General features: G+C 47.2%; 2 protein-coding genes and 1 long non-coding RNA gene across 3 annotated transcripts; 2 read left to right on the plus strand and 1 right to left on the minus strand.

Moving 5' to 3' along the window:
* Positions 1-7,121: 7,121 nt before the first annotated feature.
* Positions 7,122-25,066, plus strand: LOC121849973. The gene is made up of 3 exons (XR_006085425.1): positions 7,122-7,160; positions 10,673-10,723; positions 25,039-25,066. It is a non-coding gene; the product is annotated as an uncharacterized LOC121849973 (long non-coding RNA).
* A 22,376-nt stretch (positions 25,067-47,442) lies between these two features.
* On the minus strand, positions 47,443-58,166 carry si:ch211-161c3.5 (uncharacterized protein C3orf18). Its single transcript, XM_007890312.2, has 6 exons — positions 58,065-58,166; positions 57,665-57,800; positions 51,959-52,333; positions 51,130-51,155; positions 48,195-48,321; positions 47,443-47,775 (listed from the first exon to the last, which is right to left on the minus strand). The coding sequence occupies exons 3-6, from the start codon at positions 52,205-52,207 to the stop codon at positions 47,695-47,697; spliced, it is 483 nt and encodes a 160-aa protein (XP_007888503.1). The 5' UTR covers positions 52,208-52,333; positions 57,665-57,800; positions 58,065-58,166; the 3' UTR covers positions 47,443-47,694.
* A 1,699-nt stretch (positions 58,167-59,865) lies between these two features.
* hemk1 (HemK methyltransferase family member 1) lies at positions 59,866-108,619 on the plus strand. Its single transcript, XM_042339697.1, has 11 exons — positions 59,866-59,889; positions 61,603-61,845; positions 62,387-62,478; positions 64,302-64,395; positions 81,671-81,823; positions 85,441-85,505; positions 87,819-87,868; positions 91,447-91,552; positions 92,624-92,719; positions 106,382-106,495; positions 107,086-108,619. Exons 1-11 carry the CDS (start codon positions 59,866-59,868, stop codon positions 107,114-107,116), a joined length of 1,068 nt encoding a protein of 355 aa, XP_042195631.1. The 3' UTR covers positions 107,117-108,619.
* The last annotated feature ends 35,560 nt before the right edge of the window (positions 108,620-144,179 follow it).

The following is a 144,179-nucleotide window of genomic DNA, read 5'->3' on the forward strand; positions in this document are numbered from 1 at the left end:
ATTGATTTATTTGGGTAATTGTTGTTGTCGGAGGTGGTGACTCTCCACACACGATCGTTGGGGGGGGGCGGTGACTTCGCGTTGGGCTGTGTGGAGTCTCGGTCGTGCAGAGGGTTTGCTGCTCTGACTAATTGCGACCAAGCCTGCGAGCGAGCGTTGCAGCATGTTTGCATCGAGCTGCGTTTTTGTAGTTCCTGTTGTTCGCTGCGAGATGCATTTGGGAAATTGACTCATTTTCATCGGTTTCAGGTTTTGTCAGTCTGCAATGTGGTCAGAATCTTTTCCTCCCTCTCTCTTTGCGTCACAACAAAATAAACGGCCTGCTCACCTCCCCATTAATTCAAAAAGATTCAGAAACTGTTTTATTCTGATCTAACCGAGAGACCAGCAATTCAGCGACCCTATGATCTCCCCCATCCCACCCCACTCCCTCCCACCACCCATCCTGCACAAAATATCTGACATTCCAATAAATGAGTGAATCGAAGAGCCCCTGTTCCCTAAAGAGGGGTTTGAGGGGAAGAGGGCTGATATGAAGGATGCAATGGAGAGGGGATCAGGAAGGATATGGGCTTGTGTGGAGTATAGACACCTGCAATGACCAGTTGTGACAAAGGTCCTATTTCTGCGCTGTAACAAGCGATAAATGTCAGCCTGGCTCAGCTGGTAGCACTCTCGCTTCAGAGTCCGAAGGTTACTGGTTGAAGCCCCATGCTGGGACTTTCAGTTCGCAGTCCAGGCTGATGTTCCAGTGCAGTTCTTGGCGGACGCTGGATCTTTCGAATGAGGTGTTCATCCGAGAGATGTTAAAGATCCCGCTGCACTATTGGAAAAGAGAAGGTAGTTTCTCTCTCCAGGTGTCCTGGATGACAATCCCTCCTGATAAAAATGGACGTTCACTTCCTGGCTGTCTCATAATCCTTGCCTTTGATAAGCATCTTATTACGTGGTTGAGACATCTCAAAGCGCTTTAGAGGATTTTACTCTGAAGTACAGTAACTGTGCATTTGTAGGCAAATGCGGCAGCCAATTTGCAAATAGCAATTTGTTTGTGGGACATTGCTGTGTGCAGATTGTCTGTCAACAAACACACATATTCACAACACTTCAAGGTAAATTCTGTGAAGCACTTTGAGACGTTTCAGTGATGTGAAAAGGCATCACATCAAAGGAAAAAGTGTTGTGACTGTGTAAATTACAGGTGAACGTGGCAGCCAATTTGCACAAAACAATGTCCCACAAACAACCATGATGCGAGTGATAGATTTTACCGTGGATTGTTGACCAGAACATCAGGGGAAAAAAAACCTCCTCTTTCAGCCCAGAAACACCTGATTTTGCAGGACTCAGCAAAACTATAATTACACCCTATGATTTATTTTAACGTTTTAGTTTTTTTGGTTTCTGTGAAGTTGCCGGGGGTGATGTCGATGGCGAGAAGGAAATGCACTTATGTTCTCTTGCCTCCTCTGCCAATGCCACGATGAAATTAGTTGGTTTTACATTTAAATATTGTGCCACTCAGCAGCGGTGAAATGTACTCTCCTCTACAAATGAGTGTGTTCCGATGACAATTCCATTCCAACCAGTTCTGATTCGTTCCCACAAAGGTTTTGCATTTGTCCTAAACCTCGAAGGATCTAATTAACTTTCTCCTGGGTTTGACTTATCTTCTTGATTTTTTCTACCAATCAATTAAGTATTGCATTCTTCCTGAGCAAGTGAAGAGAAAGACCTTGTGTTATGTCTCCTGTTACAGCACAGAAACAGGTCATTCCACCCAACCGGTCTATGCCGGTGTTTATACTCCACACGAGCCTCCATCCCTCCTATTCCCCTCTCCTGTACCCCTCTATTCCCTTCTCCCTCATATCGAATCCTCTTACGTTCACTGATGCTTTCTGCTTCAACCATAGCTTCCAGCAGCGAGTTCCACATTCTCACCTCTGTGTGAAGAAGTTATTAAATCTGTTACTGATTAGCTTATATTTACACCCTCTCGTTCTGGACTCGCCAACAAGTGGAAGCAGACTACTAACGTCCACCTTATTGAATCCATTCATAATCTTAAACCCCCTCGAACAGGTCCCCTCTCAATTCCTCCAGTGCAAAAAGTTCTGACCGGACCGATCTTTTATAATAATAATCGTTGCATTTGATATAGCGTTTTATCACACTGTTGAGACGTCTCAAAGCACTTCACAGGATACACTGTAAAGTGGAGTGACTGGGTGTTTTGTTGGCAAAATTTTCTTGCAAAGCTGCAGTAACAGTAATAATCAACATTTGTATGGCTGAATTAATCTCTCCAGTGGCTGCCGGGATGGATATCCACGGGGGGTGGGTGGAAACGGGGTTTGTGGAAGCTGACTTAAGCCTAAAGAGCAAGCAAAGACAGCTGATGGGAGCAGAATGAGAAGCAGGGAGTATGCGACTGTGACTATGCAGTTGTTGCTGGAGTGTGAACCATTGTTACTGTCAGTCATTGTTGTTAATAATACTTCGCATTTCATGCAGCGCCTATCATGTCTCACAGCGCTGAGCAGCTAACTGGTGTAATGTGTACATACATGAAAGGCGCTGTATAAATAAAATGTGTTGATATTGATGTTGTAGTGACTGTGTATTCTGTAGGAAAACACAGCAGCCAATTTGCGGATAGCAATGTCCCACAGAAACTGTCAATTGAATGTTTTGAATTCAAATTCAAACTCAAATATTTAAGTGAATATTTTGTCCGGCTAAGGAGAAAAAAGTGCATTGGCATCCTACCTTATCTAATCGTTGCTCGTAGCTCAATCCTACAATACTGGGAATCATCCTCATTGCTCTCTCTCAACCCCCATTTATAATCTTAAATCTAAAGAAAATTGGTCTTACACTTTCATGGCTGTTTGTGGGACATTGCTGTGCACAAATTGACTGCTTCGCTCATTTGTAAAATACGGTCGCTGAACTCTACACTAAATCTTGTGAAGTGCTTTGACACTGTAAATCAAATGCAAGGGTTAATATTATTATTATTACTTCCATTAATATTTTTTGTTATTTCTAATGTCCCTTTAAATGTCAGTCCCTTTAAGGTGTCAGCCTATGAGTCAGAAGGTTATGGATTCAAACCCCACGTTGGGAATCACATAGTCTGAGCTGACACTTCGATGCAGTGCTGGGAGGGAGCACTGCATTGTCAAAGATGCTGCCCTTCAGATGAGATATTAAAACAAGGTTCCGTCCTCCTGCTCAGGCGGACGTTAAATATCCCATGGCACTATTCGAAAAGAGAAGGTTTCTTCCAGTGTCCTGGCCAACAAATTCTCTAAATAAAATTGGTCACACACTCCATGGCAAGGGAAATAAAATGTAAGTTCGGGACATTTAAAGGGTTAACACAGTGTGGGGGAGGAGAGCACAGTGTGGTTGGGGGGGGGTGGAGGGGGGGTGAGTCAGTGAAGCAAGATCGAGCCTGTTGTGCTTGTGCTTTCAACAGCTGAGAGCTGAATGGGGCAGGTGTCCTGCAATCCAAGACCTTTCCGAGGGTTTGTGTGGAATAAGGGATGTGTTGGGTAGTGGACCTGGTGGTGGGAGTTTGGGGGGCACAACTGGTCCAGGCACTTGTGGATGGATGCCAGTTTGAAAACTCAGCCAGCCATCATGTAAAGATCAGTAATCCCCTCTCAGCCCAGCTGTTATTTGCCTGGATTTAGAGGGAAGATGGCTTTGACAAAAGGTGCAGGGTGTTGGCATGTAGCGTGCAAATTGGCTTATTTATAAGTTGCGGACTGGCATCAAGGAGTGGAGCTGGGTCTCAGATGTGTGTGGAGTGAGGGGTGGGGGGGAGTTATTAAACAGCTGAGCTCCCCCTCATGCTATTCCCTAACCTGTCTTCCCTCACCATGCCTTTGTGGAGTCTGTAGCCTAATGGTTAGAGCACTCGCCTTGCAAGCGAGAAGACCCAGGTTCGATTCCCAGCAGGGTGAAACCTTGGGCAAGTTTCCATCTTCACACGCCTCTCTTTACCCAGCAATAAGCAGGAACCCGGCTGTTCGTCGATTGGCACGGATCACTTTCCAGGGATAATAATCCCTTAAGAAAAAAAAATTTGGTCACTCAATCTACAACTGTTTATGGGACACTGCCATGTGCAATTGGCTACCGTGCTACGCCCACAAAATATACAGTCAATTTGCTTTATAGTTTCTTCTGTCTCAATAACTTGATAAGGCGCTCTATCAAATGCAAGGATTATTATTACTATTATTCCCCCCCCCACACACACACATACAAACAAACAAAGATCTCACTTGTCGTCCTCACTGTGGGGAGATGTTGCTGGCTCACATCAACCGATATATCAGCAGTCACTACAGTCACTGTACCTCAAAGTAACTCCTTGTGTGAATTGCTTTAAGATATTTCAATGTGCTAAGGTGCCTGATCAAATGCCAGCTGTTTGGGTTATTATTATTACTACATTCTGTGGTCTCTGGTTTGATCATTCACTCGTTTTTATTAGTCGGGCTGTTTCTAGGAAAGAAATGCAGTTTGAAATAAGCTGATCAGTGTCTGCATGTGTCTCTGTCTCTCTCTCTGTCTGTCTGTCTCTCTCACTCTCTCTGTCTTTCTGTGTGTGTCTCTCTCCATTTCTCTCCATCTCTCTCTGTCTCTCTATCTTTCTCTCTCTGTCTCTCTGTTCCAAGCACTGTCTAAAGAGCCAGGAATGATCTAGGTTTGAGAGTAGCGTGAAGAGATGTCTAGAGATTAAGAAGTCAAATATTAGGAGAAATAGTGATGGAGCCTGGACTTCCCTATAGAGGCAGATGGATTCATTTATTCTTTGTCTGAGAAGAAAACACAAGTTCAGGGTTATGAAAAACAAGTTCAGAACAGTCACTACACTTTAAAGTGTGTCCTGTGAAGCACTTCGAGACATCTTCCTGATACGAAAGGCACTATGCCAAATGTAAAAAATATTATTTTGGAGGATGAGATGAAATGAGCTTCTTTTGATCTGAACTTTTCAGCTGATCTGGTGAGGTGAGACCGGGTGGAATGAAAGGTGATGTTTTCTTTGGTTGGCCGGGTCTGACATACTCAGGAACCCATTGATGTGCTGAGGTGTCAGCCTGGCTCGGTCAGTAGCACCCTCATCTTGGAATCAGAAGGCTGTGGGTTCAAGCCCCACATTGGGACCTTGAGCTCACAGTCCAGACTGACACTCCAAAGCAGTGTTAGGGAGAGCTACATTGATGGAGGTGGTTTTAATGAGATATCTGCACAAACAGTCATGAAGTGAATGCCAGTCACTGGTTGCATTCAAGAACCAGGAGATGCCTTTGGCGCTCTCTGACTTAACTTCTCAACAACAACAAGATTCCATTTATAAAGCGCCTTTCACGTCAGGAGGACGTCCCAAGAGTTCTCACTCTTTGTCCTGCAGTTAAATCTTTGTCTTTTATGTCAATGGTGCTGCACATTATTTTTTGGTCAACTGGGGTCTGATACCTGCGGAAACCTATCACCGTGCTTAAGAATATCCAATCATATGTATTGTCACCTACGTGTGGAAATTTCCCTGCGTCTGGTTTGGAATGTTCACACACTGTCCCTGGAGGGTCACATCTTGTCTCCCTAATTCTGGAGAGTATTAGGTGCAGGTTGGCAAGAGTCAAGGTTTGGGGACCCCAGAGTGTGCATTGGGGTAACTGCTGGATTTTAACCAGCTTCTGGCAAGCTTCTCACTGCTTGTCCAGCTAGGACCCCCTACCTGTTAAGGTTTTGCTTGTAAGCTTAGAAGGAGCCTTATGCAAAGCCTCTGCCCCTCCAATTTCTGCTGATGAGCCAGGCTGGCTGGTTATCAGCAATACCATGGACTACTGTGGATCTGCCTGGTTCACAAACTGATCAATGGAGGGTTGGGACTTTAGCTTACAGGGTAAAGGGGTGATGTATATAGTTTGTTAGTAAGTGACAGTGGAACATGGACTTAAACAAGTGCTTCACCAGTGGGCAATTCAGATAATTCCCTTTTGATGTGTCTGTAGGATTGACACGTCCACTGCTCTCTCCGCTCCCTAGGAACTCGCTGGATCGAGGAATCGACGTTTTGCTCTGCTGTGGATCCCTGGTTCTTGGGAAACAGCAGTCAATGCAAACCCAGATCCTGCCCTCTTTCAAGACCTCAGGAAAGAGCAATGAGCACTAGTGGTGCAAGAGAAGGGCCAGCCCGGCAAGGCGCGGTGGGTCCCAGGCAACCTGCCCCCGCCCAGCCTGGGAAGAGAGGCCGAGGGAGGCCACGGAAGGAACCTCAAGTAAGTCCACACAGCATCTCTTCACAATCTCATAATAAACGTTATATTTGATACAGCGCCTTACCACTTTGTTGAGACTTCTCAAAGCGCTTCATGGAATATGTTGTAAACTGGATTGACTGCATTTTGTGGGCAAAACACAGCAGCTAATTGCGCACAGCAAGTCCCACAAACAGTCATGGAATGAGAGATCACATTTTTTTGTGGAGGGATTATTATCTCCGGGAAGTGATCCACTAATCGACTAACTACTTACTTACTATTAGATAAACATAGTTGTGTGGAGTAAAGAAACTTGCCTAAGGTTTCGCCCTGCCTGGGAATCGAAACTGGGTCCTGTTGCTTGTGAAACCAGTGCTTTAACCAATCCGCTACAGGAGTCCTTCGGCTTTTGAAGGTCGAAGGTGCCTCCCTGGGTCAGTTGAGTCAGAAGGTCAGGGGTTCAAGGCCCATGTTGGTGACTTTGATGCCTGTGTATGTCAGTTTGTGGGGGATTTCCTGTAACCACCAGCCTTGGGACGTCCTCCTGATGTGAACGGTGCTGTACAAATGTAATTTGTTGTGGTTGCTACGTGTCAATGTGAGGGGGAATCCCTTTGTGTGTATCAGTGTGAGGGGGAATCCCTGTGTATCAGTGTATGTGAGTTTCCCTATGTGTGTGTGTGTGTGGGAAACAGAAAATCTTCTTATTTTTATAAAAACAGAAAGCTCCTTTGGAAACATCCCTGCTCCCTGACGGCATTAACCCTCTGACCCTCTGCCCTCCAGGAACCTTCAGGTCCTCCTACCCCAAAGAGGCCTCGAGGACGACCAAGAGGCAGCAAGAACAAAGAGCCTCGAGCTACTCAAAAGGTACCTGAGAAGATCACAACAATAACAACAACTCACATTTATATTTATCTTCGCTCTCTTATCCTCATCCTCACTTATAAAGCCCTCCACGGACGTGGTTCTCCCTACCTCCGTGACCTCTTAACACCATACCAACCTGCCCGCTCCCTCTGTTTTGCGGACACTGACCTGCTCCATGTCCCCCTCCCCTGACTGTCCCACCATTGGCGGTCAGAACTTCAGCCTTTCTGCCCCCACCCACTGAAACTCTATCCAGAAATCTCTCCGCCTCGCCCGTTCCCTCTCTTCCTTCAAGGACCATCTCAAGACCTTCCTCTTTGACCGTGCCTTCGACCAGCCCCCCACCCCACACCAGTCCTCTTAATTCCACCCCCACCTCGAATGCAAACCCTAACTGTCTAGCAGCTTGGGACGTCCTCCCCACGTGAAAGATGCTACATAAATGTAATTTATTCTTGTTGTTCACATGGGTTGTGTCTCAGAGCACTTAACAATGGCAGAGATTGATACTGAATTGAGAAGAGAGGGGAGGTGCCCATGGGCATGGTCAAACGGGAACAACAACAACAACAATAAAATTACATTTGTATTGCGCCTTTCATGTCAGAAGGACGTCCCAAGGCGCTGGACAGTCAGTGTTTCGGACCCGAGCTGCTGTCGGGAATGGGGAGGGTGTGCAGTGTGGGACAGTGGCGGAGCCGGGCGATGTTGCGGAGTTGGGGCAAGGCAGAGCGGGTCATAGCAGGGATGTGGGGTGGAAAGGATAGTTGCGGGTCATACAAGACGCCAAGATTCCAGACTGGCTTGATAAGGTAGAGTGTGCATCCATGGATGGTGATGCCGTCAGCGCTTGAGGAGCCAATCAGGAGAGCCTCGGACTTGTTGACATTCAACTAAAGAAAGTTAGCTCTCATCCAGGACTTGATGTCTGAAAGACATTCTGTCAGCACAGCAGTGGTCTTGGAGTTGAGGGTGGAGGCAGAGAGATAGATTTGGGTGTCATCCGCATACATGTGGAAGTTGACCCCATATCTGCGGATGATGTCACCACAAGGGAGCATATAGATATTGAAGAGGAGGGAACCAAGGACAGAGCCCTGAGGAACCTTCACAAAACAGTGCGGGGGCTGGAGGAGAAACCGTTTGTGGAGATGAAGTGGAGGCGGTGTGAGAGGTACAATCTGAACCGTTCAAGGACATAAGGTCTTCAGATGCGATTTGGGGTGTAGTGGTTGAAAACACGACCACCGATGGTGGAACGGAGGGGATGAGAGACATGGCTGGAACCAGCTGAGTGAAATGGGAGGGTAGAGCATTGTGGTGTAAGCAGGTAGGAATGGTCAGGAGGTGTGACCTAGGGTGTGAACTGATTTGTAAGTACATGTGAAGATCTTGAAATCAGTGAAATCACAAGATTGTTCAGGATGAAGAAGATCGATCGGTCCATTTAATATGATTGTGAATAATAATAATAATAATCGTTATGCCTTTCACATCAGGAGGACATCTCAAAGCGCTTCACAATATATACTATAATGCGTAGTGCCAAATTCCCACAAAACACACAGTCACAACATATCGCTGCATTTAACAAAGAGAGTTTAACACTCTCTCACATCCATATATATGCTCCTTCTTGGGGATGTCATCCGCAGACATGGGATACATTTCCACATGTGTGCGGACGACATGCAACTCTATTTTTCCACCTCTCTTTGTGACCCCCAGTCCCCTGATGTTCTATCAGCTGCCTGTCAGACCTCAGGGGCTGGATGAACGCAAATTGCTTCAGTTGAACGTTGACAAGACAGAAGCCATACTTTTTGGCTCTCGTCAACGTCTAAAATCTCACGGTTCTCATCTCCTCCACCTACCCGACCTCCCCCTAACATTCTCCGAAACTGCACCCAACCTAGGCGTCAGGTTCGACCCCCAATTATCCTTCCTCCCCCACATCCGGTCCCTCACCAACCGCTTTCTTCCACCTCCGACGCATCGCCCGTCTCCGCCAATACCTCTCTCTGAAAGCCGCTGAAACTCTGGTCCATGCCTCTGAAATCCTCTGTCACCTCTCGGCTGGACTACTCTCATGCCCTCTTCGCCGGCCTCTCATCCACTACCATCCATAAAATCCAGATTATTCAAAACTCTGCCGCCTGCATTCTCACCCGCACCAAACTCCGCTCCTCGATCACCCGAGTCCTGGCCAGACTGCACGGCTGCCTATCTCAAAGCGGATCGATTTCAAGATCCTCACCCTTGTCTTCAAATCCCTCCACTCCTTTGCACCCCCCGACCTCTCTGACCTCCTCTCTCCTCAAAACTGTGCCCGTTGCCTTCGTTCCTACGGGTCTGGTCTCCTCCTTGTCCCCCGAGACCTCCGCTCCACCCTCGGCGGCCATGCCTTCAGCCTCTATGCCCCGAGGCTCTGGAACTCCCTTCCTCACTCCCTTCGCCTCGCTCCCTCCCTTCCCATTTTCAGGTCTCTGCTAAAGACCTTTTTTTCCGACCGCACCTTTGGTCACCTTCCTCCCCCTCCCCCTGGCTCGGCCCCGGGATCCATTACTGTGAAGCGCTCTGAGACTCCGTCCGGCGTGCAGGGCGCTGTATAAATCCAAAATGTTGTTGTTGTTGTACAGCACCATCATAACGTTGTATTTGAAGCGATTGTCATCATGTCTGAGTCGGTAATATTATGACCTCCGAGTCAGAAGACTGTGGGTTCAAGCCCCACTTTGGGTCTCATATGGTTTGAGATAATGGGGACAAGGTGGGTAAATGGGACTGAAAGGACTGCTCTTGAAAAGAACCACCACAGATAGGATGGGCCGAATGGTCTTCTATTGTGCTGTAAATTTCTGTAACTCATATAGTTCAGGTTGATACTTCAATACTGTACAATGATAAGGGAGCATACATACCCTACTCCGAGGTCCCCAAACCTTAGCTCTCGCCAACCTGCACCCAATACTCTGGGGATTTAGGTAAGTAAGCTGTGTTCCTCCAGGAAGAGAGCGCACATTCTATTCCAGATACACATATGTGGAACTCACGGTCTGGAACTGATACTCTTAGAGACAGTGATGGTTTTCCACGTGTGTGAGGCACTCAGTTGACCAAAAAATAAAGCAGACAGGGGGGGAAAGGGAGTGATTGGCTCTGAGATAGGGCAGTGACAGAAGTGGGTTTGATAGATGGACCAAATGGCAGCAAATTCCTTCCATGCATCAATAATAATAATGATAATAATCCTTGAAATCAATATAGCGCCTTATCATGTCGTTGAGACGTCTCAAAGCGCTTCACAGAATTCATTGCAAAGTGGATTCACTGTGTATTTTATGGGCAAAACATGGCATGTAATTACATAATTACATAATATTCACAAATATTTATATACTGTATTACATAATGTAATGTTATGTAAGGTGAGAATAAGAGACTGGATAATTGAATGAGCAGTAGAATTCCAACATTATAATGGATCTCTCCCTCTCTTTCTGATGATGTAGAAAGCCGAGCCTCCGGGGGAAAAACGGCCCAGAGGACGACCAAGGAAATGGGTGAGCGACGTAGACCTGTGTCATTTGCGTTGTAGCAAATGGCCGACATGTTTCACAATCCTTGCATTTTATACAGCGCCTTTCACTTTGGGAGGATGTCTCAGAGCCCTTCACTGGATTCAAAGTGCCGCGACTGTGTATTTTGTAGGCAAATGCAGCAGCCAATTTTGCACAGAGCAAGGTCGCTCAAACAACCATGAAGTGAATGACCAATTTTTTTTTCCGGGGGATTGTTAGCCTGGACACCGGGAGAGAGAAACAATCTTCTCTTTTCAAATAAGTGCCATGGGACCTTCAACATCCACCTGAACAGGAACAGATGGGACACTGATTTAATGTTTCATCCGAAGGATGGCACCTCCGACAATTATTGCTCCCCCAGCATTGCACTGGAGCGTAGAATTGTGAGCTCGAAATCCCTGAAGTGGGGCTTGAACCCAGAACTGTCTGACTCGGATGCAAAAGTGCTATGAATTGAGCCAGAAGGATAGGGGTGATGGGCTCAGAGGCCCATACAGGAGAAGTTCTCAAAACAGATGGGATTTGAGGAGATTTATTGGTATTTTCGTGATGTTTTATTTAATTTGAAGAAGTGCAGTGCTGTTGCGGGGACAGAGGGAGGTAATTGGTTAGCATCAGGATACAATTAAAATATCACAACAACTTCCCCCATAAACAACTGTGATTTATTTTCCATCTGGGCTTTACAGGCCGTCTCTCCCAATGTTTACTGCACTCTAGCAGCTAGCGTGCTTTCAATTAAGTCTCGCTGGTAGCTTTAACAAGTCTGCATGGGGAAACCTAACCAACAAGTTGTGGAAAGTGCAAGAGAGGGGAACGAGACCCCAAGCCAAACTTAAACACACCCAAATGAGCAACGCCTTTGATCATCACTGCACTTCCCATTGTGTCGGAGCAGAACAGACCGGTCGCTGGGGACATGGTTTTAGCTGCTTAAGTTCCAGTAATTACCCTCCAACACATACTTTCCAGTCCCCAAACCCTGGCTCATCTCAAAGTCATCTGAATTGGCAGACAGGACCTGGTTTAATGTCTCATCTGAAGGACAGTACCTCCGACAATGCAGTGCTTCCCTGGCTGTGCAGGGGAGCATCAGCCTAGATTCTGTGTGCGTGAGTGTGTGTGTGTGTGTGGGGATTGGGAGGGATGCGTGTATATGTGTATATGTATGCGCGTGTGTGTAGGCTGTGTGTGTGGTGTGTGCGTGAGCGTGTCTTAAAAGTCCAGTTCAGGAAGGATGCTGGGCCTTTAGTTGGCTTCCTTAATTCATCAGTCAAATTGCTGAAAGGGTCAAGGGGATTGGCCGATTTTCTAAGACCTTTGCCCTGGTGGCTAATGGCATAAACCAACAGTGATGGAGGAGAGTCGGGATGAAGGGCGAGCAGAGCTGAGCAGTAACGGTTCCCATTGTAGATCTGGGATGTGCGAGTGCTGGTAAAGCAGCGGGGAACAGGAAACGTGACCCATTAATGGAGGAAATACTCATCAGCATCTAACATTCCTCGGATACCACACACGGTGACAACAGCTGCACACATCGCCCCTCACCTTCCAGTTGTACCTTTCACTGAGCGTCTGTCTGCGGGGCTGGATTCCGCCCGAACAATACACAATGCTTAGAGGGTGGTGGGGATCCGTTAACTGTTTCCTCCCCACCGCTCTTCCCCATTGCCTTTTCTCCAATGCAATTGTTCCCCGCCCACTTTCTCTCCCCCTCTAATCCCCCTCCCTCTCCCCATCCCCTCTCCCCAACAAGCTACAGTCAGCGCCAATCACACAGCTCACTGTACGCGTCATTCAAAGTAGCTACAAGGAGTGTGGCTGACCCATTTGAACGACCATTGCCAGTCAGAGAAAAACTAAGTAATCTTTATTACTCCCTCCCTTCCTCCCTCAACCCTCCCTCCCTTCCAAGTATTCTGTCCAATTCCCTATTGTTGCAATCCGCCTCCACCACCTCCCTTGTCTTTCTGTCCATCTGTTCTACCCACCCCGTCGTGCTCTGTGTGAAGTCATTAAATCTTCTCCCCACTCCCTTGCCTCCAAGCCTCCTCTCAGTCCCCTGGCTTGACCATATTTACCGTATCATCACGCTCCACTTTATCTTTCCCCGTTTGGATCTTGAATTCTTAAATAATATTCACTACAGGGCTATTTGTGGGACATTGCTATTGGTAAATTAGCTACTGCATTTGCCTATGAAAATACAATTACTACACTTTTACAGCAAATCCGGTGAAGCACTTTGAGACATTCTTCTGATATGAAAGGAATGTGCTACGAGCACCAATTAGACAAGCTGGGGCTCTTCAATCTTAAAAAGAGATGTCTCAGAGAGGACCTGATAGAGATGTGTAATATTCTAAATGGGAATAAACCCTGAGCAATACTTGCTGATGTATCAGAGCAGTAGATCAAGAGGTAACAGGTTCTGTGTTGCAAAAGGCCAATTTCAGGACAGACACCAGGAAGTATTTCTTTACTCAGAGGATAATTAGTGACTGGAGGGAGGGTGGTCCAAGTGAGGATACTGAGACTCACTTAAAGAACAGCTTGATGCTGTGATGGGAGGACGGTAGACTAGGGATCATGGAAGGATAAGATCAGATGGGCCAAAGGACCTTCTTCTCCTGGATCAATCATACGATTTTGTGGTCTTGTGTTCATCTGCAACTTTGCAATGTGTGTTCCTGTTGCTGTAAAGTTTTTTGTAGAAGGGCGTTAATTGTATTTTCTTTGGAGTTTAATGGAGTCACTTTTACTCAATAAACACTCCAGGGAGATTCTCAAACAGTCTATTAATGTAGGGAACAGCCGAGAGCAAGACTCTGAGATTGCACCATCTTGGGCTATTCTGGATCCTAATTTTGTCCCTTTGGCCCCCAAGCTGTGTGTACTGGACCTCACACATCATACACACTCGCACATATACACACCCGTATGCACACATACACACTCACACACACATGCATACGCACGCACACGCTCGCACACGCACACATCCACATACTAACATTAAATAGACACACACACGCCCACACACATACACACCCGCTCATGCACAAGCACCTACTAACATACAAACACGCGCACACACTCACACAGCAACAGACCCAGACATCGCAGACGACTGTAAACAAAGTTGACAGAGAGCCAATGGGCAGTTATGTCATTTTACAGCCGTTTGTTTTTAATTAGCGCTCCCGAGCTTTATTTATTTGTTTCCTACATTTTAATAGCTACGTTTTGCGACCACCAACGAGGCCCCAGCAGGAGAAAATGGCGTCTGTGCCCCATCAAAATTACCGTTTATGTCAACTTGCGAATAATGGGGTCAGCGCTGTCTCCATTGATGAGCAGTAGACGTCAACACAACCGGGTCTAAACCCATTAAGAAACCATCTCGTCAGCCACAAAGCTGGGTCCAAGATCATGATGTGAGGTATAAACCTCAGCAAACAAACCCCCCAAAAACAATTCTAATAATTGCCGTGTTTCATATCATGCCTTATCACATCGCAGGAATTTACTGTAAAGTGCAGAGAGTGTATTTTGTAAGCGAACGCAACAGCCAATTTGTGCACAGCAATGTCCTACAAACAGCCATGAAGTGAATGACCGATTTTATCTGGGGATTATCGGCCAGGATACCGGGGGAGAGAGAGAGAAACTCCCTTGTCTTATCGAGTAGGTCCCATGGGATTTTTAACAATCCATCTGAACAGGGACAGACACGTCCTTGATTTAACCTCTCACCCGAAGGACAGCACCTCCGACAATACAGCAGTGCCCCCCAGCACTGCACTGGAGCATCAACCTGGACTGTGAGCTCAAAGTTGTGACTATGGGGATTTCTGTTGAACAGTTCTATTCCAGGCTTGTGCCAGCGCTCTGCAATGGTACATCCAGCACAAGTTGCATCCCGACATCCCGCTACGGGGAGCGGGCAGTTTGCACACGGTGGGGGCTGGTCAAGATGCTTGCCGTTGCCTGTTTAAGAGAGCTCTGAACGCTCTGGCTTTGATTTCTTTGGCCTGTTTTAAAGGGTATATAATCCTTGGCCCGCGTTCAATCTGTTTGGTTTGATGAACACCCAGCCCTTTGGTTGCGACAAACTCTCGCAACGAGAGAAAAAAAAAAACCATAAAATCGCCTCTCTTTAAACTCACAATTTGCCCAAATCTTAAGCGACATCGTCCGTACGTTTGTGAATGGCTGTGAGTGACATTTCTTTTTTACTACTGTATACAATTGGCTCTCTTTTAAAGAACTTGTCCACTGTAGGTGAAGTGTCCCGGTTTAGAGTGGGGAGCTGCCCGAAGGTTTTGAGGAGAGGGTAACGATGCAGGATATGTTTTGCGTTGTAGCTCTGGTTAGTTGAAGCAAAGCGAATGATTTACTTAAGCCTCGCATTTGATGCAGCGTTGAAATGTCTCAAAGCGCTTTGCAGAGAATGTCTGGCAAGTTTTCAGACTGTGTGTTTTGTAGACAAACGGTAATGTCCTACAAGCAGCTACGGAGCGAGTTACTAATTTTTTTCGGTGGGATTGTCAGCCAGGTCACCGGGAGAGAGAAACTGCCTTCTCTTTTCCAATAATGCCACGGGATCTTTAAAGTCCACCCGAACAGGGCGTAGACGGGACCTGGATTTTCAGATCTTAGCCAAAGGACGGCGCCTCCAAATCCAACTCTCCCCCCACAACACTGCACTGGAGCCTCAGCGTGGACTGTAAGCTCAACGGCTGCGAGGCTGGGTTTGAACCTAGAGCTTTGTGACTCGAGTCAGCTACCAGCCGAGCCAGGCTGACTTCTGTGCTCCCCCCGAAAGTAATCTGCTATTTTGCGATGAGTAAACGCGAGTTACGAGTGGTGACCAGAAACGGTGCTCAGCAAAAGAGCTCATTTCTGAACAAATCAATCACTAACCTGCCTTACCAGTAACCTCTCTTACCAGTAACCTCTCTTACCAGTAACCGACTTCTCTTAATAATAATAATAATAATCCTTGCATTTGATACGCAGTGCCTTATCACGTCGTTGAGACGTCACAAACCGCTTCACGCTTGTAAAGTGGATTGACTGTGAATTTTGTGGGCAAAACGGGGCAGCCAATTGCGCACAGCAATGTCCCACAAACAGTCGTGGATTGAGTGGCCAAATTATTTTTTCCGCCAGTAAAATAACCTCTCTTGCCAGTAACTAGCCTGTCTAACCTCTTGTACCAGTAATTAAGTAAGAGTAACTCTAACAGGTCCTTTCCACTTTGCAGTACAGATAATGACTATTGAAAAGCTGCCGTGTTGTAAATTACTCAACCAGAAAGTTACTCACCCTGAAAGTGGGCTTCATAATCAGATTGTTTCAGAATTCTTTAAACCAAATTGTGAGCTTCCCTCAATGGCTGTCACATTTACTCTGTTAGTTGATCTCAGCCAGGAAAAGGAAAAGTAAAAGTACCCTCCGTTCCTCTGGCTCCGGTCTGCTCCACATTCCCCGCCCTAACTGCCCTACCATCGGTGGCCGGGCCTTCAGCCTCTCAGCCCCGAGGCTCTGGAACTCCATCCCCCAGTGCCTTCGCCGCTTCCTCCCTTTCCTCCTTCAAGGCCGGTCTCAAGACCTTTCTCTTCAACCGTGCCTTCACCTCCCCTCCTCGCTCCCTCCCTTCCCTCCCCTCACCCTGACCATTTCCCCCCTGCTCGGGTCCCAATCCAACTGTCCAGCGCCTTGGGACGTCCTCCCGACGTGAAAGGTGCTCTATAAATGAAATCTTGTTGTTGTTGTTGTTGAGAGCTATAATTGGACTGAGAGCCCTGAGGTAAAGAGTGTTGGGTGAGGAGATCAGTTTCTGGTTGTTATCAGCCTGGATCAGTCGGTAGCGCTCTTGCCTCTGAGTCAGAAGTTTGTGAGTTTAAGCCCAATCTCAGGGGGGAGAGCTAGATTTGTCGGAGGTGACGACCTTCATTTGAAGCATTAAAACCAAGGACCCGTCTGTGCCTGATCAGGTGGATGGTAAAGATCCTGCAGCGCTATTGCAATAGAGAAAGGAGCTTCGCTCTCCTGGTGTCCTGGCCGTCAAATCCCCAGATAAAATTAGTCATTCACATCATCGCTGTTTGTGAGACATTACAATGCGCAAATTGTCTGACGCATTCGCCTACAGAAATGCACAGCCCATGACACTTCACAGTAAATGTTGTGAAATGCTTTGAGGCATCTTGACGACATAAATAAGACCCGATATCAAATGCAAGTAGGAATATTATTTATTAGTTCGTTAATTCATTTTATTTTAAAACGTTTAACTAGGGAGGAGAGGAAGCGAGAGCTGGAAGTTCTCAGGCCACATCACAGCTGGTAGGTACTTAATGGTAACTTGCATTTATACAGCGGCTTTTCCGGGAACAAAAACAACCCCATGTAAAACGGCATCAAATAAAGTCCGTTTTAAAATGAAACTAAAATAAACACAAAGTCCTTCATAAAATGGATTTTCGGAAATAATAATAATCATTGCGTTTCACGTCAGGAGGACATCTCAAAGTGCTTCACAACTACAACTTGTATTTACACAGCGCCTTTCATGCAGGGTACCCTCAGAACGCTTAACGATCGCGGAGTTTGATGCCGAACTGAGAGTGGAAGGGTGGGGTGGGCAGGTGAACAAAGAGGAAAGTCTTCAGGTGTGATCGGGAGACTGGCAAAGATGGGGAGAATCCACTGTAAAACGTAACGACTGTGTTTCGAAGAGGTTTCCCCTGTGAGAAATGCACGGCAAATCTGTGGTTTAAAAGGCATGAACTGGTCAGAATCCATTGGGTTGATGGGTGGGGGAGACGCGGAGAGAGAGAGAGAGAGAGAGGGAGAGATGTGAATACCTGGGAGGTTTTTTTTCTTTGGGAGTGTGGAGAAAATTGAAGGCAGGAACAGATTTGTGTGCGCTGCCAGGATTCCTGAGTTCTGAAGTCAGCGTGTTGTTTCAGGAGATTTTTTGCTGCTGCAGGAGGGCGGCAGATGCTGGGTAGCTGCTCACGGCCTCGCACCAGACATCATGGGCGGCTTCATAAACAGCTACAGCTGGGAGAGAGAGGAGCGCCTTGCTCTGTGTGTGTGTGAGTGTGACGGGGGGAGTGATTGTCGTGGGAAATGGCGGGTCAAACAACAACAACAATAACAAATTGCATTTATATAGCGCCTTTCATGCCAGGAGGACGTAACGAGCCGCTAGACAATGAGGGGTTTGCACCCGAGCTGTGGGGCAGGATCAGACAGGGTGGGTGGAGGAGGGAAGAGCTAGGTTATGTTTTGGGGGAGGCGGGGGGGTGGGGAGTCCGCGGAGCGGGGCGGGGGTTGCGGCGCCGATCGCAAGTATCCGTGCCGCAACCCTCCCCAAATCAGGCTTGCAAACCGCAATCTCACCCCAACAGCGTTGGGGTCTTTTCACCCTTTGTGCAGGAAGTTGTGTCTGCTGCAGTGTCTGAGTGTGCGGAGCTCAGCTCTGCCAACTCAAACATCCTCTCTGGAAAAGGCAAGGCCTGACTTATGTAAGATTTATGGCTTTTATTCTGCTTCCTTGCATTTAAAGGGATAGCGTCTCTCTCCCCCTCCCTCCTTCGCTGGAGCCACGTGCAGTTCTGTCGTTCCGTAATGTGGACTGCCTACATGCCCTTTCATTTTAGGGAATTTTAAACTAAATGATGACTGGGTAAGTGTTACTGATACACACTCCCGTATATTTACCCAGTGCGTGGGCTCATCAGTTGAAGTTAGTCAGTCAGCTCCCAAGTGTCTTGGGATAGTGGGTCTCTACTTGGCTTCATCAGGTGTCAGCAACCCAGTTTCCAGATTCCAGTTACCTCTCCTTAAGAATAAGAATAGTGCTTGCATTTTATATAATGCCTTATCACATCATTGAGACGTCTCAAAGCGCTTCACTGATTGTATTGAAAAGTGGATTGACTATGTATTTTGTGGGCGAAACGCGGCAGCCAATTGCACACAGCAGTGTCAAACAGTCATGGAGTGAATGACCAAACTTTTTGGGGGGCTGGTTGAAGATTATCAACCCCATAAAGCGATCCACCAATCCACTAACAACCATGTTCCTACTTACTGCTAGGTAAACAGAGGTGTGTGGAGTAAGGAAACCTGCCCAAGGTTTCCACTAGTTAACTAACAATAGTTCTCAGGAGTTTATGCGTTCATGACCCATGTTGAGGACTTTGAGATCACAGCCTGGGCCGTGCTGCATTGTCGGGGGTTACAGTCCTTCGGTTGACATTAAACCATTAAGACTGTACCTGTTCAGGTGGACGTTAAAGATCCGTATTCAAAAGGAGAAGGGAGTTTCTTTTCACTGTCCTGGGCCAACAATCCACCAAATAAAATTGATCATTTCACTTCATGGCTGTTTGTGGGACATTACTGCATTACTGTGTGCAAATCGGCTGCCCGTTCGTCCACAAAATGCACAGTCACAGCACTTTACAGTCTATTCTGCAAAGCACTTTGAAACATCCTCCTAATGTGAAAAACTCTATACCAAATGCAAGGATTATTATTATAAGTGAGAGGACCTGGATTTGATTCCCAGGCGGAGCGAAACCTTAGGCAAGTTTCCTTACTCCACACGCCTCTGTTTACCTAGCAGTAAGTAGGAACACGGTTGTTAGTCAATTGGCAGATCGCTTTCCAAGGTTAATAATCCCTCAAAAAAAAATTGGTCACTCATTCCACGACCGTTTGTGGGACACTGCTGTGTGCAATTGGCTGCAGCGCTTGCCCACAAAACACACCGTCTATCTTTACAGTCTGTCCTACGAGGCGATTTCAGACATCTCAACAACGTGAAAAAAGCTGTACCAAATGAAAGGATTATTATTTTTAAAAAAAGGAGAAAGAAAAAGCCCATAGCAGATTGCACAAATCTGGCTGAGCTGAATACCTTCCCCAGTTTCAGTGGAATCTCGCAATCGCCCCGTGAGATGCCCTGTCTATACCACACACGGTGAGCTCGATTTCAAAAGGTTCTGGTTTCCTGACACACTTACTTCATAGGGAAGCGTGAAAGACTATTTATATATCAAATCTCCCTCCCTCGCCAGCTCGGCCTCCTAACCTCTAACACTCCTTAAAATATAAATGGCATTTCATAAATTCTCGTCTTGTGAGGCTGAAGGTTCAGTGTTGTGGAGGATGTGGTGGGATGCCTGACCCGTTGCAATGATATTTCACACATCTGCAAAATTGGTTTTGATTTTCACCTTCAGGGAATGCATATGTGCTAACAAATGTCATTCTTTTGGGAGCGGTTTTGGTGTTTTAAGGATTATACAAGGCAAACTACACACAGACCCTGTTCGAACCCAGAGCTTTTCAGGGTGAAATCGCCCCCCCCCCCTCCCACCTCACCATTCCTGTGTTTATAAGCATGCGTATTGGAGAAATGGCCGATATTCAGGGCTTCCTGCGCGCATGCTGATGTCGCTTCCTGTGTGTGCTAAGGTTACCCGGCTGGTCGGCGCTGGACACAAGATGCGTCCGCTTACATCCGTGCTACGAAGTGGCCTGTTTTGAACCGTGTTCAGTGTTGGGAAGTGCTGCCTTATAAAAGCGTTCAGACACACTATCCCACGTGAAGGGAGCTGCATCAATCCAAGTCGTCGTTGCTCATCGTTTCCGACTGAATTTTCCACGATTCGGCACAAACTCTCCGGCTAAGAGCAGGTGGAATTCAGTATTTATGGGGAGAAGGCAGGAGAAATAATTTGTGCATTGAGCAGTGACCCACACCCACCGTGCAATCGCACGCGCCCCCGACAGTCGTGCTACGTAAAGAACGACAATTGGTCATTGTATACCTCAGAACGTTTTTCTTAAATCTAACCCTATTTCATACAAGAGAGAGGGGAGAGGTGACCGAAAGCGTGGTCAAAGTGGTGGGTCTTCAGACGGGACTTTGAACGCAGGGAGGGACCGAGGGAAGCAGTGAGTTGCATTCGTGAGGGATGGAGGGGAGATGGGGTCAGAAGCGAGGGTATTTGGGGAGGGTCTTGGTGGGGAGAGAAGCTTGGGTCAGTACTGTATACAGTATATATCTTAACAAAAAAAACACACACGCAATAAATCAGAAATTACGAGTAATTGCACGGGAGAGAGCTGCCGTTTACCTCTGCTGTTCCCTTTCCACCCCCCACCCCAAAAAAATAGCAGGAGTCTGGGCTGTTGGAGGTGAATCAGAGCGAGTGTAATCGCTTAGGACAGCTCGCATTAAACGCCAACAAAGGGGAACTGTGTTAGCCTCAGGAATGTTCACATTCCAGTATGGAGCGGGTTCTGCTCCCGTCTGTAACACTGCTCCATGGGAAAACATTCAAACTCCAGAGAAAGGTCCCCCTGAATTGATAAATGCTGTAATTCCTCCAGCTCCTTGCATTCCTGAGACATATGAACTAAATGATAATCCCTTTCTGGGTGGTATTGTTGGGCTAGGAGAGAGTAGAGCAGTGCTGAGGGGAGCGGGAGGGGAGGGGGCAAACGAGAAGGTGGGGGTTCATAAAGAGAGTGNTTTTTTTTCTCAGTTTGGTTTTCTACGTCTGTTTAAACGGCAAATTCTACATTAACAGTAACGCACCCCACCACTGCGTCCCACCCGAGTGATTTATTCTGCATGCTGGGAGCTATTGTGCTTGGGAAATGTGGTCATTTCCACTGCCCCATCTCCGTTACCCCCCCCCCCACCCTCTACACACATTCATTGCGAAGTGCTCCCCGATTGAAGCCATTTCTTTTCATTTCTTGTCCCAGTGCCACTTTCGTTCGATTTAACTAACAGTCCAGATTAACGGATCCATCGTTTAGCTCGCAATCAATGCAACTCCTTCTATCAAGAGGTGCTATTGACATGCAAGTTGTTGTTGTTGTCGTTCCAGCAAACAATTCCCCAAGAGACATTGATGATCGACTTTGTGGCTGTTTTGAGTCGTTGGTGTGTGCAAATCATAGAAGCAGGTAGTGTTGGGCTGTGCAAATGATGGGCCAAAAGTCAGTCAGTAAAAATTCTGTTCAGCACCCTGCCCAGTGCCTTTGGCAACGTGTGAACGTTAATGGGTGAATCCCAGCACCGATACTTGAATTCAATAGAATTTTGACCCCTGCGTTTCACAGAACAAGAGATCATGGGTTGAGGCCACAAGATGGGATTCAGATGAAGAAGCCTCATTGGCTCATCTTTCCAGAGGACCCCATTCCCTGGCGTCTGCCCATCAAATGTCCCTTTAGTGAGTCCAGCTTCCTATCCTGTACCAGCCCCTCCTAGGAATCTCTTTCGCTTGTTGGAAACGATTGGGAAATGATTGACGTGCACCGTATATTCTATACATTTCCTTACGCATCAAGCGTTGACTTCAGCCTCAGTGACATGTCTGTTGTCGTTGCCCAAAACTGAACACGTCCCACATCACAGGATGGGTATAGACCCTAGTTTTGCCCTATTCCTTTCTTTCACTAACCAGGACCACCAATAACCAACCTAATGTGTACCAGCCTCTGGACAATGAGGGTTGGTGTCTTGCTTGCACACTGGACCACCCAGGAGCTCAGATCCACAGCAGCTTGTAAGCCACTATAGACCTCAGTGGATGTCTCCCACATAAGACCACCATAGACTGAGCAAAACCTCCACTGGGCGACCAGGGACTTGGGCTTAGACCAATCTTCAGCCTTTGTTAATCAGATGCAGAAGCACTGACATACCTGTCCCCGTCGTGGACTCATTGCCGAGCTCTCACTCCACTCCAAGAGTTTTTTTTTGGTCAGCCGGGTGTCTGACACATGCAGTAACACATCTGTGCTTAAGAGTATCTAAACCAGACTGACAGTTCCACATGTGTATGCCACCGACACACTGTGTCTGGAATAAATGCTCGCTCTCCCCCTGGAGGGACGCACACTGCTTACCTAATTCCAGAGAATATTAAATGCAAGAGCCAAAGCTTGGGAACCCCAGAATGCGCGTTGGGGTAACCGCTGGAGTCTAACCAGCTAAAACCACATAACATGCCATTAGAAAGCACTATCTAGCTCGGTCTTCACTGCTTGTCCAGCTGGGACCATTCTACCTGTTAGGACTTTGGCTTAATCCCATTCTGAAAGACAAGGTGTCCACCTCCCACACTGAACTGCCAAGGATTGGGACAAGCAGTAATTATAATCCTTTCATTGAAATGACTGAAAGTGCCTGACAGGATTTTACTGTAAAGTGCAGTGACTGTGTATTTTGTGGGCAAATCAGCAGCCTATTTGCACACAGCAACGTCCCACAAATAGCCAGAAAGTGGATGACCGATTTTATCTAGGGGATTGTTGGACAGGTCACCTCTCTCCTCCCACTGGGCTCGGCTTCATGCGCCGCCAACCTCAAGCGCTCTGGGACGCTGCCCTGTGTGAGGGGCGCTACATAAATGCAAGTTGTTGTTGTTGAATTCCCCCTCTTAAAAACCTACATCTTCGATCTTCTAATCACCTCCCCACTTCTCCCCTTCCCTCGCTCGGCGTCTGACCCTGTCTTTGTAAAGCGCTTCGAGACATTAGTCTATGTGAAGTAGTGGGGGGTGGGGTGGGGGCGGCTGTATAAATCCATCAATTTACCCAAACATTGCACACGGTAAGAAATGGTAAGAAAATGGTCAAAGTACAGTATGTATACACATATATACACACATGCAAAATGTGTTTGAACGTAGAGGACCCCCCAAAAGGGGCTGAACGGTGCAGAGTTTATAAATCAACTGGTAAGGGGAGAAAGCAGTAAACTACAGCAGGTGGTGGCACCCAGAGTTATGCTTTTATATTTGTAATGGATTTGGGATTCTGTGGGGGAGCAGCGGCTGAGACAAATGTTCATTCCATCTGTGACTTGCTGGAGGTCTTAAAGCTGTTTCTCTCTCACTCTTTCTCTCACTCGCTCGTTTTCTCCAGCTTTCTTTTGCTTTGTCTCTTTCTCTCTTGCTCTCGCCCTCACACTTTTACACATTCTCTCGTTCTCTTGCTATCGCTCTCTTTCTCGCTCTCACTTTTTCTTTCTCTCGTTCCCTCTTTCTCTGGTTCTCTCTCCTCGTGCTCTCTCTATTTCTCTGGTTCTCTCTCCTCTTGCTCTCTCGGTCACTCATTATGTGTGTCTCTCTCTCTCTCTCTCTCTCTCACACTTGATCACTTTCTCACTCTCTTTCTCACTCCTTCTCGCTTTCTCTTTCTCGCCCGTCTCCCTCCCTCTTCCTTGCTCTCTCTCTATTGCTCGCGCTATTAAACATTTTACCGTCAGGACGTGCTGGGAATAGTCTGCGCCTCTGATTGGTGGCAGCTCAGATGGAGGGAACCCAAGTTTGGGCCATTCATAAAATGAAAGGCCGGCGAAAACAGCTTGTGTTTGTTTGTAACCTCGCACAATAGTATAGTAAGGCGGCTGGGCCGGGTGGGGGAGGGATGAGGGGCATACACAAGGTTTGGGCCGCTGCCAGCCTTGGCTTGGAACTGCATTCCATCTGATAAACATTTGTTAGCTTAAGGAGTGCAGAATGATCGCAGGAACTGGAAGCAAATGGACTGCGGTTTTACCTGCGATTGACAGAGAAAACCCATTACTGTTTTTTTTTCGCTCAGACTGTGTTTAAAGCTGATGTGTGTTTTGGCTCAGTGGGTAGCACTCTCGCCTCCGGGTCAGAAGGTTGTGGGTTCAAGCACCACTTTGGGCAACTCGCAATCCAGGCTGACGTTGCTGGGCTAGTGGGGCGGGGGGTGGGTGGGAGGATGGTGGTTACCTTGTCAGAGGTGTCGCCCTTATGTTGAGACGTTAAACCAAGGTCCTTGCTGTGCCTGTTCAGGTGGATGTTAAACATCTCATGGCATTAGTCAAAAAGAGAAAGGAGTTTCTCGCGGCGATAGATAAAATTGGTTCTTCATGTGGCAGTTTGTGGGATGTTGTGTTTACATACTGGCTGTCAGGTTCACCTACAAACACACAGTCACTACACTTTACAGTCATAATAATAATCCTTGCATTTGATACTGTGCCTTATCAGGTCATTGAGACGTCTCAAAGGCTTCAGGGGATACACTGCAAAGTGGATTGACTGTGTATTTTGTGGGCAAAACGCGATGGCCAGTTTGCCCACGGCAATGTCCCACAAATAGCCGTGGAGTGAGCCACCAATTTTATTTGGGGAATTGTTGGACAGAGAATAAAATGCAGTGATGAAGTAAACTGATGGTCCCAGACTAATTCTTCTTTGTTTTAACAGCCTCAACGACCAGCACAAGAAGAGGAGAAGACCGCTCAGGTAAGGCTGGTGTTGCACTTCGAATCACTAAAAGCCCCAAATTCCACCTGGTCTTAGCCATGTCATCTTCAATTTATGGTGGCACAGGACTACAGAAAAAATCCTTAAACCGGGTGTGAATCTGGATGCTGCCTCCCCCTCCCCCCCGACTCGTCCCCGCAGCTCTTAAAAAAGAAACCGGCTTCCAAATTAAGACAAGGGGTTTTGGAATTATTCCAGATTCCTGCGCATCCGACCGCTCGGTCTCGCAATCCCTACACTGAACTGCTGTAAAGCAGTGCTCCAATGCAGTGCTGGGGGCGAGCGCAGCATTGTTGGAGGTGCCGTCCTTCAGCTGAGATGTTAAGCAAACGTCCCGTCAAAGGCTGTTCAGGTGGCGCTTTTCAAAGAGAGAAGGTAGATTCTCTCTCTCCTCCTGTCCTGGCCAACAATCCTCCAAATAAAATCACTCACTTCAGAGCTGTTTGTGGGACATTGCAGTGCGCAAATTAGCTGTTTGTCTACAAATACAAAGTCACTCCACTTTACAGGATATCCTGTAAAGCACTTAGGGACATCCTGCTGTGAAAAGCGCTGTGTGAAATGTATGGATCATTATTATTATTATTATTATTAAACCACAAATCGTTGCAATGGTAAAAACCCAATTTAAAGAGAAATAGGGGGAAAAACACTTTGAGGTGCAGCTTGTGGCTTATGGTGACCGCTTTGGTTTACTGGGTTTCTATAAATCATTTTTTTTAAGGCACCGTTGAACTGCATTTGTCTTTTCATGTGTTCTTTATTTAGATTAATTCATGCCAGATGGGAAACGCCATTAATTGTGCAAGGAGAGAGAGAGAGGGAGGGGCAGAGAGAAATAGCTGCATAAACTCAGTGATCAATTTTGACCAACTTTATCCGGGTGGGAAGGGAGGGAGGGAGGGGAGGAGTGGGGAGAGGGGGAGTTGTCGGCCAGTACAGCTGGAAGAAACTCCCGTCTCCTTTCCAATAGTGCTGCGAGGCCTTTGATGTGCATCTGAGCGGGCACGGGAGGGGGCATTAGTGTCTTGTTTGAAGGACAGTGTCTCCGTTATACAGCACTCCCCAAGTGCAAAGGTGCCTGCACATTTGAGAGTCAAAAGATCATCGGGCATGCTCGCAGTTCGCTGCATTACGCACACAGCCTAGCATTTGGGATACCATGGGTTAGACAGGAGGTAAAGCTCTGTGCTAGAGAATGGCTGAGCTCCCGAGCAAATAGTAGAACGGCGAGTGAGCTAACAGTGTAACATCTCTGTTCCCTGCCCCCCCCCCCCCCTCCCCTCGCCCACCCATCCGCCTGCCATTGATGGCGGCCAGATTAATATCAACAAACACCTCGTCGCTGAATGTTCCATGGTTACACCCACTGGGGTCAAGACGAATGCCCTCCACACATGAGCATTGACAGATACGAAGGCGGGGAGCTTTCATTGCACCAGGTGGGAGTGAATCGTAACCTCCAAGTGCTGCTCACTCCCTGTTATCAGCTATTCAGCACTTTTGGGCAATCTTATCTCCGTTGGGAGGCAGACTGCAGACATCTGGGCGATATGGCATTTCAACACTAAGTTTTATTCTCCCATTGAAACGTCTTCACTCATTTGACTTCTGGACCTCGCAGGCTGTTAGACTGTATGCTGGTTGTACAGCGCTCCTGAGATAATCCCTCTCATAAGACCTTAAGAGGGGGGAACTCTTAAAGACATCCTCCCCTCTCCTCCCCACCACCCCCCACCCAGTGAAAAGAGTCAGTCTCGCTCAGTCCTTGTAAATTCTGAAATGATTTATTTTATGAGTCTCACGGCGGTCTCCTCCATTGTATATCATCAGCTGTCAATCGCCTCTGAGTGAGAAGGTTGTGGGTCTTTGAACTCACAGTCTAGGCTGACACTCCAGTGATGCTGGGGGTGTTGCGCTATTGGAGATGCCGTCGTTCAGATGAGACGATAAACTGAGGTCCTGTTCAGATGGACGTTAAAATCCCACGGCACTACTCGGAAAAGGAAGGGAGTTTCTCCGAGTAACCTGGCCAAAAAAACCCAAATAAAATCAGTCGTTCACTTCATGGCTGTTTGTGGGATGTTACTGTGCAAATTTGGTGATGTGTTTTCCCACAAAACACACAGTCACTACACTTTACAGCAAATCCTGCAAAGTGTTATGGGACGTCCTCCCGACGTGAAAGGCGCTGTATCCAATGTAAGGATTATTATTATTGTCATTTCTGCCCATTTCCTCTGCTCCACCAACTCTAATCTTCATGTCCTCTGCCCACTCTACTCCATCCATTCCCTCTCCTCTTTTCCCCTCGCCAACCCAGGAAGGAACTTCACTCAAAGTTTCGTTCAGTCAAACCTCACTGGCAGGTTAACAGAGAATTCCACACCAGAAGACCTCGAACTCTAACTGAATGTAATAACGGTGGGAGCCTCTGTTTTCAATCATTAAGCTATAAAGTGAATACAATTTCCTCTAGGCTTCATTGCTTTGAATTGCTTCGCGTACTGACAGGAAGTTAATTGTTTGGTGCTGGGGGGAGGGGGGAGACAGAGAACAAGGGCTCCTGTTAATAAGACACCAAATCAGTGGGGTCCAACACACGTGCTCTCACTTCACAGCCATTTGTGGGATGTCGCTGTGCGCAAATTGGCTGCTACGTTCGTCTACAAAACAAACAGCTACTACACTTGAGTCAATCCTGTGAAGCACATTGAGAGGTTCTACCGATGTGAAAGGCGATGTATAGAATCCAAGGATTATTAGGAATATGTTTGATTTCTTCATAATAACCTTATCTTTTGATACAGCGCCTTATCGTGTCATCGAGACATCTCAAAGCGCTTCACAGGATTTTACTGCAAATGATTGCGACAATGTTTGTAGGCAGCCAATTTGTGCACAACAACGTCCCACAAGCAGCTATGAAGTGAATGACTGTTTTTATCTGGGAGGATAGTCGGCCAGGACACCAGGAGAAACTCCCTTTCCTTCAGCCCTTTAATTTTTTAAAGAATTACTGATTTGTAACCAGAAGTGTATTATCTAAAAGTTAAATTCCTACTTAATTCCTTATCCTGATGTTTTTCCTAGTCAAATTAAGGCCAGACAATCTGTCACAGGTTGTAACTGTGATTTTTTGGGGGTCAGCCGGATGACCGAAGCCACTGTCAGAGGAAGGTTTTGAGACGGGCCTTGAACGAGGCAAGAACAACTTGCATTTATTAGCGTCCCTCACGGCAGAAAGGGGTCGAGGTGAAGGGACTCTGGGATGGAGTTCCAGAGGGTGGGGGCAGAAAGGCTGAAGGCCCGACCACTGATGGTGGAGTGGGCAGGGCGGGAGACATGGACCAAAGGCCACACAACCTTTAACGTCCATCTGAATAGGCACTGGAGGGACCTGGGCTTAACATCTCATCCGATGGACGGCACCTCTGACAATGCATCACTCCCCCAGCACTGCGCTGGAGAGTCAGCCTGGATTGTGAGCCCAACGTGTGGCTTGAGCCCACAACCTTCTAACTCAGAGTGAGGGTGTGACTGACTGAGCCAGGCTTCTGGGCACAAGGTTTCTGGCCCATGTGGGATACACTCCCCTCTTATCCCCACACCCCCATCAATAATTTCAACTGGTGGGTGCATAGGCATCTCCAATGCTCTTTGCCTTGACAATTGCCGGATTAGCAAAGGTTTCATGGCTCTGGAAAGCCTTGATATCATTGGTTTCTCTGGAGACAGCACCATCTAGCGGCCTGGCTGGGAACCCTCACCCTCCACACTGCAACAGTTGACCAGCTCCCGTTTGTCACTCTGTCCATACGCACCTCCTTCCTGGGTAGCTTTGGGGGCAAACCCAGGTCCATTGTGTGATGGAGCACCGAGCTGCACAGACCCAGGGTGTGTGACGTTCACTCTTTGACCTGTGTCGAGATGAGCTTCAATGGGATTGAGAAGTAAACCCAGAGCAATACTTTAGGATGTGCACCGAGACAGCAGAACAAGAGGACACAGGTTTAGAGTTGCAGTTTCAGATCAGACACTGGGAAGTATTTCTTTACCCAGAGAGGAATTGATTACTGTTTTTTTGGTCATCTCGATTTTCTGACATCTGCAGAAACCCATCACCATATCTAAGTTTATCCAAACCGGGCAACTGGAATAGGTCACCAGAAAAGGAGTCTAAGGCCAGGACACTAGACTCATTTTAAAAAAAGTAACAATAAGCTCTATATGTGATACAGTGCCGATGCCTGCATAAACATCTCAAAGTTCTCACAGTCATTGCTGCATAGGGTCATGACTGTATTTTAAGGTGACTTCACAGTCAATTTGCGTACAGCAATGTTCTACAGATAGTCCTGAGGCGAATGACCAATTTAATTTGGGGGATTGTCAGCCAGGACACGAGGTGAAATTCCCTTGTCTTCTCAAATAGCGCCACAGAATCTTTAACATCCACCTGAACAGGCATAGACAGGACCTCAGTTTAACATCTCATTCGAAGAACGACACCTTTAACAACACAACGCTCCCCTCAGCACTGCACTAGAATTTTAATAATAATAATACTAATAATCTTTACATTTGATATAGCGCCTAATCACATAGTTGAGACATCTGAAATATATTCACAGAATATATTCACTTTACAGTATATTCCGTGAATCGCTTTGAAGTCTAGAAGTCGTGATAACAACAACAACACGATTACATTTGTATAACGCCTTTCACGTCGGGAGGACGTCCCAAGGCGCTGATAAGGCGCTGATAAGGCACTATAAGGCGCTATATCAAATGCAATGGATTATTATTATATTGTAAAATTAATTGACTATGTATTTTGTGGATGAAACGCGGCAGCCAATTGTGTACAGCAGTGTCCCACAAGCAGTTGTGGATTGAGTGACATATATATATATATATATGTAAATTTTTGGAGGGATTATTATCTCCGGAAAGTGATCCGCAGAGCACATGCAGAGCTCTTCCTGGTAATCGAACTTGTGTCCTCTTGTTTGCGAGGCGTGCGCACTAATCACTCTGCTGTACGGCACCATGTGTGTTAGCCTAGAATGTGAGTTCAAAGTCCTGACATGTGGGCTTGAACTTGCAACCTTCTGACTCAGAGGCGAGAGTGCTACCGAATGAACCAGGCTGACATCTAAGGTTCTGATCTACTCAGTCGTTGTCAGCCGCCACCAAGCAGAGCTCCACTGGGTCTGATTATCAGCCAGTCTGAGGTACGAGACCCGAGGGGATTAAAACCTGAATGGCAAACCTCTGCGTTTCATAAAATAAGTGGACATTAATTATGTTTTAAGACTCTGTTTGGAGGTATTTGTTCTTGCATGGCAGTATATTATTCCTATTAAACAAACTGCCCTTCCCTAATCAACCCCGGCCTGTTTCTCAATGGATCCTGGAAATGACTGCAAGTTGTAAACGTCAGGAAGTGGGGGCATTTATATGAGGTACGAGCGAAATGCACAGGAAGCTGTGGCAATGTACAGTTATTGTGAAACTCGGGGCCCGGGAAGGAAATTGTTCTCAGCAGATTTGCTCCTTCTCTAAGGTTTCCGCTGCCCACCACCCCCACCTCCCCCACATCCCTCACCATTCATGTCTCTCTTGTTTTGCTGAACGGTGACTGAGTGCTGTGGCTTCTCGAGGCTCTTGTCAAATGACTTTGCAGGTAAAGGCTGCCGGTCAGAGCACTGGCAGACAAGTGCGGAGCTGGTTGGTATTCTACTACTGCAACACTGAGCTAACAGCTCCTGGTTCCTGAGCCGGGCGGGTCGCAGGACTCCATGGCAGTGCTGATGACAGCAGGGAGGGAGGTGAGAGGAGACGAGAGAGGATCACTCTCAACATCCTGCCCGGCAAGTTCTGTCCCATCCACAGAGCAGATGTGTTTCCTGTCCTTGTTTCCAACACGTACTATCTTGCATTTGTCTGTATTAAACTTAATTTGCCAGTTATAAGCCCAGGGACACCTTAACTTGGGAACCGGTTACCTTCTACGAAAAAACAGCTTCAAAAACTTTCTTTATACATTTCAACGTCATATGACTATATATTTGGTAGGTGAAACCAGCAGCCAGTTTGCACACCGCAGTGTCTCACAATAACTGTCAAATGAATGAGCAATTTTATCTGTCCTGATTTTTGGCCAGGACACTAGGAGAGAGAAACTCTCTTCTCTTTTCAAATAGTTCCACAGGAATGTCTAACTGAACGGGCAACAGGCACCTCAGTTTAATGTCTCAAGCAAAGGTTTAGCACCTCCAACAATAATAACAATAACACTAATAATAGTCCTCATGTTTGACATAGCGGTTTATCATGTCGGAAGGACGTCTCAAAGTGCTTCACAGGATTTACTGTGAAATCGAGTGACTGTGTATTTGTGGACAAATGTGGCAGCAAAACTGTACACTGCAATAGCCATGGAGTGAGTGACCAATTTTATTTGGGGGATTGTTGGCCAAGACACAGGGAGAAACTCCCTTCTCTTTTCGACGAAAGCCATGGGATTTTTAACATCCACCTGACCAGGCAGTCAGGACCTCGGTTTAACGTCTCATCCGAAGAACGGCACCTCCAACAATGAGGTTTGAATGCACAACCTTCTGACTATAAGGCGAGAGCACAAGATGCTGAGCCAGGCGGACACCTACTTACCTTCCCCATGTAAATGGAAAGCAAGCACGCTCTGCTAATGAATAGTTTCTATGTAGGGGCTAACAGTTGCAGCCAGGTGGCTCCCAGATTGAGCCGTTAAATCTCCTTTGGTTTCCACCAACCTATCCGATTGTGATAATTCTGGGAGCCCTGCTACAAGCTAGTGATTCACACTCCTCCTACTTCCTGCTCAACTTGCCAAATTTGGTGCATGGCCGTCAGCATGTGTTTGCGGGTGTGGGCTTGTGTGGTGTATGTGTGTGGAGTTGGGATATGTGTGCGTTGTGTGTATATGTGTATGTCTGTGTGTGCATGGGGTGGGGGACGGTGGTGGGGGAGTGGGGAGAGTATGGGTGTGGCAGGGGTAAATGGGGTGGGGTTTTAAAAGCAATCAAATACTTAAACTGTGAAATCGCCAGAAAAGGTTGTGCGTTCAAGTTCTCACGTCGAGGAATTTGAGCTTGCAATCCTAGGCAAACACTCCAGTGCAGCACTGGGTGGGGGTGTAGCATTGTCGAGGCACCATCCTCCGGGTGAGGCTGGTCACTCACTTCATGACTGTGGGACATTGCTGGGGGGCAAACGGATGCTGCGTTGGTGTGGCTGAACGGTGAGGCGAAGGTGAGAGCTGAAAGCAAGTTGCATGCGGTTAGGTAAAGTGAGAGTTTCACATGACGTCAGCAGTGTACAAATAACACAGGGGGCTGTGGGTGGAGGGGGGGGGGGGGGGCGGCGGGCTGAACCCTGGCCTTTTCACCAACCGTCAGTCTGCAAAAAATGAGAAGCTGATTCTAGAAAATAAATAAGCCCCGGCCCGGCAACTGTCCGGTAACTGCCCTCTGATGGCACGTGATGTGTTCACACAGCTGCCATCCTCACCACACACCCTCCAGACAACGCACCTGGATTCCTCAAAGGGGAAGGAAGCTTCTTTAAAGGGGAAGTTACAATAATAACAACCCCTGCATTTGACGTTACATCAAAGCGCTTCACAGGGCTTACTTAGTAAAGTGCAGTGACTGTATTTTCTACGCGAATAAGGCAGCCTATTTGCACAACCGTGCCCCCCCCCCCCAAACAGCCATGATCGAATGATGGATTTATCTGGGAGATTGTTGGCCAGGACATGGGAAGAAACTCTCTTCTGTTTTCTAATTGTGCCGTGGGATCTTAAACGCCCCCAAGAACAAGAACAACTTGGATTTATATAGTGCCCTCCACATGGGGTAGTGCCCTGGAGCCCTTCGCTAATGAACCGTAGACGGGGCCTCGGTTTAAAGTCTCACCTGACGGACGACACCTCCGACAATGCAGCACACCCCCAGCGCTGAGCTAGAGTGTCAGCCTGGACTAAATAATCCTTCCATTTGGGTTAGCGCTTCATCGCATCGTTCAGTTGTCTCAAAAGCGCTTCACATGGTACACTGTAAAGTGAGGTAACTGTATTGTGTGGACAAACTAAGTCTTGGTCAGTTTCTTAATTGCTTCTTTTGTAAGTGTTGGTTTATACACGTATTCTGAACTCCCTCTCTCTGCACACATGTTATCTCAGCCTGGCTCAGTCAGTAGCACTCTGTCCTCCGAGTCAGAAGGTTGTCGGTTCAAGCCCCATGCTCACAGTCCAGGCTGACACCCCAGTGCAGTGCTGGGGTAGCATTACATTGTCAGAATTACTCAAGGCATTATTCTCGTGTATTTTGGAACTTCTTTTCTCCCTCCCCTTGTTGAAGGTGTGCCTCAGTACAATGATAATAATCTTTGACATAGCACCTTATCACGTCGTTGAGACGTCTCAAAATGCTGCACAGAATAGACTGTAAAGTGCAGTGACACTATATTTTGTGGGCAAAATACGGCAGCCAATTGCACACGGCAACGTCCCACAAACAGTCGTGGATTGAGTGTCCACTTTATTATTATTATTTTTTTTGGAGGGATTATTACCTGCGGAAATCGATCTGCCGATTGACTAACAACCGTGTTCCTGCAAGGTAAACAGGCATGTGGAGTAAGGAAACTTGCCAAAGGATTCAAACCTAGGTCCTCTCGCTTGTGAGGCAAATGCTCTCACTGCTAAGCCAAAGTATGGGACTCCACACAACCTATTAATTGTGCTGTAATTGCTTATTTCCCCTCCCTTTTTATCGTCAGGAGCCCACTGGAGAGGGCAGTGCGGAGCCACAGACCTCAGGAGGAGACTGAATCCCTCCCAGTAACTTTCTACCTCATTGGCAGGGCATCCGCAGCCCAGCAGAAGCCATGAAGATTGCCGGAGAGAGGAGAGACGGAAGACGGAAAAAAAAATCTTTTTTTTTTTGTTTGTTTTTGTATTTTTTTTAAAAAGTCCCCAATATTCCCACTCTTTCTCCACCCTCCCACCTCCCCCCATCCCCCCACCCCCCAACCCCAGTCTTTACCACTCGCAAAACAAACCTCGGAAACCTTGAACGACGAACCCAGTCTCCAGGGAAAGGGTCCTCAATGGGTTGATATCATTAAGGAAAAAGCGTACTCAGTATCAGTTTACAGCCTCTATAAGGTGGGCCTGATTTATACACGTGTTTATGTAATATATGTATTTGTTGGAGCTACCAGGTAGGTAGCCCCAGTTAGCTTGGTTGGCAGGTGTCATTGAGGGAATGTGGGAACTATTGATGCCTTAAATATTTGGTAATATTTGACGGGGCCTCAGTTTAACATCTAATCCGAAGGACAACAATAGGCAACATATACAAATGCAACAACAACTTACATTTATATAGTGCCCCTCAAGTAGGATAGCGTGCCAGAGCGCTTATGCAGCATATCCCCAGCTCTGTACTGGAGTGTCAGCCTAGACTGTGAGCTCAGAGTCAGAGTTTATTGGCAAACTTGAATTCAGACATAAGGCTTTTATTTCTTCAGAGAAACGTATAGAAAACAAGCTTAAGGCCGTGTGAGAGAACTTGCCAAACTCTGGACAGCTTGATTTGCTATGTAAATCCTGTAAATCTAGATCCAGGTGAACTTTCTCCCCCAAGTGCTACTTGTTAAAATACTGAGAGTTGTTGGGGTTTGGGGACATCCTGCCGTGTAAGGTGGTAAAAGGCAGAATCCATTGTGTGTTTGAAGCAGGAAGTGGAAAGGTATATGAAGGATAGAAGCTTTAAAGGGTGTGGTGATAGGGTAGGGCAGTGGGGTTGAATGAACAGCTTGCTCTGAGAGCTGGTGCAGACTCGATAGACACACAATAACGTGCCATTTTGGATCATTACGATGAGGTAGTCCAAAGAGACTTTATTTCCTCTCTTATCCTCTGAGCCCTGGAAGGCAGCTGCAAACCATTTGAAAATATATTATTGACGTGTGGGAAGTATTTTATTCGGAGAGCATTGACTTGTTGGCAAGGCGATGGGAGAGGAGTAGGTGGAGAATGATGCAAAGAGCAATTGCACTCCAGGGCTAAAAGTGCACGGAGAGATACTCTTGGGATTTTGATTTGCGACAGGAATAGCACCTGTCAATCCAGCCAACAGGTTTAGGACAACATCACAGTGGTACAATCTTTATGGATTCAATGCCTTTAACCATACCCCCCCCCCCCCCCCACCCAAAAAAACACAGGCTCATTGATCTCAGTTAAGGTGGTTGGGGGAGGTGTGGGGTGGTAAGTAAGAGTGTGACAATATGGGTTGTGGGGAGGAGGGGAAAAATCAACCAAGGTTTTCAGTCTCTCTAGAGACCCATGCTAAAAGGTGACAAGAACATGCTCAGTTTTGATGACCCCCCCCCACCACCTTCCCACTTTTGTCTGATGCCCTCACTGGTGAGTGAAGTGTTGGTCAGAACCACTGAATCCATGCAAACCACAGACCAATTGGGAGGCATGAGCCAGAGGAGGGGAGGGTTGCAGTGTAACAAGACTGAAACCTCTGCTCTATTCTACACATGGGGAAGGAAGGGGACAAAGCATGGAATCGTGTTATCCGTGAGTCCCTGGGAGCAATCGCCAACAAACCTGCCGCTGGCCCATAAAATCCATCAGCATTGCACCACTTCCTCTTAACTCTGTGACCTTTGTTGTTCCCAGTTGACGTTTGCAGGGAAGCACCTTGTCAACACGGAGCTGCCCATTTGCTGCTTAATGTTGTCAGTGACGAACAAGCTTCATCAATGCCAGGTATCCCTTTATCCCCACCCCAACCCTCACCACCGGATGGTGTCAAATCCACTATTCTGCCACCGTCAGCAATGGCTTGCACTTTTCATTGGTTTCGGAGCAGGGTGGTCGCCTGTGTTACCATGGCCATGACCACCGCCTGGTGTCCGTTTTGTGATGTAACGTAAACTGCAATGGGGGTGGCGTGGATGGAGACTGGTTCCTGGTGACCCAGATCTGCCACTTTGCCCTGTTTTGCTTCTCAGTTAGAGGTTAGGAGGGGGAGTGGGTGTATTAGGGGCAAACCAGATTACAGGCACCCAATGCTTTGTGTCACTGGGAGAGAGAGAGAGAGAGAGCTGAGGGAGAGGGCACATAGAGGCCTGGGTTGGCAATAATAATAATAAACCTTACATTTGGTATAAGCGCCTTATTACGTCTTCAAGACGTCTTAAAGCGCTTCACAGAATATACTGTAAAGTGAATTGATTTTATATTTTGTGGGGCGAAATGCAGCAGTCAATTGTGCACAGCAGTATCCCACAAACAGTCGTGGATTGAGTGACCAAATTATTATTATAATAAAAAGCCAGTCTCTCTCCCCCTCTAACCTTATCCCCAGTAGGCTGGTACCTGTGCTCACCAGTGATTTCCTATGGTGTCGCAGAGCGTTTCAGCTTACATGGTTCTAACTAAGGTTGGTCACATTTATATGTGTGCAGAAGTGCATGTGTGTACATGTGTATAAGTGTGCGCAAGTGTAGTGTAGCTTGCTCAGAAATAGCTAGTCACTAGACCTCTTTATATATATATATATTACCCAACACAAGTTACCTACTGTAACGTGTCACAGGTTCAGCAATCCTAGATAGGGTCCCAAAGTGTACGGGGGAAACCAAAGTTAATGGATGAAAGAGACGGGGGGTTTGGAATACAGAGTAATTGATAGATCTTTCATTACGTTGTGTATTAATGGGCAATTTAACATGGGAGCGATTAGGAGGTTCTCAGTTTACTGAAGTTCACAGCTGAGATGTTCAATAGGAAAAGGAGGTTGTTCGTTGGGGAGAAACTACCTTTCTGCCCTACATCTCGTGTTGTGCTGATGGACAATGCTGATATGTTGGACCCACGCTCAATCAATACATCCTAAAATCTCAAGATCACAAAATCTCCTCCCCAATCGCATTCATAGAATCTTACAGCACAGAAGGAGGCCTTTTGGCCCATCGTGCCTATGCTCGCTCTTTGAAAGAGCTATCCAACTAGTCCCACTCCCCTGCTCTTTCCCCATAGCCTATCTTTTCAAATACCTACCCAATTCCCTTTTGAAAGCTATTATCAAAGCTCCTTCCCCCACCCTTTCAGGCACTGCATTCCATATCGTAACAAGTCTCTGGGTAAAAGCATTTTTCCAGCATTTTTGAGAAAACTTAACCACAAGATCACTAAATCGGTTCAGATGAAGAAAGCCCTTCATCCCGTCTGATCTCATCCCTCCAGAATCTCCACCCTATCGCCCCCCTGTTCGTAGTATCGAGCATCATGAGACAGGATAACTCTCCAGACAATACAATCCCCAAACGACACTCAGTGAAAGGACTGCAGCAAACAAGGGAAACGAACACTTGTTGGAACCAACTCACGGTTAAATGTTTTGGGCATTGGACACTGTGTGAGGGGGGGGTCTTTTGAAGGTGCGGGGGGGGGGGGGGCATTGGGGGGCTGGGATAGAGGATGGGTTACAGAATAGGATTGCAGTGATATTTTGAGATCCTGAGAAGAGCTGAATGTTTTTCAGGCCCTTCATCCAATGTCCTCAGCATTGACTCATGAAAACCGTGGAGATTCTCTCTCCAGACAGGTTTTAGGGTTTAGGCACTTTTTTATTTAAACAAACGATAGTTAGGTTGACCTCAGCTACACTCCACATCTACCTCAGAGTGTGTGTTTCAGACTTGCATTGTCTGAGAAAGGAGACGGATGAGAGGTGCGGAGATGTACTGGTGACATCAGGGTCCTATCAGTCCATGTGGTTGTGACGTTTTCTCTCATTCGCTTTCCCTCTCAGTACAGTTCAGGGTTCCCCCTATCTGCAGTTTCTTATCCAAAGTTGTAGGGATTCCACCCAACTTGCACTGTATATACTGGAGGTTGATCTCAATCACTGTCCCTCTTCTGCCCTCTCCTGCCCCCACTCCAACCCCCTCCCCCACCCACCTACACACACTGATGCCCTCTGTTGTCCAATGGTTTAACGGTGTAGATAACATTGGAGACATTGGATGTTACTGATGCAATAAGAGCAAAACTGAATACCTCATTCACATCCACACACTCTAACTCTCTCAAATACACACACATGCACACTCTCACTCACACAAACATATATACATACACTCTGGCACACTCACATACACACAACAAACACACATATACACACATGTGCTTTCACAACACAGAAACACATACATACACACTCGCACACACTCATGCACACTCAGATATTATGGATACTCTAGCACGCACATTCACACACTCTGACATTTTCTTCCTCTCCCCCCTGCGCCCCCCTCCCCCCCATAAGCTGAATATAGACTTGTCATCCTTGCCTCACTGTTGACTGATATTGCTCCCTAACCCACCCCATGATCACAGCCCTGGGTTTTGATATGTTAGCCGGGGGTGGTGGGGAGGACAATCTCAGCCCTGCTGATCACAATGTAGGTACTGGAGGGTGTTCAGTGTAGCTCAGCACCAGTCATTGTCTACAATGGGGGGTTGGGGTGGGAGGAGGGGGAATGATTTTACATATCACAGCGTAGATGGGTCTTTGATATACAACGATCTCACGTCCATTACAAGCCAAATGCGCTGGAGCCCTTGTAAAGAGACCATGCACACAATGGGAGGTCAGTGTCAGTCCCTGTCTGAATGAAGCAGCTCTGGTTCTCCACTCTCCACCTCTCAGGCCCAGGATCTTGCCTCGCTTTCAGAACACATCTGGGTTTTGATTCAGGCCTTAGGTTTACTGAGTTAGGTCAGAGTGTGGGTGGGTTATTGAACAGTATATAATGGATCTGAGAGAGGGTTGGGGGAGTTGGAACAATCTCAGCCATTGTCACAGTGTCCTCGCATTTGACTTCACTTATATGCTGTTAGGTCTTAAGAGGCACTTCAATTACAGTACAGTAGTTTACATTTATACAGCTCCCTTCACATTGAGAGGACGTCTCAAAGCGCCTCACACTGCTGGCTGGGGGGAAGCGGGGTGGGGGTAGAAGATAACCGAAAGTGCAGTGGAGGAGGCAAGTCTTGGGGGTGGGAGCAAATCGGAAGGGTTCCAGGGTGGAGTTCTGGAGCGTGGGAGCAGAATAGCTGAAAGCTCTTCCACGTAGTGGGTGGATTGTATGGTGGGGAAGAGAGGAATCAAGCATCTGATCTTTCATGAAGCCTTTTAGGTTGTGTCTGGAGTGCACCTCCCAGAGAGAGGAGACCATCAACCTCAGTCTGTTCACAGCCGGGAGACATGTTTGTGACATTTCTTCCAGCCCGCCATAGAAACTAGACTATACAGTCAATTCTGTGCAGCGCTTTGAGATGTCCTCCCGATGTGAAAACTGCTGCATTGAATGGAAGGATTAATACTGAAACTTACCTTGTCATTTGTTACTTGATCCTCAACCACATATCCCTACCTCAAAAGCACAGCAAGCAATGTGCGTCCTCAACACTGGTTTCACCTCATTGCTGTTCAGTCTTAAGGGGCTCCTTGATTGCACTGTGAAGGTTGGAGGCCGGGAGTAGAGTCTGACCTCAATGTATAGATGTGAGGCTTCATTGCAAAGAGAGTCACAAGAGAGGTTCAGAGTGAAGAATGGTCTTCAGTCCACTTTATCCTATCCTCCCACCGTATAGCCCTCCCTGTACAGGTTTGATTTGGCTAGACGGGTACCCATCACTGTGATTATTTCCCTGTATGTGGCACTCTCCCTGAAGAGCCACGCCCTACTTACCTAATTCCAGAGAGGATTAGGTGGAGGTTGCCAAGATCCACGACTCCAAAATGTGCTTCGGGGTAACTGCTGGAGTCTAACCAGCTAGAACCACTTAGCTTGCCATTAAGAGCACTGCCTGGCAAGCTTCCCACAGCTTGTCCAACCAGGACCACCCTTTCCATTAGGGCATTGGCTCGAGTGGGGAGAATGCCTCCCATGAAAACATAGAACTATTGATCAAATGAGTCCCTGGCCTCAACCACCCCTCCTGGTTGCCCTGTTTTAGCTCTCGATCGCTCTCTGTAGAAAGAAATATTTCCTGGCCACTGTCCTAAAATGCTTTTCAGCTTTGCAATAAACCCCACTCTCTAACGTCTCTTAATGAGCAGCTCGATGCCGCTTAACAGAGATAAAAGTGAAAGGAAGCACCACACCAGTATTCCCAGCACGGCCGGCTTTCAGTAGGCAATTCCGTGGCCCTTTAAGACCGCATATTATTTTAATTTTACTTTAACGGATGACATAATAAACCTTTCGGCACATCTTAATGGGCTGAAATTACAGTTGTAAAAAAAAGGTCGTGGAGAGAACTTGAGTTTTACTGTTTAACTTTCCACTGAGAGGCCTGAAAACGGGATATTTAATCGTCTGATCAAACATAATGTCAGGTTTACAATACGGTTGGTAGTATTCAGCTGTAAGGACTGTCTTTATACTCTTCTATAGCCTTGTAACCTCGTTTTTGTTTCAAACGTACTGAACGGTTGTAAAGTTGCAGTGGCGAGAGGTGCCTGCAGTGAGTTATTCTGTGCTGATGGTATCAGGCAGAGAGAGAGAGAGCTGCAGGCGTTTCGAAAATCTGTTGCAAAGTGGTTTTGATTGTTTCTGTTTAAAGCTTGAAAGTGGGGATCCCTGTGAAACCACAGCCTAGTTCCAAACTGGCCCCCGTTTCCTTTCTGACCCTCTCTTTTGCCACTTACTGTCTGAGAGTGAGGCTTGGTTTTAAGGAACTGGGTCTGGGTGGGCGACTGTTTAAGGAAGTGTCTGTTTTCTCCTTTGGGTGGGTGGGTGGGTGGGGAAATCGTCGGTGATTAGAGAGAGGGTGAGGTTATTCCAAGAGAGAGGGTGGGGAGGGGATTTGGGATTTGGGATCTAACTGCAACCCAACCCCAAAGTGCTGTTGTACAGTGTTGCAATGACCTGATCCGACTGTGTTGCACTGCCGAAAAGTTAGTAGACATTGCCATCATCAGAGAGAGAGCATCAAAGGGGTAGAAAAGTGGTGGCCTGTCAACCTATCCTGGTTGCCCCCTCCCCATCTGTTCCCTCCCCCATATTGATAACTCACTGTATGGTTGAGGGTGGTTTGCCTTATCTCTCAGCTCAAATGCCAAGTGATTGTCACAGTCGCTAAGTGTTCATAATTCTCCCCACCTCACCAGCATCTCCCCACGAGACGAGGTGTGGGAGATAGAGCCCACCATCTTATGAGGGAGAGTCAACTTCGCTCAAACAACAATGGCGCTCAAAGCTGCACTCTTAGCGGGAGGTGAAAGGTCAGTTGAAAGACTACGCTGTGGTTAACGTTCTCCTGCGGCTGAAAAAATATGGCATCGCTCTAATGTATTACTTGACTCGTGCTGTTTGAACGACTCCATTGGGGGGATGGGGAGAAGGAGGCATCTAGAGCCACAGCACAGCTTGGTGGAACGGATGCCACTTTGCCCTTTGACCTCCAACTCTCGTATTTATGGCAGCGTTTTGGGTTTTTCTGCCAAAATGCAAGTTTCGGGGCTCAGCTACTTTCTGTCTGTACCACTGACTGTGTTCCTGGGTTGCGTTTACACATGGGGGTGTGGGGGGGAGGGAGAGGGGGAAGAGGGGCAATCACCCTCCTCCCCCCCCCCCAGAAAGCAAATTGCTGCACATGCTCAGGTGTGTGGAGGTATGGGGGCCGCTCGCACTGCCGCTGCCTAGCGATTGACCTTCGTTCTCCTCCTATGCCTTCACCAACCACCTCTTGAACACATTAATATATTGGGGCACGAGACAATTGGAACCTGACAGACCAGTGGGCGGGCTGGTCGGTGGGTCACCGCACTGACCTTTCAACCTTGGGACCCTCCCCCGTCCTTGCTCTCCTCTGGCTCCCGTACCCCTCCCTCAAACCCGCCTCGGCCCAACGGACTAACAGGACAGTCCGTGAAAACACCCCTACGGTTTGTCACTCACTTAGCCTTACGATGGGTGTGTGTTCCGAGCTGGGGTGGAAATACTACACTGATCAATCTTTGGAGATGTGGTGGGTGGGGGGAGTGGGGTGGGGGGGTGGGGGGGGTGGGGGAGGGCGGGGAAAGAAGGTGAATTTTTGCCCTTTGCCTGATCTGACCTGGAAATGCATCAAAGGGGAGGGAGGGAGCGGAGAACTTCCACCCGAATGGAGCATCCGGAATTTGACGAATGGTTGAATCGTGAAATAACTTTGACGTTGTTCTGGCCTCTGAAATGCCAGATAAATAGAGTCAGTCTGCAAGACGGTGAAGGGAGGGAGGGAGGAGAAGATTCTGTGTGGATGAGACCCAATGGGCTTTTTATCATCCAAATCTCTCTCTCTTGTGGCATCGAGCTTCTAGAATCTTTCCCCAAAAACAGGGTCCAGCGCGGTCTCGAGAAGCCAAACACAACAGAGCGGGTTTCACTGAATGAAAACCTCAGTCCAACCTGTGGAGGGTTTCAGTCGGAAGCAAAATCACCCAAAAATCACCCACTCAGCTTTGTTGGGAAGGTTGTCTTTGTCTTCGGGACACCGAACCGTGTCTCTGTTTCAGCCGTCACTGTCTATTTTTTGAAACGACTCCAGAACTGAAATCTCAGGGCTGCACCTCCTGGTGTCCGTTCAGGCTCAAGCGGTGCAGGAGCCCGGCTTCCTGTCCAGGGTGTTGGCTCAGCCGGGCTGTCGTGAAAAGCATCGTGGGTGGGGGGGGGGGGCGGCGATGGTGAGGTGGGGGGGGGGGCGGTGTGAAAGCTTCCCTGCTCTCTCTGTACATGTACATCCCCAACCTTGACAACAGCAGAGTGCGTGCGAGCTCAGTGAACCCGGCTAATTAGAAAGGCAATGCTCAAGCTGCGTGTGGGGGTCACAGTCAAATGGGGTTGGTGGGGGGGTGGTTGTCTACAACGCATTGATGGTTAAAAGCAGCGATATGACTGGCTACCTATATGTATGTGTGTCAGCCTGGCCCAGTGATAACACTCTTGTCTCTGAGTTAGAAGTTTGTGGGTTTAAGCCCCACAGTGAGATCGCCATTTATAAACATGTTACGTGGAGATCGCTGCTTTCAACGTGATAGACATCATCCCCCCCACCTCCAACTCCTCCACCCTCTCCACGTTTGTGTTTTATTTCCTTTTGATTTACCCGTACACTGATGCAGAAAGTTCTGGAAGGTTTAACCAATGCAGCAGTTGCTGCTCCAGGCATGCTCGATGGGCCGAATGGCCTCCGCCCCTTAATAATAATAATAATAATAATCCTTGCATTTGATATAGCGCTTTTCACGTCGGGAGGACGTCCCAAAGCGCTTCACAGAACACACTGTAAAATGAATTGACTGTATATTTGTGGGTGAACGCGGCAGCCAATTGCGCACAGCAATGTCCCACAAACAGTCGTAGATTGAAAATGACCAATTTATTATTGTTTTGGGTTTTGGAGGGATTATTATTAGGCTCTGTGTGGAGTAAGGAAACTTGCCCAAGGTTTCGCCCTCTGCCTGGAATTGAACCCAAGTGTCTCGCTTGCAAAGCGAGTGCTCTAACCACTGAGCTACAGGACTCCCTTCTCTCTGCTGTAAAGTTTCCATAGTCGGCGGACCGGGAAAGCGAAAGCAAACACACCCGCGCCGTTATTTAACATGTGAAATGCATCTCTGCCTCAAAGTGAGATTCGTGACTCTCTCCCAGAATGGGTGGGTGGGTGGGTGGGGGGGAGGGGGGGGGTGTCTTGCAATGAAAGACAAGCCTCAGGACACTGTTTCCAGGTTGGGGGGTGGGGGAGAAATATGAGCGTTGATCTCAAGAACATCATCTCAGACCATGACCCAAGTGTGAGATTACTACCTCTTTAACCTGTCTAATTACCAGTCCACAATTACCTCAGCAAAACAAGGGCACATCCTCCAACGCACTGAACCTCGAGGAACAACATACGAATTGAGATATATATTTTGGGAGATAATTTTGTATGTCTGTTCCTCCTTTACAGTGGACTGCTTTACAAGAGATGTTTTCTTTTTTTTTTAACCGTTTCCTGCCTTCCCCCAATTTCTATCTTTTTATGAAGCCTTAAATAAAACATTTATAATGCCTTGTCTTGTGGAACAATTCTGTCTGTTGTTTATCCACACACACACACACACACACACAGTCCTCGACACTCTCTTCCCCCACCCGCATTATTTTCCCCCTTCCCCCCCCACCCCACCCACAACTTTCGATTCACTCTTTAAATATACTGGAGTTTACCTCTTAACAATGGCAATTTCGGTTGTTGTGTCAATGTAAAGATTCGTGTTTTGATTTTTTTTGCCATTAAATTTGTAATTTATGCAACTTTTCCCAACACTTGTTTCATTGTTGCCTTTCATTCGTTTGGGCCCATTTGCCTATAAAGTACACAGTCACTGTTGTAAAATCCTGTGAAGTGCTTTGAGACGTCCTCCCAATGCGAAAGGCGCTGTGTCAAATGAAGGATTGGCATTATTGTATTGACTGAGGCTCCAATTGGCCTCTAAGTCCCTTTAGAACATGACCTTTTAACAACCTTAGCTTAAACGGCTTCCGTCTACACTGTAAGTTCACTTCAAGAGGGCTGGTTAATTAATAAAGAGTGAGAATTTATATCCATTACATTACATATTATGCTATATATAATAGATATATATCATAGAGTTTACACTATATCAAGCTTTTCACGTCAGAGGACATTTCAAAGTGTTTGACTGTGTCGCTGGGCAACAGAGCTAAGGATGGAATAAGATAGATAGCGTGTCAAAGAGGCAGGTCTTGAGACAGGCCTTGAATAGCAACAACAAAAACAAATTTTACATCTGTATAGCGCCTTTCACATCGGGAGGACGTCCCAAGGCGCTGGACAATCAGTGTTTCAGACCCAAGCTGGGGGTCGAGATCGGGGAGGGTGGAGGGCAGGGGGGGAAGGAGGATGGCAGATGGCACAGTCGAGGAGGAGGGTCTTGAGATGAAGGAGGCAAGGGAGGAGACGAGGCAGAGGGACTGTGGGATGGAGTATATCTGACTGGCTATTTATATATGTATGTGTCTTAGCCTGGCCCAGTGATAGCACTCTTGCCTCTAAGGTAGAAGTTTGTGGGTTCAAGCCCCACGTCAGGACTTGGAATCACATAGGCTAAGATGACACTCCAATGCAGTGTTAGTGGGGCGGTGGTGGGGGGGGGGTTGTTGCATTGGCGGAGGTACCCTCCTTCAAATGAGACATTAAACTGAGGTCCCATCTGCCTGTTCAGGTGGACTTTAGGGATCCCATGGTTCTATTCAAAAAGAGAAGGGAATTTCTCTCTCCCGGGGTCCTGACCAACAAACCCCCAGATAAAATTGGTCACTCACTCCATGGCTGTTTGTAGGATATTGCTGCGTGCAAATCAGCTGCTACACTTCACCCACAAAATGCACAGTTAATCTATTTACAGTATATCCTGTGAAGAGCTTTGAGAAGTCTCAATGATGATGTGATAAGTCACTATATGAAATGCAAGGCTTATTATTATATGCTAAATTCCAAACACTGGAATTTCCAAGTGTAGGTGGAATGGTGCTCTCAGGAAGGTGTGGGTCCTCTTAAGCAATTGATGGGTTTCTGCACATCCCCCGCCTTAACCCCCCTCCTCACCCCCCCCCAAAAATGATAATAACCTAGAAAATGCTCAGCTTCACAGAAAGGCAACTCGATTTTACAAAGCCACAAGGCAAGTGATAGCACGCCACGCATGGGAGGAAACGTTTTATTTCACAGTTGGAGACTGGGAAACACAGTACCTTTGTGCTCATTACCGGTAAATCAATCAATCAAATCAATCATTTAACCAATCAAGCATGTACTCACAGAGCTGAGCTACGTAAAACAGGTTTATGCGATCTGCTTTACGTTTGGAACACTAATTCCGAGCCCCAGAAGGCATTGTCTTGTAAAACCCAATCCGATTAATTGATTGATACAGTACACAATACACTGAAATGACTCCCACCGCTGGTTATGATAGGAATTGATACACAGACTGTACACTAATGCTTCACTTCGTCGAGATAAAGGTAATGGCCGTTCTTGAAGCAAAGCCGTCCCACTGTTCAGCTATCCTGAACTCAGCTCTTTATCCTGGTTTGGTTATCCCCGGCTCCAAGCGGATCGACTACAAGCAACTCACCCCCACTAATAAATCCCACATGCCCTCACGCCTCCTTATTGCTCTGATCTCCTACCCCACTCCTCTGCTCAGCCCCTCCACTCGGCCAACTCGATCTCCCTACCCTCTCCACACCACCACTGAGTACTCAGTCACTTCACGCCTAATTCCTGGAACTCCCTCCCTCCACCTCGCCCCCTCCCTCTCTATCCCAGCTCTTCCACTCGTGCAGCCCTGTATCATATTGGATAGAGCATTCGCCTCGTAAGTGAGAGGATCCGGGTTCGATTCTCAGATGGGGCGAAACCTTAGGTTAGGTTTCCTTACTCCGCATGCCTCTGTTTACTTAGCATTAAGTAGGTTGATTAATCGATTGGCATATTGCTTTTCAGGGGTAATAATCCCTCCAAAAAAAAGAGGTGGTTATTCGATCCACGATTTTTGTGGGACACTGCTGTATGCGATTGGCTGCTACGTTTCGCCCACAAAATCAACTGCTGCGTTTTTTACAACAATATACAGATCCTCTGCTTCACAGTAAATCGTTATCGTTAATCAAGACATCCTCCCGACCTGAAAGGCGCTGTATCAAACGTGATATTATTGATAGATTAGCAGAATGAATGGGTTAAAATATTCTGTAACTTATTCTCTTTCCCCCACCCAACCACCAGCACCACACAGCCCACTGCTCCACCCCACTCCCAATATCATGTCAACTCACTCCCCAAACACCCCCAAACCTCTCAGAACACTTCCTGCAAAATCAACCCAGGAATTGAAAGGGGAAAAAGCGAGTGTAAAGTAACAGGTTGTGAAATGACTGTGAACGGTGTTGGGTGGGTGGAAGGAGGGCGGTGGTGGGGAGAGCGGGAAATTAAAAAAATAAACAAATAAATATCTGCTGTTCAAAATACAAAACTGACAATAAATACAAAGTAAGAGCTTGCAAATAGCTTGCGTTTGCAAATAAAACTGCAGGGAAAAGGGAGCGAGGCTTTATATTGCATCTCCAGACTTGTGCCCTGAATGTAATTTAAACCCCCCCACCACCACCCCCTCCTCCCCCCCGGCGCCCCATTCTCTGTGTGAATCAGACGGACAGACCAGCGTTGGAGCTGATGATGGATGGAGGGTAGAGGGGGCTTGGGGAGCGAGTAATTAAAGGGGAGCAAGGATAACCCTAAGCACTTTAAGCGCTCTGGGACGCTATCCCGTGTGAGGGCCGCTATATAAATATAAGTTGTTGTTGTTGTCGTACGCAGCACACACGGGCTGAAGAACTCCACATGGACGTAAATAGACTTCTGCCTCTTTCCCGGCTGACGCACGTTGTTGGAGGTTAAGCATTGATGGCGTTTGCCACGTCCGAGAACACCAGTCGGCTCGGTCTCTGCAACGATCCTTGATTCGGCATCAGAATCTAGAAGGGAAAGGACAGCAATCTCCCAGTGAGAAGCCGAGGGCCCTCTCCCTCGTTGACACGTCTCAAAGCAAATGATCCGTCAGTCGACTAACAATTGGGTAAACAGAGGCATGTGGAGTAAGGAAACTTGCCTCAGGGTGCGCCCCGCATGGGAATCGAACCCAGGTCCTCTCTCTTGGCAGGTGAGTCCACTAACCCACTATGTTACAGGATTCCATAAAGTGGTTTAGCATCTCATCCGAAGGACGGCGCTTCCGACAACGCAGTGCCCCCCACCCCCTGCACTACAGCCTAAACTCGTGAGCTCCAAGTCTTGACGTGGGGACTTTGAGTTGTCTTCCCGATGTGCAAGGTATAAATGCATGGTGCTGTGTTTGCAGTGGGAATGCCTGGCTGGTGCTAGCTGGCTGTCGTACCTTGCTCTGAGATCCCTGTGAGGCCGTCTCTCGGCCGTGATCCAGTAACTCCTGCTCCAGCTCATCCTGCTCCTCTCCAGGGTCAAAGTTATACATGGGCATCAGCTGGTGCCGTAGCTTCTCTAGCCTGCAGCGAGCGAGATGACCACAGAGGTGACCATTAGCATCATACACTGCCGTTCAACACCACATCTGTCCTATCCAAACCTCTCACTGGCTGCCACACCCCCTTTCAAACCAATGGCCAAAAGATAACTGACGCTCTCGCCCTCCGGACATACTTGGGGAATGGGCTTAAAGCAGAACGCTCCAGAGGGGGAGTGAGCACCAGTATAGACACAGAAGGGAGAGAGCAGGGGAATGGGATTAGCCTATGAATCAGAGCTTCCTTCTCTAATCTCATTTTTTCCCTCCCCCCTCCATCGTGTCCGTTCTGGTTGCTGGTTGCCCAGGACACCAAGAGAGAAACTCCCTTCTCTTTTCAAACCGTGTCACAGGATCATTAAAGTCCACCTGAACAGCCGGACAGAACCTCGCTTTAACGTCTCATCAGAAGACCGGCACCTGCAACAATGCACTGCACTGGAGGGTCAGCTTGGACTGTGAGCTCAAAGTCCCATTTTAAACCCCACAACCCTGGACCTAGAGGCGATTGTGTTACCGACACAGCAAAGCTGTCACCTGGGCACGATGAATTAAGAATCCTAATCAAAATCATTCTTGCATTTGTAATAGTGCTTTATCACGTTGTTGAGACGTCTCAAAGCGTTTCACAGGATATACTGTAAATTGAATCGACTGTGTATTTTATGAGCGAAACGTGGCAGCCAATTGCGCACAGCAGCGTCCCACAAACAGCCATCAACCCCCAAAAAATCAGCCAAATTGACCCTCGAGCTTGGCTCCTAGAAAGGTTCAAGGACCTCCATCAAGTTGAATTTTTACAGATGAGAGGAGGCTCGAGCTTCATTCACTAGGCTGGTGAATGAAAAGCCCTTCCATCCCCAGCTTGAGGAAGTGAAGCCTCAGTTCACTATCAGTGTGACCGTGTCCGGAGCTGAATGAATGGGACCAGCGGTGGCGGTTTCTGTGGGCGACATGTCAATCTGGGAAAGCAAATTGTAGCGACCACAAGGCCTTGAGGGTGAGGATATGCCACTCACTCAGGCTCTGCTTGTCACCGAGGAGATAAAAATAAAGGCCAGCTGCAAGGTTTCAGTTTGAGGTGCGATTTTTTTTAACTCCCCGAGGACTTCCTGTTGATAACATTGCATCTACGACCGCAGGCGGCTTTGCAAGTCACATCTGGGTCACGTCTCAACCAGTCCCTCCCCAGCAATGGAACAAATAAGTTCCCACACTGAAACATCATTCAATTTCTATCACCCAGAAATTTTATCTGCGGGATTTTTGGCCAGCAAACCAGGAGAAACACCCTTCTCCTTTCCAGTAGTGCCACGGGATCCTTAATGAACAGGGTCCTCTTGTAATCATTCCAGGGAAGAGATCTAGAGAGAGAAGGGGTTACACAATACGCAGACAAAGAATGGCTGGCAATTCAACTTCACCTTCCCGGAGATCAATTCTTCGTCCTTCGGAAGAGATGTTAAACCGAGATCCAGCCTGTGCCTGTTCGGGTGGACATGGAAGGTCCCCCAACGCTATTGGAAACACGAAGGGAGTTTTGCTCTTCCAGTGTCCAACAATCTCCCAGATAAAATCGGTAACTCACATCATGGCTGTTTGTGGGCATTTGCAATGTGCAAATTGGCTGCTGCGTTCGTTTACAAAATACACAGTGACTGCACATATCAGGTGCCAGAAATATTATTATTATTTACCATTTTGAGACAGTAGAACTTTTTGGAAAAATTCCACAGTGGGTCCTGCTTACAAGTGGATTTTCGGTGTAGTGAAAAGCATCATAAATAGATGTATTTGGTGACAATGACCTTTTGCGCCAATTCAGAATTGTGAAAATTTGGGGGAAAAATTCGACCCAAACCTAGACCCATTCCCTTTGTCTCTCTCCCTCGTCTCCTTCAAGGCATCTCCTCTTCAACCATGCCATTGACCACCCTGCCCTCCACCATCCCTGATCCCAACCCCCTTTGTTCGGGTCCAAATCCCTGACTGTCCAACGCTTGTTCTCCTGACATGAAAGGCACTATACAAATGTAATTTTGTATTGTAGTGTATTTCTTCTTTTAACAGTGAAGATTGGTGTTATTTGATGGGTTAAGTGTTAGCTTTCTAGATCTCCTCTATTTACGTAACACTTTTAGAGTGTCCAGACCTGGCAAATCAGTGAATTCAGCCTCAACTTTAAAGTTGGTTTCTTGTGGTTCTCAAGAGAAACTTACAGAACAAAAAACGCTTCAGAATTAATTAGTGTATTGCCAAATTCTGAAATAATAATAATAATCCTTGCATTTTAAGTAGCTTGTTATCATATCGTTGTAAAGTGATTTGATTGTGAATAGGCAAACGTGGCACATAGCAGTGTCCCAAATATAGTGGTGGGCTGAGTGACCAAATTATTATTATTATTTATTTTATTTTATTGCTCCCAGCAGTGTCGACAAATTGAGTGACCAATCTTTTTTTTAAGGGATTATTACTCCAGGAAAGTAACCCGCCAATCAACTAACAACTGGGTTCCAATTTACTGCTAGGTAAACACAGGTGCGTGGACTAAGGAAACTTACCTAAGGTTTTGCTCCGCCTGGGAATCGAACCCAGATCCTCCCACTTGCAAGGCGAGTGCTCTAACCAATACACTTCAGGACAATGCAGTCAACCTAGACCCAGATGAGTTTGATGGTTTAACCATTAGAGAGTGCAATGTCACCCTAACTAGTTATTGTGCAAACAGCAGACAGAGGAATCAGTACTGTTACAGGAACGTTTCAGAAACTGTAACAACAGAACTTACCTCTTCCTCTTCCTGATGTAGAGAACCTGAATGCAAGAAAATACCACACGTTAGTGCAGATCCAGGGAGACAAAAATAGCAAATGTAACAAGGAATAGAAACACAGAAGCATTGACGTTTACAGCCCACATCAAAACCAGTCACAATGCTCATCATTAAAAGATCTCCAGTCCACCACCTAGTGAGTCTTCAATCTTGGGGAAACCAAGCAGATAGTGGGTATGAGTGCTGAAGAGGGGAGGAAAGTGAAGCGTGGGTTTGCTATCACCTCTCAGCTCAAGGACAACATTGGCCAGTTCCCGGCGGTCACCTGGCCAACCCTTGCTGCGTCTCACCTCAAGTCCTTGGTCAGCCAGGTTTGCAAACCCATCATCGTGCTTAACAGTCTCTAAACCAGACTGAGAGTTCCACATTTGCACGTCACCCTAGGCTCTGGAACGCTACCTTGCATGAGGGATGCTATATAAATGCAAGTTGTTGTTGTTGTCACCCTCACATGGAAATTTCTCTATGTCTGGAATGGAATGCGCACTCTCTCCCCAGAAGGACACATCCTGATTATCTAATTCCAGAGAGTATTAGGTACCGAGGCAACAGCCAAGGTTTGGGGACCCTAGAGTATGCATTGGGGTGGGGGCGGCTGGGGGCGGTATTAACCGCTGGAGTTTAACCAGCTCTCATTACTTCTCAGGTTAGCACCACCCTACACCTCAGGACTTTGGTTTGCTGGGTTAACAGGAACTGAGCAGGAAGAATCCTGGCTCTGTGATTCCTTCCCGAGACCCAAAAGGGAAACAAAACCACATAGGACATCGATCCGTCAACTCACCATGGCAATGGCTAATGCTATTAGAGTGACAATACCAAATGGCACCAGCATCAATCCCATCCTGGACTTGCCCCCTTCCGCGTCAGGGACCGGGGTGGCAGTCACGTTAGTGCCATTCGTTACTGTGGTTATGGTCTGGAACCCCATTGTCTCTGTGGCGTTGCCTAGCCCCACCCCGGGCCCCACGCTGAGGAAGGAGGCGGCCATTTTCGATGCGTTGAGGTTCACACCGAACGTTAGCAGTGACATCCGTGTGGAATGTTCCGGCACTCTGACTCTTCTCGCAGCTCAGTCCAACAGATGCTGAGCCACGCTCTCTGAGGTATCATATTAGCGAGGCTTCGAGCCAGCACATCACGCACCTCACTGACTTATCTGAAATAGAGAGCGATACAATCGGGAAATTAACCGAATAATTCTCCATTCACTAAATATAACTCTTTTTGCTCTTCCCGGATGGTAGTTTGTTTCAGACTGGCTCAGTGGTAGCGTTCTTGCCTCTGAGTCGGAAGGTGGTGGGTTCAAGCCCCCATGTCAGGGCTTGAACTCACATTATCTAAACTGACACTCCAATGCAGTGTTGAGGGGGTGTTGCACTGTCGGAGGTGCCGTCCTTCAGAGAAGATGTTCAGTCTGTCTGTTTGGGTGGACGTTAAAGATCCCATGGCACCATTCGAAAAGAGAAGGGAGTTTCTCTCTCCCGGTGTCCTGGCCCCCAGATAAAATTGCTCATTCACTCCACTCTGTAGGATATTACAGTGTAAAAATGACTGGCACTACACCTTACAGTAGTAATAATAATCACTGCATTTAAGTGTAGTGCCTTTCACTATCAGGGGCACGAGCGTTAAAAAGATGCCACAAGGTCAACAGGACCTTGGTTACCTCTTGTGTTAATATCTGGGGAGAGGGAGCGTGGGGGTGGGGCAGCAATACAAAAAGGAGAAACCTATCAGACTGCTGGACTGCGACCCAACTCCGCAAGCCTTTTGGAGAGAAAATAACAGCAGTGGCTGCTGTCACTCTCCCTCCCCAGCACTGAAACCCTAAACCTGTGAGAACGCGGTGCCCAGCCCTCCTCTCGCAGTTACCCGGCCACAGCTGTCTCGAGCCGGATGGCAGCACGTCAACAGCACAAATGTCCCTCCAGCTCTCTGTCTAGCGCAGCAGAATGTAAACAATATTTAAGAGAAGGGAGTTTCTCTCTCACGGTGTCCTGGCCAACAATCCCCCAAATAGAATTGGTCACTCACTCCGGGGCTGTCTGCGGGACATCGCTGCGGCGATTGCTCTGCTGCCTTTGTCTATGGACAAAGACGCACTCATTCCAATTCACGGCAAATCCTGTGAAGCGCTTTGAGACGTCCTTCCAACGTGATAAAGCTCTATACCAAATGCAAGGCTGATTATTATTATTATTATACAGCGCCTTTGTGTCATGAGGACGTCTTAAAGCGCTTCACACTGGGCATCAGAGCCTGGTGTGGGAAAGGACACGGGCTGCCGTTGCATAGGAAAGGTTGGGAGGTCAGGCAAGAGAACGTTGGAACTGGACACACAGGAGGTGATTCAGCCAGAGTGCCTCAGTGTGGGAGCTGTGTACAGTATGCGTTGACTGATGAGACACGGAATATTAGAGAGATTAGAGTGGATTTGGGTTCACTTGCTTTTCAACACAACCACATTAATTGTCGGCCAATCTTCTCCTGCCTGTTCCCAGGCCTCTGCGCTGGTCTGTGCTACACACAGCTGTTCAGAGTTGCAGAGGTTGGCTTTCTGGGATCACTCTCCCTCCCTCCAACTTTGACCTTGAATTACCCTCATTAGGATTCTTGGGCATGAACCCCACATTACACGCACACACACACACACGTTATCGCCTAGCCCCACCTGTCTGACCTCTGGGATCACCTGGAATCTTAATGCCCAGGCCCAGGCCCTTCTCTCCACCAAGACCCCATGGCACAACAACAACAAAATTACATTTGTATAGCGCCTTTCACATCGGGAGGACGTCCCAAGACACTAGACAGACAGAGTTACGGACCAGAGCTGGAGGTCGGGATTGGTGAGGGTGAGGGGAAGCAGAGTGATCGAAAGCACGGTCGAAGAGGAGGGTTTTGATATGGGTCTTGAAGGAGGCAAGGGAGGGGGCAAGGCATGGAGTTCCAGAGGCTAGGGGCAGAGTGGCAGAAGGCCCGCCCTCCAATGGTGGGGCGGGTGAGATGGGGTACTTGAAGTAGGCTTGCTGAGTGGAGGGAGTGGGCAGGGTGATAGGGGGTTAGGAAGTCACAGAGGTAGGGGGGAGCAAGGCCATTGAGGGCTTTGAAGATGAAGACCAGGATCTTGAACTGTATCCTCTGAGTGATGGCTTAGTAAGGTGGAGTGTGCATCCATGGATGGTGATGCTGTCAGCGCCTGAGGTGTGGAGGCGCTGACGGGAGCCAATCAGGAGAGCTTCGGTCTTGTTGATATTCAACTGAAGAAAGTTAACTCTCATCCAGACTTGATGTCTGAAAGACATTCTGTCAGGACAGCATTGGTCCTGGAGTCAAGGGTGGAGGCAGAGAGATACAGTTGGGTGTCATAAACATACATGTAAAAGTTGATCCCATGTTCTACGGATGATGTCACCAAGAGGGAGCATAAATGTTGAAGAGGAGGGGACCAAGGACAGAGTCCTGAAGAACACCGCAAGAGTTGGTGTGGGGGCTGGAGGAGAAACCATTTATGGAGATGAGGTGGAGGCGGTGTGAGAGGTACAATCTGAACAGTTCAATGGCAGAACCGTGAAGGTTGAGGTGAGAGGAGAGGCGTCGGATGAGGATAGAGTGGTCAACGGTGTCAAAGGCAGAGGGAGCAGATGGGCAGAATGGGCAGATGGGCAGAATGTCATTTGTCACCAATTGGAGGGGTTCGTGAAGAGAGTGGCGGGAGAGGAAGGAGTGAAGCTGGGAAGCAACGACTCATTCCAGGACCTTGGAGAGGAAAGAAAAATCCAGCACTGCATTGGAGTGCCAACCTCGACTAGAGGAATTCCAAGTCCTGACCCAGGGCTTGAACTCACAACTTTCTGACTCAGAGGCACGAGTGCTATCGGCTGAGCCAGGCTGACACACCGGCAGATGCCACCGTTTACTGGCGTACGCCTCTGAATCGGCAACAATCAGATCAGATCACACATAAAGTGCGACACAGGAGGGCGAACAGTTCATGCAGAAAGCAACACGGATATAATTTATTCCACCACCCGACAGCTAAATTAAAGCGCTGTTGAGTCAACCTCCGCAGAGGATTAACTTCATCCTGTATTCCTGGGCAAAACTTGGTGATTCCTACCGAGTCTGACTTTGCTGTGTGAATATTTTCCCAGCAGTGCCCCCGTGTGGCGGCTTGTGACTTGCACTTGGCAAAAAATTGGCGGCTTGTGACTTGGACTTCTCTTGGGTGAGACAACATGCACAATGTCCAGTTACATTCTCTGTCACACATCGTCACGTGCAAGAGAGACACGACGCATCCTCAGCTCGTATGTTAAACCCAGGCCCCGTCTGTGATTGTTCAATGGACGTTAAAGATACCATCGCACTCTTCGGAAAGAGAAGGAAGTTTCTCTCAGTATCCTGGCCAACAACCACCCCCCCCCCCCCCCCCAGATAAAATTGGTCACTCACTTCGTGGCTGATTGTAAGACATTGCTGTGAACAAATTGGCTGATGCATTCACCTAATAAATACACAGTCACTACACTTTGCAGTAAATCCTGTGAAGTGTTTTGAGACAGTTCAACAATGTGTTGAGACTGTATCAACGATTATTATAATAATGCTTACATTTGATACAGTACCTAATCAAGTCATCCAGATGTCTCAAAGCGCTTCACAGGATAGACTGTAGAATGCAGTGACTGTGTTTTGTGGGTGAATGTGGCAACCAATTTGCACACAGCAATGTACTGCAAACAGCCATGGAGTAAGTGACTGATTTTATTTGGTGGATTTTCATCCAGGTCACCAGGAGAGAGTAACTTAATTTTCCTTTTAAATAGTGCCATTGGAGTTTAACGTCCACTTGAATTATTATTATTATGATTATTATTATTATATTACTATACATATGAACGCTGAAATACTTGAATTATATGGATCTAACCTCTCCTGATTCCCAAGTCAGTCAACATGCTGATGAGTGCATGTGAAAAAAAAACTTGAGCAGTTTTGCATTTTACATTTTTTTATGTGGCGCCTTATCACGTCATCAACACATCTCGAAGCGTCTCATATTTTAAAGTAGATTGACTGTACTTTGCGGGAGAAACACAGCAGCCAATTGTGCTCAGCAATGTCCCATGAAAAGCAATGGAGTGAGTGTCCAATTTTATTTAGGGGATTGTTGGCCAGGACACCAGGAGAAACCCCCTTCTCTTTTCAAACAGTGCCATGGAAATCTTTAATATCTACCTGAACAGGCAGACGGGACCTCGGTTTGAAGGCTCATCCGAAGGACGGCACCTCTGACACTGCAACACACCCTCAGCACTGCATTGGAGTGTCAGCTTAGACGATGCAATTCAAAGTCCCAAAGTGGGGCTTGAACCCACAATCTTTTGATACAGAAGCGAGAGTGCTACCAACTGAGCCAGGCTGACACGCACTCAGTGGCAGTCAGGCACCAAGCAAGGAAGAAGGCAGAGGGTGACCATAGGCAAGGTCAAAGAGGCAGGTTTTTATGGTGGGATTTAAAGACACCTTGAGAGGGGCGAGAGGGAGGGATAGAGGCACGGAGTTCCAGAGGTTAGGATGCTCTGCCTGAAGTCACAGCCACTGCTAGTGGAGCAGAGGGACGGGGGACAGGCAGCAGATCTGTGTCAGGCGAGAGGAGGGTCCAAACAGTGGAAATCAGAGGTATAGGGAGGTGGAGGGATTTATATGCAAGGGTAAGGACCATTGGGAAACGGAGCCTGGTGAGGATTGGGGTGATGGGGGTGCAGAGTTTAGTTAAGATGTGCCTCCCTCCACACATCCTGGAGCAGTCTGTTGACACTCGCTGTGAAACCTCATACATGACACACAGCCACTCAGGCGAGGTGCAGAGGTGCCATCGTGGGAATTGTAACACCGGGCCTCGGCTGTCAGCCTGGCTCAGTTGGTGGCATTCTCGCCTCTGAGTCAGAAGGTTGTGGATTCAAGCCCCATGTCAGGACCTTGAACTCATACAGTCTAAGCTGACACTCTAGTGCAGTGCTGCAGTGTTAGAGGTGCTGTCCTTCAGATGATACATTGAACTGCGGTCCCATCTGTACCTGTGTAGGTGGACATTAAAGATCCGTGGCAGAATTAGAAAAGAGAAGGGAGTTTCTCCCAGTGTCCGAGACAATACCTCCCCAAATAAAATTAGACCCTCACTCCGTGGCTGTTTGTGGGACACTGTTGTGCGCAAACTGATTGCTGCTTTCGCCTATAAAATACATAGTCAATCCACTTTACAGTGGAATCCTTTGAGACGTTGTCCTGGTGTGATGAATCTATATCAATAGCAAGGATTATTATACAATTATTATGATGAACCAAAATGAGCCTAAGGAGGGGGAGAAAATCATAGGGAAGAGGGAATAAAGACAGGTTCGGTTTTACCTCCCGGTTGGGACGAGACGGCAGGTCGATAGGCAGGCCCCAGAAAAAAAAAAGAAATGCTATTGCTACTCACTATTTTCTCTATTTATAGTGAATCCTCGTCATCGGTTTTGTCCGCCAGAAATAACAGGAATCAGAAATAACAGGAGGCTGGTGTCAATGTGCTAGCCGGACGACAGACTGCAGCAGGCCTGTTCCTTGCTGTACATCTTCACCGAGAGAGAGAGAGAGAGAGAGTGAGTGAGGGGGGGGGGCTCTGAACGCTCTGAGAGACGCCCACCCCCGACGTGAAAGGCGCCGTATCAAAAATGCAAAAGGACTAATGTTGGGAGCGCGGTTGCCGTGACCTTCATTCGGGGCCACCGCGGTCAAAGCCAGAGCCAGCCCGGCCCGGGACCGTGCAAGGGCGCGCTCCTCTCCGGGACATCGCAACGCATGCACGGCTTAATCAAATAAGCAGGGGCCAGGCAAACCCCTGAGAAGCCAGGCTCAGCTGCTCCCAGCCTGTCAGTCCCAGGGGATCAGCTGATATGCTCCATTACAACATCAAGCTGCTGCCACGCCGTGCAACCTAACCCCCCATCTTTGCCTTCGGCCCCGCCCTCTCCCTCCCTCCTCTCCTCCTCTCATTGGCTGGCTGGAGCCGGGTCCCGCCCCGTTGGCCGGCGGACCAAACGCCCATTGGCGGGCACCGCTGCCAGTCAGGGCCCAAGCTAGCAGGTTAGGTGTGGCAGGTGGTGCCCTCCAAACCACATGAGAGAGTCAGCAACACACAGTGCTTCTGCCCCTGTGTCTGGAGTGGAGTGCAGTGGACACGTCCTGTTTACCTGATTGCTCCTGATATAAAAGGCACCACACAAATGTAATTTGTTGTTATTCGTCGTCGTTCCGGCGTAGTATGAGGCACAGGTTAATAATAATAATAATAATCTTTGCATTTGATATAGCGCTTTTCATGTCGGGAGGACGTCCCGAAGCGCTTCACAGAACACACTGTAAAGTGAACTGACTGTATATTTGTGGGCAAACGCGGCAGCCAATTGCGCACAGCAATGTCCCACAAACAGTCGTGGATTGAAAATGACCAATTTATTATTGTTTTTGGTTTTGGAGCGATTATTATTAGGCTCTGTGTGGAGTAAGGAAACTTGCCCAAGGTTTCGCCCTCTGCCTGGAATTGAACTCAGGTCTCTCGCTTGCAAAGTGAGTGCTCTAACCACTGAGCTACAGGACTCCACAGAGCAGCAAGAGCCAAGACTTGGTGCGCTTTGGGATAGGTGGCCACCTGGTTCTTTGTACTACAGTGCTATCAGTAGCAAAACAAGAGCTCCAGGACGCTCCCCCACGTGAAGGGCGCTATATAAATGCAAGTTGTTGTTGTACCTTGCTGGTTTCTGGTGAAAAAAATTTAGTGCGCTGTTTTATTCCAGGGGAGGCGAGAGCGGGACAGGACTGGAGCAAACCCCCTGTTAATGTCGCGATCGCGCTTTCATTCAAATCACAGTCCCGACCCCTAACCTTCTATCTGTTCGAGCTTACGGGCTGGGATATTTGGCTTGATCCGGAGAATTATGCAGGACACCGGGAGAAACTCCCTTCTCTTTTCAAACAGCGTCGCAGGGTAATGTCGCACCCCCCGCCCCCCCCAAAAAAAATACAGTCAATTCACTTTACAGTATATTCTGTGAAACGCTTTGAGACGTCCAGAAGACGTGAAAAGCGCTCTATCGGGTGCAAGGATTATTACTATTATTATTATGTCCACCTGAACAACAACAAACTAAATTTGTATACAGACAAACTGGACCTCAGTTTAACATCTCATCCAAAGGTCGGTACCTCCGCGACAATGTAGTGCTCCCCACAGCACTGCACCGGAACAGTAGCCTCCACCGTGTACATAAAATCCTGACGTGGGGTTTGAAGTCAGAAGTAAGAGTCCTTCCAACTGAGCCCGACTGACACTTCGTTGTGCTATTACAATTGTCTTCCGTCGATACTATCCCTGAGTCGGGGGCAAAGACAAAGCTCCCAAGATATCTGGGCAAATCCTCATTATCTATAGCCCAACAGAGAGAGACAGAGAGACAGAGAGATGACTGACATGATTTATTATTATTAAATATTATTTAATTTTTGGGCAAAAAAAAAACTGTGAGAAAAGTGACCTCATATCGTGCTCTTTCCCCTCCCCTTCCCCCCCATTTAAAAAAAAATCTAAAATAAGACATTATTATATATTATTATAAAATAAGACCTCATTGATTTGCTGAGATGGTTGAGGACCAGGTGGTGCTGGTGAGGGGGGGGGGGGAAGGAATGGGAAGCGGAACCTTTCGCCGGGGGCTGCGGCGAGCGACAGAGGACGGTTGGTGGGCGGGACCCGGCGGCTGCGCGGGGAGTAACCTGCAGAGAGGTCCGGGTCAGACCTGGGGAGAGGACAGTGAGTGAGGGGGGGAGTGAGGGGGAGGGGGAGGGGTGAGGGGGAGAGGGAGGGGGAGGGGAGGGAGGGAGGGGAGTGAGGGAGTGCGAGGGGGAGGGAGTGAGGGAGTGAGGGGGAGGGAGGGAGTGAGGGGGAGGGAGTGAGGGGGAGGGGAGGAGAGGGAGGGAGAGGGAGGGAGTGAAGGGGAGGGGAGGGAGTGAGGGGGGGGAGGGGAGGGGGAGGGGGGGAGAGGGAGGGGAGAGGAGGGGAGGGGGAGGGAGTGAGGGGGAGGGAGGGAGGGGGGGGGAGAGGGAGGGAGGGGGAGAGGGAGGGAGTGAGGGGGAGAGGGGGAGCGGGGCCTCGGGAGATGTGTTGTCGTTGTTGTTGTTGTTGTGTTTTAAAAAAACGGCTTTAGTTTTTAAAATAAATGTTTAACTTAAACCTGGAAAACGTCCCCCATCCAACACCACCCCCTCCCCACCCCCTCCCCACCCCCTCCCCCCCCCCCCCCCTCCCCCCCACACCCCCTCCCCCCCCCACACCCCCCTCCCCCCCCCCCCCCCCCCCACCCCCTCCCCCCCCCTCCCCCCCCCCCCACACCCCCTCCCCCCCCCACCACCCCCTCCCCCCCCCCCCCCCCCCCCCCACCCCCTCCCCTCCCCAACTTACAAGCTTGCCTGTTGGACGCCCGGCTGACCCCAAAACTATACAGATTCTTTGAACTTCGCCCACAATATACAGTCACTCCACTTTACAGTATATTCTGTGAAGCGCTGTGAGACGTCTCGAAGACGCGATAAGGCGCTACATCAACAACGACAAAATTACATTTGCATAGCGCCTTTCACCTCGGGGGAGGACGTCCCAAGGCGCTGGGCAGTCAGTGTGTCGGACCCGAGCTGCTGTCGGGATTGGGGAGGGTGGAGGGCAGAGGGGGGAAGCAGGGAGATCGAAAGCACGGTCAAAGAGGAGGGTCTTGAGATGGGTCTTGAAGGACACAAGGGAGGGGACGAGGCGGAGGGTGCGAGGCGGAGGGACTTTGGAATGGAATTCCAGAGGGTACGGGCAGAGTGGTGGAAGGCCCACCCGCTACTGGTGGGGCGGGCGAGGAGGGGGATGTAAAGCAGGACGGAGCCCACTGAGCAGAGGGAGTAAGCAGAATGGTAGGGTGTTCGGAGGTTGAAGAGGTTGGGGGGAGCAAGGCTATGGAGGGCCTTGAAGGTGAGGACCAGGATCTTGAGCTGTATCCCTCTGTGTGATGGGAAGCCAGTGGAGTCGGGCGGGGATACAGGTGATAGGGTCACAAAGCCTGGTGCGGGGGAGGATACGGGCTGCATAATTTCATCTCATGTTTTCTCAGATCGCTTGGATTGAACCAGTTTAATGGGCTGAAAGCCGAACGTTTGTGGCTCCACGCGGACATTAATCCGTCAGTGTTAGAGGAATATTGAGTGCGGGAGATGTAACCAGACGCTGAGCGGCTGCAAAGTGAAGCGTTTGGGGATTGTTGTGTCAAAGGTTCTCGTCGGAAGGTGAAGAGAATTGTCAGGAAGAGTCCTGCCGATGAGAGGCCGGTATTTGTGGTCTAGGTTGGTCCCAGGAAGCTGCCTACGTCCTGCCCCTCACGCCAGAGGCTGGACGCCCATTCCTGTGGGAGGTGGGGAGTCCTGGCAGGGTTCTCTCCAGCCAGGGCACAGGGCAGCAGTGGGCATGAGCTGACCACAGCAGCACAGTGCGTAACCTACTGGAGCACGAGGTTCCATCGCGAGGGGATCCCGGAGCCGCAGGAATCCAGCCAATACATCATCTCCCACGTCCTCGGAGGAAAAACTGTTAAGTGGTGTAACATTTCCAGCTCAGGGTGGGCGCTGACACAGGGCTAGGGTGGCTGAAGGCTCTTGTGTATGTTGTCCCGGCCTCGTATATATTGTGGATAACTGCCCTTGCATTGCTCAGGGGGAGGATTAACATTATACACACGAATGGAGGGAAGGCAGTGTGGATTACAGAGATAGTGAAGTGTGGGGCTAAGGAAAGGCCTTTCAGTCGATCGGCTGCTCTGCTGTGTGGTTAGTTAGTTTGTGGCAGAGCTTCTTGAGCTGGATTGCCTCGTGGAGCTCGGTGGAAGATCGGAACCTGAGCGGCGTTCCAGGGGGAATTTGGACAACAATGACAACAAGTTGCATTTATGTAGCGCCTTTCACGTCGGGAGGATGTCCCAAGGGTTTGCACTGAACTACGGGCTGGAGTCAGGAAGGGTGGAGGGCGAGTGGGGTTGGGAGGATGACCAAAGAAACGATCAAATAATTGCTCATCTGTATTGAACAATGATAATGATTTGATTTTAATTGCTGGTATCGCTCCTGGGTTTAGATTCACAGTCTTGAAGAGGGAAGCTTGTCCAGAGCACTCACTGCGGAGCAGAAACGGATGATCTGGAAGCTTTGTTTCAGACGTCTACAGCGGTGAGCTAACTTTAATATTTTCACGTTTCTTTCCCCTTCTCTTTAAAAGGTGCGTATTTTATCTTGGCTTTCCTTGGTTGGTAGTGCTCTCGCGTGAGTCAGAAGATTGTAGGTTAAAAGGCCAGGTCAGGGATTTTGAGCTCACAGTCTAGGCTGATGCTCCATTGCAGTGCCGGGGGGAGCATTGTGTTGTCTGAAGTGCCGTCCTTCGGATGAGGAATTAAACCGAGGTCCCGCCTGTGCCTGTTCAGGTGGATGTTAAAGATGCCTAATTGAAAACAGAACGGAGTTTCTCTCTCCCGGTGCCATATCTTACAGTCCCCATTCATTTCTTGGCTGTTTGAGGGACTTTACTGTGTGCAATTTGGTTGCTGCGTTCACTTACAAAATGCACAGTCAAAAAAACAAAACTTGACAGTGAAATCCTGTGAAGCGCTTTGGACATTTTGACATTGTATCAGCATGGTTTATTATTTATTTTCCTAGTTATTTCGTCCCCATCCATCTCTCTCTCTCTCCCTTGCCCTTGGCCATGTGTGTATTATTCATGGGTAAGCTTCAACTGGACCCAATCCTGTATTAGCCCAATATCCACACGCCAGCTATGTTCAGCACGATGAGGGGTTTGGAATGGGGTCAGCTAACTTAGCACAGGGTGGGTTTGAACCTGATACCTTATGTTCTGTAAATGGCCAATGGGGAGAGGTATTCTCCCATTATATGTCGACATGGTCAAAGTTTAGCAGCAAGAGGAATCGAATCCAGTAGTTTCAACAACAACAACAAGATTGCATTTATAGAGAGCCTTTCACGTCGGGAGGACGTTCCAAGGCGCTGGACAGTTGGGTCGGGACCCGTGCAGGCGGAAAATGGTCAGGGTGAGGGGAGGGAAGGGAGGGGGCGAGGAGGGGGTAGAGAGTCGAGAGGGGAGTTGAAGGCACGGTTGAAGAGAAAGGTTTTGAGACCGGCCTTGAAGGAGGAAAGGGAGGAGGCGGCGAAGGCACTGGGGGATGGAGTTCCAGAGCCTCGGGGCTGAGAGGGTGAAGGCCCGGCCACCGATGGTAGGGCGGTTGGGGCGGGGGATGTGGAGCAGACCAGAGCCAGAGGAACGGAGGGTACGGCAGGTAGGTAGGGGGATAGTAGGTCGGAGAGGTAGGAGGGAGCGAGGCCATGAATGGCCTTGTAGGTGAGGATGAGGATCTTGAATTCGATCCTCTGGGGGATGGGGAGCCAGTGGAGGCGAGCGAGGGTGGGAGTGATGTGGGCGCGGTGTCTGGTGCGGGACAGTACACGAGTTGCAGAGTTCTGAATGACCTGCAGTGTGGAGGGAGGTAACGGGAAGGCCGGCGAGGAGAGAGTTCCCATAGTCCAGCCTTGAGGTGACAAAGGCGTGGACCAGGGTTTCAGCAGCGTGAGGGGTGAGGTAGTGCCGTAGTCTGGTGATATTCCGGAGGTGATGGAAGGCGGTGCCAGTTGTGGCGCGGATATGAGGGAGAAAGGACAGCTCAGGGTCGAACAGAACACCGAGGTTCCTGATGGCTTTGAGAGGTGGAGAGTGCAGCCTTGGATGCTGATGGTATCTGCGCCTGAGGTGCGGTGGCGCTGACGTGAGCCAATCAGGAGGGCCTCAATTATGCGCACGTTGAGCTGAAGAAAATTGTATCTCGTCCAGGACTCGATGTCGGACAGGCAGCTGTCAGGACATCGGTGGTCGTGGAGTTGAGGGTAGAGGAGTTTCAGGGTAAGCAGCTTTGTAAAGACACAGTGTTGCGTAGATTGATTGACTGGTTATGTGTGGTTCAGCCTCTCCCCTCCTCGCCTAGGATGCCTGTACAGTTTGTGATTGAGGAGTGGGACTTTTGTGACCTGACGTTGAAAATGAAACCACCGGTCTTCATTCCCAGACCGGAAACTGAGGTACGTAAAGCATTACATCCAGCAAGTTGCCTCTTCTGCCTCTTCCACCCCCTCGCTCTCCAATCCGGATCAGCCAGGTGTGACTGGCTCAGTCGGTTGCACTCTCGCTTCTAGGTCAAAAGATTGTGGGTTCAAGTCCCACGTTGGGACACTCAAGCGCAGTCTGGGGGAGTGCTACTTGCATTATCGCAGGTGCCATTCTTCCAATGAGACATTAAATCGATGTACCCTCTTTGCCTGTTGAGGTGGACCTTAAGGATCCGGTGAAACAGCTGTTGGTGGGACACTACTGTGTCTTAACGTTGGCTGATCAATGCACAGTCTCTACACTTGACAGCAATTATGTGATCAGAAGGAAAGATTATTATTGTATTATAATTATGTGCTGCATTCCACTATTGCCCATCAGGTGGCAGTCTTGGCTCATATGCGTGTCTCAGTACATTAATGCTTGATGGCCAAAGGGGACTTACTTATTTAACATGCTGAGGCTGAGTGAGTGAGGTCACTGCTCACCAGGGATCTGAAGGGATCCCTTTCTCTTTCGTCCCATTTTACAAATCACTGAACCTTTTATGATTGGTGGATCAATCAATGGACATAAGGTCACTGTGCCGAGTGTTGCTCTTCTGCCTCATTCGTTGGGCTGATTATTAGAAGCCTCTGGCATGTACATGGTGATGCTGATGAGGTGTTGATGAGCCCAACGAACTCACCGACCGCACGCTCATCAAATTACATAGTCTGACTATTCAGGTGGATGTTAAAGATCTCCCGGGGTACTATCCGAAAAGAGATAGTCGTTTCTCTCTCTCAGTGTCTTGGCTGACAAATCCCCCAAGGGAAACCAGTAGCTCAAGTCCATGGCTATTTGTAGGACACTGTTGTAAGCAAACTGTCAGCCTCATTTTGCCCACAAAATACACGGTCACTCCACTTTACAGTATATCCTGTGAAGCGCTTTGAGACGTCTCAATGACATGATAAGGTGCTGTGCCAAATGTGAAGATTCTTATAACGATGCACAAAACAGGTCTTTCAGCCCAACTAATCTATGCCTGTATTTGTATCCTCTTGCAACTATCGTAACATCCTTTTGATAAAGTAAACAGGGAAATTATTTCAGCCGCCCATATGGTGCACTGATTTAAAGGAATTAGCAAAAGAGCAAGAAGAAAGTTTAAGAGAGTGTTTTCAAACAGAGTTGTTAGGATGTGGAACCCCTGACCTGGACGTGTGGTTGAGGCAGAATATGTCTTAGCTTTTAAGAGGGAATGGGCTAAGTATCTGAAAAAGAGGAATATAATAAATATTTTTTCTTGCAGCATCTTTCACATTGGCAATTCGTCACAAGGTGCTTCACAAGATTTATTGTTAAGTGTGGTGACTGTGTGTCATGCAGACAATATTAGTTTGCACAGCAATGTCCCACACAAACAGCGATGAAGTAAATGATTGATGTTATCTAGGGGATTGGCTGTGAGAAACTCCCATCTCTTTTCAAATTATGCCATTGATTATTTAACCTCGACCTGAACAGTAAAACAAAAACTCAGTTGAATGTCTCAGTCGATAGACAGCACGCCCAACAGTACAGCGCTCCCGAACACTGCACTGGAGCGTCAGACTGGACTTTGAGCTCATGGGGCTTGAACCTCCGACCTTCTGACTTAGAGGCAAGAGTGCTACTGATTGAGCCAGGCTGAAAGTGTGTGTGGTGGGGAGGAGGTCAAGAGAATGGGAGTGAACAGAGAGCTCTTTGAAAGACATGATGGGCCAACTATCTTCTTCTGTGCTGCAAATATTTGTAGCTCTGAAACGCTTCTGCTGTTCAGCTCTCTCAGTACAAAAAAAGCATCGAACCTGCTCTGCTTGGTTCAGAATGCCTTGGACAGTGATTTTACCAGCTGAGCAATTGCCCAACAACAACAACTTGCATTTATATTACACGAGAGAGCGTCTCGGAGTGCTAACATTCGAGGAAATTTCCTTGTGTAAATTCAGTCACATTTAGCTTATCCAGACTGTGGTTCATTGCCCAGTGATGGAGATTAAAGTCAACTGCTACATGTCCTAACCTGTGTAGAGTGCACTATATACGTTGCTAGTTGTTGTTAATAACCTGACATTGTTTCCAGCTCTGACCTGGTTTTGTGAGTGCTGTAAGTGTACAATAGACGCACGGCAAAGTGACAGTAGGGTGGTTCTAATTGAACAAGCAACAGGAAACTTTGCCAGACAGTGAGTTCAATAGCAAGCCGGTTAAACTCCAGTAGTTACCCACTCCACAACTCATACTCTTGGGTGCCCGAGCCGTGGCTCTTGCCAACTTGCACCTAATACTCTCCAGAATCAATGAATTAGGGAAAGATTGCGCATTCTATTTCAAATAAAGGGAAATTTCCACGTGTAGGTGACACACATGTGCAACTCCTGTCTGGTCAGAGACTCTTAGGCACGGTGATGAATTTCCGTTTGTCTGAGTCAGGCTGAAGATGTGTGTGTGTGTGTGTTTGTGTGTGTCCATGCGCGCCTGGGAGAGAGAGGTGAGGACAAGAGGATGCCCCCTCCAAAAAAGCGAGTGAGACAGCTGTGTTTTCCTAGACACCTTCCTTTATCCCCTGCTCTCTGCATGATCTTTTTCTAGTGTTGTGTGTTTGTATCGTTCCTCCGGCGTCCTGCCTGCTTGCCTGCAACTTTAACCGAGGAGGCAGAGGGGGGAACCCCAGTATAGAGGTCTCAGTGTAGCTTGTGCGTATGTGCAGCTGACAGGATGTACATCACTGGCCAGTCTTTGGTTTTGAGGTTTGAAGCCTTGTTTCCAGGAGGGGGAATACAGAGAGAGCGACTTCCCCGTCTGGTGACTCAGTAGAGAATTGATTAGTCAGAGAACAGTGATCTGTCGTCACACATCTCTCTGTGCCACTGGTCTGCATCCTGTCCTCGAGCTGTCCTTGTGCACACAGCGAGCACAGAGCTAACCTAGTGGGCCGGTCAGACAATTTCACCAGCTGTCAAAACCACTCGCACAAACTCAGTGTAACCTCCACGCCAGTCGCTACTGCTGTTTCTGCTTTACCATGTGATCCCAGTCGAATGTGCTTTGCTCACGATCACAGGGGCTGCATGCGAGTTTAACCGTGTCAGTTGTGGACAGCCTTAAACTAGCCTGTGATAGTCTGTGCCCCGTGATGATATAACACCCACCCATCAGCACCTGGCTGGTTTGCTTGCCCCGTACAAGCTTCCTGTCCAAGCTTGGATTAGACGTTAAACAGGGTCCCGTTTGTGCCTGTTCAAGTAGATGTTAAAGATCCCACAGCACTATTGGAAAAGAGGAAAGTTGGCCAATATCTTGGCCAACAACCCCCCCCCCCCCCCCCCGGTGTTGCTACACCTAGAATTGGCTGCTGCACTCGCCTACAAAATACCCAGTCTCTACACTTCACTGTAAATCTTGCGAAGCACTTAAAGATATCACCATAAGACCTGTCTCAAATCAAACCTCGGGTGTCAAGGCAGAAGGGGCACAAAGTTGGAGTCCTGTAGCTCAGTGGTTAGAGCACTCGCTTTGCAAGTGAGAGACCTGAGTTCAATTCCAGGCAGGTCAGGGCGAAACCTTGGGCAAGTTTCCTTATCCCACACACCTAATAATAATCCCTCCAAAATCCAAAAACAATATTAAATTGGTCATTTTCAATCTACGACTGTTTGTGGGACATCGCTGTGCGCAATTGGCTGCCGCGTTCGCCCACAAAATATACAGTCAATTCACTTTACAGTGTGTTCTGTGAAGCGCTTTGGGACGTCCTCCCGACATGAAAAGCGCTATATCAAATGCAAGGATTATTATTATTATAAAGTTAGTGGAGAAAAATAAAGCCCAGATTCACTGGAACTGATTTAAAGTTGTATTTCTTCCAGCCTCAAGGTTTGTGTACCAAGTACTAAACTCATCATTTAGGAGCTGAGATGAAATTCCATATCTGACTGATCACACCCACACATCATGCGATGTAAAGTAAAATCAACATACGTACATATTTTTGCTTTGAGGTAGTTGACCGCAATACAGATAAGAATAATCTCTCCTCCTTCCACCTCCGTACCAGTTCATTGAGAGAGATACCAGCTAGCCACTGAATCTCACTCCTTCTCATTTTTGCTATTAACAATGAGTAGACAAGCTGGCGCTCTTCAGTCTTGAAAAGAAACTTCTCATTCTAAATGGGATTGAAAAAGTAAACCAAAAACAATACAACAACAACAATAAAATTACCTTTGTAAAGCGCCTTTCACGTCGGGAGGACAACCCAAGGCCCTGAACAGTCGGGGATCAGGACCGAGCGTGGGGTGGGGGGGGGCAGGGTTGGGATGAGGGAGGGTAGATAGGAAGGCGGCTGAAGGCACGGTCGAAAAGGAGGGTCTTGAGTCGTGCCTTGAAGGAGGCAAGAGAGGGAGCAAGGCAAAGGGATTGTGGGATGGACCTAAGTTTAGGATGTACTGAGGCAGTAGAACAAGACACGGGTTTAGAGTTGCAAAGTGCAATTTCAAGACATACACAAGTAAGTTTTTCTTTACCCCGAGGTTAACTAACGGCTAGAACAGGTGCCAGGAAGGGTTCTTGAGGCCAGGACACTGGGACTTGTTTGGGAGGGTGGGTGTTCTGGAGGAATGAGATCAGTTGGGGCCAAAGGGCCTTTGTCAGTCGAACTGATATCGTGATCATACATTTTGATGCTCCAACTTAGCGGGTCAGCAATGTGCTCACTCCCCAGCTAGTTTTTCCCCTGAAGTCACTTCCTGCCGGGGAGTGGGGGAAGGAGGGTATTTCCCATGTACCCACCAGCTGTGAATTGGGAAACTGCTTCTGAGATGGAGGCTTGATCTGTGGTGCAGATAGTCATCTCAGGACGGGACTTTCTTGATGAATTGCCCGATAACCGTTTAACAGAAATCAACGAAAATTGTGTACAGCTGCATTTGATTGTATCTTCGGAGAAATTTCACAAAGAAATTTCGGATGAAGAAGGCCCTTTGGCCCATCTGATTTCGTCCTTCCACAATCCGCACTTTACTATCCTCCCATCATAGCTTCAAGCTGCTTTTTTAATTGAATCCCAGCATCCTGACCTGAACCAGCCTTTCTGCTAACCATCAGTAACAAAATACTTCCTGGTGTTTGTCCTGAAAGGGCACTTTCTAACCCTGGACCTGTTCCTAATTGTCCTGCTGCCTTGGTGTATCTGAATGTAAATTGTGGAGCTCCTTTTCTTTTTGAATTCTAGTTTCATCTCCTTTTTCCTTCCATCGAGCGAGGGGCTGGTGCTACAATTGGCCTCAGTGCCCCAGGGCTAGGGGAGGGGGCAAAATTCAGCCAAGCTGTGTTTGATTGTGTCTTCAAGAGAATTTCACAAGCTCGGTTCGGATACTGCTGCTGATCACTTTGCAGCTTGGAAGTTCCATGGGTGGGTGTTCGGATCAGGAAGGGTCGGGCTCCTACCTGGTTCTCTCTTGCTGACGCACTGTCAGTGCTTATACCTGAGCAATGGACAGTTGAGCCAGATACCAGAGAGAGTTTGGGGCACTGTTCCCCTCCCCACCCCCCCAACCCAGTAAAATGGGAAAGGAATCAGAGAAAGGAGTACTTGGGGAGGAATTTTCTTTGTCAGCCAGGTGTCTAACACTTGCGGAAACCCATCCATAAGAAATGCTAGATGGAAAAAGACCAAGATCCATTTTGTTTGCCTTCCACCTTCCTGACAGTCGCATGCACATATGTCCTAAGCTACCTATGTACTATGTCCCATAATGTTATTCCCTAAAAGAAAACTGATATGTATTTGAAGGAATCAACACTTCCTGCTTCAACCATGTGTTTGCGTAGATTTGTTCTGAATTTACCGCCCAGTGGAGGGGACAGTGAACCAAACCCCATCCAGTCAGCAGCAGAGGGTAGAACAGAGGAAAGAAACTAAACTGCAGGAGAGAGTAAATGTGGGCAACAAATCCAGGGCGGCGTGGGGCACGGACACAAAACAGACTAGAGTCTGTGTGTAGGAAGGACAGAGAACTGAAGCAGAGCCTGTGGGTTTCTCTGTTATGAAAGTCTCAGTGACTGGCTGCTGGCTAGTCTGATTCCGTGCAGACTGTGTGGCTTGTGGCTTGTGGGTTAATGGGACAATTGCTGAGGCTCTGGGTGCAGTTAGTGTTTACACAGCACGCATTGCTCAGAACCATGAGTTAAAATACCAGCAGTGCTGAGAGTGTGACATCCTTCTCCTAGCAGAGTTCGTGGGTCAAAAAGAGCAGCAACTCAATTTCCTTTGCACTTCATCATCTTGCTGGGGCCATGCTTTTGAACAAAGACCTGAAAGCTACGGTGAATGGAAGCAGAATGAAATGTAAGTAGCAGCTCAGTACTAGAATGGGAAAGAGGGTCAGGTGGGGATTCTGGAAGGATGAAATGTACTGGGGCCAAATGATTTGTTTCATTAAACCTACCACATTTTGTTTGAAGGTAGCTGTTATATAGGGGAAGATTTTATTTTAGGTCAATAAAAGCTGCAATAGTTTACAGGCACATGTTTCTGCTCACATGCACACAGACACACACATGTTCGCATATATTGACACAAACGCACAAGAACAGAACGCTTTTGATCCTGCAACACGCACAGAAACCCACCTGAAAGTAAGCTGCTAAAAGCACTTGCTAACCTGAGACAGTTCTCCATCCTGTACTTGCTGTTAAACAAAAAGTTTAATGGAAAGAAAGTAACATTTCACACGATGGTTTAGATGAAGAAGGCCCTTTGGCTCATTTAGTTTCACCATTCCAGAATAGCTGCCCGACCAGAATAGCTCTCATCACAGCTCCAAGCTGCTTCTCTCATGAGCCCCATCACCCTGGCTTCAACAGATTTAACCAACAGTCCTTTACCATCTGTTTGCAGCAATAATATTAATCCTTAGATTTAATATAGCACCTTTCACTTCGGGACGACAGGCCATTTGGCCGAACTAGTTTGTGCAAGAGCAGAGCCTCAACCCTCTATTCCCCTCTCCTATACACCTCTACTCTCTCTGCTATACTCCTCTATTTCCTTTTAAATCGGTTGATACTTTCTGCTTCAACCACAACTTCTGGCAGTGAGCTCCACATACTCATCACACTGTGTGAAGTTTCCTCCTAAACTTACTGTTAGAGCTACTGCTGGTTAGCTGATATTTACACCCTCTAGTTTTGGATGTCTCAAAACAAGATTTACTGTAAAGTCTAGTGACTGTGTATTTGTAGGCCAGTGTGGCAGCCAATTTGCACACAGTCATGTCCCACAAACAGCTGTGAAGTGAAGAACTGATTTTATCTGGGGGATTGTTCGCCAGGACACCAGGCGAAACTACAGTCACCTCCCCTCTCTCTGGCTCGGCAGTAAGGTCGGCCACTGTTAAACCCTCTCGAGATAATCACGCTATCCTGTGTGAAAGGCACTATATAGTATAAATGCAAATTGTTGTTGAAACTCCATCCCAGAATTATGCTCTTCCTCCCCTCTTTCAAGGTACGTCTCAAAACATGCCTCTTTGACCGTGCTTTCGGTCATCTTTTACTAGATTGTTAGATTTTGGCAGATCTTTTAATCCCAATGCCTCACCTTTTCAACAACAACAACTTAGATTTACATAGCGCCCCCATGCCGGACGGTGACTCAGAGTGCTTCCCAATAACGGATCCCGGTGCTGAGAGAGGATTTTCACCTTATCCCTAAATATCTCTATCACCCACGTTTCGTTCTCTCCGTTTCATACATCTCGATTGATTCCAACTCTACAGCTTTCTGGGGGAGAACGTTCCATATCCTCAGAAGCCTCTGTGTGAAGAAACGTTTCCTGACCTTAGTTGTGAAGCAGCAGATGGGTGGAGAGAGCTTTCCAACGGACACAGAACACAGAACTACTGTCCTCCTGCCAAAAAGATTTGGGAGAGCTACGTTACACAATAGTGTCCTATGGCAGACAGCAAGGTGACTTTCACACGTAAATGCTAAAATAAGCACAAGACTCAAACCTTCACCTTGTCAGCTCCCGATTTCAGAATTTTTGGCCATTTTGTTTGAAACTAGGAATTGCTACCACCTGCTCGCTGACTGGCTTTCATTCATTCCACAGTCGGTTATACTCTAACGCTTGTGTTCCATCTCTGAAGTCAGGAGGCATTTCTTCACACAGAGGGTTGTGGAGATGTCAAGCTCTCTGTCCCAGAAAGCTGTAGAGGTGGAATCAATAGGGACGTTTAAAAGAGAGACCCAGATACTGGGGTAGTAGAAGAGATGAGGGGTCTGGGAATGGAGTTAAAAGATCTGTCGAGATCTAGTAAGCTGGTGGAACAAGCTAGATGGGCTGTATGTCCTCCTAGGTCTCTATGGCCCAGATGTTTCTATTTCTCTCAGTACATTTCAGGCGCATTGAATAAATGTGTGCGTTCTCCCACTCTCCTGCCTGTTCGGGTGGACGTTAAAGATCCCATGGAACTATTTGACAAGAGAAAGGAGTTGCTCCTGGTGTCCAGACTTGGAGACCCTTGAAAACGCTGATGGGTTTTCGCAAGTATCAGGGCTCCCGTCTGCCCCCATCCAGAAATTAAATAAAACCCAATGTGAGTGTCAGTCACAGCGGTGCGTAGATCTATCTGGCTCGGAGTCAGGCTCCCCGCCACAGTTAAGTGCTCCACGATGCTATCCTGGGTTGAGAACGCTATATAAGTGCAAGTTGTTGTTGTTGTCTGTAGGTTCTCTGGCCAACTAGTTACATCTCATTTTTATTAATTCAACATGTAAAAAAACTCCCTGTCACCAGAATAAACGGTGGTGTTGGGAGGGGCTGCATGTGCTGGTTCTGACATGTCTATTTTTGCTGCACTGTTTGCCTCAACAGGACTGCTTGGAAGCAACCTAAAAGGTAAAAAAAAAAAATCATCCAAATTTGCTGGAGTCATGTCTTGTGCCAGCGATTTGCTGTTAGCGGGAGATGCCTTTTAACCACGCCACCCCCCTGGGGGCAGGGGAAGGGGGTGGGGGGGATTGGCGTGTGACAGGGTTTGCAAGGGGCCCGTAAAGGGTTAATGCAACCCCAAGATTATAGCATTTGGATAGCAACCAAATGTGAGAGAGAGAGAGAGAGAGTTGGTGTGCAGGTCTCTGGTTGCTTATGTGGTGTGTGTGTGTTTCCTGTGTGTGCACCACAGCCTTCCTTAATTCTTGGAACTCAAGCACTTTGCACTCCTACTTGGAAGGCAATGCAGGTTCGAGTTTCTCAGGGGATTTCATTAGCCTGTTCAGTACCAGGAATTAAAGCCACGATAAGATCTGCATCTGCACGTTATCATTTTTTAAGCAAATAACTCACAGCAATTTGTTCTACTTAAAGCCGTGGGTTTGCGGCGTCCAAAACTCGTAACCGAAAGAGCTTCGTCCCCTTTCTCAGCTTTTATTTTTGCTGTGTGCAGTTAGCAGGTGCAAGCAGATCTAACATAATTCAAATAAGGACACACTGCTTGACATCTTTCTTTCGCACCGGGCTGCTAATCAGAACGACAAAGGTGAGCAGCAAACAAGCCGACGGCAGGCAGCCATTACGTGATTGTATTCAGTAGAAAAGTGACAGCCAGGTTTAAAATAACGGAGAAGATGGAGATGGGTTTCCAGACACGAGTGTTGTCTTGCTTTTAACGTTACACACTGCGTCTCTTCAAATTCCCTTGAAAGGCAGTTTCTCCTAGCGTCCTGGCCAACAATTCGCTGCTGACCCACCAAAATAAAATTGGTCATTCGCTTCACAGCTGTTTATGGGATGACCCGGTGCGCAAATTGTCTGGGCCCTTTGCCTACAAAATGCACGGTCACTGCACTTCACTGTGAAACTCTCTGAGACGTCGCGACAACATGATAGAGCATGATATCAAATCCAGTGGTTATTACAATGATTGTGTTAGCGTTGAAAGATCTAGTCGCAGAATGGAATGGTACCCTAGACTGTCGAGCACCTTTGGGGTGTATAAATAAATAATATATAAATAACAACAGAAATGTATAAATGACGTGTATAAATAACAACAACAACTTGTATTTATATAGCACCCTTCATGTGTGGGGGAGCGTCTCGGAGCCTTTAGCAGTGACAGAGCCTGATGCGGAGCTAGGGAGAGAGAGGTGATTGCGGGGACAGTCAAAGATGAAGGTTTTCAGATGCGATCAGTCAGGCAATCAATGTAATGTGTTACTGTTGTTGGAATACACATCAATTATTTGTACGTTTACCAGTCACAGCAGTACCATAAACTCCAGACAACTCAACCCTGGTTTAACTCATCACTATCACTTAAGTTATCATGCCATCAACACCCCAGCCACTTCCCAAATAAACTATTGATAAGGGGCATCGCTTTCCTCATCACTCTGCTTTATACGGAACTCGGCGCATGGTAGAAGTTGCTGCAGGTACTTGCAATGTAAAATTGATCAGATAACTCATCCTATACGTCTCAAAGCACTTCACCGAATTTACTGTAAAGTGTGGTGATTTTGTGGGCAAATGGATTTGTGTGGCCAAAGTGTCAACATACCTTCCAGTATCCCTCCCAGATGCAAATTCATTCCAGAACATTCAAATTCACTTCCACACAATATTGTTTGTGGGACTCTTGATGCCACGTGTTGGCTGCCGCATTTGCCTATATAACAATGTTGACTTCACTTCTTATCAATCTCATTCTGTGAAGCACATTGAAACATTTAGTTTGTGTGGAAATATAAGTTGGTGATGAGCATTACTGCATCTTCAGGAACACCATCCTTCAGATAAGGCTAAAAGCATAGATTGGTCTAGATTCCCGGCAGGGCGAAACGTTCTGCAAGTTTTCTTACTCCACACGCCTCTGTTTACTTATCAGTAAGTAGGAACCCGGTCGTTAGTCGATTGGTGGATCGATTTTCTGAGGGCAATAATTCCTTTTAAAAAAAATTGGTCTGTCAATCTATGACTGTTTGTGGGACATTGCTGTGCGCAATTGACCGCTGTATTTCGCTCACAAAATATACAGTCAATTCACTTTACAGTATATTCTGTGAAGCGCTTTGAGACGTCTCGAAGAGACATGATAAGGCACTATATCAAATGCAAGGATTATTATTATAAACCAAGGTGTTATCTGTGCCTGTTCAGGTGGATGTAAAAGATCCCTCAGCGCTATTGGAAAAGAGAAGCAAGTTTCTCCCCAGCGCCTTGGGACGTCCTCCCTACATGAAAGGTGCTATAGAAATATAATACTGGTTTACGACCACCTTCCCTTCCTACCGCAGAGGCTACCCTGTGTGGAGGGTGCTATGTAAGTGCAAGTTCTTGATGTTGTAATTTTGCTATTGGTCGACAATCACCCAGATCAAAACCCCGTTCACTTAATTGCTGTTCCTTGGAAATTGCTGTGCGCAAATTGGCTGGCACATTTACCTACAAAATACACAATCGTTGCACTTTACAGTAAATTCACAAAAGCATTTGAAATGTTTTGACATTATCAAATCCCCGAGGCCAAACCATTGCTGTTTATCTTGTATCTGTAAGGAGGTGTTTGATGATGGCCAACGCTGTTCGAACTTGTGTCTCATTCTCTGACGCAGCTCCCCTCCCAGACAAGCAGCCAGGACTGCAATAACAACAAGATTACATTTTTATAGAGTGATTTCATGTCGGGAGGACATCTCAAGGCGCTGGACAGTCAAGAGTTTGCACCCGAGCCAGGGGTTGGGATTAGGAGAGGTGGAAGGCAAGGAGGGTAGGGGCAGGAGGGTGACCGAAGGTGTGGTCATTTCCCAAGCTTCTGCTGACGCTGCTTTTGCACTTTCAATTCAGCTCTGCACTGCTCATCACCTCCTGGTGAAAGTCAACAGCTGAGCTGAGTTTGAAGGCTTGTTGCCCATTGAGTTAACCACTTCCTAAGCCCAAACGGCTTAGCAAAAACACAAAGTCCACAGATTGTTCAGCGCCTTATCACGTTGACAAACGTCTCAAAACACTTCACCGAATTTGCTGTAAAGTGTAGTGACTTTGTGGGCAAATGGATTTTTGCGGGCAAAGTGCCCGCTTGTATCCATTGCCTGGATCAAAACCTCTCTCGTGATTCATCAGAATACTGATGCCAGAGCACTGGGCCTCACACACGCAAACACTTGCACACGTTTACACACCCTCAGACGCTCGCATGCCCACCTGCAAACATACACACCGAGTCGCCCTGTAAAGCGTATCTCCAAATAATTACCCCAAACCAAACCAGAATCCATCTTTTTGGTCACTCAGACTTGGACAAATGGTTTACATGGAATAATACAACATGGCTACATAACACAATATCTCGGTGTGATCGTGCGTGCATGTTTGTATGTAGTTGTGAGCTTGGGGTGCGTGTTGTGTGTGAGTTAGGGGTGTGTGTGTGTGTTATAAATTTGTGTGTGGAGTAGGGGTAGGATGGTGCGGTGTGAGCATAAATGCGTGTGATTGTAAAGCGCGTGTGTGTGTGACCAGTTTGTGTGTGTGAGTATGAGCTTGGCGTGTATTGATCGGCAAGTACATTGTGTGTTTGGCACCTGGTTTGCAGAGGTCTACAGGGGAACATTTACTGAACTGCAGATAACAGCTGTCTGGTTGGTTAAGTGTGAAAAACACTTCTTGTAGTGAAGCCTGTCTACTCACCCAATTCTTACTAAAAGCAAAAATACAAACATTTCTGCAGAAAACACAATGTCACAGGGCTGTAGGGCTGCCCTGCTGATTCTGTGGTTTATTATTGTCTGCCGTTTCGTGAGTTAAACCACAGGAAAAATACGTAGAAAATGCTCAGTTTGGTTTCTGAACGGCTCAGTGAGTTTGTTCTATAATAATAATCTTTGCATTGGATTTCATGCCAGCGTTTTGCCTCAAACAATTTCATGGGATTTAGTGTAAAATGACTGACTGTATTTGTACGCAAATGTGGCAGCCAATTTGTTCACAGCAATGTCCCACAAACAGCCACGAAGTGAATAATCAATTTTATTCGGGGGATTGTTAGCCAGGGCACGGGAAGAAACACCCTTCTCTTTTTGAATAGTGCCATTGGGGGGGGGGGGGGGAAATTTACGTCTACTTAAACAGGCAGACAGGATCTCGGTTTAATATCTCATCCAAAGGATGACACCACCACCAAATAAATAAATAATAATTTGGTCAATCAATCCACGACTGTCGGTGGGACGCTGCTACGCCCAATTGGCTGCCACGTTTCACCCACAAAATATCAATTCACTTTACAGTATATGCCGTGAAGCACTTTGTGACGTCTCGAAGACGTGATAAGGCACTATATCAAATGCAAGGATTAGTAATATTGTTATAATGCACCGGAGCATCAGTTTGGAGTAAGCTTGGAGCCCCGACTTGGGGCTTGAACCTGTAACCCTCTGAGTTCAAGACGAGAGTTCTACCGACTGAGCTGCCAACGCTGCCTTTAATGCCTTGTAATTATTTCACACAATAAAAAGGTATTTCATCAACCTGTAATAACCCAACACTGATCTTTGATCACTTCAGCAAACGGTCAGCACTGTAAGCGTTACAATGCGGCTCCATATCGCAATATCCTGCTGTCTTTGTGTGTGTGTGTGTGCGTGTGCGCGTGTGTGTGTGTGTGCGCGTGTGTGTGTATGATAGAGCATGTCTGCGCTTGTGTGTGTGAACATGTATGTAAATACATGTGTGCGCGCGAGTGTGCACGACCAGACGTCTGTGTGAGACATCAGTTCCTTGAGACACCCTTCTAATGTGAAAGCCCTACACAATGTTATTGGTCACTGTTGTGTGTGTGTGTGCGCGCAAGTGCGCAGGCGTCGTTGAGAATGAGTTTAATGCTCAGCAAATGGGTCAGCTCATTGCATCAAACACTCGTGACTCAAACCTCAGCCACGATTGTGGGAAGGTCACTGTCTCTGACTGCCACCACCACTGATTGCCCTGTTGTAATTAGAATGACCCCAGTTCCTGTGAAAGACAGGTAAACGTTCTGGCTTCAGTAGCTCCGTCAGCAGCCAACTAAACTCAGCCAGAACATCAAAGAACAAAAAAGACTTTGCTACCCTTTTAAAATACATTTGTACCTTTGAAATATCTTGTTGAATCCATCTCCATTTCTTTAATTGCTTTTTAGTTCCGCAGCCGAGTTTGAGAAAATGATCTCATAATCTCCCCTCAGGATCTTCCAAAAGCAAACAGATGGAAAGAAGGGAAAAGATTGGAATTGCTGCTCTTTGTTGGAGCAGTGGGAATGTTCGCAGGCAGAATGGTAGATGTTTACAGGTCACAGCCCAGGGGAAAGGACCAGGGTTTGTGCCTCAGAGCAGCTTAAACAAATCACCAGGACAGCCCCCACGGTGTCGTAGATAGGGCTGCAGGTTGGGCCTATCCACTGCGGCTCACTGGTTTGAATGTGCAATTGGCTGCCGCGTTTCGTCCACAAAATATAGTCAGTTCACTTTACAGTATACGCTGTGAAGCGCTTTGAGACGTCTCGAAGACATGATGAGGCGCTATGTCAAATGTAATTATTGTTATTTGAATCCAGGTCCTTTCGGAGTTTGCTGGTCTCAGAGGCTGAATTGGTTCTGGCCTTGCTAGGAATTGAGAGGGGAAAACCAGCCAGGGTTCCCGCTCCAGGATGCCCAGAGCACCCTCCACTGGTTGTGTGTGTGTGTGTGTGTGGTGGGGGGGGTGGGGGGGGGGGGGGGCAGTAGTGGGGAAGTAGAGATCAGGCTCGGCTGTGACGTCCTCTAGAGTCGAGTCACATGCCCGCACTTATCAACAACAACTTGCCTTTATACAGCGCGCTCACACAGGGTAGTGTCCCGGAGCACTTGATCACATACATACATGCTCACACAGACTTACTGCGTTCGCCCACAAATATACAGTCACTTCACTTTACAGTGTGTTCTGTGAAGCGCTTTGGGACGTCCTCCCGACGTGAAAAGCGCTATATCAAATGCAAGGATTATTATTATTATTATTACAATGGCCACTTGCAGCAGAGAGCACCAATTGGCTTCTGCCTTTGCCCACCAAAAAGCAGTCACATCACTTTACTGTACATCCTGTGAAGCGCTTTGAGACTTCTCAACAACATGATAAGGTGCTGTATCAAATGCAAGGATTGTTATAGGATTATTAATTTCCACTACTATACAGTAATAATAATAATACTTGCATTCGATATAACATCTTTCACATCAGGAGAATGAGAATTTACTATCAGTAATTAGTATGAGGATTTACTGTGCGATTGTAGGTGAATGCAGAAGCCAATTTGCACACAAGAATATCCATTGGCCTGGACACCAGGAAAAAATTCCATTCTCTTTTTTGAATATGCCTACAGGATGTTTAACAACCATCTAAACAGGCACAGGTGGGACCTTGATTTAACGTCTCATCCAAAAACCGACACGGCCAACAGTGCAGCACTCCCCCAACGTGGTAATGGAGCGTCAGCCTTTGTGAACAGAAAGTCTCAACTCGCGGTTTGAACTCATAACCTTCTGACTCAGAGGCAAGAGTGCTGCCAACTGAACCAGGTTGACCCAGTCTATGGGTGAACTGAAGCAATGAGCTCGGGTGGCATGTAATAATAATAATCCTTGCATTTTATATGGAGCTTTTCATGTTTTTTGGACGTCTCAAAGCGCTTCACAGAATATACTGTAAAGTGAATTGACTGTATATTGCGCATAGCAGTGTCCCACAAACAGTTGTGGAATGAAGTGACCAATTTTATTATTGTTTTTTTTTCTTCAGGGTTTATTATCAGGCGTGTGGAGTAAGGAAACTTACCCAAGGTTTTGCCCTGTCTGGAATCAAACCCAGGTCTCTTGCTTGCGAGGCAAGTGCTCTAGCCACTGAGCTACAGGTCTCCACAAAGGAGGAACAAACAGCAAGTTTAATAGAAATAAATGAACGAGGATTAATCTTAGTGCCATATCTCATGCAAATACATGGTTATGCAAAGGACTTGGCAAATGAGTTGGATTTGAAACAAAAGCAATACGAGAAATCAGTATTATGGTTCCTCATGAGGGATTGGCATTTCAGCAATTGCTTTTGAATTCAAAACACAATACAATACTTCCATTGTAGTCTTAATCTTGAGCTGTCTTTTCCTCATTTTCGAGAAAAGAAGGCTTGTTATTATTGCAACCAATGTATACAAAAACGGCGGGATTGAGCGCTCAACGGTAGATGTACATAGGGGTCAATCCAGGGGAAAGCACCAGGGTTAGTGCAGCTTGAAAACATCACCAGGGCACCCCCCGTGGTGTAGTGGATAGGGCTGCAACTTATGGATAGGAGTTGACTAGTTCGAATCCCAGTCCGTATGACACCCTGGTCTTATCTGGGGCTGTACAGGAGGCTAAATTGGTTCCAGCCTTGCTAGGAATAGTGAGGGGAATGTGTGTGTGTGTGGCAGCCGGATGGGGAGAGGTCAGGCTTGGCTGTGACACCCTCAACAGTCTGGTGGTCTGTCGATACTCCTTGCCAAGACACATGAGCAATGGTGAGGTGGAGAGTTCCGCATTTCATATGGTCCTTATAAGATCAAAACATTAGTGGCAGGGCGAAACCTTGGGCAAGTTTCCTTACTCCACACGCCTGATAATAAACCCTGAAGAAAAAAAAACAATAATAAAATTGGTCACTTCATTCCACACCTGTTTGTGGGACATTGCTATGGCAATATACAGTCAATTCACTTTACATGTAATAATATTATTATATGCCACCCAAGCTCATTGTGTGACTCTTCAATCTACAAATCCTGTTTCCAGTCCTCCCTTGCAAATAGTTCAAGGTGTGTCTATTCATCTCCCCCCACCCCTCACCCCCCAAGGCTGGGATTGCGTGCTTGTGGCCAGCAGGGCGAGCGGGAATGACGCTCACTGAGTTGCTGTCTCCCACAACCCCACTGTGGTTGAATCAGCAGTTGGCAATCCTGCGGGAATAATAGACCCTCGGAGGGGAGTGGGGGAATAGCGCAGAGCAACCTCACCCCAGTTGAACTAAAGAAAATTGAGCGGGTAAGGGAGGCGTTTGGGAGAGGGTGAAAAAAAGGTCACGTTTCTTCAAGGTCAAATGATGGCACATCATAAAAATGCAATAGTTGCTTCATCTCAACTGATTTGTGTGTTCAATATAGGATTTGGTGAGTATTGTTCTGTCGAAAGAGGATGATTCAACAGAAGAAACACCTTGGCAGAGCTCCCTCCAGACCGATGCCAGATACCTGTTCCTGGAAATTGGGTGTGGATCAGGTGCTATAACAATGTGTTTACTTCAACATTTCAAGCAAGTGAGTTTTGCCACGTTCCTCATTGACGACTCAAAATGTTTTATATCATTAGAGACATAGAAATGTTGCCATCTCATCACTTGTTTATTCTAACTATTAAAATCATTGTGGTTCATTTCATTATCCCGATTCTTTTCCCCACCCACTTCCATTATTGCAGTTGAATTTTGTAAACTTCTTTCATGTTGTTGAATATCTCGGTTAGCATTTGGACGAGTTTCTGTGTGAGAGCTGAATTAATGTGTTCTGGTGGAGTTAGTCTCCCCAGCTCCACCATACTCCACATTCAATTAATCCCAAACTCTGCCGCCCAGTTACTCACCTGCACAAAACTCTGTACCCCCATCACACCAGCCTTTGCCAGGTTCCCAATTACTGAACGGATCGATTTCAAGATCCTCTCACTCATTTTCAAATCCCTTCAGGTTCTCGCACCTCCCTACCTATCTGATTTGCTTACCCCCCACCCGCTGCTTCTGGCCTCCTGTTTGTCCCTCTTGCCCTCCGCTCCACCATCGGTGGCCGTGCCTTCAGCCACTATGCCCCAAAACTCTGGAACTCTATCCCTCAATCTCTCCGCCTTGCCCCCTCCCTCTCCACCTTCAAATCCCGCCTAAAGACCTTCCTTTTTGATCGTGCCTATGGTCACGTCCCTCTCCCCCTGGCTCGTTGACAGGCTCTGCCACTGTCAAGCGCTCCAGGACACTGCCCCACATGAAGGTCGCTATATAAATGCAAATTGTTGTTGTTTGTTGAGTTGCAGCCAGTTTCCTCATACTGTCAGGTTCTAAATTCATTCCAAGTGACAGTGCCAGCTCTTAGCATTTAAACAAATTTACTCCAATTCCAAAAAAAAGCATTCAACATCACCACAGAGATAAAGAAAGATCATCTGAAATTTTTTTTAACAACTATTAGCATTTATATAACACCCCTCACGCAGGGTAGCATCCCAGATCAAATTTACTTTAGAAAGTAACACAGTATTTCTTTGGTTTATAACCTATTTGTAGAAAAATTTTGGCAGCGATTTGACCCGACCAGTTTTCAGGACGTGCCTTTCCGAAAAGCTGAACTGTACTGAAAGCTTGACTGCGAGCCCTTGAACTTTCACCTTTTCCTCCCTGAGCTAGCCAGCATTTCTGTTACAAAATCCATTTCTGGTAAAGGGGAATGTGAAGTTCTAGGAATAAGCTGGCGCTTTCAACGTCAGTGAAAGGCAGCCGTGTTGGCAGACGAGTAGGTTTGGTGCTTACACCAGATGTTCAACATCTGGCTGACTCGCTTCGTTACGACTTGGTTGTTTTTGTATTTTTATTGCTACTTAAAGGCTCGTATGAAGGGGTCTAATTTGAAGTATTTTTTAACCACGGGGATCAACAGCAGCTTGTATGTATACAACGCCTTGGGTTTTGCGAAAAGTCTCAAAACGCTTCGCAAAGACTGGGTGGGAGAAAGCAAGGGGGTAGCGGTGGTGGAGGTCAGAGACGTAATTAAAGAGAGTTTTTTAGATGGGTTTTGAAAGCGGGGAGGGAGGGGTTTGGGGAAAGTGGCAAAAAGGGCAGGGCAAAGAGCCAGAAAGCTTGACATGATGGTGGGGGGGTGGTGGTGGCACGTGAAGGGGGTCTGAGTAATAACCCAGGAGATGGCAGAGGTTGGTAAAGTGGGGCAATGGAAGGTTTGCACAAGAATCTTGAAGTCAGTCTGCTGGGCAATAGGAAGCCAGCTGAACCTGGTGAGGACAGGGGATAATTCCTCAGGAAGGAATGCAGGTCATGCAAATGGGAGCGAGTCCATTTAGGAATCAGTTGAGAAATACCACAAATTAGAGCCCAGGGTATTAGCACCAGGCACTGTGTAGCAGCACTGAAATCTAGCAATCGAACGTATTCACAGGGTTAGAAATCCCACCCAGATTTACTTTGCTTAACATTTCAGATGAATCGAGAATTTGGTAAATTCGGAAACAGCTTCGAGTCAATCTAGACTGGTGAGATTTCCACCTCTAGGGTCTTTCGATGTCTCCAGATTCATAGAGTCATAGAATTATACAACACAGAAGGAGGTCATTTGGACCACCATGTCTGTGTCGGCTCTTTGAAAATAGCTATCCAAATCAATCCCACTCCCCCACGCTCTCCCCATAGCCCTGCAAACTTGTCCTCCCAAAATAATTATCTACTCTCTTTTAGAGTTGTTATCAAATTGGCTTCCACCACCCTTTCAAGCAATGCATTCCAGATCCGAACAACTCGCTGTGTGAAAAAATTTCTCCTCACCTCCCCTCTGTTTCTTTTAACAACTATTTTAAATTGGTGTCCTCGGGTTACTGACCCACCCACCGGTGGAAATAGTTTCTCCTTGTTCACCCTATCGAACCCCTCATAATTTTGAAAACTTCTATTAAATCTCTTCGTAACCTTCTCTGCTCCAAGGAGAATAACCCTAACTTCTCTCGCCTGATAACTGAAGTCCCTCATTCCTGGTACCATCCTGGTAAATCTCCTTTGCACCCTGTCCAATGCCTTGACATCCTTCCTAAAGTGTGGTGCCCAGAACTGAACACAGTCTCTAACTGAGGCCTAACCAGTGTTTTATAAAGATTCATCATAACTTCCTGACTTTTGTATTCTATGCCCCTGTTTATAAAACTAAGTATCCCGTATGCTTTTTTAACAGCTTTATCTGCCTGTCCTGCCACCTTCAAAGATTTACTTATATGAGCCCCAGGTCTCTCTGTTCCTTCACCCCCTTTAAGATTGTACCATCATCGTATATTGCCTCTCCTAATTCTTCCTCCTAAAATGCATCACTTCACATTTATCCACATTAAACTTCATCTGCCACGTGTCTGCCCATTATACCAGTCTGTCTATGTCCTCTTCCAGTCTGCTACTATCCTCCTCACTGTTTACTACTTTCCCTAGCTTAGCATCATCTGCAAACTTGGAAATTATACTCCCCTGTACCCAAGTCCAGGTCATTTATATAGATCAAAAAGAGCAGTGGTCCCAATATCGACCCCTGGGAGACACCACTGCACACTTCGCTCCAGTCAGAAAAACACCGTTCACCACCACTCTCCGCTTTCTGTCTCCCAGCCAGTTCTGTATCCACGCTGCCACTGTCCCTTTAATACAGTCGGCTTCTATTTTGCTTACAAATTTACATTTATATTTCATGTCAGGAGGATGTCCTAAGGCGCTTAACAATATGGCTGGACACTCGAGCTGGGGGAGGGAGTTGAAGGGGGTGGGGAAAAATTAACCAAAAGCGCAGACAAAGAGATAGGTCTTGAGAAGAACGTTAAACAAAGTGAGGGAGGGAGCAAGTCGTAAGGACTCTGGGCTGGAGTTCCAGAGAGCGAGGGTAGATAGGCTGAAAGCCTGACAGGAAGCCACACGGGTCGGGTGGGGAACATGAAGCCCATTGAGTGAAGAGAGTAGCCAGGAGTCTCGGTCTCTGGCTTTCATTCACTGTCCGACTGGAAGAAAGTGTTGCCATGCAGTTTATTCATTGAGTAATTTTATTCTCAGGGTTAGTAGTGCATCCAGCAGAACGTTCACTGCTAGGACCTTTATTCCTCTGCTCACTGACCAATATGCTTTGTCTCACAGAGCCATGCTGTGGCAGTGGATAAGAGTGCGGAGGCTGTGGCCCTCACACGAGAAAACGCAGAGAGGTAATGACACGTCTGTCACGTTTGGCTCACAAAATTCACAGTCACTCCAGTTTACAATATATTCTGTGAGGCGCTTTGATATGAGGCGCTACATACGTGGAGTCCTGTAGCTCAGGTGGAGTCCTGTAGCTCAGTGGTTAGAGCACTCGCTTTGCAAGCGAGAGACCTGGGTTCAATTCCAGGCAGAGGGCAAAACCTTGGGCAAGTTTCCTTACTCCACACCCTCCAATCCCTCCAAAACCAAAAACAATAATAAATTGGTCATTTTCAATCTACGACTGTTTGTGGGACATTGCTGTGCGCAATTGGCTGCCGCGTTCGCCCACAAATATACAGTCAATTCACTTTACAGTGTGTTCTGTGAAGCGCTTTGGGACGTCCTCCCGACGTGAAAAGCGCTATATCAAATGCAAGGATTATTATTATTATATAATTCAAGGATTATTATTATTTTTATTATTATAATAGAACACGATGATATGGGTTTAGACTTGCAAAAACAGGACAATCACATTTCAACCTTCGGGCACTTACACAGTGACAAACCTGTTGATCAGCTTATCTGTTTGGGCCAACTTCACTCTGTCATGCAATTACACACCAGAGGTCTGTTTGCTCCTCAATGTCCGAATAAATTCAGGAAAATGCTTGCTCCCAAGCTGTAAATCAGACAGCGGAAAACAGCAACAAATAATAATAATCCTTACATTCGGTACAGCGTCTTTCACTTGGGAGGGCATCCCAAAGCGATTCACAGGTTATACTGTGAAGTGACTGTGTTTGGAAAGGTTTGGTAAATAACAAAAGCAAGTTTCTAAAGTCAAAGGGTCTCATTCAGCCACTGGGCTTTTTGGATTTTGAGTAGACAAGCGAAGTAGGGACATTTCAAGATTTCTCAACATTACACAATCAGCCACCCACGCTTTTCTTGTATCCTGACTGAGGGTAACCTACACCACTGAACTGCGGAAATCTGTACAATTCTTTGAGTAAGGAGTTTATACTCTGGTTTCCTTTTTGGGAAGATAATGGCGAGAGGCAGAATTGATTCAATCTCAAAAAGCATAAGACGATTTCAAAAGGCTTTACTCTTCCACTTTATACACTCCAGATTCCAAATGTCCAAATATAATAATGATAATAATCCTTGTATTTGATATAGCGCCTTATCATGTGGGGTTCTGTAGGGGAGTGGTTAGCGCACTCACCGCAGAAGTAAGCGAGAGGACCTGGGTTTGATTCCCAAGTATAGCCTAGTAGGAAGTAGGAACCTGGTTGTTAGTCGATTGGCGGATCGCTTTATGGCATAATAACCCCTCCAAAAAAAAACATTTGTGGGACATTGCAGTGTCCAATTGGCTGCCGCGTTTCTCCCACAAAATACACAGTCAATTAACTTCACAGAATATTCTGCAAAGCGCTTTGAGGTGTCTCAACAATGCATGTCAATGCAAGGATTATTATTATAGTGGTATTATTATTAAGGCCAGCCAACCTGCGCTTCAAACCTGTGGGTTTAGGCGAGCAGGGTGTGTTCCTCCGCTGAGAAAGTGCACATTCCATTACAGACACAGGAAATTTCCATGTATACGTGGCACCCCCAACCTGTTTTGGATACTCTTAACCATGGCGATGGGTTGCCATGTGTATCAGACACACATCTGAAAACCAAAAACAAATCTGAGAATGCGTCATACTGCCGCTCTTCCACAGAAATGTAAAAAAATCACAATGCTGATCCCGCCCTGGGCTCCGAAAATACCAATTCATTAAAAACCATGGAGACAATTAAAGATCAGTAAAAAATGGCCTGCTTCATTTGACGCAAGCGAAAGGACCCAGGTTCAATTCCCGAGCGTGGCAAAACCTTTCCTTATTCCACACGCCTCTGTTTACTTAACAAGTAAATAGTAACGCGGTTGTTAGTCGATTGGCAGATCACTTTCTGGGGGTAATAACCCCTTCAAAATAAAATAATAAAATAAATAAAATAATCCTCTCAAGTCCCTCCTCTTCAACCATGCCTTCGGCCACCCTCTTACCCTACGGCCCTCCACCTCCCTTATCCCAACCCCTCCTCCCTGCTCGGGTCAAATCCCTGACTGTCCAGCACCTTGGGATGTCCTTCCGCCTCGCCCTCTCCCTTCCTACTTTAAATGCCGCCTAAAGACTTACTTCTTTAACCGTGTTTTTGTCACTTCCTCACCCCAAACCACACACTCTTTAGCACCCCTCCAGCCAGCCGTATAAAGCACTTTGAGACATCTTCCTAAGGTGAAAGGCACTGTGTAAATCCGTCTTGTATTTTCACAGGTTGTGCGTTCAACACAGAGTTCGCGAATACCAGCTCGATGTAATATCAGGTGTGTAATTCATCCACCGTAGGACGAAGGTGCTGAAATCTGCTCTGTATCTTGTGTTAATTTGCTTTGTCCCAGATCCCAGCCTCTCACTGTTCACCCAAGACCCCTGAGGCTGGCTGCTCGCCTCTGCTCACTCTAACCAGTGCACATTCCCAACCCTTTCTTCAGCCCTCAGCTTTCCACTCTGTGTAGCCTCACCTGCTTTCCTTCACCTCCATAACATTGTCTCCCTCTGTCCCTACCTCACCCCAGTGCAGCCAAAACCCTCATTTACTCCTTTGTCACCTCCAGACTTAATTTCTCCAATACTCGCCTCTGACCCTCCACAAGCTCCAAATTACCCAGACTGACACAGTTTCACAAGCCCATCAGTCCTGTAGCTTGCAGAGCTCAGTGGTTAGACCCCTGGTCTTGTAGCTTGGTGACTAGAGCATTCACCTTGCAAGCGAGAGATCAATTCCCAGGCAAGGCAAAACACTGGCCAAGTTTCCTTACTCCACACGCCTCTGTTTACCTAGCAGTAAGTAGGAACCCTGTTGTTAGTCGACTGGCGGATCGCTTTCCGGGGGTAATAGTTCCTTCAAAAAAATAATAAATAATAATGAATTGATCGCTCAATCCACGACTGTTTGCAGGACATTCCCATGCCCAATTGTTTACCATGTGTCGCCCACAAAATATACAGTAAATTCACTCTACAATATGTTCTGTGAAGCGCTTTGAGACGTCTCGAAGACGTGATAAGGCGCTATATCAAATGCAGGGATTATTATTATTACCACCATCATCCTCACCAGGCTCTACTGAATTCCCTGACCTACAGATGATCAACTTCAAGAATCTCATCCTTACAAATCCCTCTGTGTACTCGCCCCTCCCTACTTCTGTGACCCTCCGCCACTCCCTGGGGACCTCCCTCACACTGCTCGGTGTCGGACTCTGTCTCTGTGAAGCGTTTTGTGAGGATTGAAGGTTCCCACCTACTCGCCAGGATTTTCCATTGTAGACCTGGAACCAGCTGTTTGCTAGTTTGATGTGTCGCAGACCTCCTGTCAGCTGTTTACAGCGTGTGAGCTGCTCAGTTTACTTTTTGCCTCCCGCTCGAGTTCAGAAGTTCCAAGCACAAATGTTTCCACATTCTCACAAAGTGGCATGATGTCAGTAAGCACAGATTACCAGCTGCCAATGTGCTGGGGGGTGGGAACTATTTGTTATTTGATGAGATTGTGACTGATATCCTATCGTGCACTGACAGAATCAACCCATCTGAGAAATTTCTTATCTTTGACGTAGAACGTTTCGTTTTATTATTGTTCTGATTGGTACCTTATCAATAGCGCTCACGCACACAATGGCTTTCACTTAGGAAGCTGACTCAGACTGAATGAGAACCTGAGTGGGAAATTAGGGGTTTGGAGGGGGATGACCGGAGTCGCAATCAGAGAGATGGGTTTTAGTTTTATCAGGACTCAATTGTTTCTCTTCGAAATAGTGCTAGGTGTCAGCCTGGCTCAGTCAGCAGCCCTCTCCCCTCTTAGAACAACATCAACAACCACAACTTGAACTTATATAGCGCCCTCCACGTAGGGTAGCGTCTCAGAGCCCTTAACAGTGGCTGAGCCTGACCCTGAGCCGGGGAGGGGGAGTTGGCCGTGCATTCTAAGATGATAGTCCTGTGCAGTGCTGGGGGTAGCGTTGCATTGTTGGAGGTGTTGTCCTTTGCATGTGACGTCAGACTAAGGCCCCATCTGACGCCAATAACTATTGGAAAAGAGAGAAGGGTTTTCCAAGTGCCCACTGGACAACAATCCCCGAGATAAAAATTGCCCATTCACTTCCTGGCTATTTGTGGGGCATTGCTGTGTGCATATTGGCTGCTGGGTTTGCCTATAAATACACAGTCACTGAACTTTACAGTAAATCCTGAGAAGCATTTTGCAACACTATGACAGCGAGATTTGGCACTGTGTCAAATTCAAAGATTATTTGATTATTATTTAACTTTGGGACAGGGCGTCCCAACTGCTTGTTTCTGTGACACTAATAATAACTTTAATTAATAGTGTCACACAGGACATTTAACCTGCACCCCAGTGCTGCCCTTAATGTCAATCTCGACTGTGGGCTCGAGTCCACACATGGAGCAAGATTAGAGACCTGCATTTATAGGCATATTTACGAGGATCTTATAACAGGGCCAGCCTGTATTAAATCTTCTATCTACCCCTTGCGCACTTTGTGGAGTGGCTCGTTCATTCTCTATATCTCGCCCACAAAATACACACTCAATCCACTTTACAGTGTACCCTGTGAAGCTCTTTGAGATGTCTCAACTACCTGAAAAGGCGCTCTATCAAATGGAAGGATCATTATCATTATTAATATGCTATTACATCTTCAGTCCTGAAGTCAAGATAGCTGCAGTCTCTGAAGTCTGCCTGTCTCACCAAGTCTCTGGTGAACTCTGCCCGAGAGCTGGAAGTTCTGACATAGGAAAGCGAATACTCCACACTGCAGAGATTTTTCGAGCATCTTAGAGACTGTAAATGTCACTCTTGATTATAGTAAAGCTCCACGGAATCCCAAGCCTCTTTGTCCAATGCTTTTTATAAGCAAAACACTGACGAAGTACTCAGGCCTCTCAGCAACCTGTTCCAAGCACGAAGAAGTTACCAGAATAGAACAATTCTTGGAATCGACCCCTCCCATTCCTGGGAGGCAGTGCTGTGGGATTTGAGGTTTCTCTTGTTTGCTGTTTACTAGCATTACTTTCATTCCAGTCAAATTTCAGTTGGTTTATTTGCTCTACAATAATACCAACAGTCCTTGAATTTGTTCAACGCTTACAACATCGAGACATCTGCATAAAAACCTTTCGCCTATGGGATACACAGTCAATCCCATTCATAGTTTAATCTGTGAAGCTCTTTGAGAAGTCTCAATGACACTAAAAAGGCGCTATACCAAATGCAAAGAATATTATTATTCTTAAGTGCTTCACAGATGATTACAATACAATTTACATTTGTATTGTGTCTTTCATATCAGGAGCATGTCTCAAAGCAATTTATCCCTGTCGAGCCTAGTGACTGTATTTATAGGTGATCACGGCAGTCATTTTGCCCACAGCAATACCCCCCAATTGGCCATGAAGTGAGTGATCAATTTTATCCGGGGGATTTTCGGCTGGGACGCCAGGAGAAGCTCCTGTCGCTTTCCGAATAGTTTCACGGGATGTTTAATGTCCATTTGAATAGGCAGAAGGGACCTCAATTTAACATCTTACTCAAAGGACGGCACCTCTGACACTGCTCCCCCAGCACTGCACTGGAGCAGACTGTGAGCTCAGAGTCCTAACGCAAACTTCTGACTCTGAGGCGAGCGTTACTGACTGAACCAGGCTGACGTTTGACCTCTATACTTACGAAGCTCGTTTACAGGCAGACTGAAAACGTAAGCTGTTTAACAACTGAATTGATGGGGAATGCAAAGCAGTTCTGAGAATCTGCTTTCAGTTGATTGAAGAAGGGATTTTCTGGTGTTAATGGCACTCTCAAAATTGTGTTTTCGCTTCACAGATTCCCAGGAGCTGGCTACAGTCTGTGGTCCAGTGGACGCGATTGTCAGTAACCCTCCATATGTGTTCCACGAGGATATGTCTGAACTGGCGGCAGAGATACTGCGGTAAAGGCAATTACACACACATCTCGCCTCGATGTAACCCTGTGAATTTCTTTACAATTCAGTTGCAAAAATACCTAGCACTGGCTAGGGAAGCTGGGAGCCACCTTATCATTACAGGGTTCATTACATTACATTACATTACCAATTGGTGCAGAGTTCTGTTTAGGGTCTAAATTCAGCACAGATTAATTAGATCAAAGCCCGTCTCTCTCTCTCGCTCTCTCTCTCTCTCTTTCTATGTATATAAGGCATCACAGTCCCGTGTGAAATAACCACCTCAACACAGTTCCTGATTCTCACTGGCCCTGGGCTGCACATTTCAGAGTTCGGCCAGATTGGGGTTGGCATTCGAGCAGGGTTCCTGCTCTGTAGCACAGGAATCATTGCTTCCTGACCGACCCTCCTCCCAGTCTGGCAGATCGCAGGCTAATTTGGTTGGGGCCTTGCTATTAGCAGCCCATCAAGTGTTTAACCCCAGGATGTGTTCCATTCGCCTCCTTCCGCCCACCCTTTTAAAGTCCGTCTCAGGAACTTCCTCTTTCTCCGTCGGTCAACTTTCCCCTCCCCGCTCCCCTCGGCTCCAACCCTCAGTTCAAGTGCTTAGCCAGGACTGTCAATCATCTTGGGACAACCTCCCACCATGAAAGGCGCTGTATAAATTTAAAATTGTATCATCTGGAGTCTGAATGGGGTGGTGAGGTGGAACCCATTATTTGAATAACCAAAGATATCAGACTTCAGATGATTACAGTCGCTCTCACATAATAATACTAATAATCCTTGCATTCGATATAGCCAGCGGCTTTCCAAAGCATTGAGACGTCTCAAAGCGCTTCACAGAACACACTGTAAAGTGAATTGACTGGATATTTTATGGGCAAAAACATCAAAGCGAGAGCTGGATGAGGACACCTTAAACCTGTAGACACTTTCACAAGATCCCATTGTCAGTAAAACAGGGAGCACTTATAGCAAATAAGTGTTTTATCAAAACCTGTACCGTGTTAGGCAACTCATTATCATTAAGTTGTTCAGTAGCCGTGTTGATAATAGCTCTCTCAATCCCTGCAGATACGAAGACCTTTCAGCTCTGGATGGTGGCACAGAGGGAATGGATGTCATTAGAGCCATCCTGCAGTTAGCACCTACAGTTCTCAAGCATCACGGGTGAGCACAGATCGAGATTTCATCCGTTCACAACAACAACAGCAGCAAAATTACATCAGGAGGACGTCCCAAGGCGCTGGACAGTCAGGGGTCAGGATTCAAGCATGGGGGAGGGATGAGGGAAGGCAGAGAGTTGGGAGGGCGACCGAAGGCACGATCGAAGAGGAGGGTTTTGAGATAGGCCTTAAAGGAGACAAGGGAGAAAGTGAGGCGAAGGGACTGTGGGATGGAGTTCCAGAGTATGGGGGCAGAAAGCCCGCCACGGATGATAGGGCGAATCGAGCGGGAGACATGGAGTAGGCTGGAGCCCGCTGAATGGAGGGAGCTGGCAGGTTGGTAGGTGAGGACGAGGATCTTGAATTCGATCCTCTGAGGGATGGGGAGCCAGTGGAGTCAGGAGAAGGTGGGAGTGATGGGGTCACGGAGCCTGGTGCGCAAGCTGCAGAGTTTTGGATGATCTGCAGCTTGTGAAGGGAAGAGTTGGGAAGGCCGAGGAGGAGGGAATTCCCATAATCGAGCCTTGATGTGACGAATGCGTGGGTAAGGGATTCAACAAGTTCCCAAAGTTAACGCACGTGTCAACCTGACTCAGTCAGTAAACACTTTTGATTCGGAGTCAGAAGCTTTCGGTTTCTAGCTCCAGGTTAGGACTGTGAACTCACTAACAGTCTCTTGCAGTGCTTGGGCAAGCCCTGCATTGTCGAGACACGTCTTTCAGATGAGACATTAGCTGAGGTCCTGCCCTGTCCATGTTTATTCAAGTAGATGTGAAAGGTAAAGAGAAGGGTTTTTCATGTGGTGTCATGATCAACAGTCCCTCAGATAAAATTAGTCACTCACCTCATGGATGTTTGGGGGCTGTTGCTGGACGCAAATTGGCTGCTGTGTTCACCTAATCACTTAACATTAATTACATTTTTGACATTATAGGTCCTATGTCAAATGCAAGGTTATACAACAACAGCAGCAAAGTTACATTTATAGAGCACCTTTCATATCAGGAGGACGTCTCAAGGCGCTGGACAGTCAGGGGTCAGGATTCAAGCATGGGGGAGGGGAGGCGTGGGGGAGGGATGAGGGAAGGCAGAGAGTTGGGAGGGCGACCGAAGGCACGATCGAAGTGCGCTTATTGTGATCAGAAATGTAATTTTATGATTAAAATTATGCGAGCATTTTGACCACAGAATACACAGTCAAACCGCTTTACAGTAAATCCTGTGAAGCGCTTTGAGACGCTTTGAAGCGCTTTGATGACATAAGAATAATAATCCTTGCATTTGATATAGTAATATGTAATATAATTATTACATCATTGAGATGTCTCAAAGCACATCACAGAATATACCGTAAAGTGAATTAACTGTATTTTGTGGGCAAAATGCGGCAGCCAATTGAGCACAGCAGTGTCCCACAAACAGTCGTGGGTTGATTTTATTTTTGAGGGATTATTACCCTCTGAAAGCGATCTGACTATCGATTAACAGCCAGGTTCCTACTTACTGCTTGGTAAACAGAAGGTTGTAGGGTAAGGAAACTTACCTAAGGTTTCGCCCTGCCCGGGAATCAAGCCCGGAACCTCTCGCTTGCGAGACAAGCGCACTAACCACGACACTACAGGACTCCACATGATAAGGAACTATGTTTATCAAATGCAAGGATTATTATCATTGTTGTTGGATATTTGGAATCTATAGCAAATCATTGTATGCTTTTCAACCTTTTTGAGATTGAATCAGTTCTGCCTCTCGCCCTTATCTTCCCAAAATGAAACCAGCATGTAAAGCCCATACTTAGAGATTGGTACAGATTTCTGCAGTTCAGCAATGTGGGTTCCCCTCAGTCATGGGGCAAGCAAAGAGTGAGTAATGGCTCATATGTCGAATTGAGCAACGTTGAGAAATCTTGGAATGTCCGTACATTGCGTGTCTATTCAAAGCCAAAAAAAGCCCAAAGACCAAATGAGAGCTTCTGACTTAAGAAACTTACTTTTGTCATTGTAGCGATTTAAAATAATGGCTGAATGCTGACGCTGGTTTGGTTTGGGGACCAACAAGAGGCGGTTGTTTCATTATTAAAGTGCCAAAAAAGGATGTCATAACCCGCATATGTTGTTTAATCCTACCAGGATATGGAGAGGATAAACTAGATTGTACAGAGTGTTCCTGTCAACAATACCCGATCCAAAATAAATAGTTTATGTGTGCGTGTGTTGATGCCTGGAGTGTATAACTCCTCCGCAGACACTGATTAACAGGTTCTCAATAACCATCAGTGAGGCTGTTGCCAGTATTTCTGTAACATTACATTTTTTTTATCCCCCGCTTGCAGATTCTCAAACTCGTTTTATTTTCTCTACGCCATTTGCCTAATTGGGGTGACCAACCATTAGACCTTTCGTCAGCCTCGTTCTTATTTCTGCTTCTCTTCACCGACTAAACTGAGGTCCCGTCTGCCTGTTCAGATGGACGATAAATAACCTATGGCACTACTCAAAAAGAGAAGGGAGTTTCTCCCAAGTGTCCTTGTGAACAATCCCCAAATAAATCATTACATTACATACAACAACAACAAGATTTCATTTATAGAGCGCCTTTCACGTTGGGAGGACGTCCCAAGGCGCTGGTCAGTTGGGTCGGGACCCGAGCAGGGGGGAGATGGTCAGGGTGAGGGGAGGGAAGGGAGGGAGCGAGGAGGGGGTAGAGAGTCGAGAGGAGAGCTGAAGGCACGGTCGAAGAGAATTAAATATGTTGCAATACATCAAACAATTTGCCCACAAAATGTACAGTCAATTCACTTTACAGTATATTCTGCGAAGGACATTGAGACGTCTGGACGACATGATAAGGGTCTATATCAAATGCAAGGATTATTATTACTATAAAATTGGATACTCAATTCATGGTTGATTGTAGGAAATTGCTTTGTGCAAATTGTTTGCCGTATTTGCCTACAAATACACATAATCACTACACTTCACAGTAAAATCCAGTGAAGCACTTTGTAAAGTGCATGTGGTGGGATTAACCACAGATTGAGATTGTGCAGGATTTATTAAATCCTACAGGAGCTGCCCAGAACGGCCCCCGCCTTCTCTGTTTCTGGGCAATCTCAATCTAGTCCCACAACTGCAAACCTGACCTCCGTACTCCTCCACCCCTCCTTGTGAGGCTCGTGTTTGGGAGGGGTGGGGGGAGGTCTCTGGCCTGCATCCCACCCCTCTGACCGTTTAATGTCTTGCCTTTTACTTTGACATCCTAGATGAGAGCAGATCGGTTACCCGATCGGTGCCAAATATTTCATACCCTTCAACAACTTATTTCTCTACAAAGTGCCCAAGTCGTGTGCAAGACTTGAACGCAGCGAGCAGTGAGCAGGCCTGTTCCTGCACCTCATGCACATTCCTTGGAAGGAAACACGATGTCTGATTGGTGATCCTTCCCTGAACTTTGCCTCCTGCAGCTTTTCAATACCCTACAAGGCAAGGTTAGAGGCACTGGCTCACTAGCCAGTACTCTTGCCTCTGAATCAGAAGCTTGTGTGTTCAAGCCCCATGTTGGGATTTTGAAAAGCGATGGACTTGGAAGTCCCTTTGAAGTCGAGACAGGCAGATAGTGGAGCCTGGCGAGGATGGGAGCAGTGGGCATACAGAGTATATAATAATAATAATCATTGCATTTGATATAGCCCCTTATCACGTCATTGAGACGTCTCAAAGCGTTTCACAGAATATACTGTAAAATGAATTGACTGTATATTTTGTGGGTGAAACGCGGCAGCAAATTGCAGACAGCAGCGTCCCACAAACAGTCGTGCATTGAGTAACTAAATCGACTAAAAAACGGGTTCCTTATTACTGGCAGGTAAACAGAAGCGTGTGGAGTAAGGAAACTTGCCTAAGGTTTCGCCCTGATCAGGGAATCAAACCCGGATCCTCTTGCTTGCGAGGCGAATGTTCTAACCACTGAGCTACAGGGACACCAGTTGTGAGATGGGTGAGAAAGGATAATCAGCAACTAATTTTTTCCCCTGTATAATACACACTTTCCCCCATGTAAGTTCATGGCCAGTTTCACTAACCTCACCTATAAAATGCCCGAGGTTAAGAGCAGGAAGCTAACGTTGCTGGATTTTTAGTTTATGGAACAGTGGAGAAACAATCTGGTAGCCTGTAGGGAGGGTTTGCCTCAGACTTGTATAGAAAAAATAGGTTATTGGATCACGCAGAACACCTAGTGTGGTCTGATATACTCTTTATAATCATTTTCTACTGTCCTATGTTCCTGTGACACATGAGCAGCCTAGGCAGGGAGTGTGGATGTAAGCAGGAACTTTTTAGGACTGAGCTAAATCCAAGGTGATGCACCAGGCAGCATAAGATCAGAATCGATTCTCCACCGTGCTATTCTCCACCAGCATCTCGGAACTCTTAAAGCGTCTTAATAATAATAATAATAATAATCCTTGCGTTTGATATAGCGCTTTTCACGTCGGGAGGACGTCCCAAAGCGCTTCACAGAATATACTGCAAAGTGAATTGACTGTATATTTGTGGGCGAACGCGGCAGCCAATTGCGCACAGCAATGTCCCACAAACAGTCATGGATTGAAAATGACCAATTTATTATTATTGTTTTGTTTTTTTGGAGGGATTATTATTAGGTGTGTGGAATAAGGAAACTTGCCCAAGGTTTCGCTCTGCCTGGAATTGAACTCAGGTCTCTCACTTGCAAAGCGAGTGCTCTAACCACTGAGCTACAGGATGTTACATTTATTGTACTGTTTTTGCATTGCTGGTAACAATGCAATAAATTTAAATTAAATTATAAAGTTGGTATAAAATGCAAATTTCCCCACCTTAACATGGCCAAACAAAAATCAATTCGGATACAAAAATGTTGTTTAGTGAGCAGCAACGAGTGGTTAGGCATTTCAAGAATAAACCAGTCAAGTGTCTTAAAAGAGCACAAATTATATATGTTAAGAACCTCAAAATAACTAAATTATTGCAGGCTGTCTCATGCATCATTCGTCTTAAAGAGATGAAGAGAATTTTTTAAAGCAGCGAGCCTGAAAGAGTCAAAGCAGATTGAATAATAACCCCCAAAGGGGAAAAGAAAAAATTAGCGAGGCTGAGGGAAACAATTTGCAAGGCTATGGGATGAAATTGAATAGCTCTTTCTACGAGCCGGCACAAGCACAGTGGGCCGAATGACCTCCTTATGTGCTCTAGGATTGTATGATCACATAGGATAGGTCTCGGAGCACTGCCACTCTAGACAGCTATCTGACCAAGAAAAAAAAGGAGGGGGAAGGGAAAAGAAGCGGAGGAGCCTCGAAAAGACCAATGACCTCAATCTTCGAACACGTCAACAAGTTGTCTCCCCAGAATACTTCTTAAGGCCAGACACTAATCTTGCCCAACCCTTGTGTGTGCCAAAGAACACATAAGGTGACTACGAACATATTTATAGCACGAGGGTTAGGTGGAAATCTTATAATGATGTTTTAAGAGGATTTCCACAATCCCTTTGTAAAATATTGCCATGGAGATTGATTAAGGATTTTCCATTCACTGGAGCACAGCGGAACTTCCATGCAGACATTGGTGTATCTATCCACTAGATGGGGTTAGAGACAGCTGAGCACGACTATCTCTGAAAAAAACATCAAATAAATAAACCTATATCATTTCCTCGGGCATATCATCTCTCGGAAATGTTGAATTCAATCTGGAGTCTTATCGTAAATTCAGCATTAATTGTTCAGAGGGAAATATACCTGTGTCGGCCTTGTTCAGACCGTAGCGCTCTCACCTCTTGAGTCCGGAGGTTGCGGGTTCAAGCCCCGGGTCGGGACTTTGAGCTCACAATCTAGGCTGTCACTCCAATTCAGTGCTTGAGAGAGCATTGCGTTGTTAATAACCTTCGGATGAGATGTTAATAAACCCAAAGTCTCGTCTGCCTGTTGGGGTGGAATTTCTTTTGATTGCGCTTACGGTCACTTCACCCCCTCCCTCCCTCTTCCCCGGCTCGGGGTCAGAATCCGCCAGGTTTCCAGGACGCTACCTGGCATGAAGGGCGCTATTTAAATGCTAAAATATAAAAGTTGCAGTTGTTGAATGTTAAAGATCCTGTGGCGCTATTTGAAAAGAGAAGGGAGTTTCTCCCAATGTTATTGGGAGAAGCTCTGGGTATAAAAAAATGTGCTGATTCACTACACGGCGGTTTGTGGACATTGTTGTGCCCAAATTGGATGCCGTGTTCGCTTACAAAATACTCAGTCACTACAGTTTACAGTAAATCCCGTGAAGTGCTTAAGATATCCTCCTGACGTGAAAGGCGCTACATCAAATGTAAGGATTATTATTATATTGTTAGTATTATCTGCAATGTTGCCGTGAGCTGGCACTCAGTGTCTCGTAATCAGAGACAATTCCTTCTGCCCTCTCTCTCCCCTCGTCTTCCACACAGCTACCCAGCCTAGAACCTGCTCAACCCTAGGCCTTCCCTGTGGCATTGAAACATTTACAGTCAGTTTTTAACCGATATCATTACAACAGAAACCAGATGGTCAAAGGATGGAAAGAACATTCAGTCCTCACAGATAACAAAAAATGATTACATCTTCCCCCATCACCACCACCACATACTGTGTCGCCTCCGCTGTTTGCAATACTTAAAAAAAAACCTCCATTTACTGTTAAGTCTCTAGTGCAGTTTTAATCCTAAATTGCACTTCTCTGTAACTCGTAGCTGCTAATTACGAACCAAGCATTCGATAAGGGAAGAGAAGACATTCCTTTTTTTAATGCACTCAATATTCTGGTAATATACCTTGAAATAACCCCAACTAATTGATGAAATAAATAGCATTTGATGTATCACATTATCACCTCACTGGGACCTGCTTCACAGGATTTTAATTTTGCAGGCCAACACGGCAAGATATTTGCGCACAGCAATGTCCCCCCGACAAGGCGTGAAGTGATTAACCATTTTTTTAAATATCTGGGGTGATTATTGTCCAGGACACAGGGAGAAACTCCCTTCTCTTTTTCAAGAGGATCCATGGGATCTTGTAGTTCAGGTCCACCTGAACAGGCAGACAGGACCTCAGTTTCATTTGCAGAATGGCACCTGTTGACAACAATAACAACAAATGACATTGTATAGCACCTTTCACGTCGGAGGGACGTCCCAAAGCGCCGGCAATGTTGTGCTCTCCCCAGCACTGCTTTGGAGTGTCTGCGTCGACTAATTTCCTTAAAACAGCATTATTTGTCCTGTTGTAACTTTTTCTGCACTATGTGCAGCACCGAGTATATAGGACTATACTTCGAAGTCCTTTTTATCATTGCGTTGGCAACTTTTATTGTTCCAAACCGAAGTTCACTGGAGCTGTTTCACTGGAAGCTCAGCAGATGACTAGTGAGGAGGTCTGTCAGTGCTCAGGATGGAGAAAGGGAACTGAAAGGATTAGTTGAGGTACAGATTAGCCATGATCTAATTAAATGGTGGAACAGGCTTGAAGGGCCTCCTCCTGTTCCTATGTTCCTAATAACTGCTCTTCTTGGAATCCCACTGAGTTCAGAAGCTCATAAGTGCTTGGAAAACTGATATCACAAAATTACAATTAATAATCATCATCATTACAGTGAATACAACACTTCACATCAGGAGGACGTCTCAAAGCGTTTCATAGGATTTATTGCATAGGATTTAAGGTATACTGACTGCCTGTATAATAATAATAATCCTTTCATTTGATGTAGCACCTTATCACTTCGTCGAAACGTCACAAAGTGCTTCACAGGATATACTGCAAAGTGGAGTGTCTGTGTATTTGGTAGGCAAGTCCAGGAGCCCGTTTGCGCACAGCAGTGTCTCATAAACAGCCATGAAGTGAATGACCAATTTTATCTGGGGGACTGTTGGCCAGGACGCTGGGAGAAGCTCCCTTCTCAAATAGTGTCATGGGATCTTTAACGTCCACTGAACAGGCAGGTGGGATCTCAGTTTAACATCTCATTCGAAGGACAACAACACCAAACTCTGCACTGGAGTGTCAGCCCTGCACTCAATGTGAGTTCAAAGTCCCGATCTGGGGCTTGAACCCATAACCTTCTGATTCAGAGCCGAGAGCACTACCGACTGACTGACGTGTTTTCTGTTCCCACCTGTGAAACTATCGTGATCATGCTCTCAACTCTGTGCCAGGAGGTCGTGAGTTTAAGCCTCACATCGAGACTTGAGCTCATAGCCTTATACTGATATTCCAGTGGGATGGGGGGAGTGCTGCATTATTATAATAATCTTTGCTTTTGATACAGCGCCTTATCACGTCGTTAAGGCATCTCTCAAAGCGCTTCACCGAATATACTGTAAAGTAAATTAACTGTATTTTGTGGGCGAATAACGATAGCCAATTGCGCACAGTGTCCCACAAACCGTCGTTGATTGAGCGAACCTTTTTTTTTTGGACGGATCATTACTTCCGGTAAGCGATCCGCCAATCGACTAACAACTGGGTTGCTATTTGCCGCTAGATAAGCAAGGCGTGTAGAATAAGGAAACTTGCCTAAGATTTTGCCCGCCCGGGAATCGAGCCCAGGTCCTCTTGCTTGCGAGGCGAGCGCACTAACCACTACCCTACGGGACTTCCCGGATTAAAACCGAGGTCTCATCTGAACCTGTTTGTGTGTTAAAGATCCTGTAGTTTTATTGGAAAAGAGAGGGGAGTTTCTCCCGGTGTCCTGGCCGCCAATCCCTTAGATAAAACTGGTCACTCGCTTCATTTGTTTGAGGGACATTGCTGTGTGTAAATGAGCTGCTGCGTTCATCTACAAATAACAGTTAGTTACTTTACAGTAATTCCTGTGAAGTGCTTTCAGATGTTGGGACACGATAAGGCACCATAAAAATAGAAGCCCTTTCGCACTGAGTTGAGGAAGAACTTCTTCACTCAAAAGGTGGTGAATGTATGGAACTCACTACCCCAAAGGGCTGTTGACGCTCAGTCCTTGAACATATTCAAGAGTGAGATAGATAGATTTCTTATTGCAAAAGGGATTAAGGGATATGGGGATAAGGCAGGGTCAGGTTATTAGCTGGAGTTAGATTAGAAGATCAGCCATGATTGAATGGCAGGGCAGGCTCGAAGGGCCGAATGGCCTACTCCTGCTCCTACATGTTATGTTATGTTAGAAAAGATTTTACCAATATATTTTTTAATAAAACGCGTTGGTGATGTTACTTTTCATGAACTGCCTCCCTTTTGCCTTTTCCTGTTCGTTGCCAAACAACAAAACCTAATCTGTGCAGGAAATGAGTTGGACTCAAATCCAGTTACCTTTGTACCCAAAAAAGTTTCGCAGATTCCCCGCGTGTAAAGTTGTGCTCAGGTGTGCTGGGGCAGTGAAGCTGATAATAATCATCCTTGCATTTGATATAGCTCTTTATCACGTCGTTCAGACGTCTCAAAGGGCTTCACGGAATATACTGGAAAGTGGATTGACTGTATTTTGTGGGCTAGGTACCTCACAGCATGCCATCTCGACCAGGTTTGTTATCACCTAGAAAACAACTGTTTTCAACCTTCTATGCCTCAACTGACATGTCTGTGGCAACCAATGACACTTGCACAGCATAGCATGTATGACATTGGGGTGAAACACCCCGGCAGATTGAGAGAAACTATTCAGGAGGGAGGTGGAGGGAGCTTTTAAGACAAGTTTTGAATGCGAGGTGGAGGGATTTGGAAGTTTCAAAGTAGGAGAGTAAAGGGCTGAAAGGTTACGCGTCGATAGTGGTGGAGGAGTGGAGGTGGGGGAGGAGCGCTGCAGGAGATATTAATAGATAGCGCAGAGCTGGGGGAGTGCTATATTTCAGAGATGCTATCCTTCGGATGAGACAAACAGAGGTCCCGTCTGCCTGTTCAGGTGGACGTTGGAGCCTGATCAGCAATCTCCCCCAGATAAAATCAGTCTTTCACCTCATGGCTGATTGTGGGACTTTGAAGCGCTCCAGGATGCTGCCCCGCGTGAAGAGCGCTATATAAATGCAAGTTGTTGTTGTTGGCTGATGGCTAATGCCATCCACCTGACCGCTCGCTCCCGGTCCCCGCATGCGCATTATGGCTGCCGCTCTGACCCTCACCCCCTCCCTCCCCCTCCTCTCTCCCCCCAAACCCTACCCCCTCTCTGCATCTCTCCCGCTCTGTCCTCTCTCTCCATCCCTCCCGCTTTCTATCCCCACTTGACCCTCCCACAACCTCCCTCTGTTCCAGCCTGGGAATCCTCCGCCGGGCTCACCGTGGCACTCGGCGTTGGCTGTCCAGCAGCAGCCACACCGACTGCCCCATTCCCCACCACACTCGCCGGTCACAGACCCGGGAAGCCAACCTCTTATCCCCATTCCCCCCACCCCTGCCTCACAACCTGGACCTCCCCACGCACCCTTCTGTCAACCTTCCCTCCACATCGGACTACAAAAAGGCCGTTCCCTCTGTAACAAGGCCCTGGTCATCAACGATCTCATCCTTGATGAGAGCGTTGGCATCATGGCCTTAACGGAAACCTGGCTCACCCCAGGCGACACCTTCCCCCTCACGGAGGCCACACCACCCGGCTACACCAACCACCACATCCCTCGCCCCAATCGCCGTGGCGGTGGTGTAGCCCTTATCTCAAGGACACCACTTGCCCTATCCTCCTACTCCTCTGGCTCTTTACCCTCTTTCGAGCACCTCACCCTCTCCCACCCCTCCTTCCTCTCACTCAAAATCCTCCTCCTCTACCGGCCCCCTAAAACCTCTCCCACCTTCATCTCCGATATTTCTACCCTACTTACATCTCTCTGCCTCTGCTCTGATCGCCTCATCATCCTGGGCAACTTCAACCTGCACTTCACCCCCTCCTGCTCCATCTACACGGATTTCTCCCTCCTCTCCTCGCTCAACCTCTCCCTCCACATCAACTCTGCCACTCACAGTCACGGCCACCCACTCGATTTGGTGATCACCCGGGGCCTCAGTGTCTCGGATGTCACCATTACCGACAAGGCCGTCTCCGATCACCACTTCATCTCCTTCACCACCTCCACCCCCCTCCCCACCTCCACCAGACCCACCACCATCTTCTACCGCCCCTGGAAGAAGTTACCCCCACAATCCCTAACCGCTGCCTTGGAGTCCTCTGAACTCCCCTCCCTCTGGCCTTCAACCCTAACTGACCCCGCTTCTCCTCTCACCCTCCACAACACCCTCTCCTCCACACTTGACACTCTTGCCCCCATCACCTCCCGTACTGTCTCCTACTCTCGCTCCTCCCCCTGGTTCACCACCCACCTCCGCTCACTGAAGAGCCAGGTGCGGGTCGCTGAACGCACCTGCCTCAAATCTGGCCTAACGGTCCACCGACAAATCTGGCTGGACCTCCTCAAAATCTACCGCTCCACTCTAGCCTCGGCCAAGTCGTCCTTCTACTCCAGGATAATCCTGGAGGCGAAGAACAGCCTCAGGCTTCTGTTCTGCATTCGATACGGTTGACCACGCTATCCTCCTCCACCGCTTGTCCTCCCACCTCAACCTTCAAGGCCCTGTCCTTGAGTGGTTTAGGTCGTACCTCTCCCACCGTCTTCACTTTGTTTCCACGAATGGCTTTTTCTCCAACCCCCGCACTGTCTCGTGCGGTGTCCCTCAGGGCTCTGTATGCTCCCTGTATGCCTCTGTATGCTCCCCCTGTGGTGACATCATCCGCAGACATGGGGTTAACTTCCACATGTATGCGGATGACACCCAACTCTACCTTTCCTCCTCTACCCTCAACTCCACGACCCCCGATGTCCTGACAGCTGCCTGTCCGACATCGAGTCCTGGACGAGAGATAACTTTCTTCAGCTCAACGTGCGCAAAACTGAGGCCCTCCTGATTGGCTCACGTCAGCGCCTCCGCACCTCAGGCGCTGACACCATCAGCATCCAAGGCTGCACTCTCCACCTCTCAAAGCCATCAGGAACCTCGGGGTTCTGTTCGACCCTGAGCTGTCCTTTCTCCCTCATATCTGCGCCACAACTGGCACCGCCTTCCATCACCTCCGGAATATCGCCAGACTACGGCACTACCTCACCCCTCACGCTGCTGAAACTCTGGTCCACGCCTTTATCACCTCAAGGCTGGACTACGGGAACTCTCTCCTCGACGGCCTTCCCGCCACCTCCCTCCACACTGCAGGTCATTCAGAACTCTGCAGCTCGTGTACTGTCCCGCACCAGAAACCGCGCCCACATCACTCCCACCCTCGCTCACCTCCACTGGCTCCCCATCCCCCAGAGGATCGAATTCAAGATCCTCATCCTCACCTACAAGGCCATTCACGGCCTTGCTCCCTCCATCCTCTCCGACCTACTATCCCCCTACCTACCTGCCCGTACCCTCCGTTCCTCTGGCTCTGGTCTGCTCCACATCCCCCGCCCCAACCGCCCTACCATCGGTGGCCGGGCCTTCAGCCTCTCAGCCCCGAGGCTATGGAACTCCATCCCCCAGTGCCTTCGCTGCCTCCTCCCTTTCCTCCTTCAAGGCCGGTCTCAAGACCTTTCTCTTTGACCGTGCCTTCAGCTCCCCTCTCGACTCTCTACCCCCTCTTCGCTCCCTCCCTTCCCTCCCCTCACCCTGACCATTTCCCCCCTGCTCGGGTCCCGACCCAATTGTCCAGCGCCTTGGGACGTCCTCCCGACATGAAAGGCGCTCTATAAATGGAACCTTGTTGTTGTTGTTGTGGGACTTTGCAGCACGGAAATTGGCTGCCATGTTTACCTAGAAAGGCACAGTCATCACACTTAACAGTAAAATCCCATGAAGTGCTTTGAGACGCGTCAACGTGATGAGGGGGTGGTAAAAACAAGGAGTAATAATTGGCAGTAAATTGCAATTTGTGCTGAGATATTTGGCAATGAAAACCAAACAGTTGTCTAAACTCTCGAGCAGTGAGACATGGGAATGGATGTAATACTTTGTGCTCAATTTAAAGCCATCAATCTGGGGGAGGGAGGAGTGTTATCTTTGGATGAACGTTGTGATTTGTAATGTTAAGGAATTCAGTAAAACAGGAGCGCATTAAGTACGCAAATCCATTTGACGAATTGGAGTTATGTGACTGGATTGAAATCCAACTCAGATACAGTGCAAGTCCAGTTGTGGTTAACCCTTTCTGCACTGTGATGTGCTGTTACTTCTCTTTAAAAACTTTTTTCTGGTCGGCTGCGTGGGAATCAAATACTTGAGTTCAATATCGTGCTCCATCCATCCTCTGTATCTATTCAATTGGTTTCAATCGCACATCCTGTCAGCGTGGGTGGGGGAGAAGTTCCCTGCTTTGAACTTTGACACTTTTTCCCACCTTTACTGTATAAAAGGAGGCTATTCGGCACATCGTCCCCGTGTCAGCTCTCTGAAGGAGCTCTCTGTTTTTCATCCCATTCTCCTGCCTTTCCCCTTCCCAAACACCCTTTTATGTATCTCCTTAAAAGCTAACACAGATCCTGCCTCAACCAAGGTTGCAGGTTGGACGTTCAATGTCCTGACAACCCACTGTGTACTGAGGACGTCCTCCCCATGTGAAAGACCCTATATAAATCCAATTTGTTGTTGTTGTGTAAATTCCTGCAGCAAGGTTTTCCTGGAGGTGGAGCCCAGACACCCAGAGATGATCCAAGCCTGGCTTCAGACTCAGCCGGCCCCAGGCCTAACCTACAGGGCTACCCACAAGGACCACTGCGGAAAGTGAGTGCGACTAGCCACTAACCCACTTGTTACACCCAAAGTCAGAGGTCAAAATGAACTGGCCATTGTGAGTCCGCTTTCATTGAAAGCATGCTCACCACTCGTCAGTGAGGCCTCAGCGGACTTTATTGTGGCCTCAAGGGATTAGTTTATGTCTATTTCAGCTGGTCAAACGTTGTTCTAAAAGGTTGAAAAACATTGTTCTCTGCTGGCTCCTAAGCGATGCCACGGATAGGGTGCTGACATTCTGGGGGGCGAAGGAGACTCGGGGAAAAGATGGAGCCAAAAATAGGATTCTTTGTTTCCAAAAATATCGAGTGAGAGTAACAGTGAGTGAGAGGAACAATCAGTAAGAGTAACAGTCAGTGAGTGAGAGTCAATCAGTGAGTGAGAGTAACAGGCAGTGAGAGTAACAATCAGTGAGTGAGAGTAACAGCGAGTGAGTAACAGTGAATGAGCAAGTGAGTGAGAGTAACAGTGAGTGAGAGTAATAGTGAGTGAGAATAACAGGGAGTGAGAGTAACAGGGAGTGAGAGTAACGTGATGGGGCTTCACTATTTAATGGCTGATGTTTTACTGCCCATTTCTAGGCCCCGGTTCTGTATCCTCCAGAAGTGCTGAGTGTTTGACAAGCAGCGTGGGACGTCACCACACGGGAGACTGGGAGAGCTTAGCCTCTGTCCTGCTCAGCGCCTGAGCCCTGCCATTAGGTGGAGCAGATCTGCTTGGAATGTCAATGGCCAAATCACAGGCTGATTCCTCTCTCGCATGTTTGGCTCAGAGCAGCTTCCTGCCACTAACCACCGCTGCCTGGACGTGATTGAATATAGGGTTCGAGCAACTTATAAGCGTTCATTTCATTACAGCTTGAAAAGTTGGCTAAATGCACAAGTGTCTTGGCTTTCACTTACACAGCGACTTTTAGGAAACATCTCAAAGGCCAGCTTCAACGAGACTTCGTGAGTGGGAGATGGGGAGGATAGGAAGGTGGTCAAAGGGGTAGGTTTTTAGATGGATTTTGAAAGCAGAGAGGGAAGGTGAGAGCCAAAGGTAAGGGAGTTGCAGAGAGCTGGACAAAGAGGGTGAAAGGTTGCCCTCAGATGAGAGTAGAGCAAGCGTGTATTAGGGGAGCGGAGGCAGTAGCCATGGGAGGAGCACTACAGAAGATGGCAGTGGGTGGGTAAAGGTGTGGCGACATTTGAAAATAAAACGAGGATCTTAAAGCCAAGTCAGTCAAGCCTGGAGAGGATGAGAGTTCAGGCTCATGGAGCCTGTTGTGGGGCAGAATAACAGCTGTGAAGTTCTAGATGATGCGGGGTTTATGAAGCAAGGTAGGTGGGAGCCTGTGGAAGAACAGGCAGATAGATGTCAGCCTTGTTCAGTCAGTAACACTCTCACAACTTAGTGAGAAGGTAGGTGCAAAGCTGGGGGCAGGGGGACAGAGTGGCTGAAAAGAAAGTGTGTTTGTGGTTTAGTTGCAGACCACAACAGCCGTGTTCCTCAGTAATCTGAGGCTGAGCAGCCACCTGCTGACAGACAGACAGACCCCTTTGTGCTCAGAGAGAAGGAGATGACTTCTGCAGCTGAGTTCCAGCCTTGGTGTGAAAATGTGCCGATCACGAGCTCAAAGCGTGGCAAAGACTCGGGAGTTAGAAAGACTACATAGGGCCAACCAAACCAGGAAAGGCATCAGAAAATCTGGTAGCAAAGCTATGTTTCTAGGGGACGTATCCAGCTGGGAGTGGCATATTAATTGGCTGGTAGGATTGAGGATGTTGAACACAACTCCAAATCCCAATGATGAGCTGATCAGCTCGTCAATCACCAATGACATCCTGTACTACTGTGTCACTGCCTGACATTTGGAGGTTGGTCTTTTCACAGTCAGTTCAATCTCAGAGAAGGTCCATTTCAGGTCACCTCATTGCCCAACACAGCCTTCTCTTTCCCCCCTCCCTATCCGCCCACCTGTCCCACACCAGCAACCCTCCACACATAGAAATGAGATGTATAACATTTTTTACAGAAAAGGAAACTCGGTGAGATGCTAGCTGTTGGATTTGTGTAAACTGGTGCCCTGTTCGACAATCCATTCATTCACTTCATGTCTGTTTGATAGTCATTGGCTGCCACTTACAAAAAATACAGTTACTCCATTTCCAGGTAAACTCTGTGAAGCGCTTTGAGACGTCTTCCTGACGTGAATGGCTCTATATCAAATGCAAGGATTATTATTATTATTAAGTTATGTGTAATATCAATACTTTAAATCGTAGACGGATCCATTGAATACAAGCCAACACACCCAGGATTGCTATAATAATCCTTGCATTTGATATAGCGCCTTATCATGTCTTCGAGACGTCTCAAAGCGCTTCAAGAAATATAATGTGAAGTGAATTGACTATATTTTGTGGGCGAATACGTGGCAACCAATTGCGCACAGCAGTGTCCCACAAACAGTCGTGAATTAAGTGATCAAATTATTATTTTTTTGGAAGAGATTATTACCCCCGGAAAAGCGAAACGCCAATCGACTAACAACCGGGTTCCTACTTATTGCTAGGTAAACAGAGGAGTTTCACCCTGCCTGGGAATTGAACCCAGGTCCTCTTGCTTGCGAGGCGTAACCAATACGTTACAGGACTCCACAACAGGACATAGCAGGACATGGTGATGATCTTATAAAAATTTAAAAGCACTCAATGAAAGGTTATCACTCACAGCTCAGAGCTGTCAGATGGGATTCAGAGGGAGGTTTTATTCCGTGTGGTGGAAGCCTTGCTCGTGAAGCCCTCTCGGATAGCTCTTTCTGTTTCGAAAGCAAAGTGGACATTCAAAACCATCACAGGAATAGGAGTGCATCTGACGCTGCTGTGGAATGAGATATGGGCTTGTCATTTGCAGCTCAGTAGCTGTTGCCACCAGACTTGTTCAGGGCTAAAATACATTGGGTGAATGCCAGCAGTATAGAGTTTCTTCACTTCCATCTGAAACGCATGGGAGCTGTCCCGCGCATAAATGCTCTGCCCTGAGAGCATTAAACCAAATTAATCTGTCAGGTCGAACGCGTTATAAAGACCAGCGTTGCTTTTGTTGGGGCTGCTAAACGTATAGAAGTGCATTTTTGTACAATTTGTACCAATTGAGTTGAAATTCAAGAGCGTGATTGAGTGAAGCCAGCTTCCCCTTTGGCCGCGAGTCAAACACCTGCCATGAGAACGCCTCCTCTACCCCAGCTCACGTTTTTTGCTTCCTCCACACGCTAGTGTAACACCCAGCGCCCTTTCAATCCTTCAAAATTCAATTCAATCTTTCAAAAGGTAATACTCCCTCAAAAAAAAATTGGTTACCCAATTCGCGACTCTTTGTGGGCGAAACACTGCTGTACGCAATTGACTGCCGGGTTACCCCCACAAAATACAACCACTCCATTTTACAATATATTCTGTGAAGCACTTTGAGACGTCTCAGCAATGTGATAAGGCGCTATATCAAAAGCAAGGATTATTATAATAACACAGCACTCCCCCCACCCCATCGTTGAATTGGAATTGCAGTGTAACACAGCTAAATTCAGCTCTAATTATTGTTTACTCCAGACCATCTCCCTGTTTCATGTAACCAGCAGCGTTGTGCCTACTAAGATCTAGACGTGCCTTTAATCCATTTTGCGTAGCAGCAGTGCTAAGGCTGTTGGATAATGAGGAATCCCCCAATGCACTGAGAGGATTTATAATGAGGATGTTCATGGGTTACGTCAAACTCAGTTTCTTTCTAATGAGGAACTGTCTGTTATAACTGCCCTACAGGCTTATTTTATAATAAGAATGAAATCGCCGTACGGTGAGTGCACTAACAATAGCCTAAGTTTCTGTGTCAGTAAATCAGTACGGAACTGAGACCTGCACTTCCTCAGAAATAAATTATCCTTGCATCCCTTCCAAAATCCACAAATGCGTCTGTATTTTTTCTATTCTATTTACAGAGCTTCTAGAATTTGGCAACTTCTCAAATACAGCTGTCGTTTTGAAGCAGGCTCTCTTTGTATGTTTCTTTTAAGAACTAAATTTCTCTGATTTATGCTCATTTGTTACTCCACCCAGTGAGATATAACCTAATGATAATAATCTTTGCATTTGATAAAGCGTCTTATCACAGCGGAGAGACGTCTAACAAAGCGTTTCACATGATTTTACTGTAGAGTGTAATGACTGTGTAATTTGTAGGAAAATACAGCAGCCAATTTGCACACAGCAATGCCTCACAAACTCCCGTGAAGTGACAACTACATTGGAAATCATAGTGAAATAATAGTAATCTTTGCATTTGATATAGCGCCTCACTTCGATGAAACCCACCATCTGCTGCTTCGACCCCCTCCTCACCAACTTGCTGGTCACCCAACTCCCCCTCCTCTGCCCACTACTGGCCGATGTCATCAACCAGTCCCTCTCCTTTGGATCAGTCCCTGCCCGCTCAAAATTGCTGTCATCACCCCCCTCCTCAAAAAACCTTCCCTAGATCCCTCAAACCCCAGCCTCTACCGCCCTATTTCAAACTTTCCCTTCCTCGCCAAAGCCCCAGAACGCATTGTTGCCAATCAACTCTGCACACACCTCTCCTCCCACTCCCTCTTCGAAACCCTCCAGTCCGGTTTCCGCCCACAGTACAGAGACTGCGCTTGACATCCTCTCTATCTGTGTCCAGGGCTTCCTCTGCCTCCTTGTCCTCCTGGACCTCTCCGCCATGTTCGACACAGTCGATCACGCCATCCTCCTTCACCGCCTTTCCTTTGCCATCCACCTCAGTGGGACCGCACTCGCCTGGTTCGAGTCCTATCTCACAAACTGCCAGCAGTACATCTGCACAAACAGCTTCTCCTCTGCTCTCAGCCAGTTAACTGGGGGTACCCAAGTATCCATCCCTCCTCTTCCTAATCTATGTGCTCCCTCTTGGGGATGTCATCCGCAGACATGGGATACATTTCCACATGTGTGCGGACGACACCCAACTCTATTTTTCCACCTCACTTTGCGACCCCCAGTCCCCTGATGTTCTGTCAGCTGCCTGTCAGACCTCAGGAGCTAGATGAGCGCAAATTTCCTTCAGCTAAATGTTGACAAGACGGAAGCCATACTCTTTGGCTCTTGTCAGCGTCTTAAATCGCACGGCTCCACCTACCCGACCTCCCCCTAAAACTCAACAAACCCGTACGCAACCTAAACGTCAGGTTCGACCCCCAATTATCCTTCCTCCCCCACATCTGGTCCCTCACCAGCACCGCTTTCTTCCACCTTCAACGCATCGCCCGTCTCCGCCAATATCTCACCCCAAAAGCCGCTGATACCCTGGCTTTGTCACCTCTCAGCTGGACTATTCAAATGCCCTCCTCACCGGTCTCCCCTCCACTACCATTCATAAAATCCAGGTCATCCAGAATTCTGCCGCCCGCATTCTTACTCGCACCAAACTCTGCTCCCGATTACCCCAGTCCCTGCCAGACTGCACTGGCTGTCTGTCCCAGAGAGGATCAATTTCAAGATCCTCACTCTTGTGTTCAAATCCCTCCATTCCTCTGCACCCACCCACCTCTCTGACCTCCTCTCTCCTCACAACAGTACCCGTTGCCTTCGCTCCACCGGGTCTGGCCTCCTCCTTATCCCCCGAATCTTCCTCTCCACCATCGGCGGCTATGCCTTCAGCCACTACGCCCCGAGGCTCTGGAACTCCCTTCCTCACTCCCTTCACCTCGCCTCCTCTTCCTATTTTCAGGTCTTGGTTGAAGACCTTTTCGACTGCGCCTTTGGTCACCTTCCTCCCCCTCCCCCTGGCTCGGCCCCGGGATCCGTTACTCTGAAGCGCTCTGAGACTCCGTCTGGCGTGGAGGGCGCTATATAAATCCAAGTTGTTGTTATGTCGTTGAGACGTCTCAAAGTGTTTCACAGAATATACTCTATTTTGTGGGCAAAATCTAGTGGCCAAATGCACACAGCAGTGTCCCACAAACAGTCGTGAGTTGAGTGACCAAATTAGTATTATTATCTATTTTTTCAAGGGATTATTACCCCTGGAAAGCAATTCACCACTCGACTAACAACCGGGTTCCTACTTACTGCTCGGTAAACAGATGCATGTGGATGTAGGAAACTTGCCTAAGGTTTCGCTCTGGCTGAAATTACAATGGAAGAGAAGTCTATACACTAAACTGAGTGATGCACAGAACACCTTAGGATCTTAATACAACAAGGGGATTTCTTCTGTGACTAATGGAACTGTGGGGACCTGAAATGCACTGAATGACTCACAATTCTCGGGACAGGTTCTGATGACGAAGGCCCTTCAGCTGATTGGATTTTCTTTTTCCGTTTATACCAGCTTCACATCTGCGATAGCGTTTTATGACATTGTTAACCATTATTCAGCCTGGTTCAGTCGGTAGCTCTCCCAACTCTGGGTCAGGAGGTTGTGTGTTCAAGCCCCAAGTTGGTGACTGAGCTCACAATCTAGGCTGACGCTTCAGTGAAATCCTTGCCATGACAAAGTGAATCCTTTTGGATCCTAGATAAATGTAGGGTACTACATACAGGAAGTAGGCTTCACTAAAATAGATCTGGGGTGTTAGTTGACTCATCGCTCCTGACGTCACAACAGAGTGTGTGCTGAGGAGGAAGCACTGCATTTTCAGGGGTGCTGTCTGTGTTATGAGATCGCCCTTTACACTCATTACACTCTTTCAATGGTGCTATATAATTTCAGAAAGGTTGTTCCATCACCGCCTTCCATCACCTCCGTAATATTGCCAAACTACGGCACTACCTCACCCCTCACGCTGCTGAAACTCTGGTCCACGCTTTTAACACCTCAAGGCTGGACTATGGGAACTCTCTCCTCGTCGGCCTTCCCGGCCCTCCCTCCACACTGCAGGTCATTCAGAACTCTGCAGCTCATGTACTGTCCCGCACCAGGCTTCGGGACCACATCACTCCCACCCTCGCTCACCTCCACTGGCTCCCCATCCCCCAGAGGATCGAATTCAAGATCCTCATTCACGGCCTCGCTCCCTCCTACCTCTCTGACCTACTATTCCCCTACCTACCTGCCCGTACCCTCCGTTCCTCTGGCTCTGGTCTCCACATCCCCCGCCCCAACCGCCCTACCATCGGTGGCCGGGCCTTCAGCCTCTCAGCCCCGAGGCTCTGGAACTCCATCCCCCAGTGCCTTCGCCGCTTCCTCCCTTTCCTCCTTCAAGGCCGGTCTCAAGACCTTTCTCTTTGACGGTGCCTTCAGCTCCCCTCTTGACCCTCTACCCCCTCCTCGCTCCCTCCCTTCCCTCCCCCTGACCATTTCCCCCCTGCTCGGGTCCTGACCCAACTGTACAGCGCCTTGGGACGTCCTCCCGACGTGAAAAGCGCTCTATAAATGAAATCTTGTTGTTGTTGTTGTATGTTACCTTATGTTAAATCCCAGGATTCTTTTATAATTGCAGACATTTTAAGCCTGTTCAATGATCTCCAACCTTCACATTACAAAGTAGGCAAACGTTGGTGTGTTTAGGGTGTTGGCTTGGCTCAGTTTGCAGCACTCTCGCCTCTGGGTCAAAATGCCGAAAGTGAAGAGCTGAGTTCACAATCTAAGCTGACACTCCAGTGCAGTGCTGGGGGGTGGGGGGAAGCCCTTCGGATGAGATGTTGAGGACCAGGCTGTTAAAGATAACAGAAAAGCAGGTATAGGAGGAGGCCATTCAGTCCATCAAGCCAGTCCCACCAGTTGATTAGATGTTGGCAGGTCTTCCAATGCCTGGCCGTCTCGCTACAACTCATAACACAGCACCTCAATTTAACGTTTCATCTGTAGCTTTGCCCACAAAATATACAGTCAATTCACTTTACGGTATATTCTGTGAAGCGCTTTGAGACACTTTGGCGGGCTGGCTTTCAGCCACTCTGCCCCCACCCTCTGGAACTCCATCCCGCAGTCCCCCTGCCTCGCCCCCTCCCTTGCCTCCTTCAAGAGCCGTCTCAAGACCCTCCTCTTCGACAGTGCCTTCGATAACCCTCCTTTCCCCACTGCCCCTCCCCCCCACCCTCCCCGATTGTCCAGCACTTTGGGACATCCTCCTGACGTGAAAGGAGCTACACAAATGTAATTTTGTCATCATTGTTGTCTCAAGGACACGATAAGGCACTATATCAAATGCAAGGATTATTATTGTCCAACAATGCATCGCAGCCCCAGGGCTGCAGTGGAGTGACACCCTTGACTGAGAGCTCAAATTCCCAACGTGGGGCTGAAACCCACAACATTCTGTCTCAGGGGCGAGAATGCTACCAAGTGAGACACTCTGACACCTAATTTCAACCGATAAGGTAACACGAAAATCGCAAGCTCGTCACAAAAGACTGTTATGATCGTTGTTTTGGCGCCCGCTTCTGGATTCTAGAAGAGAATTATGAAGAGACCTGTTGTGTTTTGACCTTTTCGGGGGGGGGGAGGGGTGCATTGTTGAGTTAGTGTTACAGTAGGTTTTACAACTCTAAAGATTAAAACAATCCGGTGGAAATTTAGTCCGCTAGGAATGTTCTTTTCAAAAAAAACAAGTTTGTTTTCAATCGCTCTGACCCAGTCACAACACTCCAGGGAACAGTGACTGAAGGACAAGCCAGGCTCCCTGACCAGGACTTGGTGGGACAACACCAGTCACTGTGGAGAGTGCATTCTTTCCATTTCTGTTAACCCTGCAAGTCAGATCCCTAATGGATAAGGTGGTCTTTTCAGGACAAGCAGCAGGAAACTTGCCAGTGTTTGCAATGGCCAACTACACAGTTTTAGCGAGTTAGTCTCCATTAGGTAACCCCTCCCATCACACACTCTGAGGTCCCAAAGCCTTGACTCTTGCCAACCAGCGCCTAATACTCTCCGGAATTAGGTAGGCAGGATGCATCCCTTAAGGGATAAACCGTACATGCCATTCCATCACGGAAACTTCTACACGTATAGTACGTAGCAATACTCTTGAGCATGGTGATGGGTTTCCACTTGTTTCAGACATCCAACTGACCCCAAAATTGCTGGTATCCCATTTGAAGCCAACACTTTGCCAGCTCACACACACTCACAGGGAGAAATTCCCTTCTCTTTTTGAATAGCGCCATGGGATCGTTAACATCCACCTGAACAGGCGGACGGGAATTTGGCAAAACGTCTCAAGGAATTTCTGTCATGACTATGGTTTTGTTGGCAAAAGCAGCAAAAACAGCAGCCAATTTACACACAGCAATACTCACCAAACCGCCACAAAGTGAATGGCCAGCTTATCTGGGTGATTGTATGCCTGGATATTTCTGATCCCCAACTTTGACTTTGAGGCACTGTCGGCAAAAGTCATAACCAACTCTGGAGAGTGTTTTGCTGTGGATTCATAATTACTAGGAACTGGGACGAGGTCTTGCAGGAGAGAGAAGGAGACTTTATTGCCAACCTTCTGCTCAGGATTCCAACCTATGCTCTGGTCATCTGCAATCCTGGATTCCAGCAGCGGAGTCCTGTAGTGTAGCTGTTAGAGCCCTCGCCTTGGAAGTGAGAGGATCCTGGTTCGATTCCCAGGCAGTGCAAAACTTTAGGCAAGTTTCCTTACTCCACACGCCTCTGTTCACCTAGCAGTAAGTAGGAACCCTGTTGATAGTCAATTGGCGGATAATTTTTGCGGGCGTAATAATCCCTTCTAAAAAGTAAATAAACAAAATAATAATAATTTGGTCACTCAATCCAAGACTGTTTGTGGGACACTGCTGTGTGCAATTGGCTGCCACGTTTCACCCCAAAATATTAAGTGAATTCACTTTACAATATATTCTGTGAAGCACTTTAAGATGTCTCAATCATGTGAGAAGGCACTATATCAAATTCAAGAATTATTATAATTATTATTTTTATTACTACATTAAATGCAAGGATTATTATTATTGTTATTGCACAGCCCTATAGCTGATTAACTTTCTTCTGAAATGATTATAGAATCATAGAAATTTACAGCACATCATTCAGAGCAATCTTCAGTTATCACATCACAAGATCGGTTCGGATGAAGAGAGCCCTTTGGCCATTTGATCTTATCCTTCAAGAACACTCACTCTATTGTCCCGTTATCAAGCTGCTTTTTAAATGTCCTGGCCTCATTCACCCTTCCTGGCAACCTTTCCGGTTGTTTGAATCAGATATATATAGCGCCGAAGGAGGCCAAACAGCCCATCTCAACACATCCTGCCTCAAAGAAAACAGGCCCAACTTCTCCAGGCTTTCCTATAACCGGAGTCTCTATCTGGTATCTCTCTTAAACAACCAGCCTAAGCGGAAACAGTGTGTAAACATCCAGGTCCGAATCAGTGAGGTATCAGTTTCAAATGCGTTTCCTTCTGGTGAATTTCCTAGATAAACCATCAAGGAAGAATCAGCTATAACTAATTTCTAAGAAGCAACCATATATTTGTCAATTACGACATTGCCAAGCTCTTACTAGGAAACCATTGCTCAATGAACGATCACAGCCTGATTCCGCAGTGCATGGATCAGTTGGTTACCCCAATGCACACTCTGTGGTCCCGAAGCCTTGGCTCTTGCCTAATATTCTCTGAAATTAGGCAAACAGGGTGCGTACCGCCAGGGAGAGAGTGCGCATTGCATTCCAACAATCTATCACTGGAATTTCCTTGTGGAAGTGGGATGCATGAAACTCTGAGTGGTTTGGATACCTTAAGCATGGTGTCAGACACTCAGCTGACAAAAAAAAAGCAACTTAGACTGTGAACGGAGTAGCTCTTTGCTCATGATTAAAAGCATTTCAAATAACGTGGTAAACCATAAAAGAGCAGCTGAGCCTATTTAAACTAAACTAACTCGCACTTCATCAGGGTTCAATCAGAAAGAGGATTTTCTGAGATAAGGACCAAAGGGAAAACGATGTGTAGCTTCTTCAGGACCACAATTAAAGGTTTACATAGGAACCTAGGAATAGTTAGATAAAAAAAAGACCAAGGTCCATCTAGTTCACCTTCTACCATCCTGGTAGTCGCTTGATACAATAATGGAGATAGCAATGAATCCTGTATGGTTCAGTCTACAACAGAGTGGAAAGCTTTGGGAACCTTAGAACCAAAGTTGCCTGGTTCTTCCAAGCATCCTGCACTTGTGATGAATAACATTACCGAAAAATTAATATACCAAAACAAATGACCAAAAATAAAGCAGTTTCATCCAGTCCACAGGATCCATTAATTTTATTTTTAAGAAAGAAAAACCCTGCATTTTTACAGTGAAATCAGGAGAAAAATTCAATTCTGTAACTTTTCTCAATGCATTTTTTTTCTCCCAAGAGCTTTGCAACGACGCAGTGAATAGTTGTCGTAAAGTGTTTAAAAAACTCAATTTTTAGATATTTGTTAGGTCGGGGTATCAAGGGATATGGAGCAAAGGTGGGTAATTGGAGTTGAGATACAGATTAAACAAACTGAACGGCCTCCTCCTGTTCACATGTTCCTGAAATGTATTTCGTAATTTTGTATATTTTCTCATTTTGTTTCAAACGAGGGCCACAAGGGAAATTATTTTCAAATGGAGTTTGGTTCCAAGCACCGCAGGAGGAAAGCCATTCCCAGACTCAGTTCAAAGTTTGAAATTCCTGCTTTGTGTAAGTGATCCACTTGTGAAATAGAGATTTCTGGGTTGAATTTCCCCCCACCCCCAGCCCCCACTCCTGGGGTGGTTATGTTTCATTAGCCCTCAAACCCTTTAAAAAGGTTTTAGAAATGACTCAGTACGCACCACAAGAACATTTCTGGAACAGCACCAGGTTTAAGTCTCTATAAGATGTGTACAGCAGTCGGCCTGGCTCAGCTGGCAGCACTCTCTCCAAAAGAGGTCAAAGCTTGTGGGTTCAGGCTCCACATCGGGTCTTTGAGCTCATGGTCCAGGTTGATCCTCCATTGCAGTCCTGGGGGTGCCGTCCTTTGGTTGAGTCCTTTAACTTAGTCCCCGTCTGCCTGTTCAGGAGGACATTAAAGATCCCGTGGTGCTATTGGTAAAGAGAAGGGAGTTTCTCTCTCCTGGAGTCCTGGCCAACAAATTCCCCAAATAAAATTGATCATTCACTTCCTGTTTGTTTGTGGGTTATCGATGTGCATGAATTGGCTGTGTCGTTTGCCATTACTGCAGCCGCCACACGACAGCAACTACAACTACAACGTACATTTGTTATACGCGCTCCATGAGTCTCTGTGGACTGTTACATAAAAGCACTGTGTCAAATGGAAGGATTATTATACAACTGAAGCATGGAATGCATGTGAAGAGACAGAGCCAGTTGCCAAACAGTTCAAGAACATTTCTTAATAGATTGTGTTCCTGGAAACATCCTGCTGTGTCCCCACAAAGCTACAGCTGTGATGGAGTGATGGACGCACGCCAAATCCCTCTTATCAGTCTGCACTTCAATGCGTTTACATGGATTTTTTTTATTGTTGTTGCTGCAATCCGTTATCTATTAGGTCCGTTCTTGATTAAATAACTGGGAATTTTCCCTCCACAATGCACACACACGCACACGTGTGCACACATATTTGTGCAACCGCAACCAGGCACTCACATGCACACACATTCACACACACGTACACTTGCACAAAAATGCTCCCACGTTCAACCATACACACAAACGCACACTCACACAACCATACACACATACGCACACTCACACAACCATACACACATGCTCGCAACCAAACACACACAAATATAAGCGCAAACACACTCAGACACGCACGTGCATGCAACCATACACACTCACGTACACCCATACACCCACAATCGTAGACACTCGCATATAAACACACACACAGGCACGGAACCATTCACACACACACACAGACACAACCACTCACTCTCGCACACCCACACCCACACACCCATGTACACCCATATTCTCTCACATGCAAACACAACCACACACACATACACACACCGATACACATTCTTACACACATACACACACCGATACACCTTCTTACACACATACACATTCATACACACATACACATAGAGACACACTCTCTCACACACACACATACTCAACAACAACGTGCATTCATATAGCGCCCTTCATCCGGGTAGAGTCTCGGAGCGCTTAACTGCGGTGTGGCTTACAGCCGAGCCGGGGTGAGGGGGAGATGACCAAGAGCGGGGTCAATAGGGAAAGTCTTCAGGTGTGATTTGAAGATGGGCAAAAAGGGGGCAAGATGGGAGGCAGGGAGTTCCAGAGATTTGGGACAAGGGACATGCAGAAGACCTATACCAGCCAAGCGAAGGTGGTGGGTAGTGGGGTCACGTGTGAGCATATAAACATACACATACTCACACACAAACATACCCACAACGCACACACTCACCCGAACACCTGCCCATGCACACGCACACAAACACTCTCTCTCACACACACACGTACAGNAAAAACATATTCGGTTGTTTAAATAGGGCGTTGCTCCGAACCATCCCCTGAAACCCTGCTCGGGGTGCTGTGAGGAGCTGCTTTCCTGGCACGCTCCCTCTTTTAATTTGCTGCGCTGTCAAAACATTTTTAAAAAAAGGAAACGCTGCCGATATTTGAGTTGATGAGCGAGCAGGTGCCAGCTCCCGCCTTCCCCGAATTCCTGCCCTGATTTTCATAATGACTCCACTTTTTCCTGGAATGCTGCCATAACCCCTAACTGACTTACTGAGAAACCAGCACCCGAGAATTCACATGCTTATTCTTGGAAGCATACAATAAAGTTCACATCACAAAACAACGNAAAAAAATCTCTTATCGTAACACACCGCCTGTCTGCAGATAGCCCGGCAAGGAAGCAATTAAAGGGGATGCGCATAGGAATGGAAAATAAAGCAACACCCTTTCTTAGCACTTTCCTATCATTGAGCTGTGTTCGGTGGAAATATGCACAAATAGCTGTGAAGCTACGAGTTGTGAAAAACACGACTTTTGTTTATTAACCTTTTTTTTTTCCAACGCCCGGCTCACACCACTGAGTGAGTGGCCTTCAAGCCCCACGTCGGGGACTTCGGGCTCACAGTGCAGGCTGACCCTCCAGTGCAGTGCTGGGGGTAGGTTGCCTTGTCAGAGTTCGCTGCCAATGTTTGCCCCGTTTCGTTACTTTCCCTTAATATTAATTTCACACATGAAGCTGCCTTGCAGACAGTTTGGCCATCTTGTAGCATGTTCGGTAGCAGTTTTAATTTGGTTGGATCCCATTCCCAGTATTTCATGAGAGCCTCAATGTGGAGTCCTGTAGATTAGTGGTTTGGAGCACTCGCCCTGCAAGCGAGAGGACTTGGGTTCAATTCCCGGGCAGGGCGGGTTTCCTTACTCCACACGCCTGTTTACCTAGCATTTCCGGGGGTAATAATCCCTTCAATTTTTTTTAAAAAAATAATAATTTGGTCACTCGTTCCACGACTGTTTGTGGGACCCTGCTGTGCGCAATTGGCCGCCACATTTCACCCACAAAATACACAGTCACTACACTTGACAGTATATTCTGTGAAGCGCTTTGAGACGTCTTGAAGACCTGATAAGGCGTTATATCAAATGCAAGGATTATTATTATTATTAACAATCCCCGAGATACAATTGGTCACTCATTTCATGGCTGTTTGTGGGACGGTTTGGGTGTACAAATTGGCTGCCACCATCCCTGGGGAAACAAGTGTGTAGCCAAGGCATGCATACCTCCACTTACCCAAACATAACCCAGCATGGAAGACTTCACTGCCCAGCCACACACTAGCCAGCTACGGCTCTCTGCCTGGCTGGAGAAGCTTATTGTGCAAAAATGAAGGGTGAAAGAGCAGAAAAAATATGAATTACGAAAATATTTCACAACGTTCAACTTCAACAAGACTTTTTCAGACGGAGACTCCAGTAACTAAAGTGTTCAACCCACTCCCTCAGGAAAGCTTCACGTCTTAACCAAGGTCCTGCCTGTGCCTGGTCAGATGAATGTAAAAAATCCCTTGATACTAGGAAACAGAAGGGAGTCAAAGCTATCCTTTGTAATTATATCTTGAATTAAGCTTCAGCCTGTTCATGTGGCAAGTATCCTTACTCCAAATGTCTTTGTTCTCTAGCAGTAAGTAAGAACCTGGTTGTTAGTCGATTGGCAGATTGGGGGTAATAATCCTTTCAAAAAATAAGTAAAATAATTTGGTCACTCAATCCATGACTGTTTGTGGGACACTTGGCTGCCGTGTTTCGCCCACAAAATATACAGTCAATTCACTTTACAATATATTCTGTGAAGCTTTGAGACGTCTTGAAGACGTGATAAGGCACTATATCAAATGCAAGGATTATTATCATCTTTGAATTCCTGGGATCGGGAGGAGAGTGTGTGTGTGTGTGTGTGTGTGGGGCGGGAGGGGAGGGTGTGTTGGGGAGAATATCATTCTTGCAACAAGAATTCTATTTGAATGCACTGATGACGACAATGGATCAGCCTTGGAATAGACAGTCTCAGCTCAGGACTTGGCCGGATAGAGACTCATTATCTTTTGACTCTGCTCCAATTAACAGTAAAACCACAAACATTTTAATTTCCAAACAAACCATTCCCATTCTTTGTCAGCAGCCAGACCCTAGTAACAATTGTTCTGCTTCCTCAGTTATTTCTCCTTCTCCTGAGCTCCTGCGCATGGACCCATGTCTTCTCCCGCACTGGGCTTGGAGAGCCCATCACCCTCATCCTCCCATGGCTCCCCAACCCCACAACTTGCCCCCACCCTAAATCTGCAGCCCTCCCGCCCCAACTGCTCCCTGCTACCTGCCCCTCACCCCATCTGCCCCACCAACAGTGAGCGAGCTTTCAGTTACTCTGCCCCCACTCTGTGGAACCCCACCTTCACCTCCACCCAATCTCTCCCCACATTCAACCCTTCTCGGAGTCCTGTAGCTCAGTGGTTAGAGCACTCGCTTTGCAAGTGAGAGACCTGAGTTCAATTCCAGGCAGAGGGCGAAACCTTGGGCAAGTTTCCTTACTCCACACAGAGCCTAATAATAATCCCCCAAAACCAAAAATAATAATAAAAATTGGTCATTTTCAATTTACGACTGTTTGTGGGACATTGCTGTGCGCAATTGGCTGCCGCGTTCGCCCACAAATACACAATCAATTCACTTTACAGTGTGTTCTGTGAAGCGCTTTGGGACGTCCTCCCGACGTGAAAAGCGCTATATCAAATGCAAGGATTATTATTATTATTATTATATTATTCTCCCCCACCCTTAGGAACTACCTCCTTGACCGTCCCCTGTTCAAGATGGTGTGTGCAGCGCACAAGTTCCCCAGGTGAGTCCGCCAACAGCACAACATTAACTGCAAAATAAAACTGCTGTAATTCTACCCGGAACAGACAGAGAGAGAATTTTTGTCCCTCTCTATGCCCATCCAACACATCACTGCTGCATCAGTGGAGTCCTGTAGCTCAGTGGTTAGAGCACTCGCTTTGCAAGTGAGAGACCCGAGTTCAATTCCCGGCAGAGGGCGAAACCTTGGGCAAGTTTCCTTACTCCACACAGAGCCTAATAATAATCCCTCCAAAACCAAAAAAAATAATAAATTGGTCATTTTCAATCTACAACTGTTTGTGGGACACTGCTGTGCGCAATTGGCTGCCGCGTTCGCCCACAAATATACAGTCAATTCACTTTACAGTGTGTTCTGTGAAGCGCTTTGGGATGTCCTCCCGATGTGAAAAGCGCTATATCAAATGCAAGGATTATTATTATTATTATTATAATCGAATAAGGTGGGTGACAGTGGACAACCTTGATTATCCACTTTTCAAGAGCACCAGGCTCATTGGGTCTGCCATCAACCCTTACATGGGTCTTGAAGCTGGAATACGCATTCTGGATAAAATCTAAGATTTTGCCATGGATTCCCATAGCTTGCAGTTTGTGAGGTATAGGATAATAAGCTTTAGGGAAATTAATGAACATAGTCTAGGCAGATTTCCCCTAGGTCTCCACCAATCAATTCCAACCCGCAGTTCGGATGAAAACTCTTCACTGTCCAGCGCCTTGGGATGTCCTCCCGAAGTGAACGGTGTTAAATAACAACAACAAAATTATGTTTATACAGAGCCTTTCACGTCAGAAGGACATTGAGTGCAACTTGTTGTTATTGTTGTTAGTCCCCAGTCTGGATGCAGTGCTTTGGGACGTCCTCCCGACGTGAAAGACGCTCTATAAATGTAATTTTGTTGTTGTTGGCAGAAAATAAAGTTGTAAAATTAATTTCAAATAACAGAGGCTTTAACACTTAAATAATGGGCAGTGGAAGGAAAGTATCGACCGGGTTTAAAATAAGAGCTCCTCAGTTCACTTCCCTGTTCTGCAGCACACCTCGTGTGTTAGTCTGCTCTTCCCTGTTTGTTCCCTGAATAGAAAATCAATCAAGACTTGGATCTTGGATTTTTTTTTAATTGAAAGCAACGAGCTGAGCTACCGCCAGGCCACGGAACGTACACGCTGTTGTACACGCGCTACCTCCAACTGCAACTCTCTCACACATTCCATCTCTCACTCTTCATAGATACAGTACATGTATATATAACAATTTATAGATATATATATAGAGGCCATGATAAAATAAGTCATTCACTTCATAGCTGTGTGCGGGGACATTGCTGTGCACAAATTGGCTGCAAAAAAACAAAACACAGTCACCGCACTTGACAGCAAATCCACTGAAGTGCTTTGAGACGTCCTCCCAATGTGAAAGGTGCCATATTGAAATGTAAGAATTGTATATCTAATTTTCACTCTATCTTGGTCCACAATCTTTTTGTCTTCATCTCTCTCTCTCTTTCTCCCTTTATATTGATCGTTATCTATTTATCTGTCTCTCACTTTTCCCTGTTCTCCAGCTGTAGTGGTCTCCAACTCTCTCTCGCTCCTCTATCTGCCTATTTATTTATCTCTCCTGCTTTCTATCTCTCAAGGCTTATCTATCTCCCTATCTATAGCTCTCTCTTTCTCTCTTTCCACAGTATATTTCTTTATCTCTCTATCTCTGTATGTATGTATGCTTCCTCCCTTTCCTCCTTCAAGGCCGGTCTCAAAACCTTTCTCTTTGACCGAGCCTTCAGCTCCCCTCTTGACTCTCTTCCCCCTCCTCGCTCCCTCCCTTCCCTCCCCTTACCCTGACCATTTCCCCCCTCCTCGCTCCCTCCCTTCCCTCCCCTCACCCTGACCATTTCCCCCCTGCTCGGGTCATGACCCAACTGTGCAGCGCCTTGGGACGTCCTCCTGACGTGAAAGGCGCTTTATAAATGGAATCTTGTTGTTGTTGTTGTTGTTGTTGTATACGCAGTATATTTCTCTCTTCTTCTATCTCTCTCTCTCTCGCTCGCGTTTTCACTCTCTTCATGTGCCTCTCACAGCCATTCCCTGTTCTATTTCACACCGCTGGCCTCTTTTTCTATCTCTCACTCACCATCAATCTCCTTCACTGTCTCTCATATCCTTGCTGAATCTGCTGCATCTACCTACAAAATCACACAGTCACTATACTTTACAGTTGAATCGAAACACTCTGATACTCTATCCTGTGTGAAGGGCACTATATAAATACAAGTTGTTGTTGATGAATCCTTGAAAAACATCCTCCCAATGTGAAACTTATTAATATAAGTCGAATGCCTCTTCACCCGTCACTCCCAACAGTGAGTTCTTCCAACTTCTCACCGGCCTCTGTGGAAATAACTTCTCCCTAAACTCTCTTTTCCATCTGTTAGTGACAATGTTATAATAATAGTAATCCTTCCATTTGCTACCTTACTTATCATGTGATGCTGTATTCATGTCCTCTTGTTATAGACTTGTCAACAAGTGGAAACAGTCTATATTTGTAGACTGTTTTTTTGGGTCAGCCGGGTGTTTCTGACACAAATGGAAACTCATCACCATGCTAAAGAGTATATAAACTGGATTGAGAGTTCCACACGTATGTATGTCACCTATTGATGGAAATGTCCCTGTGTCTAGAATGGAATGCGTACTCTCTCCACAGAGAGACGTACCATGCTTAACTAATTCCGTAGAGCATCAGACGCAGGTTGGCGATGGCCAAGGCTTGGGGAGACCCCAGAGCCTGGGGGAGTTTAATCCTGAGACATGGCCAGGCTGTAGGGCTGCACTGGGCAGTGTCTTTCACCGCAAGTCTTTCAGAGCTTCATTACATTGTAAACCCTTGTCATGTTTCCCAATGTGGAGTTCTGAGCTGCCAACAACATCAGTGGAGAGAAAACAGGCTTTGATGTTTCAACAACAACAACAAATTACATGTGTTTAGTGCCTTTCATGTCAGGAGGCCATCCCAATGCGTTGGACAGTCAGGGATTTGGGCCCGAGCAGTAGGTTGGAATCAGGAAGGGTGGAGGGCAGGGAGGGTAAGGGTAACACGGTGGCTGAATGTGGGGTCAAAGAAGAGGGTCTTGAGACCTGCTTTGAAGGAGACATGCTTTAGATGGGGTCTATACCCCTGTTCCAGAGGACCAGCTCAGAACTATCCTCGCTGGATGTGTTATGGTTGGGGGAAGGGGGAGTGGGTTGGCTGATTTAGCTCCTCTGAGCCTGGTTATGGAATATCAGACCTTCTGGTGACCACCAGTTGTCCAGTTCCTGAGCCAGGCCAGACTGGGGTAATCCAGGGCACTGCTGAGCACAGAGAGGCAGCAGGGAGGAAGCTTGCCAGTGCTCACAATGTGTTCCTCTGAGGGGGAGAGAGAGAGAGAGAGTGCGTACTCCATTCCAGACAGGGAAGTGTCCGTGTGTATATGGAACACATACTGAATTTGGACGCTTTTAAGCACGGCAGCGTGTGTTTTTGCTGCGTGTGTCAGATACCCAGCTGCCAAATCAAACCCTCCCTCAGCCTGCACAGGGAAGCAGGTAACTTAAGGCAATAAGACAGGGCTCTGTCTGCAAAGCGTGACGAGACTGCGTGCTGGCCCATTACCTCTACAGCCTGCATAGCCCCAGAAAAGCATTAGGTTACAGCAGGCATGACATGACGTTCAACCACTTGCTCAGCCCAGGTGTGTTGGGTATTAGTATCGAGCTGGTTATGTGACTGCCACAATACAGGAGCTGTCTCTCAGCTTGAATAAGCCACGACTACATCCACTTCCATTGCACCTGTGCCATGTTAGTGGGGGAGAAATCCGGCACCCAGATGATCATTCATGTAGCATTTAAAAAGGTTTGGAATTTGGTAAATTCTTGTAGGAACAGGAGTAGGCCATTCATCCCCTCGAGCCATTCTATTAGACCATGGCAAGTTATTAAACTTTAAAGCAGTTTTCTCCAGGTTTAAGGCTTTAAAATGTGTTTTAGAATGCTACTTAGAATAAATATGGACCCAATGGGATTTCTCCCATTAATTCCCTTATCAAAGTAACAGATCTTTCAATCATTGTCAATGCGAAACTGCAGTTCCACCCCCACACATCAAATTGTCCTCTCTTGTTGCCATTAGTCCAACAGCAGAAATAAAGCTAGTTTGCATTTTAACTGGAACAAATAATTTTTTGCATTAAATACATAACATCAAAACATCTCAAAGCGCTTTGCAGGAAATTGCTTTCCAACTTAGTTTGTAGGTGACCACAACGGCCAATTGGTACCCAGCAAACTCCAACAAGCAGCCGTGAGTGAATGAACCAATTTTATTTGGGGGATTGTTGGGCAGGACACCAGGTAAAACTCCTTTCCCTTTTCAGATAGTGCCCTGGGATCTTTAATGCCCACCTGAACATTCCCTCAATCCCTCCGCCTTGCCCCCTCTCTGCCTTTTTTCAAATCTCGCCTGAAAACCTTCCTATTCGACCGTGCTTATGGTCAAACCATCCCCACTGGGGCGGAGTCAGGCTCCACCATTGTTAAGCGCTTGAGATGCTACCCTGCGTGGAAGGCGCTATAAAAGTGCAAGTTGTTGTTGAATAGGCAGATGGAGCCTTGGTTTAATGTATCGTCCGAAGGACAGCACCACCGACAATGCAGGGCTCCCCCAACACTGCACTGGAGTGTCAGTCTGAACTGTGAGTTTAAAGTCCCTGATGTGGGGGATTACAACTTATTATGGATTCAATCTCCATGGACCTTCTTCTCTGTTGTTCTTCTCTGTTGTTGAATTTTCACTGTAGGGTCCCACAGGATAGATGGTAATCAATGGCTGGAGTGGATTGACCAGGAAAGGTGATTGAGGGCAGGACATTAAGAATCATTGATATAATGGGAAAGTGGTTAGTGGAGAGCTCTGGATCCACATAAACAGCAACAAAACACTGTTTGCTGGTTAAGAGCCAAGGAGAGATGTCAGATCGGTCTTTCCTCTTGGCTCTTGTCCACAGAATAGAACACACTGTTCTGTGTGTCACTATTTGGTTACAAAGTAGAACTGATCAATGAATGATAATGTGATGATGATCCATTTCACTGATCATGTCATTGAAACGTCTTGAAGCGCTTCGCAGGATTCACTGCCAAGTGCAAGACTGTACTTACAGGCAAATGCAGCAGCCAAGTTTGCCCATTAGCAAAGGTGAATGGAGTGAGTGCAAACACAGGTCCAGGGACCGCTTGAGGGATGGGTGGATCCCTGCGTGTACTGGGAGTTGGGGAGTCGGGGTTATATGGAGTAGCTGTTGCAGACAAAATTGCTGATTATATTATTCACTCCAAATTGGGCTAATATTTCCATAGATTTACGTACATGGGATTTAGAGTACTCAAACAGGCCATTTGGCCAACTAGTCCATGACAGTGTTTATACTCCACATGAGTCACCACCCACTCGCCTGGTTTGAGTCCTACCTCACAAACCACCAGCAGTACATCTGCACAAATGGCCTCTCCTCCCCCTCTCACCCGGTCACCTGCGGGGTACCCCAAGGATCCATCTTTGGCCCCCTCCTCTTTCTGATCCATATGCTCCCTCTTGGGGATGTCATCTGCAGACATGGGGTACACTTCCACATGCACGCAGACGACACCCAACTCTATTTTTCCACCTCTCTTTGTGACCCCCAATCCCCTGATGTTCTGTCAGCTGCCTGTCGGATCTCAGGGGCTGGATGAGCGGAAATTTCCTTCAACTGAACGTTGACAAGACGGAAGCCATACTCTTTGGCTCTCGGCAATGTCTAAAATCCCACGGCTCTCACCTCTTCCACCTACCCGACCTCCCCCTAAAACTCTCCATACCCGTATGCAACCTAGACGTCAGGTTCGACCCCCAGTTATCCTTCCTCCCCCTCTGGTCCCTCACCAGCACCGCTTTCTTCCACCTCCGATGCATCGCCCGTCTCCGCCAATACCTCTCCCCAAAAGCCGCTGAAACCCTGGTCCACGTCTTTGTCATCTCTCGACTGGACTACTCTAACGTCCTCCTCGATGGCTTCCCATCCACTACCATCCATAAAATCCAGATCATTCAAAACTCTGCCGCATTCTCACCCGCACGAAACTCCCCTCCCCAATCACCCCAGTCCTGGCCAGACTGCACTGGCTGCCTATCCCAGAGAGGATCGATTTCAAGATCCTCACCCTTGTATTCAAGTCCCTGCACTCCTCTGCACCCCCCGACCTCTCTAACCTCCTCTCTCCTCAAAACAGTACCCGTTGCCTTTGTTCTTCTGGGTCTGGCCTCCTCCTCCTCCCCTGAGTCCTCCGCTCCACCCTCAGTGGAGCCACTATGCCCCAAGGCCCTGGAAGTCACTTCCTCACTCCCTTCGCCTCGGTCCCTCCCTTCCTATTTTCAGGTCTCTGCTGAAGACCTTTCTTTTCGACAGCGCCTGTGGTCACCTTCCTCCCCTTCCCCCTGGCTCGGTCCCAGGATCCGTTATTGTGAAGCGCTCTGAGACACCGTCCGGCGTGGAGGGCGCTATATAAATCCAAGTTGTTGTTGTTTATCCCTCCCACATTATTCTATCCCTTAACTGATAGCTGAGCCCTTCACACAAACACAGAAATAGTGCTGTCAGCTGGAACCAGCCTGATCCGAGCGGATCTCTGAGAAGTGTGGAGTGTTACAAGGGACGAGGGCGAAAGCGTTAACTATCTCAAAGCCAAGGGTTTTACACGCAAACCCCGTAGAACGTTTTTAATGAACTGTGGCTAATTTTATATGGGAGACCGTCGTTTGAATGTAATGAGAGAATGTGCAAATGGAATATTGCTGGAAGTCTATTGGCAGCACACACAGTGCTGCCCACACAAATGACACAGATTCCACACACACAGCATTATTTCTTGGAAGTCCTCATTTACTTTCTCCAATTAAAGGCTTCAGACACCAATAACAACAACAACAACAACAAGATTCCATTTATAGAGCGCCTTTCACGTCGGGAGGACGTCCCAAGGCGCTGTTCAGTTGGGTCAGGACCCGAGCAGGGGGGAAATGGTCAGGGTGAGGGGAGGGAAGGGAGGAAGCGAGGAGGGGGTAGCAAGTCGAGAGGGGAGCTGAAGGCACGGTCAAAGAGAAAGGTCTTGAGACCGGCCTTGAAGGAGGAAAGGGAGGAGGCGGCGAAGGCACTGGGGGATGATAGAGTTCCAGAGCCTCGGGGCTGAGAGGCTGAAGGCCCGGCCACCGATGTTAGGGTAGTTGGGGCAGGGGATGTGGAGCAGACCGGAGCCAGAGGAACGGAGGGTACGGGCAGGTAGGTAGGGGGATAGTAGGTCAGAGAGGTAGGAGGGAGCGAGGCCGTGAATGGCCTTGTAGGTGAGGATGAGGATCTTGAATTTGATCCTCTGGGGGATGGGGAGCCAGTGGAGGCGAGCGAGGGTGGGAGTGATGTGGTCCCGAAGCCTGGTGCGGGACAGGACACGAGCTGCAGAGTTCTGAATGACCTGCAGTGTGGAGGGAGGTGGCGGGAAGGCCGGCGAGGAGAGAGTTCCCATAGTCCAGCCTTGAGGTGATAAAGGCGTGGACCAGAATTTCAGCCGCGTGAGGGGTGAGGTAGTGCCGTAGTCTGGCGATATTCCGGAGGTGATGGAAGGCGGTGCCAGTTGTGGCGCGGATATGAGGGAGAAAGGACAGCTCAGGGTCGAACAGAACACCGAGGTTCCTGATGGCTTTGAGAGGTGGAGAGTGCAGCCTTGGATGCTGATGGTGTCAGCGCCTGAGGTGCGGAGGCGCTGACGTGAGCCAATCAGGAGGGCCTCAGTTTTGCGCACGTTGAGCTGAAGAAAGTTGTCTCTCGTCCAGGACTCGATGTCGGACAGGCAGCTGTCAGGACATCGGTGGTCGTGGAGTTGAGGATAGAGTTGGGTGTCATCCGCATACATGTGGAAGTTAACCCCATGTCTGCGGATGATGTCACCACAGGGGGAGCATACAGAGGGTGAAGAGGAGGGGACCGAGGACAGAGCCCTGAGGGACACCGCACGAGACAGTGCGGGGGTGGAGGAAAAGCTGTTTGTGGAAACAAAATGAAGACGGTGGGAGAGGTACGACCTAAACCACTCAAGGACAGGGCCTTGAAGGTTGAGGTGGGAGGACAAGCGGTGGAGGAGGATAGCGTGGTCGACCGTATCGAATGCTGCCGATAGGTCGAGGAGGACGAGGAGGCAGAGGGAGCCCTGGTCGCAGATGGTCAGGATGTCATTGGTGACCTTGACCAGGGCAGTTTCTGTGCTATGGGCAGCACGGAAACCCGACTGAAGGGGTTCGAATAATGAATGGGTGGAGAGGAAAGAGCGCAGTTGGGAGGCGACAACTCGTTCCAGGACCTTGGACAGGAAGGGGAGGTTGGAGATGGGCCGGTAGCTTGATAGCTGCGACGCATCAAGGGAGGGTTTTTTCAAGGTGGGAGTGATGGTGGCAGTTTTTAAGGGAATGGGAACAGAGCCAGAGGAGAGGGACAGGTTGATGATGTCTGTGATATGTGGGGCAAGGAGGTGGAGCTGGGAGATAAGGAGTGGAGTGGGGATGGGGTCAAGGGAGCAGGTGGTGGGTTTCAGGGATAGGATGAGTTTGGTGACAGAGGGTGGGGAAACGGGTACGAAAGTGTGTAGGGGAGGATGGGTAGGAGTCGGAGTGTGGGAGAGAGGGCATTGGGAGTGGGTGGATGTTGGAGGGGAAGTGACCGCGGAGCGAATTCCCTTGATCTTGGATTCAAGGAAATCCAGCATCTCCTCGCAGTGAAGGTTGGAGGAGATGACCTGCGCGGGGTGGCGGGGGGGACGGAGGAGTCGGGATGTGGTAGAAAACAGTAGCCTGGGGTTGTTCTTCGCCTCCAGGATTATCCTGGAGTAGAAGGACGACTTGGCCGAGGCTAGAGTGGAGCGGTAGATTTTGAGGAGGTCCAGCCAGATTTGTCGGTGGACCGTTAGGCCAGATTTGAGGCAGGTGCGTTCAGCGGCCCGCACCTGGCTTTTTAGTGAGCGGAGGTGGGTGGTGAACCAGGGGGAGGAGCGAGAGTAGGAGACAGTACGGGAGGTGATGGGGGCAAGAGTGTCGAGTGTGGAGGAGAGGGTGTTGTGGAGGAGGGTGAGAGGAGAAGAGGGGTCAGTGAGGGTTGAAGGCCAGAGGGAGAGGAGTTCAGAGGACTCCAAGGCAGTGGTTAGGGATTGTGGGGGTAACTTCTTCCAGGGGCGGTAGAAGATGGTGGTGGGTCTGGTGGAGGTGGGGAGGGGGTGGAGGTGGTGAAGGAGATGAAGTGGTGGTCGGAGACGGCCTTGTCGGTGATAGTGACATCCGAGACACTGAGGCCCCGGGTGATCACCAAGTCGAGTGGGTGGCCGTGACTGTGAGTGGGGGAGTTGATGTGGAGGGAGAGGTTGAGCGAGGAGAGCAGGGAAGAGAAGTCTGAGGAGATGGAGCAGGAGGGGGTGAAGTGCAGGTTGAAGTTGCCCAGGATGATGAGGCGATCAGAGCAGAGGCAGAGAGATGCAAGAAGTGTCGAAATATCGGAGATGAAGGTGGGAGAGGTTTTAGGGGGCCGGTAGAGGAGGAGGATTTTGCTGAGACAGAATGCCATAGAGCTTAAGCATTTCCTTCTCTCCTCTTTGTAAACCGCTCACCCCAATCGCAGCTGTTTGTAAAGTGAGGCCAGTCAGACTGACTACAATGTCAATTATAGACCCAGGTCAGTATGACTTTACAATGTTAATGTGAGAGACGGGTCAGACACCGTTAATATTGGACTTCACTTCAAGCTCCAATTGTGAAGTAACCTGAACATCTTTGTGTCAAAGATTGAAAATATCCGCTTGTTCTTTCTTCCCTACGTCCCTTTCCGCACTCCCAAACCATTTACACCCCTCCCCTCCTTCCACCATGGCCCCTACTACCCACGCCCCCCCCTACACTACTTTGCCCTTATTGCTCCATCCTCTCTCTCAACGACCATATCCCAGATGAAGCCCACCACCTGCTGCCTCGATCTATTCCCCACCCAATTCCTGGTCACCCAACTCACCCACCTCTCTCCGCTGCTGGTCAACACAGTCAACCAGTCACTCTCTTCAGGTTCTGTTCTTCTCGCCCTGAAAACTGCTGTCATTACTCTCCTCCTTAAAAAAAACACCTTTGACCCCTCCACCCTCACAAATTACCGACCCAATTCCAACCTGCCAAAGCTCTGGAAAGAGTTGTCACTAACCAGCTTTGCTCTCACCTCTCCCTCCATTCACTCCTTTGGTTTCTAACCTGCGCATAGCACAGAGATGGCCCTTATCAAGGTCACAAACTAAGTCCTTTCTCTCTGTGACCAGGGCTCCCTGTGCCTCCACGTCCTCCTGGACCTCTTCCCGCATTCGACACAGTCCACCACGCCATACTGATCCACTGCCTCTCCTCCCTCATCTAGCTCAGCGGGCCCGCACTAACCTGGTTCAAGTCTTAGTTAATAAACCGCCTCCATTTTATCTTCTCAAATGGTTTTTCCACCTGCCCCCACCTGGTCACCTATGGTGTATCCCAGGGCTCCATCTTTAACCCCCTCCTCTTCCTCATTTATATGCTCCCTTTTGGCGATGTCATCCGCGGACATGGGGTTAAGTTCCACATGTATGCGGATGAAACACAGATCTATTTCTCCTCCAGCTGCGACTCCAGGTCCGCTGATATTTGGTCAGCTTGCCTGGTGGACATCAGAGCCTGGATGAGCAAAAACTTTCTATAACTAAATGTTGACAAAATGGAAGCCGAACTCATTGGCTCCAGTCAACGTCTTCTATCCTGCGGCTCTGACCTCCTCAACCTTCCTGGCCTATCCCTCAGACTTACCGAACTGGTGTGCAACCCACAGCAGTTCTTCCTTCCGCACATCCAGACCCTGACCAGGACCAGCTTCCTCCGCCACATTGCCCGCCTCCGACATTACCTTACCCCGGAAGAAGCCGAATCGCTCATCCATGCATTCGTCACCTCCCAACTCGACTTCTCAAATGCTCTCTTTGCTCTCCAGCTCTGCCATGTATAGGATCCAGTTGATCCAAAACTCCGCCGCCTGCATAGTCACCCGTATCCCCATCACACCATTTCTAGCCAAACTCCACTGGCTCCCTATCGCTGAACGGATCGATTTTAAGATCCTCACGCTCGTTTTCAAATTCCTTCATACCCTGGAAGTCCCCACCTCCCTCTCTGACCTGCTTACTCCCAACCTACAACCCACTAACTCCGCTCAACAGGCTCTGGCCTTCTGCATGTCTCTCGTGTCCTCTGTTGCACTATTGGTGCCCGTGCTTTCAGCCACTTCGCCCCGAAACTCAGAGATTTTTTCGGGGATTTCCTATCGTCGTTGAGCTATATTAAAAACACACTAAAAAAAATGCTTTAGTTAAACCCCCAAAAAGGTATTATGGTATTCTGCAACAAAATAGCGACAGAGGCCACACACCCTTTTAGAGAAGTACATCTATCCTAATAAAGACGAAATGTCTATCTGTGTGTCTGTCTCTAACCAATTGACACCAACAGGAGTCTTCCCAGCAGGAGTCCTCCCACTGAGTCTTCCCACTGAGTCCTCCTCACGGGAGCCCTTCCAACAACGGGTGCTAACACGTTCAATAGCACATTTTCTTAATCTTAAGGGATAAAGATGCCTAAGAAGCCAAGATCGAGCCTTTGAAGGACAAATAAAAATACCAGACAAAAGAGGGAAGGCGATTAAATGAAACCGGTTGCAATCTTTCGTGAGACGGGACCTGAGTTTAACGTCTCATTTCTAGCACTGCATTGGAGTATCAGCCCAGATTGTGAGTTCAACGTCCCGATGTTGGGCCTGAACCCAGAATCTTCTCAATCAGAGGCGAGAGTGCTACCGACTGGGTCAGTCTGACCCTATTTCTTATATAAAGTGGCACAGCAGTGTTGAGTTGAGAGAGTTCACCTTCTCTGTCTATTCTAAGTTCATGGGTCCTCTTAGCTTTGTATAATGATAAAGGTATTGACTGACACAGGTCATAGACACAAACTTATCACGTGAGGAAGTGTCCCTTTACCAATTTAACCTCTCCATCTGTAGGCTGCTTCAATTTATCTCCTGATCCCAATACCAGTACTTTGGTAGCTTTAGTTGCTATAATTTTTCTATCAGTAGCAGTTTCGGTTTCAGTAAGCAGGAGGGAGGGCGGGTTTGCTAAAAACAAAGGACTAGCCTCAAAAGGAGTTATATCATTGGGATTTCTATATTTCTCTTTCTATCTCTCTGTGCGAGTCTCTCTCTCTATCTCTGAGTTTCTACCTTTCTCTCTGAGTCTCGCTAACTTTGCCCACAAAATTCACAGTCAATCCAGTTAATAGCATATCCTGTGAAACGCTTTGAGACGTCTCGACAACGTGGTAAGGTGCTACATCAAATTGTTATAGATTATTATTATTAACTTTCTATCTCTCACTGTCTCTTTCTGACTGCACAAGATCAGTGAGATCTGATCTCCTCCTCCCAGAATCCTTTCCGACCATCCTCCCACCACAGCATTGCGCTGTAACCGTTCTAGTCGTGAGTTACCCTCTGGGTAAAGAAATACTTCCTGGTGTCTGTCCTGAAGTGTCTTTTGTAATCCTGAACCTGCGCCCTCTTGTTTTGCTGCCTCGATGTATCTACGAGTGAAAGGATCCTCACACTCATGTTCAAATCCCTTCACTCTCTGCCACCTCCCTACCTCTCCAACCTCCTCACTACCCAGTCCACCACCCAGCGCCTCTATTCGACTGGCATTGGCTTCCTGCTCGTCCCTCGCGCCCTCCGTCACCCACCATTGGAGGTCGCGCTTTCAGCCACTACGCCCCAAAACTCTCTGGAACACTCAATCCCTCCGCCTTGCCCCCTCTCTTCCCTTCTTCAAGTCCCGCCTGAAAACCTTCCTCTTCGACCGTCACCTCCGCCCTCCCCCCCGCTCCTCCCCCCCCCGGCTCGGAGTCAGGCTCTGCCACTGTTAAGCACTCTGAGACACTACCCTGCATGGTGAGTTGGTGTTGTATAAGTCTTGTTCTGTGATTACTTGTCAATCCCCTTTCGAATCATATACAAATTCATCTCATCCTTCTCCATTTATTTGGGAAGGGAAAAGAGCCAACAAGAGTCACGTGCACTTTTATGCCATCGTAAGAGACAGCTGTTTAAAGCTCTCTGGGACACTACCCTGCTTTAGTGGCGCTATATAAATGCAAGTTGTTGTTGTTTGTGGGATATTGCTATGTGGAAATTGGCTGCCACTTTCACCCACTTAAACACACAGTCACTACACTTTAAAGCGCTTTGAGTCCTCACAATGTGAAAGGTGCTATGCCAAATATAAGGATTATTGTTAGTGTGGGGACACATGTTTGCATAGTTACATAGAATTACAGACAGAAACAGGCCATTCGGCTTGACCAGTCCTTGCCGGTGTTTATACTCTCCATGAGTCTCTCCTTTACTTCTTTATAATAATAATAATAATAATCCTTGCATTTGATATAGCGCTTTTCACATCGGGAGGACGTCCCAAAGCGCTTCACAGAACACACTGTAAAGTGAATTGACTGTATATTTGTAGGCGAACGCGGCAGCCAATTGCGCACAGCAATGTCCCACAAACAGTCGTAGATTGAAAATGACCAATTTATTATTGGTTTTGGTTTTGGAGGGATTATTATTAGGCTCTGTGTGGAGTAAGGAAACTTGCCCAAGGTTTCGCCCTCTGCCTGGAATTGAACTCAGGTCTCTCACTTGCAAAGCGAGTGCTCTAACCACTGAGCTACAGGACTCCTTTATTCTCTTCTCTCTCATGTAGAGTTGTCTTAAATCCGGTGAAGCTTTCTGCTTCAACCACAGCTTCCGACAGTGAGTTCCACATTCTCATCACCCTCTGTGTGAAGGAGTTCCAACTAAACTCCCTGTTACATCTGTTACTGACTACCTTATATTTATACCCTCTAGTTTTGGAATCACCACCAACCTGTCAACACCGAATCCTTTCATAACCTTAAACCTCTCAATCAGGTCCCCTCTCAACCTCAGACTCATCTCCAGAGAGAAACGTTCTGTCCACTCCAATCTTTCTTGAGATGTGCTGTGCGTGAGAGGCTGCAGTGAGTCAGAGGCTATGGAAGGGAATTGGAAGAAGGAAGATGCAGTTGTCTATGAATTCTTGCACAGAACCTGCATTGTGCAGCAGATCAAAGCTACACAGAGTGTGTAACCACCCGAGCTTCCTCTAGGCTTTAGCTTGTCAGTGTGAGCCGCGTTCTATAAGAGGAAATCTTGTCTAACATTTTCCACTGTACGTTTGAGGTTGGTTAATAACCGCAGAATGTTCTGAAAAAAACCGGAAGATTTGAAATAATGAAAAAAGTTCTTCTTAAAACCAAAGCAGTTAATCTCTAGTGTAAAGGAAGGAAAATTGGAGGAGGGTTGGGGGGGTGGGGGTGAGGAAAGGAGTAGATTTCATCACCGTAAATGACACAGTCGCAGCTCTTAAAAGTCTTTCCAGATGTTGCAACTTATCTTCACTTCCACGGGGATCGGGGTTTAAGGGCAGAAAGCGTCATTTTATTACTGTCAATTTGAAATTAAAGACCAGATAGATATTAAAATCTGCCCCCACCACACTCACTTTAGTAACAAGAATTTAAAATAGCGCCTTATCATGTCGTCGCAACGTCTCAGAGCGCTTTGCAGGTTGCACTGTAAGATCGACTGTCTATTTTGCAGCCGGAAGGGAGTTACCAGGAATGAGAGGGTTTACTTGTCAGGTTTTTTTTAGACATGATTGACCAAATGTGTTATAAATAATAATAATAATAAAATAAAGTTTCCGTAGCTCTGGCAAAGGCTGGTAAAAACTGGGCTGTTTGGTGGTTGAGAGGAGACCTGCTGTAGGGTTTTTAAATTATTAGGAGTTTTACAACACAGTACAAATTTATATTTATACAGCGCCTTTCACATCAGGAAATGTTGGATCAGGGTGAGGGGAGGGGAGAAGTGAGGGGGGAGGAAAGAGGGCCGGACGCGCGGTTTTGATAACATAAAAAGGGAAAAATTATTTCCACTGGCTGGTGAGTCAGTAACTAGAGGACATTGATTTAATAATAATAATTTTTGCATTTGATGTAGCGCCTTATCACGTCTTCGAGACGTCTCAAAGCACTTCATACAACATACTGTAAAGTGTAGTGACCGTGTATTTTGTGGGCGAAACGTGGCTGCCACTTGCACCCAGCAGTGTCCCACAAACAGTCGTGGATTGAGTGACCAAATTCTTATTATTATTTTTATTTTTTGGAGGGATTATTACCCCCGGAAAGCAATCTGCCAATTGACTAACAAGGGGGTACCTACTTACTGGGCTGTAAGTATGAACCCGCTTGGTTAAGGTACCACAAGGGAGCGATTAGGTGAGATGTTTTTACACAAAGGGTTATAAGGACATGGAACACACGACCTGGAATCCTGATTGGGGCAGAATCTGTGTTTACCTTTAAGAAGAAATAAGACAAATATCTGAAAAGAAGAATTATGAAATGAGGGAGGGAGGAGACTAGGGAATAAAGAAAACTTTCATAGGGTCAGAACAGCGCGATGGGCCAAATGCCCTCCTTCTGTCCAGTATAGTTCTATGGCTTTAAACCCAACTTTTACTAAAGGGAGATATCCGATGAACAAATAATAATAATCCTTGTATTTGATACAGCGCCTTATCAAGTCATCGAGATGTCTCAAAGCGCTTCACAGGAATGACTGTAAAGTCGTGAGACTGTGGGTATTTTGTGGACGAACTTTTGTTCTCTGTCTCTCCATCCCATTTCCATGATATTTCTAACGGCTTCAAGATGCTTCAATGTGTAGGCCAATATAGCATAATAATAATAATAATAATAATTCTTGCATTTGATAGCTCCTTATCATGTCATTGAGACGTCTGAAAGCGCTTCACGGGATATACTGTAAATTGCAGTGACTGTGTATTTTGTGGACGAAATGTGGCAGCAAATTGCCCCAAGCAGGGTCCCACAAACAGTCGTGTAATATAAATTATAATATAAATTTAGAGACATATAAATGCAAGTTGTTGTTGTTGTGACATTGCCCCATCACAGCATCAAGCTGCTTTCTTAAATGGGTCCCAGTGTCCTGGCCTCAACCAACCTTCCTGGTAACCTGTTCCAGTCATTGATTACCTTCTGGGTAAAAAACAAACTTCCTGGTATCTGTCCTGAAATTGCCCTTTGCAACTCTAAACCCGTACAAATCTTTACAACTGCTTCAACGGAGCCGGTTTTCGGGGGCGTCAAACAACAGTCAGACCAAGAGCGCAGTCGATTCTGTAATTTTCCGACCTCGTGAGGCTAAACAAAAAGCTTATTGAGAAATCGCCAGCAAAATAAAACCGAAGTTTATCAAAACAGTTCCAGGATTTGTTGACACACCCCGTGCGTCCGTGCTGGTTTTGAGTTGACACACCGGTGGAATCACAAGGTCAGGAAAGAACCTGTTGACCCAAATGTTGACACGTTTCGTCAGGCTTGAAATTAAAATAGCAATTTGATCACCGCTGTCCCCTTAGTTCATTGAACCTCTCTGTTGCTCACCGGCATGTGTTGGAATAATAATAAGCCTTATACAGAGTGACCAAAAACAACAACAACAACAAGATTCCATTTATAAAGCGCCTTTCACGTCAGGAGGACGTCCCAAGGCGCTGCACAGTTGGGTCAGGACCCGAGCATTGGGGGGGAAATGGTCAGGGTGAGGGGAGGGATGGGAGGGAGCGAGGAAGGGGAAATGGTCAGGGTGAGGGAGGGAAGGGAGGGAGCGAGGAGGGGGAAGAGAGTCGAGAGGGGAGCTGAAGGCTCGGTCAAAGAGAAGTTGTGATACCATTACAATGTCTAATAGGTCTTGAAGAAATGATGATTTTTTTTAGATAATAGGGTAGATATCACAACTGCATTTGATATTACGACTTTCAAATCAGGAAGTTGTCCTGTAAAGGTCCTCCCACCGCACTGAAGGCAGATGGCCACCAGATAGCTGATGAGGAAACTCTGAGGCTTGGGGCGACAGCTGCTGGAAGGCTTTACTTGGAGTCCCAGTTTGTGAATGTGCGATCACATGCCCAGTGCCCGGAATCCACCTCGATTGGTTTGCCGAGCAACATGTCACTGCTGCTTAACCTCCGCACTTCCAATTAGTGGAACCATTGCTCAATGCTCCCGAGCTGTGGGCAGGAAGATAGTGGTAACGCTCTCGTACATTTTGTGCTGAGCTATGTTGGCTAAGGGGAAGTGCACAGGGAGTTCCTGTGAACATCTTCAAGGCTGAGACTGATAGATTTTTAAAAAATAGAGGGATTAGGGGATATGGGAATAGGGCAGGTAATTAGAGTTAGGTCAGAAGATCAGCCATGATCTTATCAAAAGGCGGGGCACAGGCTCGAGGGACCGAATGGCCTACTCCTGCTCCTGATTCTTATGTTCTTATGTTCTTATGTACCTACCATCAACTCAGTGAGGGCTCAAACCCACACTTGGCGGATATCAGATGGCCTATTAGTGACTATCCTCTTGCTGGGGGGGTAAGCGGGGTCTCTTTGGAGTAGACATGTTTGTGACAAGTCCGAGGTGACATAATTGGTAACGGAATGTCAGAGTCGAGGCAGCCCTCTGAGACGGTCTTGCTAGTCCGGTTCCTGAGCCAGGCGGGTCCGCAGTATTCCAGGGTAATGCTGATGACAGCACAGCCAGACTAGCTCATCAGCAGGACCTGGAAGGCCAGACCAGGCACTGGGGTCAGGAAGTCATCCCACTCAGCTCCTGTTAACCCTGCAAGCCAAAGCCCTGATGGTTAAGGTGGTCCTGGCTGGACAAGTAGCGGGAAAGCTTGCCAGACAGTCATATCAATAGCAAGCTATGTGGTTTTAGCTGCTTAGCCTCCAGCAGTTACCCTAACTCACACTGTGGTGTCCCCAAGCCTTGGCTCTTGCCAAACTGCAACTAATATTTTCCAGAAATAAGTCAGCAGGATGAGTCCCTCCAGAGTGAGAGAGCGCATTGCATTCCAACAAATATTTCTGGAATTTCTATGTGTAGGTGGGATGCGTGGAACTCTGTCTCATTTGGATACTCTTAACCATGATGATCGATTTCCACATGTGTCAGACACCCAGCTGGCTAAAGAAATGTCCAGAGGATGTCTCGAAGTGCTTCCTAGGATTTTACTGTAAAGTGTAGTGACTGTGTATTTTGTAGGCAAATGCAGCAGACAATTTGAACACAGCAGCATACCACAAACATGAAGTGAGTGATCGATTTTTTCTGAGGGATTGTTGGCCAGGAAATCAGGTGAAACTTCCTTCTGTTTTCAAATAGTGTCGCAGGATCTTTAACATCCACCTAAACAGGAGCTGATGGGACCTCCGTTTTAATCCAAAGGATGGCGTCTATGACAATACAACACACTCAAGACCCCCAGCACTGTATTGGAGTGTCAGACTAGAATGTGAGGTCAATATCCCAACATGGGGCTTGAATCCACAACCTTCTGAGTCAGAGACAAGAGTGCTTGAGACAACCCAACTGAACCAGGCTGGCACGATCTAATAAGATTTGCATTAATATAGCACCTTTCATTTCAGGAAAATGACTCAAACCCCCACATTGTGACTTGGAATCACATAACCTAAGCTGACACCCCAAGGCAGTGCCGGGGGTGTTGCATTGTCAGAAGTGCTGTCCTTTGAATGAAATGTTAACCCAGGTTCCATCTGCATGTTCAGGTGGATCTTATCGATCCCTTGGCACTAATCGAAAAAGAGAAGGGTGTTTCTCCTGGTGTCCTGGCCAACAATCCCCCCCCTAAATAAAAATGTGGTCACTCACGCCATAACTGTTTGTGGGACACTGCTGTGAGCAACTGGCTGCCGCGTTTCGCCCACAAAATTCACACTTTCCAGGATATCTTGTGAAGTGCTTTGAGACTTCTTAACAACTTGATAAGGTTTATATCAAATGCAAGGATTATTATTATTATCCTCCTTGCATTTGATACAGCGCCGTTCCAACAGGCTGATGTCTCAAAGCACTTTACAGGATTTACTGTAAAGTGTATCTTGCAAGCCAATGTGACACTAATTTTGCTCACATAATGTCCCACGAACAGCCGGGAAGTGAATACTTTTATTTGAAGCATTATTACCCAAGACACCGGAAGAAACTCTGTTTCTTTGTCAAATTGTGTGCGCGATCTTTAACATAGAACAAATTGTGAGCTGATCCATTTAGTTGAGGTGATCAGCGCTGTTTGTAACTGCGGTCTGATACAACCCCACCCCCTCATCCCCCCCAGTCCACCCCCCACCACCCCCAGAATAGCAAGATGGTTCAGGGTGAATAAGATTTATTGGCTTCTTCCAAAAAACTAACGGGGAAAGGTCATTTTGTACTACAGCAGACAAGGAACTACAATTAAAGCCTTTCTTGGAATCCGGCCAGTAATTTGTTCTTGTAAAACAATTTCCTAGAATTTAGACAACTCTTTGTGACGGTCACAGAAGGGCTTTTGTAATGTCAGTCAAATGAGATTATCTTACATTGAGTAGCTCCATCTGTTCTCCATCTTATCAAGTGAGATACCCTACAAGATAATACACAGCTGTAAAGCATCCATACAGGTCATTGACTTCTCCTGGGTTTTGGTGCAGTGGTGGGTAGGTGGGATCCAGCATAGACAGATGAAAGAAATACGCCTTTTAGTATAGTGTACTAGTTAGCGTGTTCGGTTTAATTTCCGGGCGGGGTGAAACATCGTTGTTATTGTTGTTTGTGTCCTCTCCACCTCAAATTTTCCCGGAGTGTCTCAAATAGCTCTTTGCAACCATAAACCTGTATCCACTTGTTTTGCTCCCTTGGTCCACCCGCAAGTATTGTTCTGGGTTTACTTTTTCAATCCCGTTCAAAATATAAGGGATGTACAGTATAACATTTTGGACGGGATTGAAAAAACTGTCTCTTCTCTCAAAACTGGCTAATCCCTAGCTTGTCTAATCATTGTTCATAGCTCTTTCCTCACTGATCCAACATTTAGTTTGACTTCTGGGAATCTGAACTTAACTGATCAGTAATGTAGCTCAGCACTCTGTTTGTCTTGTTCATTCCTGCCTTGCACTGTTCCACTCGCACTAAGTGAGTGGAGAGTCAACTAACACCCCTAGATTTCTTTCAATGCTTCGTACTTCTTACGTATGTCGTATCGTGCATTCATCTAGGATCTGAAGTGATTGTAATCTCAAAAATTTCACTGGAGGGTTAGCCTGGATTGTGAGCTCAAAGCCAATTAAGTGGAGCTTGAACCTACAACCTTCCAACTCAGAGGTGAGAGTGCTATTGACTGAGCCAGGCTGACACCTGAGAGACAAATTGGGCTGTGTGTGCTATGCTTTGTTTCTAGTCTGTTTTGCAGGCTTTATCCAGAAGTTTTAAGCGCTCCGGGACGCTACCCAACATGAAGAGCGCTATATACATGCAAATTGTTGTTGTTGGTGTTGTTAATAACAACTGGAATGGGTTACCAGAAAGGGTGGTTGAAACCAGGCCACTGAAACTCATTTAAAAAGCGGCTTGATGCTGTGATGGGAGGACCGGGGGGTGGGTGGGGGACTGGGGGTAGGGGAGGGAGCGTGATGGTGTTTTGGAAGTTGAGATGAAAGGACTTTCTTCATCCCAAACTGATCTTGTGATCTCTGCTGAGTTCCATGTACGAGAGGGAAATCTAAACCGATTCAATTTACTTTATTACTCATTAAGTAACCACCCCGGGAAAATTTGAGGTGGACAGGACCTCCCCTTTAAATGGTAGAGTCAATATTCTGGGAAAGATAAAATTCGTAGAAATCTTTGGCTATTGTCCCCAGTTCCAGGGAATACAACAAAGAGCTTTTCAAACCATGTTCATTCAATGAGGATGATGGCGATGCAGCAATGCAATATCCTGAACAATAATCCCTTCTTCTGATGCAGCGCCTGATTGCGTCGACAGAATATCTCAAAAAGCTTCACAGGATTTCAGTTTAAAGTTTTGTTAGTTGGCAAAATGTGGCAGGCAGTTTTGCACACAGCAATGAGCCACAAACAGCCAAGGCGTGAATAAT

This window comes from Callorhinchus milii, unplaced genomic scaffold, assembly GCF_018977255.1.
Source record: "Callorhinchus milii isolate IMCB2004 unplaced genomic scaffold, IMCB_Cmil_1.0 Scaffold12, whole genome shotgun sequence".
NCBI classification, from domain to species: domain Eukaryota; kingdom Metazoa; phylum Chordata; class Chondrichthyes; order Chimaeriformes; family Callorhinchidae; genus Callorhinchus; species Callorhinchus milii.

Coding starts and splice junctions, on each gene's coding strand:
- si:ch211-161c3.5 (XM_007890312.2), bottom strand. CDS start 52,207: ATGTCACTGCTAACGTTCGGTGTGAACCTCAACGCATCGAAAATGGCC. Junction 51,156..51,958: donor TAGCATTAGCCATTGCCATG/GTGAGTTGACGG, acceptor TCTTGCATTCAG/GTTCTCTACATCAGGAAGAG. Junction 47,776..48,194: donor CACAGGGATCTCAGAGCAAG/GTACGACAGCCA, acceptor TTTCCCTTCTAG/ATTCTGATGCCGAATCAAGG.
- hemk1 (XM_042339697.1), top strand. CDS start 59,866: ATGGTTGAGGACCAGGTGGTGCTG. Junction 61,846..62,386: donor ACGTCCTCGGAGGAAAAACT/GTTAAGTGGTGT, acceptor TCCTGGGTTTAG/ATTCACAGTCTTGAAGAGGG. Junction 85,506..87,818: donor ACACGAGAAAACGCAGAGAG/GTAATGACACGT, acceptor GTATTTTCACAG/GTTGTGCGTTCAACACAGAG.